Source organism: Conger conger, chromosome 12 (genome assembly GCF_963514075.1).
Source record: "Conger conger chromosome 12, fConCon1.1, whole genome shotgun sequence".
In the NCBI taxonomy this organism is placed as follows: domain Eukaryota; kingdom Metazoa; phylum Chordata; class Actinopteri; order Anguilliformes; family Congridae; genus Conger; species Conger conger.
In genome coordinates this window covers 1118879-1259449 of record NC_083771.1, presented here as the reverse complement: position 1 = coordinate 1259449, position 140571 = coordinate 1118879, and the positions used below count along the sequence as shown (strand labels likewise).

Here is a 140571-nt window from a genome sequence, read left to right as displayed (position 1 = left end):
ACTGTAGAGGACAGAGTGACAGTGGAGACTGTAGGGGAGAGAGTGACAGTGGAGACTGTAGGGGAGAGAGTGACAGTGGAGACTGTAGAGGAGAGAGTGAGAGTGGAGACTGTAGAGGAGAGAGTGAGAGTGGAGACTAGGGGAGAGAGTGACAGTGGAGACTGTAGGGGAGAGAGTGACAGTGGAGACTGTAGGGGAGAGAGTGACAGTGGAGACTAGGGGAGAGAGTGACAGTGGAGACTGTAGGGGAGAGAGTGACAGTGGAGACTGTAGAGGAGAGAGTGACAGTGGAGACTGTAGAGGAGACTGTAGAGGAGAGAGACAGTGGAGACTGTAGAGGAGAGAGTGACAGTGGAGACTGTAGAGGAGAGAGTGACAGTGGAGACTGTAGGGGAGAGAGTGACAGTGGAGACTAGGGGAGAGAGTGACAGTGGAGACTGTAGGGGAGAGAGTGACAGTGGAGACTGTAGAGGAGACTGTAGAGGAGAGAGACAGTGGAGACTGTAGAGGAGAGAGTGACTGTGGAGACTGTAGGGGAGAGAGTGACAGTGGAGACTGTAGAGGAGAGAGTGACAGTGGAGACTGTAGGGGAGAGAGTGACAGTGGAGACTGTAGAGGAGAGAGTGACAGTGGAGACTGTAGAGGAGAGAGGACAGTGGAGACTGTAGAGGAGAGAGTGACAGTGGAGACTGTAGGGGAGAGAGTGACTGTGGAGACTGTAGGGGAGAGAGTGACAGTGGAGACTGTAGAGGAGAGAGTGACAGTGGAGACTGTAGGGGAGAGAGTGACAGTGGAGACTGTAGAGGAGAGAGTGACAGTGGAGACTGTAGAGGAGAGAGACAGTGGAGACTGTAGAGGAGAGAGTGACAGTGGAGACTGTAGAGGAGAGAGTGACAGTGGAGACTATAGAGGAGAGAGGACAGTGGAGACTGTAGAGGAGAGAGTGACAGTGGAGACTGTAGAGGAGAGAGTGACAGTGGAGACTGTAGGGATGAGAGTGACAGTGGAGACTGTAGGGGAGAGAGTGACAGTGGAGACTGTAGGGGAGAGAGTGACAGTGGAGACTGTAGGGGAGAGAGTGACAGTGGAGACTGTAGAGGAGAGAGTGACAGTGGAGACTTAGGGGAGAGAGTGACAGTGGAGACTGTAGGGGAGAGAGTGACAGTGGAGACTGTAGAGGAGAGAGTGACAGTGGAGACTGTAGGGGAGAGTGTGACAGTGGAGACTGTAGGGGAGAGAGTGACAGTGGAGACTGTAGAGGAGAGAGTGACAGTGGAGACTGTAGGGAGAGAGTGACAGTGGAGACTGTAGAGGAGAGAGTGACAGTGGAGACTGTAGGGGAGAGAGTGACAGTGGAGACTGTAGAGGAGAGAGTGACAGTAGAGACTGTAGGGGAGAGAGTGAATGTGGAGACTGTAGGGGAGAGAGTGACAGTGGAGACTGTAGAGAGAGTGACAGTGGAGACTGTAGAGGAGAGAGTGACAGTGGAGACTGTAGAGGAGAGAGTGACAGTGGAGACTAGGGGAGAGAGTGACAGTGGAGACTGTAGGGGAGAGTGTGACAGTGGAGACTAGGGGAGAGAGTGACAGTGGAGACTGTAGAGGAGAGAGTGACCGTGGAGACTGTAGGGGAGAGAGTGACAGTGGAGACTGTAGGGGAGAGAGTGACAGTGGAGACTGTAGGGGAGAGAGTGACAGTGGAGACTGTAGGGGAGAGAGTGACAGTGGAGACTGTAGGGGAGAGAGACAGTGGAGACTGAAGGGGAGAGAGTGACAGTGGAGACTGTGGGGGAGAGAGTGACAGTGGAGACTGTAGGGGAGAGAGTGACAGTGGAGACTGTAGAGGAGAGAGTGACAGTGGAGACTGTAGAGGAGAGAGTGACAGTGGAGACTGTAGGGGAGAGAGTGACAGTGGAGACTGTAGGGGAGAGAGTGACAGTGGAGGACTGTAGGGGAGAGAGTGACAGTGGAGACTAGGGGAGAGAGTGACAGTGGAGACTGTAGAGAGAGAGTGACCGTGGAGACTGTAGGGGAGAGAGTGACAGTGGAGACTGTAGGGGAGAGAGTGACAGTGGAGACTGTAGGGGAGAGAGTGACAGTGGAGACTGTAGGGGAGAGAGTGACAGTGGAGACTGTAGAGGAGAGAGTGACAGTGGAGACTAGGGAGAGAGTGACAGTGAGACTGTAGGGGAGAGAGTGACAGTGGAGACTGTAGGGGAGAGAGTGACAGTGGAGACTGTAGAGGAGAGAGTGACAGTGGAGACTAGGGAGAGAGTGACAGTGGAGACTGTAGGGGAGAGAGTGACAGTGGAGACTGTAGGGGAGAGAGTGACAGTGGAGACTGTAGAGGAGAGAGTGACAGTGGAGACTGTAGGGGAGAGGAGTGACAGTGGAGACTGTAGGGGAGAGAGTGACAGTGGAGACTGTAGGAGGAGAGAGTGACAGTGGAGACTGTAGGGAGAGAGTGACAGTGGAGACTGTAGGGGAGAGAGTGACAGTGGAGACTGTAGGGGAGAGAGTGACAGTGGAGACTGTAGAGGAGAGAGTGACAGTGAGACTGTAGGGGAGAGAGTGACAGTGGAGACTGTAGGGAGAGAGTGACAGTGGAGACTGTAGGGAGAGAGTGACAGTGGAGACTGTAGAGGAGAGAGTGACAGTGGAGACGTAGGGGAGAGAGTGACAGTGGAGACTGTAGAGGAGAGAGTGACAGTGGAGACTGTAGGGGAGAGTGTGACAGTGGAGACTGTAGGGGAGAGAGTGACAGTGGAGACTGTAGAGGAGAGAGTGACAGTGGAGACTAGGGAGAGAGTGACATGGAGACTGTAGAGGAGAGAGTGACAGTGGAGACTGTAGGGAGAGAGTGACAGTGGAGACTGTAGGGGAGAGAGTGACAGTGGAGACTGTAGAGGAGAGAGTGACAGTGGAGACGTAGGGGAGAGAGTGACAGGGAGACTGTAGAGGAGAGAGTGACAGTGGAGACTGTAGAGGAGAGAGTGACAGTGGAGACTGTAGGGGAGAGAGTGACAGTGGAGACTGTAGGGGAGAGAGTGACAGTGGAGACTGTAGGGGAGAGAGTGACAGTGGAGACTGTAGGGGAGAGAGTGACAGTGGAGACTGTAGAGGAGAGAGTGACAGTGGAGACTGTAGGGGAGAGAGTGACAGTGGAGACTGTAGGGAGAGAGTGACAGTGGAGACTGTAGGGAGAGAGTGACAGTGGAGACTGTAGAGGAGAGAGTGACAGTGGAGACTAGGGGAGAGAGTGACAGTGGAGACTGTAGGGAGAGAGTGACAGTGGAGACTAGGGGAGAGAGTGACAGTGGAGACTGTAGGGGAGAGTGTGACAGTGGAGACTGTAGGGGAGAGAGTGACAGTGGAGACTGTAGAGGAGAGAGTGACAGTGGAGACTGTAGGGGAGAGAGTGACAGTGGAGACTAGGGGAGAGAGTGACAGTGGAGAGTGGCTCAGTGGAGACTGTAGAGGAGAGAGTGACAGTGGAGACTGTAGGGTGAGAGAGTGACAGTGGAGACTAGGGGAGAGAGTGACAGTGGAGACTGTAGTGGGAGAGAGTGACAGTGGAGACTGTAGAGGAACTGTAGAGGAGAGAGACAGTGGAGACTGTAGGGGAGAGTGTGACAGTGGAGACTGTATGGGAGAGAGTGACAGTGGAGACTGTAGAGGAGAGAGTGACAGTGGAGACTGTAGGGAGAGAGTGACAGTGAGACTGTAGAGGAGAGAGTGACAGTGGAGACTGTAGAGGAGAGAGTGACAGTGGAGACTGTAGAGGAGAGAGTGACAGTAGAGACTGTAGGGGAGAGAGTGACAGTGGAGACTGTAGAGGAGAGAGTGACAGTGGAGACTGTAGGGAGAGTGGACAGGACTGTAGGGAAGTGTGACAGTGGAGACTGTAGGGGAGAGAGTGACAGTGGAGACTGTGAGAGAGGGACAGTGGAGGGACAGTGGAGACTGTAGGGAGAGTGTGACAGTGGAGACTGTAGGTGGAGAGTGTGACAGTGGGAGACTGTAGGGAGAGAGTGACAGTGGAGACTGTAGGGAGAGAGTGACAGTGGAGACTAGGAGGAGAGAGTGACAGTGGAGACTGTAGGGGAGAGAGTGACAGTGGAGACTGTAGAGGAGATGAGAGAGTGACAGTGGAGACTGTAGGGGAGAGAGTGACAGTGGAGACTGTAGGGGAGAGAGTGACTAGTGGAGAGACTGTAGAGGGAGAGAGTGACAGTGGAGACTGTAGGGGAGAGAGTGACAGTGGAGACTGTAGAGGGAGAGAGTGACAGTGGAGACTGTAGGGGAGAGAGTGACAGTGGAGACTGTAGGGAGTGAGAGACAGTGGGACTGTAGGGAGAGCTGGGAGAGGGACAGTGGAGACTAGGGGAGGAGAGTGACAGTGGAGACTGTAGGGGAGAGAGTGACAGTGGAGACTGTGGGGGAGAGAGTGACAGTGAGACTGTAGGGAGAGAGTGACAGTGTGAGACTGTAGAGGAGAGAGTGACAGTGGAGACTGTAGAGGAGAGAGTGACAGTGGAGACTGTAGAGGAAGAGAGAGACAGTAGAGACTGTAGGGGATGAGAGTGACAGTGGAGACTGTAGAGGAGAGAGTGACAGTGGAGACTGTAGGGGAGAGAGTGACAGTTGAGACTGTAGGGGAGAGAGTGACAGTGGAGACTGTAGGGGAGAGAGTGACAGTGGAGACTGTAGAGGAGAGAGAGACAGTAGAGACTGTAGGGGAGAGTGACAGTGGAGACTGTAGAGGAGAGAGTGACAGTGGAGACTGTAGGGGAGAAAGTGACTAGTGGAGACTGTAGGGGAGAGAGTGACCGTGGAGACTGTAGGGGAGAGAGTGACCGTGGAGACTGTAGGGGAGAGAGTGACAGTGGGAGACTGTAGAGGAGAGAGTGACAGTGGAGATTGTATGGGAGAGAGTGACAGTGGAGACTGTAGAGGAGAGTGTGACAGTGGAGACTGTAGGGGAGAGTGTGACAGTGGAGACTGTAGGGGAGAGAGTGACCGTGGAGACTGTAGGGGAGAGAGTGACAGTGGAGACTGTAGAGGAGAGAGTGACAGTGGAGACTGTAGGGGAGAGAGTGACAGTGGAGACTGTAGAGGAGAGAGACAGTGGAGACTGTAGAGGACAGAGTGACAGTGGAGACTGTAGGGGAGAGAGTGACAGTGGAGACTGTAGGGGAGAGAGTGACAGTGGAGACTGTAGAGGAGAGAGTGAGAGTGGAGACTGTAGAGGAGAGAGTGAGAGTGGAGACTAGGGGAGAGAGTGACAGTGGAGACTGTAGGGGAGAGAGTGACAGTGGAGACTGTAGGGGAGAGAGTGACAGTGGAGACTAGGGGAGAGAGTGACAGTGGAGACTGTAGGGGAGAGAGTGACAGTGGAGACTGTAGAGGAGAGAGTGACAGTGGAGACTGTAGAGGAGACTGTAGAGGAGAGAGACAGTGGAGACTGTAGAGGAGAGAGTGACAGTGGAGACTGTAGAGGAGAGAGTGACAGTGGAGACTGTAGGGGAGAGAGTGACAGTGGAGACTAGGGGAGAGAGTGACAGTGGAGACTGTAGGGGAGAGAGTGACAGTGGAGACTGTAGAGGAGACTGTAGAGGAGAGAGACAGTGGAGACTGTAGAGGAGAGAGTGACAGTGGAGACTGTAGAGGAGAGAGTGACAGTGGAGACTGTAGAGGAGAGAGTGACAGTGGAGACTGTAGGGGAGAGAGTGACAGTGGAGACTAGGGGAGAGAGTGACAGTAGAGACTGTAGAAGAGAGAGTGACAGTGGAGACTGTAGGGGAGAGAGTGACAGTGGAGACTGTAGAGGAGAGAGTGACAGTGGAGACTGTAGGGGAGAGAAGTGACAGTGGAGACTGTAGGGGAGAGAGTGACAGTGGAGACTGTAGGGGAGAGAGTGACAGTGGAGACTGTAGGGGAGAGAGTGACAGTGGAGACTGTAGAGGAGAGAGTGACAGTGGAGACTGTAGGGGAGAGAGTGACAGTGGAGACTAGGGGAGAGAGTGACAGTGGAGACTGTAGGGGAGAGTGTGACAGTGGAGACTGTAGGGGAGAGAGTGACAGTGGAGACTGTAGAGGAGAGAGTGACAGTGGAGACTGTAGGGGAGAGAGTGACAGTGGAGACTAGGGGAGAGAGTGACAGTGGAGACTGTAGGGGAGAGAGTGACAGTGGAGACTGTAGAGGAGACTGTAGAGGAGAGAGACAGTGGAGACTGTAGGGGAGAGTGTGACAGTGGAGACTGTAGGGGAGAGAGTGACAGTGGAGACTGTAGAGGAGAGAGTGACAGTGGAGACTGTAGAGGAGAGAGTGACAGTGGAGACTGTAGGGGAGAGAGTGACAGTGGAGACTGTAGGGGAGAGAGTGACAGTGGAGACTGTAGGGGAGAGAGTGACAGTGGAGACTGTAGAGGAGAGAGTGACAGTGGAGACTGTAGGGGAGAGAGTGACAGTGGAGACTGTAGAGGAGAGAGTGACAGTGGAGACTGTAGGGGAGAGTGTGACAGTGGAGACTGTAGGGGAGAGAGTGACAGTGGAGACTGTAGAGGAGAGAGTGACAGTGGAGACTAGGGGAGAGAGTGACAGTGGAGACTGTAGGGGAGAGAGTGACAGTGGAGACTGTAGAGGAGAGAGTGACAGTGGAGACTGTAGAGGAGAGAGTGACAGTGGAGACTGTAGGGGAGAGAGTGACAGTGGAGACTGTAGAGGAGAGAGTGACAGTGGAGACTGTAGGGGAGAGAGTGACAGTGGAGACTGTAGGGGAGAGAGTGACAGTGGAGACTGTAGAGGAGAGAGTGACAGTGGAGACTGTAGGGGAGAGTGTGACAGTGGAGACTGTAGGGGAGAGAGTGACAGTGGAGACTGTAGAGGAGAGAGTGACAGTGGAGACTAGGGGAGAGAGTGACATTGGAGACTGTAGGGGAGAGAATGACAGTGGAGACTGTAGGGGAGAGAGTGACAGTGGAGACTGTAGGGGAGAGAGTGACAGTGGAGACTGTAGGGGAGAGAGTGACAGTGGAGACTGTAGGGGAGAGAGTGACAGTGGAGACTGTAGAGGAGAGAGTGACAGTGGAGACTAGGGGAGAGAGTGACAGTGGAGACTGTAGGGGAGAGAGTGACAGTGGAGACTGTAGGGGAGAGAGTGACAGTGGAGACTGTAGAGGAGAGAGTGACAGTGGAGACTAGGGGAGAGAGTGACAGTGGAGACTGTAGGGGAGAGAGTGACAGTGGAGACTGTAGGGGAGAGAGAGACAGTGGAGACTGTAGAGGAGAGAGTGACAGTTGAGACTGTAGAGGAGAGAGTGACAGTGGAGACTAGGGGAGAGAGTGACAGTGGAGACTGTAGAGGAGAGAGTGACAGTGGAGACTGTAGAGGAGAGAGTGACAGTTGAGACTGTAGAGGAGAGAGTGACAGTTGAGACTGTAGAGGAGAGAGTGACAGTGGAGACTAGGGGAGAGAGTGACAGTGGAGACTGTAGAGGAGAGAATGACAGTGGAGACTGTAGAGGAGAGAGTGACAGTGGAGACTGTAGGGGAGAGAGTGACAGTGGAGACTGTAGAGGAGAGAGTGACAGTGGAGACTCTAGGGGAGAGAGTGACAGTGGAGACTGTAGAGGAGAGAGTGACAGTGGAGACTGTAGAGGAGAGAGTGACAGTGGAGACTGTGGGGGAGAGAGTGACAGTGGAGACTGTAGGGGAGAGAGTGACAGTGGAGACTGTAGAGGAGAAAGTGACAGTGGAGACTGTAGAGGAGAGAGTGACAGTGGAGACTGTAGAGGAGAGAGAGACAGTAGAGACTGTAGGGGAGAGAGTGACAGTGGAGACTGTAGGGGAGACTGTAGAGGAGAGAGTGACAGTGGAGACTGTAGGGGAGAGAGTGACAGTGGAGACTAGGGGAGAGAGTGACAGTGGAGACTGTAGGGGAGAGAGTGACAGTGGAGACTGTAGGGGAGAGAGTGACAGTGGAGACTGTAGAGGAGAGAGTGACAGTGGAGACTGTAGGGGAGAGAGTGACAGTGGAGACTGTAGAGGAGAGAGTGACAGTGGAGACTGTAGGGGAGAGAGTGACAGTGGAGACTGTAGAGGAGAGAGTGACAGTGGAGACTGTAGGGGAGAGAGTGACAGTGGAGACTGTAGGGGAGAGAGTGACAGTGGAGACTGTAGGGGAGAGAGTGACAGTGGAGACTGTAGAGGAGAGAGTGACAGTGGAGACTGTAGGGGAGAGAGTGACAGTGGAGACTGTAGAGGAGAGAGTGACAGTGGAGACTGTAGGGGAGAGTGTGACAGTGGAGACTGTAGGGGAGAGAGTGACAGTGGAGACTGTAGAGGAGAGAGTGACAGTGGAGACTAGGGGAGAGAGTGACATTGGAGACTGTAGGGGAGAGAATGACAGTGGAGACTGTAGGGGAGAGAGTGACAGTGGAGACTGTAGAGGAGAGAGTGACAGTGGAGACTGTAGGGGAGAGAGTGACAGTGGAGACTGTAGAGGAGAGAGTGACAGTGGAGACTGTAGGGGAGAGAGTGACAGTGGAGACTGTAGGGGAGAGAGTGACAGTGGAGACTGTAGGGGAGAGAGTGACAGTGGAGACTGTAGAGGAGAGAGTGACAGTGGAGACTGTAGGGGAGAGAGTGACAGTGGAGACTGTAGAGGAGAGAGTGACAGTGGAGACTGTAGGGGAGAGTGTGACAGTGGAGACTGTAGGGGAGAGAGTGACAGTGGAGACTGTAGAGGAGAGAGTGACAGTGGAGACTAGGGGAGAGAGTGACATTGGAGACTGTAGGGGAGAGAATGACAGTGGAGACTGTAGGGGAGAGAGTGACAGTGGAGACTGTAGGGGAGAGAGTGACAGTGGAGACTGTAGGGGAGAGAGTGACAGTGGAGACTGTAGGGGAGAGAGTGACAGTGGAGACTGTAGAGGAGAGAGTGACAGTGGAGACTAGGGGAGAGAGTGACAGTGGAGACTGTAGGGGAGAGAGTGACAGTGGAGACTGTAGGGGAGAGAGTGACAGTGGAGACTGTAGAGGAGAGAGTGACAGTGGAGACTAGGGGAGAGAGTGACAGTGGAGACTGTAGGGGAGAGAGTGACAGTGGAGACTGTAGGGGAGAGAGAGACAGTGGAGACTGTAGAGGAGAGAGTGACAGTTGAGACTGTAGAGGAGAGAGTGACAGTGGAGACTAGGGGAGAGAGTGACAGTGGAGACTGTAGAGGAGAGAGTGACAGTGGAGACTGTAGAGGAGAGAGTGACAGTTGAGACTGTAGAGGAGAGAGTGACAGTTGAGACTGTAGAGGAGAGAGTGACAGTGGAGACTAGGGGAGAGAGTGACAGTGGAGACTGTAGAGGAGAGAATGACAGTGGAGACTGTAGAGGAGAGAGTGACAGTGGAGACTGTAGGGGAGAGAGTGACAGTGGAGACTGTAGAGGAGAGAGTGACAGTGGAGACTCTAGGGGAGAGAGTGACAGTGGAGACTGTAGAGGAGAGAGTGACAGTGGAGACTGTAGAGGAGAGAGTGACAGTGGAGACTGTGGGGGAGAGAGTGACAGTGGAGACTGTAGGGGAGAGAGTGACAGTGGAGACTGTAGAGGAGAAAGTGACAGTGGAGACTGTAGAGGACAGAGTGACAGTGGAGACTGTAGAGGAGAGAGAGACAGTAGAGACTGTAGGGGAGAGAGTGACAGTGGAGACTGTAGGGGAGACTGTAGAGGAGAGAGTGACAGTGGAGACTGTAGGGGAGAGAGTGACAGTGGAGACTGTAGGGGAGAGTGTGACAGTGGAGACTGTAGGGGAGAGAGTGACCGTGGAGACTGTAGGGGAGAGAGTGACAGTGGAGACTGTAGAGGACAGAGTGACAGTGGAGACTGTAGGGGAGAGAGTGACAGTGGAGACTGTAGAGGAGAGAGACAGTGGAGACTGTAGAGGACAGAGTGACAGTGGAGACTGTAGGGGAGAGAGTGACAGTGGAGACTGTAGGGGAGAGAGTGACAGTGGAGACTGTAGAGGAGAGAGTGACACTGGAGACTGTAGAGGAGAGAGACAGTGGAGACTGTAGGGGAGAGAGTGACAGTGGAGACTAGGGGAGAGAGTGACAGTGGAGACTGTAGGGGAGAGAGTGACAGTGGAGACTGTAGGGGAGAGAGTGACAGTGGAGACTAGGGGAGAGAGTGACAGTGGAGACTGTAGGGGAGAGAGTGACAGTGGAGACTGTAGGGGAGAGAGTGACAGTGGAGACTGTAGAGGAGAGAGTGACAGTGGAGACTGTAGAGGAGAGAGTGACAGTGGAGACTGTAGGGGAGAGAGTGACAGTGGAGACTGTAGAGGAGAGAGTGACAGTGGAGACTGTAGAGGAGACTGTAGAGGAGAGAGACAGTGGAGACTGTAGAGGAGAGAGTGACAGTGGAGACTGTAGAGAGAGTGACAGTGGAGACTGTAGAGGAGAGAGTGACAGTGGAGACTGTAGGGGAGAGAGTGACAGGGGAGACTGTAGAGGAGAGAGTGACAGTGGAGACTGTAGGGGAGAGAGTGACAGTGGAGACTGTAGAGGAGAGAGTGACAGTGGAGACTGTAGAGGAGAGAGTGACAGTGGAGACTGTAGGGGAGAGAGTGACAGTGGAGACTGTAGAGGAGAGAGTGACAGTGGAGACTAGGAGAGAGTGACAGTGGAGACTGTAGAGGAGAGAGTGACAGTGGAGACTGTAGGGGAGAGAGTGACAGTGGAGACTGTAGAGGAGAGAGTGACAGTGGAGACTGTAGGGGAGAGAGTGAGAGTGGAGACTGTAGGGGAGAGAGTGACAGTGGAGACTGTAGAGGAGAGAGTGACAGTGGAGACTGTAGGGGAGAGAGTGACAGTGGAGACTGTAGAGGAGAGAGTGACAGTGGAGACTGTAGGGGAGAGAGTGACAGTGGAGACTGTAGGGGAGAGAGTGACAGTGGAGACTGTAGGGGAGAGAGTGACAGTGGAGACTGTAGAGGAGAGAGTGACAGTGGAGACTGTAGAGGAGAGAGTGACAGTGGAGACTGTAGGGGAGAGAGTGACAGTGGAGACTGTAGAGGAGAGAGTGACAGTGGAGACTGTAGAGGAGACTGTAGAGGAGAGAGACAGTGGAGACTGTAGAGGAGAGAGTGACAGTGGAGACTGTAGAGGAGAGAGTGACAGTGGAGACTGTAGGGGAGAGAGTGACAGTGGAGACTAGGGGAGATAGTGACAGTGGAGACTGTAGGGGAGAGAGTGACAGTGGAGACTGTAGAGGAGACTGTAGAGGAGAGAGACAGTGGAGACTGTAGAGGAGAGAGTGACAGTGGAGACTGTAGAGGAGAGAGTGACAGTGGAGACTGTAGAGGAGACTGTAGAGGAGAGAGTGACAGTGGAGACTGTAGGGGAGAGAGTGACAGTGGAGACTAGGGGAGAGAGTGACAGTAGAGACTGTAGAAGAGAGAGTGACAGTGGAGACTGTAGGGGAGAGAGTGACAGTGGAGACTGTAGAGGAGAGAGTGACAGTGGAGACTGTAGGGGAGAAAGTGACAGTGGAGACTGTAGGGGAGAGAGTGACAGTGGAGACTGTAGGGGAGAGAGTGACAGTGGAGACTGTAGGGGAGAGAGTGACAGTGGAGACTGTAGAGGAGAGAGTGACAGTGGAGACTGTAGGGGAGAGAGTGACAGTGGAGACTAGGGGAGAGAGTGACAGTGGAGACTGTAGGGGAGAGAGTGACAGTGGAGACTGTAGGGGAGAGAGTGACAGTGGAGACTGTAGAGGAGAGAGTGACAGTGGAGACTGTAGGGGAGAGAGTGACAGTGGAGACTGTAGAGGAGAGAGTGACAGTGGAGACTGTAGGGGAGAGAGTGACAGTGGAGACTGTAGGGGAGAGAGTGACAGTGGAGACTGTAGAGGAGAGAGTGACAGTGGAGACTGTAGGGGAGAGAGTGACAGTGGAGACTGTAGGGGAGACTGTGGGGGAGAGAGTGACAGTGGAGACTAGGAGAGAGTGACAGTGGAGACTGTAGAGGAGAGAGTGACAGTGGAGACTGTAGAGGAGAGAGTGACAGTGGAGACTGTAGAGGAGAGAGTGACAGTGGAGACTGTAGGGGAGAGAGTGACAGTGGAGACTAGGGGAGAGAGTGACAGTGGAGACTGTAGAACAGAGAGTGACAGTGGAGACTGTAGGGGAGAGAGTGACAGTGGAGACTGTAGAGGAGAGAGTGACAGTGGAGACTGTAGGGGAGAGAGTGACAGTGGAGACTGTAGAGGAGAGAGTGACAGTGGAGACTGTAGAGGAGAGAGTGACAGTTGAGACTGTAGAGGAGAGAGTGACAGTGGAGACTGTAGGGGAGAGAGTGACAGTGGAGAGTGTAGGGGAGAGAGTGACAGTGGAGACTGTAGGGGAGAGAGTGACAGTGGAGACTGTAGAGGAGACTGTAGAGGAGAGAGACAGTGGAGACTGTAGAGGAGAGAGTGACAGTGGAGACTGTAGAGGAGAGAGTGACAGTGGAGACTGTAGGGGAGAGAGTGACAGTGGAGACTAGGGGAGAGAGTGACAGTGGAGACTGTAGGGGAGAGAGTGACAGTGGAGACTGTAGGGGAGAGAGTGACAGTGGAGACTGTAGGGGAGACTGTGGGGGAGAGAGTGACAGTGGAGACTAGGAGAGAGTGACAGTGGAGACTGTAGAGGAGAGAGTGACAGTGGAGACTGTAGAGGAGAGAGTGACAGTGGAGACTGTAGAGGAGAGAGTGACAGTGGAGACTGTAGGGGAGAGAGTGACAGTGGAGACTAGGGGAGAGAGTGACAGTGGAGACTGTAGAAGAGAGAGTGACAGTGGAGACTGTAGGGGAGAGAGTGACAGTGGAGACTGTAGAGGAGAGAGTGACAGTGGAGACTGTAGGGGAGAGAGTGACAGTGGAGACTGTAGGGGAGAGAGTGACAGTGGAGACTGTAGAGGAGAGAGTGACAGTGGAGACTGTAGAGGAGAGAGTGACAGTGGAGACTGTAGGGGAGAGAGTGACAGTGGAGACTGTAGAGGAGAGAGTGACAGTGGAGAGTGTAGGGGAGAGAGTGACAGTGGAGACTGTAGGGGAGAGAGTGACAGTGGAGACTGTAGAGGAGACTGTAGAGGAGAGAGACAGTGGAGACTGTAGAGGAGAGAGTGACAGTGGAGACTGTAGGGGAGAGAGTGACAGTGGAGAGTGTAGGGGAGAGAGTGACAGTGGAGACTAGGGGAGAGAGTGACAGTGGAGACTGTAGAGGAGAGAGTGACAGTTGAGACTGTAAAGGAGAGAGTGACCGTGGAGACTGTAGAGGAGAGAGTGACAGTGGAGAGTGTAGGGGAGAGAGTGACAGTGGAGACTGTAGGGGAGAGAGTGACAGTGGAGACTGTAGAGGAGACTGTAGAGGAGAGAGACAATGGAGACTGTAGAGGAGAGAGTGACAGTGGAGACTAGGGGAGAGAGTGACAGTGGAGACTGTAGGGGAGAGAGTGACAGTGGAGACTGTAGAGGAGAGAGACCGTGGAGACTGTAGAGGAGAGAGTGACAGTGGAGACTGTAGAGGAGAGAGTGACAGTGGAGACTGTAGAGGAGACTGTAGAGGAGAGAGTGACAGTGGAGACTGTAGGGGAGAGAGTGACAGTGGAGACTAGGGGAGAGAGTGACAGTAGAGACTGTAGAAGAGAGAGTGACAGTGGAGACTGTAGGGGAGAGAGTGACAGTGGAGACTGTAGAGGAGAGAGTGACAGTGGAGACTGTAGAGGAGAGAGTGACAGTGGAGACTAGGGGAGAGAGTGACAGTGGAGACTGTAGAGGAGAGAGTGACAGTGGAGACTGTAGAGGAGAGAGTGACAGTGGAGACTGTAGAGGAGAGAGTGACAGTGGAGACTGTAGGGGAGAGAGTGACAGTGGAGACTGTAGAGGAGAGAGTGACAGTGGAGACTAGGGGAGAGAGTGACAGTGGAGACTAGGGGAGAGAGTGACAGTGGAGACTGTAGGGGAGAGAGTGACAGTGGAGACTGTAGGGGAGAGAGTGACAGTGGAGACTGTAGAGGAGAGAGTGACAGTGGAGACTGTAGGGGAGAAAGTGACAGTGGAGACTGTAGGGGAGAGAGTGACAGTGGAGACTGTAGGGGAGAGAGTGACAGTGGAGACTGTAGAGGAGAGAGTGACAGTGGAGACTGTAGAGGAGAGAGTGACAGTGGAGACTGTAGGGGAGAGTGTGACAGTGGAGACTGTAGAGGAGAGAGTGACAGTGGAGACTGTAGGGGAGAGAGTGACAGTGGAGACTGTAGAGGAGAGAGTGACAGTGGAGACTGTAGGGGAGAGTGTGACAGTGGAGACTGTAGAGGAGAGAGTGACAGTGGAGACTGTAGAGGAGAGAGTGACAGTGGAGACTGTAGAGGAGAGAGTGACAGTGGAGACTGTAGAGGAGAGAGTGACAGTGGAGACTAGGGGAGAGAGTGACAGTGGAGACTGTAGAGGAGAGAGTGACAGTGGAGACTGTAGAGGAGAGAGTGACAGTGGAGACTGTAGGGGAGAGAGTGACAGTGGAGACTGTAGAGGAGAGAGTGACAGTGGAGACTGTAGAGGAGAGAGTGACAGTGGAGACTAGGGGAGAGAGTGACAGTGGAGACTAGGGGAGAGAGTGACAGTGGAGACTGTAGGGGAGAGAGTGACAGTGGAGACTGTAGGGGAGAGAGTGACAGTGGAGACTGTAGAGGAGAGAGTGACAGTGGAGACTGTAGGGGAGAAAGTGACAGTGGAGACTGTAGGGGAGAGAGTGACAGTGGAGACTGTAGGGGAGAGAGTGACAGTGGAGACTGTAGAGGAGAGAGTGACAGTGGAGACTGTAGAGGAGAGAGTGACAGTGGAGACTGTAGGGGAGAGTGTGACAGTGGAGACTGTAGAGGAGAGAGTGACAGTGGAGACTGTAGGGGAGAGAGTGACAGTGGAGACTGTAGAGGAGAGAGTGACAGTGGAGACTGTAGGGGAGAGTGTGACAGTGGAGACTGTAGAGGAGAGAGTGACAGTGGAGACTGTAGAGGAGAGAGTGACAGTGGAGACTGTAGAGAGAGTGACAGTGAGAGAGAGAGACAGTGAGAGAGAGAGAGAGAGAGAGAGAGAGAGAGAGAGAGAGAGAGAGAGCTCATGATTATGATCTGCTAAACTTTCATCAAGTTTTATTGTTTTTTAGTTACGTATAATGAAGAGAAATACCTCAAATCAAATATAAAAAGCTCAGGAACAACTTGACTAAATTTAACAGTAAAAGGAACTTAGCATGAAACTGAAAAAAGGGGGCAAAATATTACAGAAATAAAACATAGCTAGCTAGCCCAACGGCCACAGAACTGTCACCTGCAACAACAGGAGAAGTGGAACAAATCAGAGAAAACCACAATAAAAGGACATCCTATGAACAAAAAGGAGACAGGAGGAAAGACAGGTACAAAATACAAAATAACCTGGATAAAGTAAATAGGTAGGTTTCTTTATATAATTAATAAGTTTCTAGCTAGTCAAATAGCTAATCCAGTTAGCCTGCAGCTAGAGTGAGTGAGCAGCAGACATTTTGACAGTTGGAAATGGATACATTTCTACAGCAGAATAGTGGGCGGAGCTTGCGTAACCTAGCAATCAGCTACCCTGAAGAAGTCAGCAGTGAAACAGGGAGAAAGAGGCACAAAGCTAGGCTACTGAAAGAGACTCCAGAGACGCTCAGACCAGATTTTACTGTGAATGAGAGAGAGGTGAAATCAGACCTGCTATTCTACACAGAGCACCCAGAAGCCTGGCATTCTGCTCTCCGTGCAGATGATAAAAATGGGCGGCAATAAAACAATGAGGCAATTGTACCTGGACACCACCCCCAAATTTAACATCAATATAACAACGGTACTGTCATGATTCAAGGATCTGAATTAAAATTACAGCAGTTTGAGACTAACTTTCAGAGACTAAAACATGAAATTGAACAGAAGAAATCCTCTGTGCCCTATAAAGCCCCATCTGCTCCCAGTGTGACCGTATCAGCCTCCCTGACACACACAGTGCCCAGCCCTGCCCAGCCAGCCTCCTCCAGCACACTCACAGCCACTCACAGCCCTGCCACACCCAGAACAACGGTCTGTACAGCGCATCCAGGACTGCCTATCCCTCCTAGAGGTAGAATTAATTGAAACGAGAGAGTAAACTGTCGGAGATAAACAGTATGCAGAGACTCACAACTGAATTTACCCAATTCAAAGAGGAAACCCAGACAAAAATGGGACGACTAGAAGAGCGCACAACTGATCTCCGTAATGAAAATCAGACCCTAAGAGCAGAACTGAGGGATTTAAAGGAGGACCTGGAGCAGAGAGACACGCAGATCCTCAGTCTCAGAGATGAGCTGCTCAGTGTGAGAGCAGCTCAGCCCTCAAAACCCATGCAGACCACAGACTGCACATCACAGACTGAGAGCAGCTCAGCCCTCAGAATCACTGCAGACCACAGACTGCACATCACAGACTGAGAGCAGCTCAGCCCTCAGAATCACTGCAGACCACAGACTGCACATCACAGACTGAGAGCAGCCAGGCAGAGCCACAGGCCAGCCCCAAGCCCAGCACCGCCCCCCCTCAGGACCCCAGCCCTCCATCAGCAGCACAGCCTGAGAACAGCCGGACAGAGCTACACCCAGCACCTACCCCACCCTGCTCAGAGCCTACTGCAGGGAACCAGCCACCACCACAGCCCCCGAAAACTGCCATCCTCATCGACTCTAATGGCAAGTTCCTGCAGCACAGACAGATGTTCCCCACACACAGGGTAGGAAAATTCTGATGTCCCAGTACTGACACAGCACACAAACTCCTTTGTCATTCCCGACTAGGCAAGCCAGATAACATCATCATACACACGGGTACAAATGACCTGTGTTCTCAGGGAGAGAGGGTTTCACAGGCAGTGACAAAGGTGGCCCAAAAAGCATGCAGGGAGTTCCCCACAGCCAACATCACCATCTCCACTTTACTGCCTCGAAAGGACGTCCCTTCTGAACTAATCAATAACATAAGCCGAGCCATCACCACAGACTGCGCTACACTGATGGGAGTTAAAGTCACACATCACCCCACTCTGACCCCGGAGCACCTATATGACCATGTGCACCTGGACCGGAGCAGCGTCTGGATGTTTGCAGAGGACCTGAGAGGAGCAGCACCCAGCCCTCACGCCATCAGAGGACCACCACGCCACCACCAGGGAACAGGACGCACAGCCCACCCATCACAGAGGACGGATCCACCCAGCAGAGCCCCGCCCAGCCAACCCAACCCAACCCAATGCAGAGGAGCCCCCACCAACAGAACCCCACCCAGCACAGCCAACCCAACCCAATGCAGAGGAGCCCCTACCCAACAGGGCCCCGCCCAGCACAGCCAACCCAACCCAACGCAGAGGAGCCCCTACCCAACAGAGCCCCGCCCAGCACAGCCAACCCAACGCAGAGGAGACCCTACCCAACAGAGCCCCGCCCAGCCAACCCAACCCAACGCAGAGGAGACCCCTACCCAACAGAGCCCCGCCCAGCACAGGCAACCTAATGCAGAGGAGCCCCCTACCCAGCAGAGCCCCGCCCAGCACAGCCAACCCAACACAGAGGAGCCCCTACCCAACAGAGCCCCGCCCAGCACAGCCAACCCAACACAGAGGACAAATCCACCCAGCAGAGCCCCGCCCAGCCAACCCAACCCAACGCAGAGGAGCCCCTACCCAACAGAGCCCCGCCCAGCCAACCCAACACAGAGGAGCCCCTACCCAACAGAGCCCCGCCCAGCCAACCCAACCCGACCCAATGCAGAGGAGCCCCCACCAACAGAACCCCACCCAGCACAGCCAACCCAACCCAACGCAGAGGAGCCCCTACCCAACAGGGCCCCGCCCAGCACAGCCAACCCAACCCAACGCAGAGGAGCCCCTACCCAACAGAGCCCCGCCCAGCACAGCCAACCTAATGCAGAGGAGACCCTACCCAACAGAGCCCCGCCCAGCCAACCCAACCCAACGCAGAGGAGACCCCTACCCAACAGAGCCCCGCCCAGCACAGGCAACCTAATGCAGAGGAGCCCCTACCCAACAGAGCCCCGCCCAGCACAGCCAACCCAACACAGAGGAGCCCCTACCCAACAGAGCCCCGCCCAGCACAGCCAACCCAACACAGAGGACAAATCGACCCAGCAGAGCCCCGCCCAGCCAACCCAACCCAACGCAGAGGAGCCCCTACCCAACAGAGCCCCGCCCAGCCAACCCAACGCAGAGGAGCCCCTACTCAACAGAGCCCCGCCCAGCACAGGCAACCTAATGCAGAGGAGCCCCCTACCCAGCAGAGCCCCGCCCAGCACAGCCAACCCAACACAGAGGACAAATCCACCCAGCAGAGCCCCGCCCAGCCAACCCAACCCAACACAGAGGAGCCCCTACCCAACAGAGCCCCGCCCAGCCAACCCAACCCAACATAGAGGAGCCCCCACCAACAGGGCCCCGCCCAGCCAACCCAACCCAACATAGAGGAGCCCCCACCAACAGGGCCCCGCCCAGCACAGCATACCCATCTCAGAGGAGCCCCACCCCACACAGCCTGGCCTGGAGACAACACATCTGGCACAGCCTACTACAGAGGAGCACAGAACAACAGAGTGCAGGTCACAGCACCCCCTAACACACAGCCCACCTACGCTCAGGTACTGTCTGGGAGAAACCACCCAGATTCTCCAGACTATGGAGAGGTGAGGCAATTACTACAGCTCATCTGTAGAATTACAGGATAAGTATGTCCATACATATATATAAAAAAGAAAAGAAAAAGGGGTATATATATATATGTGTATATATGCATATATGTAAACGTATGTGTATGTATATGTTTGCATATATGGATGTATATGTATGTATATGCATGTATAGCCTTTTTTTTTTTTTTACCACTTGTTCCTCTGTTGTTACCTCTTGATTTGTCTGTATTGCTTTTTATTGTACAGATCTATAACAAATTAAATTTTAATGAAAATGAGATCATTACTAATTAGCTCTTGGAATATTCAGGGTTTGTATTCATCGACATTTGGAATTAAAACCACAAATTCGGAATTCCACATACACATATCTGGTCATGACATCATTGTTCTCTTAGAGACATGGTGCCGTGACAACACAAAGACTCACTGTCCCCCAAGCGATCGAGAAATTTTACTTCCATCCCTAAAACATAACACTATTAAACATGGCAGAGATTCAGGAGGGGTGGTGATATGGTACAAAGAGGAACTATCATCAAATCTATTTGAAATTGAAAGAAAACCAACATATATGTGGCTAAAATTGAACAAAAACACCATTGAATGTAATAATGACATATACATTTGTGCGGCCTACATTCCCCCTTTAGAGTCACCATACTTCAATGACAATTTATTTGAAATTCTCCATTCGGAGATCAGGCATTACCAGGCCCAGGGTAATGTCCTACTGATCGGAGATTTAAATGCCAGAACAGGATCAGAGAATGATATTGTGGATTCTGCTGGCAACAGCCACATTTTCAGAACATCCTCTGTCTACCTTAACCCCATCACTACCCAAAGAAACAGTCTTGATTATACTGCAAACAAAAATGGCAAAGAGTTAGTGCACCTCTGTCGATCCTTAGGTCTGTACATGCTTAATGGAAGGATTAGAGGGGACTCTTTAGGGAGGTTCACTTGTTGTTCAGCTCTTGGGGCTAGTGTAGTCGATTATGCAATCACTGAGATGGACCCCTCCTTCATTAGTGCATTCACTGTCAGACCACAGTCACCACTTTCTGATCACTGTCAGATAAATGTATACTTAAAAAGAAATGGACAAAAGATAGCCAAAGAACCCGAGCCCTGCAAAACATTTCAGCTGAACAAAACGTTCAAATGGGCTCATGACAGTGATGTAAAATTTAAAACGCCAATCAGTTTACCGGAGACTACTAACCTTATTCAAAACTTTCTCTCAAAAACATTCCAACCAAACCAATCTGGCATAAATATGGCTGTAACCCAAATTAACAAAATATATTATAAATCAGCCAACAAAGCAGGTCTCAAAAACGAAAGTCAGAAATCTGGCCTGAGACCCCAAAAAGAAACATGGTTTGATGAGGACTGCAGAAGTGTCAGAAAACAATTAAGACACTTGTCCAGCCAAAAACATCATGAACCACACAATTTGGAAAATCGTCAAAACTACACTGAAACACTGAGAGAATATAAAAAGATTTTAAGACACAAAAAATGTAATCATTATAATCAAACCCTCAGAGAAATTGAGGACTCTATTGAAAAAAATCCGTTCTGGGAACAATGGCACAAATTGAGCAACAGGAGCACACAAAATCTGGCTATACAAGACTGTAATACCTGGAACCCACTTGACTACCAAATCTCAATTAAAGAATTAGAAGACCAAATAAAAAAACTGAAACCAAGAGAAGCTTGTGGCCATGACAGCATCAGGACAGAGATGCTTAAACACAGCACCACTGAGCTGCAGCTGGCCCTGCTCAAATTGTTCAATCTCGTTCTCCAAGCTGGCTGCTTCCCTGAGAATTGGAGCTGGGGGCTTATTTCCCCAATACACAAGAGTGGAGACAAACTATCCATCCATCCATTATCTGAACCCACTTATCCTGATCAGGGTCGCAGGGGGGCTGGAGCCTATCCCAGCATACATTGGGCGAAAGGCAGGAATACACCCTAGACAGGTCGCCAGTCTATCGCAGGGCACACACACCATTCACTCACACACTCATACCTACGGGCAATTTAGACTCTCCAATCAGCCTAACGTGCATGTCTTTGGACTGTGGGAGGAAACCGGAGTACCCGGAGGAAACCCACGCAGACACGGGGAGAACATGCAAACTCCGCACAGAGAGGCCCCGGCCGACAGGGATTCGAACCCTCCTTGCTGTGAGGCGGCAGTGCTACCCACTGCACCATCCGTGCCGCCCGGAGACAAACTAGACCCACATAACTACCGAGGCATTTGTGTAAGCAGTAATCTGGGGAAGGTTTTCTGCAGTATTATTAATGCCCGAATACTGGCCTTCCTTACCGAACACAATGTCTTGAGTAAAGGACAAATTGGCTTTCTACCAAATCACCGAACTACTGATCATATTTACACCCTACACAACATGTACACCAACAAAAGACAAGAAAAATGTTTACATGCTTTATTGACTTTAAAAAAGCATTTGATTCAATTTGGCAGGAAGGTTTATATTATAAAATTCTCCAAAGCGGTGTAGGGGGTATGACATAATTAAATCAATTTATACAAATAATAAATGTGGAATAGAAATTGGCAATAAAAGGACTGATCTCTTCACTCAAGGGCGAGGGGTTAGGCAGGGATGTAACTTGTCCCCTACTCTATTTAATATCTATATAAATGAGTTAGCGGTGTTATTGGAACAATCTACAGCCCCTGGCCTAACACAAAACAAGAAGGAAGTTAAATTCCTCCTCTATGCAGATGACCTGGTGCTGCTGTCGCCCACTGAACAGGGGCTACAGCAGCATCTGGACCTGCTAGAGCAGTACTGCCAGAACTGGGCCCTGACAGAATAAAAAATAAAATCATGATCTTCCAAAAAAAGGCAAGATCTCAGGAAAGCAGACACACGTTCAGTCTAGGAAACACTGCCCTAGAACACACCCTGTCCTATAATTACCTGGGTCTGAAAATTAGTGCCTCAGGACACTTTGCTCTGGCAGTGAATTCATTGAAAGAAAAGGCCTGCAGAGCCTTCTATGCAATCAGAAAAAAATTCTTCCAGATTGACATTCCAATCAGAATCTGGTCAAAAATGTTTGACAGTGTAATCCTGCCAATTGCTTTATACGGAAGTGAAGTATGGGGTCCACTCAGTCAACAGGACTACATTAGATGGGAGAAGCATCCAATTGAAGCCCTACATGCAGAATTCTGCAGAACAATTTTAAACATCCAACAAAAAACACCAAACAATGCATGCATGGCTGAATTAGGATGATTCCCATTGATTATAAACATACAAAAAAAGTCAAAGGTCAAATCAAGTCCCAAAACAACACTGCAGTTCCACGCATTTCAAACCCAAGAGCTGAACCCTGAAAAAAGTCCACTAAGTCAGCTGGTACTGAGACTAACTCATCATCTCACATCAAACAAGAACATCTCTCAGGCCAGCACTGCTTCACAAACACAAATCAGAATAAACCAAATTGCTAAACAAAATAAAACCATTTATCTAGAACATTGGAACAACCAAACCAAAACACAAAACAAGCTTACTTGCTACCTGGCCCTAAAACGAGAATACAAATTGGCTGAATATCTTGTAACTGTCCGAGATATAAAGCAGAGACGACTCCTTACCCAGTACAGACTCAGTGACCACAACCTAGCCATTGAAAAAGGTAGACATAAAAAGTCCTGGCTACCAAAAGAACAGAGGATATGTGGCCACTGTATGACAGGTGAGGTTGAAACGGAGGTGCACTTCCTTCTAAAATGTGAAAAATACAAAAATATCAGATTAAAATATTTTTAAAAAATTAATTAAAAAAACATATCCCCAACTTTCTCCAACTAGAAGACAGCAACCAACTGCTGATTGTCTTGGGGGAGGGACCAACTGCACATATTGCAGTAAAATATGTGTCTGAATGTCACATACTCAGAGACAGTGAGTGACAAAACAAACATACAATTCTACAATTCTACAATTCACACACACACACACACACACACACACACACACACACACACTGAATTTACCTGTTATGTGAACTGTTATTAGATTAGCTTGTAATTAGTATGTGAGAAAAATTTCTGTCTATTTATATGTATGTGTGTATATATGTGTATATACGTGTGTATGAATATGCATGTGCATGTATATGTGTGTATATATATGTATATATAGATTTATTATTGTTAATTATTATCCTTAATTTTTTTTAATTTCTTGTAATTTTTTATAATCATATTACTGTGTTATTTTCACCTGTTTTAACATGTTCCTTGCCATGCTTTGGCAATACAAATGCAAATTTTGTCAGGCCAATAAAGCAATTTGAATTTGAATTTGAGTGACAGTGGAGACTGTAGAGGAGAGAGTGACAGTGGAGACTGTAGGGGAGAGAGTGACAGTGGAGACTGTAGGGGAGAGAGTGACAGTGGAGACTGTAGAGGAGAGAGTGACAGTGGAGACTGTAGGGGAGAGAGTGACAGTGGAGACTGTAGGGGAGAGAGTGACAGTGGAGACTGTAGAGGAGAGAGTGACAGTGGAGACTGTGGGGGAGAGAGTGACAGTGGAGACTGTAGAGGAGACTGTAGAGGAGAGAGTGACAGTGGAGACTGTAGAGGAGACTGTAGAGGAGAGAGTGACAGTGGAGACTGTAGAGGAGAGAGTGACAGTGGAGACTGTAGAGGAGAGAGTGACAGTGGAGACTGTAGAGGAGAGAGTGACAGTGGAGACTGTAGAGGAGAGAGTGACAGTGGAGACTGTAGGGGAGAGAGTGACAGTGGAGATTGTAGGGGAGAGAGTGACAGTGGAGACTGTAGGGGAGAGAGTGACAGTGGAGACTAGGGGAGAGAGTGACAGTGGAGACTGTAGAGGAGAGAGTGACAGTGGAGACTGTAGGGGAGAGAGTGACAGTGGAGACTGTAGAGGAGAGAGTGACAGTGGAGACTGTAGAGGAGAGAGTGACAGTGGAGACTGTAGAGGAGAGAGTGACAGTGGAGACTGTAGAGGAGAGAGTGACAGTGGAGACTGTAGGGGAGAGAGTGAAAGTGGAGACTGTAGTGGAGAGAGTGACAGTGGAGACTGTAGGGGAGAGAGTGACAGTGGAGACTGTAGGGGAGAGAGTGACAGTGGAGACTAGGGGAGAGAGTGACAGTGGAGACTGTAGAGGAGAGAGTGACAGTGGAGACTGTAGGGATGAGAGTGACAGTGGAGACTGTAGGGGAGAGAGTGACAGTGGAGACTGTAGAGGAGAGAGTGACAGTGGAGACTGTAGGGGAGAGAGTGACAGTGGAGACTGTAGGGGAGAGAGTGACAGTGGAGACTGTAGAGGAGAGAGTGACAGTGGAGACTGTAGAGGAGAGAGACAGTGGAGACTGAAGGGGAGAGAGTGACAGTGGAGACTGTAGAGGAGAGAGTGACAGTGGAGACTGTAGAGGAGAGAGTGACAGTGGAGACTGTAGGGGAGAGAGTGACAGTGGAGACTGTAGGGGAGAGAGTGACAGTGGAGACTGTAGGGGAGAGTGTAGAGGAGAGAGTGACAGTGGAGACTGTAGAGGAGAGAGTGACAGTGGAGACTGTAGAGGAGAGAGTGACAGTGGAGACTGTAGGGGAGAGAGTGACAGTGGAGACTGTAGGGGAGAGAGTGACAGTGGAGACTGTAGAGGAGAGAGTGACAGTGGAGACTGTAGGGGAGAGTGTGACAGTGGAGACTGTAGAGGAGAGAGTGACAGTGGAGACTGTAGGGGAGAGAGTGACAGTGGAGACTGTAGGGGAGAGAGTGACAGTGGAGACTGTAGAGGAGAGAGTGACAGTGGAGACTGTAGAGGAGAGAGTGACAGTGGAGACTGTGGGGGAGAGAGTGACAGTGGAGACTGTAGAGGAGACTGTAGAGGAGAGAGTGACAGTGGAGACTGTAGAGGAGACTGTAGAGGAGAGAGTGACAGTGGAGACTGTAGAGGAGAGAGTGACAGTGGAGACTGTAGAGGAGAGAGTGACAGTGGAGACTGTAGAGGAGAGAGTGACAGTGGAGACTGTAGAGGAGAGAGTGACAGTGGAGACTGTAGGGGAGAGAGTGACAGTGGAGATTGTAGGGGAGAGAGTGACAGTGGAGACTGTAGGGGAGAGAGTGACAGTGGAGACTAGGGGAGAGAGTGACAGTGGAGACTGTAGAGGAGAGAGTGACAGTGGAGACTGTAGGGGAGAGAGTGACAGTGGAGACTGTAGAGGAGAGAGTGACAGTGGAGACTGTAGAGGAGAGAGTGACAGTGGAGACTGTAGAGGAGAGAGTGACAGTGGAGACTGTAGAGGAGAGAGTGACAGTGGAGACTGTAGGGGAGAGAGTGAAAGTGGAGACTGTAGTGGAGAGAGTGACAGTGGAGACTGTAGGGGAGAGAGTGACAGTGGAGACTGTAGGGGAGAGAGTGACAGTGGAGACTAGGGGAGAGAGTGACAGTGGAGACTGTAGAGGAGAGAGTGACAGTGGAGACTGTAGGGATGAGAGTGACAGTGGAGACTGTAGGGGAGAGAGTGACAGTGGAGACTGTAGAGGAGAGAGTGACAGTGGAGACTGTAGGGGAGAGAGTGACAGTGGAGACTGTAGGGGAGAGAGTGACAGTGGAGACTGTAGAGGAGAGAGTGACAGTGGAGACTGTAGAGGAGAGAGACAGTGGAGACTGAAGGGGAGAGAGTGACAGTGGAGACTGTAGAGGAGAGAGTGACAGTGGAGACTGTAGAGGAGAGAGTGACAGTGGAGACTGTAGGGGAGAGAGTGACAGTGGAGACTGTAGGGGAGAGAGTGACAGTGGAGACTGTAGGGGAGAGTGTAGAGGAGAGAGTGACAGTGGAGACTGTAGAGGAGAGAGTGACAGTGGAGACTGTAGAGGAGAGAGTGACAGTGGAGACTGTAGGGGAGAGAGTGACAGTGGAGACTGTAGGGGAGAGAGTGACAGTGGAGACTGTAGAGGAGAGAGTGACAGTGGAGACTGTAGGGGAGAGTGTGACAGTGGAGACTGTAGAGGAGAGAGTGACAGTGGAGACTGTAGGGGAGAGAGTGACAGTGGAGACTGTAGGGGAGAGAGTGACAGTGGAGACTGTAGGGGAGAGAGTGACAGTGGAGACTGTAGAGGAGAGAGTGACAGTGGAGACTATAGGGGAGAGTGTGACAGTGGAGACTGTAGAGGAGAGAGTGACAGTGCAGACTGTAGGGGAGAGAGTGACAGTGGAGACTGTAGGGGAGAGAGTGACAGTGGAGACTGTAGAGGAGAGAGTGACAGTGGAGACTGTAGAGGAGAGAGTGACAGTGGAGACTGTGGGGGAGAGAGTGACAGTGGAGACTGTAGGGGAGAGAGTGACAGTGGAGACTGTAGGGGAGAGAGTGACAGTGGAGACTGTAGGGGAGAGAGTGACAGTGGAGACTGTAGGGGAGACTGTAGGGGAGAGAGTGACAGTGGAGACTGTAGAGGAGAGAGTGACAGTAGAGACTGTAGGGGAGAGAGTGACAGTGGAGACTGTAGGGGAGAGAGTGACAGTGGAGACTGTAGGGGAGAGAGTGACAGTGGAGACTGTAGGGGAGAGAGTGACAGTGGAGACTGTAGAGGAGAGAATGACAGTGGAGACTGTAGAGGAGAGAGTGACAGTGGAGACTGTAGAGGAGAGAGACAGTGGAGACTGTAGGGGAGAGAGTGACAGTGGAGACTGTAGGGGAGAGAGTGACAGTGGAGACTGAAGGGGAGAGAGTGACAGTGGAGACTGTGGGGGAGAGAGTGACAGTGGAGACTGTAGAGGAGAGAGTGACAGTGGAGACTGTAGAGGAGAGAGTGACAGTGGAGACTAGGGGAGAGAGTGACAGTGGAGACTGTAGAGGAGAGAGTGACAGTGGAGACTGTAGGGGAGAGAGTGACAGTGGAGACTGTAGAGGAGAGAGTGACAGTGGAGACTGTAGGGGAGAGAGTGACAGTGGAGACTGTAGAGGAGAGAGTGACAGTGGAGACTGTAGGGGAGAGAGTGACAGTGGAGACTGTAGAGGAGAGAGTGACAGTGGAGACTGTAGGGGAGAGAGTGACAGTGGAGACTGTAGGGGAGAGAGTGACAGTGGAGACTGTAGAGGAGAGAGTGACAGTGGAGACTGTGGGGGAGAGAGTGACAGTGGAGACTGTAGAGGAGACTGTAGAGGAGAGAGTGACAGTGGAGACTGTAGAGGAGACTGTAGAGGAGAGAGTGACAGTGGAGACTGTAGAGGAGAGAGTGACAGTGGAGACTCGGGGAGAGAGTGAGAGGAGAGAGAGAGAACAGAACAGCAGCAAAATATGAGCTCCTCATAAACATGTATTAAACTACTGGTTAAGAGACTAGTCTAAAGAACTAAAGGTATAAAAATGAAGATGAAGTCTATGGGGACATACTGAGTAAGTTTTTTCCAGGAAACTTCAATTTTTGTATATCTGTAAAAGAAGAAATCTGGCTCTGTTTTGGCTAACTTTGCACGAAGAAGCCACCAAAGAAACTACCGAAAGAATATACAAAGAAACTCCTTCAACTGTCAACACAGGGAGGCACCTTCAACAAGAACCCTGACAAGACCACCAAATGAACATTAAAACAACATAATTTGGGAAAAGAAAAGCAGGAGGTAAGCCACAAACTAAATCATTTAAAGTTAGCAGCTAATAAGGCTATCTGTGATAAAAGCTGCAGGCAGACCAACTGCCACTGTCAACTGCCACTGTCAACATTCCATGACAGTTGGAAATGGATACATTAAAGGGGCGGAGCCTCAGTAGCTTTGCTGTCAGCTACCCAGCCACAGCCACTTGTGAAGCTCAGAGAAAGAAATACAAGGACCTGTCCCACGCCAGTTTTCCTTTATAAATCACAATCAACTCTAAATATGGCGCACCTTTGCCAGCTTCATGTCCCGCCCACAGTTGCCTATAAATAGGCAGTGAAACACCCCTAATGAATATGCATTTCACGAAGACAATGGCAAACGCTGAAAAGAAGGCCAAGAAAAGGGATTTCAGCCATTTGATTGCCTCTAAAAAGCTACAGGTGTGGGAATTATCCTGATTGATTGTAAATGACGAACAGTTCTGCACAACGAATGTGATGATGATGATAATAATGATAATAATACACGGTATTTGTCTAGCACCATTGAAAACACAGTTACAAAATCAAGAGATAAAACGAACAAAAATCCATAACAATAAACACATTATAAAACATAATATATGAATATGATAAATATATGAAACTATGCACTCGTATCTGCCCGACTGACGCATTGTAAACGGCAGCGTAAATCAGTGCAGCGTAATTTGTCCGACTGTTCACCATATTATTTATGAGAATACATTTAATAACATGAAGTATTGTTTAACAATTCGTCTACATATTTGAGGGATTATTTTACAACAACATCTCCGTTTATATTTATCATCCTAAATAATATTTTTTGGGCACTCCAGGGAGCATCAATCAAACTGCTGTTTGTTTATGAGACGGGTGCGTGGGGGTTGGACCCAAAATGCACGAATCAGAAACAATGGTTAAATAAAGTCCCGTTAGGGCTTTATTCGGGACGAATCCCAGGAGCGTAGTCAAAACAAGCAAAGTCCATACACGAAGATCCAGCCAAACAAATAACAAACAAACAAAAAGCACGGTGCCGAGGGAAGAGGCAAACTCGTAGTCGGTAGACGTGCAGGGAGGTCCGGTAGCAGGAGAGCTGTCAGTGGGGCAGATGAACAGGCGGACGGCAGGCAGAGGCGTAGTCGTGGGCGAAGCGGGAGTCGAAACCATGAAACAATCAGCGAAGCAAAAGTACAAAACGGTAGGCGAGGACGTGGTCAAAAACAAACAGTGGTCAACAAAACAGAAATCAATAGGCAATGGTCGGTAACAGGCTTGGATCGTAACGTGAAATCAAACAGTAACTAATGCTCAAGAGTTGCGTAGTAGAACTAGAGGCAGACAATTTTGCGAAGAACAGTTGGGCGACTGGGCTATAAATGCGGGTGTAGACAGGTGTAGACAATTAGTTAGAGCGTAGTAAGGAAATGGAAAACAGGTGCGATGGATGACAAGTTTAACAAGGTGATTAGTAATCGTTAGTAATAAACCTATCCTGCCCTAGCATTAGTAAATTAGTAAATGACATGCACGAGAAACGTAAGGTAACATGAACACATGATTAGTTTGTTAGTTTCTACCCAATCCTGATCTAGCGTTAGTAGTTTTAGTAAATAGACAAATGGAAACAATAAGGGAGTGAATGACAGAAAGAGAGAGAGAGAAAAGGCGGAACGCAAGGTTTGCAGAAAGACATGTAAAAGTGTATGCATAAACAACGACCAGTTAACGTAACAATAAACATAAATCAAAACATAACACAAAGCGAAACTAAGACGATAACCACTCAACATAACAAGGTAATATAATCGTACGAAACATAACTAGACATGACAAGAAAATAAATCGTAACGAAACATAACTAAACAACATGACGAACCTAGACTAACATAATACACGATAAGACACTACGTGACTAAGACAATATGAATAAACATAAAACATGGCAAGACAGACCTGAAACGTGACAGTTTATTCATTATAAGAGAGGCTTTTATCCGTTTTTGCAAATTAACTCTTCATATATGATACGTGAGAGGTAATATTTCGATTTCTTTTACACAGTGGTATCTGTTGTGTATCATTTTCGACTTTCGAGGGTGCCATTTCGACGCCAAATGTTGTGTTGCACTTAGGAAGGGACAGAACCTGTATAGCGAGATTCAACAATACAACACTTTAATAAGTATAACAGGGACGAAGCACGTCCTTACAGCAGCCATACCCAGCCACAACTCCCGGCAAATCTTTATACCTTTTTACATCCTGTTTCACTTCCCGTTTTCCTGGTCTTACGTCACGAGCATTAAAGGCACAGGACACAACAATATCAATTTCACACCATTTCTCGCATTTCATCCCATTGCCATTGGAGTCGCGGTTTCTCATTTCTCCAGTTAATGTGTGTACGCATGGGTCAGAGTTTCCGTGGAGGACCGCACATTTTCCCGTCAAGTTCGTTTTTTATAAATGCCAAAGTTTGCTTAGAAAGTGGCGTACGCATTCTTTTGTGCATACGCAACGTTTATAAATGAGGCCCCAGGTGTTCTTTACTAATCATCCAGAAGAATGGCACCAGACCCTTAGTTCCTACAACAAAGCTTTCAAAATGGCTGGGAACAAAGCAATGAGGCAACTTTGGATTCTAAGCCAAAATTCAATGCCAACTTGTACAACAATGGAACAGTGATGGTCCAGGGATCAGAGTCAAGCCTGGGGCAATTTGAAAGAGACTTTCCAAAACTTAAAACCCAGGTAGAGAAAGTCAAACCCACCGTCTCCTCTGCAGCAGCAACAGCAGAGAACTCAAAGCCCCCTCCCCCCTGCCTCTGCCCCTCCCTCTGCCCCTGCCCCTCCCCCTGCCCCTCCCTCTGCCCCTGCCCCTACCCTCCCCCTGCCTCTGCCCCTCCTCCTCCCTCTGCCCCTCCCCCTGCCTCTGCCCCTGCCCCTCCCTCTGCCCCTCCCCCTGCCCCTGCCCCTCCCTCTGCCCCTGCCCCTCCCTCTGCCCCTGCCCCTGCCCCTGCTCCTTCTCCACACGTGGCCACTCTCCCTCACTCTCCTCAGACACCCAGGACAGTGTCAGTGCAGAGGATCCAGGAGTGCCTGTCATTTGTAGAGATGGAAATTGCTGAATACAAGGAAAGTCAACTGATGGACAGTGACACTATTAAACAGCTGAAGGAAGAATTTAAAAATTTTAAACAGGAAAATGAACTCAAAATAAAAAACATTGAATTAAGAATGAACAACTTGAAGGAACAAAACAACAGCCTAAACACTGAATTGGCACAAGTAAAAATGTCCTTAGAACAGAAACACAACATCATCCAGGGCCTTACTGAACAGCTTACCAGCCTATCCACCAACTCAACAATTACAGCCTCACTGTCAGAGAGCAACCCAGACACCAGCAGGAACAGAATTTCAGTGGATGGACACACTCCCACCACCAAACCCACTCTACCTGCTTCCCCAACCCAACCGGCATCACCAGCCACACACCAATCACCGGCCCCCTGCCTAAACCTTGCGGGGGGCCCCCGAGATTTTGCGTTACGCCACTGGGCAATATTGTGTAATATCGTGATATTGTGATATTTTGAATATATCGTATCGTATTGTACCGTAGAATTTCATATCGGTTCATCCCTACCACACACACACACACACAGTCAGTCACGCACGCACATACACACTCAGTCACACACTCAAAGTCACACCCTCGCACAAATGCTCACAAAGATCACATCTCCCAAACTATTACATTTTTTTCTTACATGTGTAAATAAATCAACTTAGTTTATTCAGCTGAGTTTGTCTTATTGGTTTGGCCGGTCATTTTCGGTTCTATTTGTTTTATTTGTGCTGGTCAATTATAAACTTAATTATTGTTGAAGCACGTTTTCCTGCCAAAATAACTCCGGTATTGAGCTTGATGTGACGTTTCTGCAGTGTAGTGGCTATCATGTTTGTCAAGAACGCTAAAGGTTCTTGGTTCAAAAATGAGCAGAAACAGCTTTTTCCACTGTTAGCACTGCCAAAGCATATTGCGATGAATAAGGATTTGTAGGTGTGGGTGACTTCAATTCATGGATTAACAAGATGGTTCTTCGGGCATAATGTACTTAGGATAATTGTCAGACCATAGATAGATTCCAGTAGAGACCAATGTTTGAACTTTTCTGATGTCAATGTTGAGCCACAGAGACGTTTTACGCAATTTGATACTCCAGACATGTGTAGGGACTACAACTTCCACATTCCCACAGGAAAATTCCGCGACGTCCACCACGAATGACGTCTAACTTGGTTCAGCCAATCCCGTAATGGCGGGAGCAATAAATGGTCCCCTATAAGAGCAAGACACGTTCTTGGGATCTTTCTTCTGCTTCTTCTCTTCGCCGCACCCTTTGTGGCCATTCGCTTCAGCTCATCTGCTCCGAGACTCGGACAGAGGCTGAATGCTGCACAGCGCACTACCAGGCCTACGGACACACCCAGTTACCTCGCGGTAACTTCGTGGCCTATAGCGAGTGGAAACTGGTGTACGCGGACGCTACAGAAAGAACCTGCAGGTTCTGGCAGTGGAGGATACTTGTGGAGCCAGGGTGAGGCAGTTATCAAGAGTCACCCCAAGATTACTACAAAGTCCTCAACAGTCAATGAGAGGTCGATTGACGGAGAGGACTTAGCAGGGATGTAGAGAAGCTCAGTTTTGGCAAGGTTGAGCTTCAGGTGATGGGAAGTCATCCACGCAGAGATATCAGCCAAGCAGGCAGAGATCCGTGTGGTGATTTGGGTATCGGGGGGGGAAGGAAATGAAGAGTTGGGTGTCATCAGTGTAGGAATGATAAGAAAAGCCGTGGGAAGAGATAACAGAACCAAGAGACATGGTGTATAGCGAGAAGAGGAGAGGCCCAAGAACCGAGCCCTGCGGGACTCCAGTTCGTAGGGGTTGAGGGTCGGAGACTGCGCCCCTCCAAGTCACCTGGTAGGAGCGACCAGAGAGGTAGGAGGAAAACCAAGCGAGTGCAGAACCTGTGACACCCATCCCAGACAGCGATGAGAGCAGAATCTCATGGTTGACTGTATCGAAGGCGGCTGACAGGTCGAGGAAGATGAGGACAGAGGAGAGGGATTTTGCTTTAGCAGAGTGGAGTGCCTCAGTGACCGCGAGCAGGGCGGTTTCAGTGGAGTGGCCACTCTTGAAGCCAGACTGGTTGGGGTCATGGAGATTGTTCTGGAGAAGATAAGTGGACAGTTGGGAGCAGACCGCCCGTTCCAGAGTTTTAGCGAGAAAGGGAAGAAGAGAGACAGGCCGGTAGTTGTTCAGGGCAGAGGGGTCAAGAGTAGGTTTTTTGAGGAGGGGAGTGACTCTGGCCCTCTTCAGGGAAGAGGGCATGGTGCCGGAAGAGAGGGAGGTGTTGATTAGAGAGGAGAGAAAAGGGAGAATGTCATCAGATATAGATTGTAGGAGGGGAGAGGGGATGGGGTCAAGAGGACAGGTGGTTGGGCGGTGGGAAGTAAGGAGTTTCAGTGTGTCGGCGTCAGAGAGGGGAGAAAAGGAGGTTAGGGAGTTGGGGAGGGTAGGAGGGTCAACAGGGGTGGAGGGTTGGGAGAAGGAATTGCGAATAGCATCGACCTTCTTTTCAAAGAAGGAGACAAAGTCATCAGGTGTGAGTGATGAGGGGGGTGGGGGGGGGAGGGGGGGCCAGAAGAGAGGAGAAAGTTGAAAACTGTTTGCGGGGATTAGAGGCGGCCGCGTTCATTTTCGAGTGAAAGAAGGAAGATTTAGCTAGAGAGACAGAGGAATGGAAAGATGATAAGAGGGCATGGAAGGAAGCTATATCACTGGGGAGACAGGACCTTTTCCATTTTCTCTCCGCCGCCCGCAGTTCGGTTCGGACAGCTTGTAGAGCATCAGAAAGCCAAGGACTGGGGGGGGAGGCCCGAGCTAGTTTGGTGGTGAGGGGACACAGAGAATCAAAGGAAGATGAGAGGGAGGACATGAGAGTTGTAGCCGCATCATCGGGAGACAGTCGAGAGAAAGACTCCGCAGATGGTAGAGAGGAGAGGATTGTAGATGAGAGGGTGGAGGAAGACAGGTGGCGTAGGTTCCGTCGACAGGTGACAGTGGATGGTGGGAGAGATGGATGGGTGTTAGAGGAGAGTGGAAGAGAGAAAGAGATGAAGGAGTGGTCAGATATTTGGAGTGGTGTTACAGAGAGGTTGGTTGTTGTGCAGCTCCTTGTGAAGATGAGGTCAAGAAGGTTGCCTGCTTTGTGGGTGGGAGGGGAAAGAGTGAGGGTAAGGTCAAAAGAAGAGAGGAGGGAGAGAAAGGTAGACTGGGTGGACTCTGAGTTGAGGTTGAAGTCACCCAGGAGGATCAGGGGGGTGTCATTGACAGGTGAGGAGCTGAGGAGGATGTCCATCTCATCCAAAAAGTTCCCCAGAGGACCCGGGGGGCGATAAACAACAATAACAAACAGTTTGCACGGCAGAGTAACAGAAACCGCATGAAATTCAAAAGAGGAGAAGGAGAGGGATGAGGAGAAAACACTAGATCTCCATGAGGATGAGATTAGGAGACCTGTGCCACCTCCTCTGACACATGCGCGCTTGCGTGCGCCACACACACGCACACACACATACCCAACTAAATTTCCTTACTAACTTCCCGTTAGTTTATCTGTTCCGTGTTTTACGTTTAATAAATATATTTTATTAAACCCCGGTGTTCGTTTTGGAATCACATAAACATGAGAGAGTTAAAGCAGTCTTTCGAAGAACTTCCAACCTTCAGGTTATCGGTATGTTTAATATTGGTTATTTTAATTATTAATTAAAATACTAAATTTGTGGTTAGATATTTCTGATAATAGTAATTTTATGAGACTGATTACTTTTTGCAGTTGCTGCTACACAACGTTTAACTGGCGCCCCGGTTTCGTAGAGAGTAAAATCCCTGCGTTATTTGGCGGCCCGTGCGAGGACCCTACATAATTTGGAGTCCCGTGCGAGGACCCCTACATATTTTGGCGCCCCGTGTGAGGAAGACTAGCTTTGGCTCAAATTTCATGTCTTGTGACTTCCCCTCCATATTTGGAGTCTGCAAGAGAAAGACGAGCTTTGGCTCATGTCACGTGACTCCAGAACGAATTCTCGGCATTCTTTCTCAGCTAAATTGCCACAAGTGCAATTTTCTGAAAAGACCACTAGATGTCACCCTTGTACCATTTTTGAAAGCCTGCATGAGCTGCTTTCTCAATATACTGCCCCCTCGTGTAACATTGTGGCATTACATTCGTAATCTTACACGGTAGTTTGTTGATTGGCATTTACCTTCCGGTATAATACGTATTATCAATAATAGTATTATTAGCCGCACTGTATTATTAATTATAGTTACTTTGTCAAAGTAATTTTAATAATTAATTGAATGTTACTTTTAAATTCTAATTTCATTGTAATTTCAATCTCTGGTATTTAGGATTAATGTGATGAGCATCACAGTTCCTATTTTACGGTCTGAATATCCGCAATATGTTCGGTCATTTTGCTGTTGTTGCATTGCAGTACCGCTAGTGCAACTCGAGTCCCTGTGTGATGCTACAGCTACCTTGTACTATAGTTAGAGAATAATCAAAGAGCGTTTTAAATTCTTTATCCTTCATCACAACTTGTATGTTGGATTGTGATATTGGGAAACAATTAATTGCCAACTGTTAGGAGCTCAAGGCCCTTGTCAAATTGTTAACTTCAAGAGTACCTTCTTAAGTTACTGATTTAGCTTTTAGCTTTATTTGGCTTGAGATATGGAACCCATATCTATTGATGAGTACCTTTCCTTTTTAGCCCATGGTTTAGGACCTGGCTACATAGCTTTCCTGAATCAGATGAACCTCACTGATTGTTGGAAAGAAATATTCTCACTTATTAACGAGAAAGGTCACTCCCCCACCCAGTCAAAAGACCCAATTCTAAGTTGTCTGGTCTTGAATTTTGCCAGACATATTAGTCTTGCTCTTCAGAGCAACAAAAACTTAGAATCAGAGATGGCATACCTCAAAGGACAACACACCAGTGTTTTACTTGAGCTTCAAACTGTTGGCAAGAAAGCAGTACAATACTTGTGTGATCTGCATTCAGCCGAATCAGATCTGTGTTCCTACAAAGAGGAATTATTTCAGTTGAAGAGTGGATGCCACAAGCTACCACATCCACTCTCTTCTGTAGGCCTGCTTTCTCAGGCTTGCCCAACTCCAGCTTCTCCTGCTTCCTCCTTACACCTGAAGGCGGGGGAAGGGGGGTCACACATTGATTCGGGTTTGTCAGATCCCGGTTCCACAGCTTGCTCTGATGGAGACTCGTCAGTCTCCTCAGATTGCAGTGCTGTTGACCACCCATGCAATGGTTTGCCCACCTCTTCCCTGGAGAGGGAAAGGGGGGACTCCATCCCAACGGTGGTCCATCTCCGCAAGGGAGAAACAGTCAGGCAAGTACAGGACTGCACCTTCCATGCCCACCCCTCTCGTGAGGAGGTCAGGGAACCCTCCCGTGGACACGATAGAGGAGATCTAGCGTTATTAATTGGGCACACAAAAAGCAACGCTAATCCCGCTAGCGTTCCCTTTATAACTGAGAGGATAGGTGACAGCTCTGTTCAGTACACTGACAGCGACAATTCATCTTCTGCCAACCATTGTGAGAATGACTGTTTTGTAGCTCCGCCCCCTAAACCAAACCGAGGACGTCAAGCTCCGCATGAAACGCATTCACATTCAAATGTGATTTCAGTCTCTCCTTCTCCAAACAGGCAGACTAGTACAACTTCACAGGGTCTTCGCTTTGAGGAGCTAGAGGCCATGGCGAAGTATGTCCACACATTTGACCCCAAGGACTCCAAATTTAACATTCAGAGTTACTTGAGAGAAGTTGACAACTGTCTCTCGGATCTGCCTAGGGCAACCGATTGAGAAAAGGTACGACTTGTATGGAAAACCTCTACCAGAGAGATCCATACATTTATGGAACAACTTCCACCACAGGTTCGTTCCAGCTATCCCAAGGTTTGTGAAGCGTTGGTAGCTGAGTACCTGCCATGGTTTGATCAGGCCACATCCATGATCAAATCTGTGGAGGTTAAACATAGCCGTACAGAACGACCAAAAGACCTTTACCAACGACTTAAACATGCATTTTTCCAGGGCAGAAACGGACCAGGCTTAGATGAAGATCAAGCCTTCAAATCCCTTTTTGTGCACAACCTGCACCCCTGCGTCCGAACTCATGTTTCACTGTTTTCAAGGGACCAACACTCAGCCCTTGAATTAAGAAATGAAGCCCAAATGGTCTGGGACAATTTAAGGATTGTGCCCAGGAACAAGGTATTGGAAACAGCTAAGCACGTTGTTCCAACCAAGCCCGCCGGCACTTCCCAAGTTTCCCCATTAAAGTCTAATGGCTCAAAACAATGGCATGTGAGTAAGTTCCCGGTTAAGAGCCACTCTGATTCCAGCCGGAATTGGAGAGAAGACCGGACCCGGTAGGCCCAAGCCTCAGAGTCACCAGTATGACTCTGATAGGGAAGATACCTTGTCTGAAGAGAGCTTCTTCAGTTCCTCTGAGGACAACTAAAGCCTCTAACCTTTGTTCAGTAGTGTGTATGCCTTGAGTAACCACTCCAAAGAGCCATCTGGTCTTGTTCAACCTCCATCAAAAGACTGAATAAGACTGATCTATAGCCGTGGTCTCCTCACAGGCAGACTCCCAGCTGAAGCTTTGACCACTTTCCTTTGCACACCTTTCCGGGTGGCAAAATAAACAGGTTATTTATAGCAGCCACTTAGATTTGCATGTAGCAGCAGCAAATGCAGATCGTAAGTAAGTGCTGCTCTCATCGCTGTCTGGGATGGGTGTCACAGGTTCTGCACTCGCTTGGTTTTCCTCCTACCTCTCTGGTCGCTCCTACCAGGTGACTTGGAGGGGCGCACTCTCCGACCCTCAACCCCTACGAACTGGAGTCCCGCAGGGCTCGGTTCTTGGGCCTCTCCTCTTCTCGCTATACACCATGTCTCTTGGTTCTGTTATCTCTTCCCACGGCTTCTCTTATCACTCCTACGCTGATGACACCCAACTCTTCATTTCCTTCCCCCCTGACACCCAAATCACCACACAGATCTCTGCCTGCTTGGCTGATATCTCTGCATGGATGACTTCCCATCACCTGAAGCTCAACCTTGCCAAAACTGAGCTTCTCTACATCCCTGCTAAGTCCTCTCCGTCAATCGACCTCTCACTGACTGTGGAGGACTTTGTAGTTTCCTCCTCCCGTACGGCAAAGAATCTTGGGGTGACTCTTGATAACTGCCTCTCCCTGGCTCCACAAGTATCCTCCACTGCCAGAACCTGCAGGTTCTTTCTGTTTAATATACGCCGCATCCGTCATCTCCTGACGGAGAAAGCCACCCAGCTCCTAGTCCAGGCGCTCGTCATTTCCCGCCTGGATTACTGCAACTACCTCCTAGCCGGTCTCCCAGCGTGCGCCATCAAGCCCCTCCAGCTGGTCCAGAATGCTGCAGCCCGCTTGATCACCAGTCAGCCCAGGTCGGCTCATGTCACCCCGCTTCTCATTGGCCTCCACTGGCTTCCTATTGCCGCACGCATCCGATTCAAGGCCCTAGTGTTGGCATTTCAGGCTGCTAAGGGGACTGCCCCACATTACATACAATCCCTGATCACTCCCTACTCCCCAGCTAGACCACTCCGGTCTGCCAGCTCTGGTGTGCATGTAGAAACTACAGTGTAATCTTTACAAGTATATTGCCACACCCCAGTGTGCCTTACTCCACCTCTTCCCCAAGCAAGACAAGACCACTTGTGAGCTTACCACATCATTTAGAAATGAGACCACCTCTCCATTTCCTTCCTGATGACACAGCCATAAGGTTAAGCTTGGATACAGAAAGCTGCCCTAATTTGAAAATGTCCCCACATATTTCAGATGACAACCCTCGTCAGCAACCTGACTGTGGATAAAGGCGCTATATAAATGCCAACCATTTACCATTTACTGTAGGGACTAGAACAATTGGTCAGTCTGAACAAGACTTCCAAAAAGGCTACAGCCTCTCCATCCTAGACCCCTACATCATCTGAACATTTTCATGGCTGGGTCATTCCTGTTGGTGCTCCACCTTCTGGACACCATCCAATAACTAACAAAACACCTGAACTAACAAAACGACTAACCCTTTCACCAAGGTTTCTTATGTTTTGTGACAATGTATTCACTGTTCGACCTTAGTGTTTCACATTGTTTGTATCATGTGTTTTAGACCAGTTTAGTTAATTGTTGATAAATGCCTGGATGTTTGTCAGTCAATTGTGAACTGTGTTACCGACCCAATGTACTTGACCTGTGGACTGTGAAGTGACTTTTATGCTCTCAAGGAACACTGGCTTGAGCCGCGGTGGCGCAACAGGCTAAGACGCAGCAGACTTGTGGTTGCAGTTTGCTGCAGTTGCACACCGGGGACCGGGGTTCGATTCTCGGTCCTGCCAAAAGCCAAGTTTGGCCGGCTCATGTGGGACAGCAATAATTGGCTCGCTGCTCCAGAGGGAGGGACTTGGCACAATAAGTACCTCGGGTGCCTCGGAATCACGGCAACGGGCACGAGACGAGATGGCTTGAAGAAGGCGTGTCGCTCTCATTCGGGCCGCCGAGGGACGGGGTACGGGCGGTACATCTAATACGACTACCTCCAATTGAGTCGGACGAGGTACAATTGGCTACCAAATTGTACAACAGCAACAACAAACTTTTCCACCCGGAAAAGGGACCAACGAACATCCTTCCAGCAACCGAGTGGACCAGACGACAACGCGCGGCTAAGACGCCCCAGCCTGCGCATCTCTCCAGGACACGCATTCACAGCACCATCGCGGCTCCTATAAGGACAGCACGTCTTTTGGATCCAATGCGTATGGACTCAGTAAGAGAACAAACATTCAGGCATAGCCAGTGTTTAGTTTAGTCTTAACTGTTTTTGTGAATCTGTGTTTCCATATTTGCCGTCTTATCATTGGAATGTATTGTGTTAGCTATATATGTACGTGAATTGATTCGCCGTCTTTTGCGCATATATAGAGTAAACTACGCAAGTAGTCTTCTCACAGCTAACAATAACTAACACACCCAGAACTCTAGCTTACCCAAGCTAGCTACTCCCACTTTTACCTTTCCTTTGTTCAAGCGACACACGCGCGCTTGCGCACGCCACACACACGCACACACACACACACATACCCAACTAAATTTCCTTACTAACTTCCCGTTAGTTTATCTCTTCTGTGTTTTACGTTTGTTTAATAAATATATTTTATTAAACCCCGGTGTCCGTTTTGGAATCACATAGACATGAGAGCCGAGTTAAAGCAGTCTTTCGAAGAACTTCCAACCTTCAGGTTATCGGTATGTTTAATCATTAATATTGGTTATTTTAATTATTAATTAAAATACTAAATTTGTGGTTAGATATTTCTGATAATAGTAATTTTATGAGACTGATTACTTTTTGCAGTTATACTGCTACACAACGTTTAACTGGCGCCCCGGTTTCGTAGAGAGTAAAATCCCTGCGTTATTTGGCGGCCCATGCGAGGACCCCACATAATTTGGAGTCCCGTGCAAGGACCCCTACACATGCGCTGTGTTCCTCGTTGCAAACTCAAAAGCCATGTTTCTGCCCAGTTTGGGGACCTTTGTCTTTTGAGGCTAACGTAATAAGCACAATACACAAGGAACTTTTTTTTCCAGCAAGATATAATCATAATTTATTTTAATGCTTAGTTACGAAAAGTGCACATTCTTTTTGCACGTTTTCCTGCAAAAGGAAATCTCAGATAATGAGCTTGATGTGTAGTTTCTGCAGTGTCGTGCCTAAAACTTATATTTGTGGCTCAACATTGATATCCGAAAGGTTCAAGCAGAGACCAATGTTTGAACTTATCTTCAGACAATTAGTACTTAATCCATAAATTCATGTCACCCACACCCACACATCCTGGTTCATCACAAGTGTGCTGAGGCAGTTCTTACTAAGCTTTAAACTGAGGACCTTTAGTTTTCTTGGCAAACGTGGTAGCCACTCCACTGCAGAAACTACACTTCAAACTCAGGATCTGAGATTTCCTTTTGCCGCTGTCAGGGTTTCCCAACTCATTTTCCAGCCAGTACCTTTTTTTTGGCTCACGTGTGCAGATTGCTGCCTTGGTTAATTGGTTGCCAGGTGCAGTCTAATTACCAAACCAGTTAACCTTTATTGGTAGGCGGGGCCTACTTTATTTAAGGCTCATTTTCCCTCCTTTCTGGGTTTGTGTGTTTCATTTTGCTGAGCCAATGCCCAGCAGCACAGATATTTTAAAAGACATTCAGCACTTCTCTTTTCTTAGGATTAAGATTTGGGTTTTGTCTGATTACGCCCTGTTCAGGTTCTCTTCCTTAGCCATGTTACTTGTATTCAGGTGGCTCTATAAATTTTCTGGAATATTCTCTCTCTTTCTAAAGCTCTCCAGTTTGTGTGGAGCTACTCCAGTTATTCTTTAGAAACTGTGTTTGGCAGTGCCTCATAAGTCTAAATGGACTCTTCTACCATTTTCCCTTTCTCCTCTTGTGGTTCCCCTAGATTCTATTGGTGGCTCTCACAAGTCCTATGGGTAACTGTAAAGATTCCCTTCTCGGTTGCATCTGGTCCTCCATCCCCACTCCCTTATAGCAGGAAAACGTGCTTCAACACAAAATCATTGTGCAATTTTCATAACTTTTAATTAAACGCAATTAATATGATGCCGTGCTGCCATGTGGTTTCAGAAGTATCGTGATTATCGCATTTGCCTCACATGAGACTACCCAGTTTCTAACTGGGGACCAGAAACTTGGCTTTTGGGATTGCAATGAGGAACAGTGCATGTCTGGAGTATCAAATTGCCTCAAACTTATATGCTCTGACATTTGTCATTTTAATCAACTTTATAAGGAGTGATTCCAAAGTGTTTCAGCACAAACTCCACTACAATAATATGAGAACAGCAAGCAGGACAATCATTTCTGGGTTGTAAATTGCTCTAGAATCACACATTCAAACCCTCAGTTTTGAACCCATACAGGAATGTTGCAAAAGCCTGCACTAACCAATTGTAACGAAATGTTTGGGTTGCTGACATTTGTTCATCTTGGTCTTGGATCTTGAAGATATTGTAGTAAATTATCCATCAATCCATCCATTATCTGAACCCGCTTATCCTGAACAGGGTCGCAGGGGGGCTGGAGCCTATCCCAGCATACATTGGGCGAAAGGCAGGAATAAACCCTGGACAGGTCACCAGTCCATTGCAGGGCACACACACCATTCACTCACACTCACACACTCCCACACTCCCACACTCATACACTCATACACTCATACCTACAGGCAAATTAGACTCTCCAATCCGCCTAACCTGCATGTCTTTGGACTGTGGGAGGAAACCCACGCAGACACAGGGTGAACATGCAAACTCCGCACAGAGTGGCCCCAGCCGACGGGGATTCGAACCCAGGACCTCCTTGTTGTGAGGCGGCAGTGCTACCCACTGCACCATCCGTGCCGCCTTGTAGTAAATTAGAAATATAAAATATGAGGCTTTTCACACTTGGCCTGACCCCTCCCTACCTCTAAGAGAACGCCTTTCCACAAAGCAATACTCGGTGAGCCATTTCAAAGACAAATTGAAATGAAATTGAAATTGAAATTGATTTATTGAAATCACCTCACAATCTACATACAATGAAGATGCAATTCACAAATATCCCAAATGTGCCCTTTTAGCTGTCCGCAAAGGGGGACATCACCCTCTTTGCACTTCCATTGAGTGTTGTTTCTTCCCAATGTCCATCCTGCACAGCATGTAACTCTTGTGACCATACGACGCCACCTTGTTGACATCCAGAGTCTGTGTGGCTGGAGGCACAGGCACATGATCATAGGAGTCGGAGCAGAACGTGCGTGTCAACGTTTTAGCTCAGTTGCATCTTGAAAACACCGAAATCTAACAATTTCCCCCTCTGATCATATGATCACATATACATCTATGATCAACCATCATTTCAAGAGAGTACAGAAATAGAATTTAAATATGCATTGGTGTGACACAAGTGATGTATGCTGACCATGACTGAACACGCATGCTCTTTTGCAGCAAAGCCCTGTGAAATAGTCTAAACCTGTATGTTTTTAGATTGTGGGAGGAAACTGGAGTACCCGGAGGAAACCCACGCGGGCACGGGGAGAACATGCAAACTCCATAATTCACTGTGCCGCCCAAATAAAATGGAAAAACTGAAAATGAAATATGGGAAATAAGTAAATGTAAAGTAAATCATAACATAACTATAAAACTTGAATTAGTATAGGTGTATGCATATGTCCAGTTTGTATTTGTATGTATGTTATGTCTGATTGTTTTGGTCTCTGGTCCCATTCATGACAAGGATTCGCTGTTATTTTCGGGACTCCAAGACTGCAGTGATGACTGTTCCTTTCTTGGAGGCCTCGTTCCCTTGCCGTAGGGTAGAGTCGACTGCTTTATAACATCACAGTGTTGGGGATGTCTGGTCGTCTCCAATCTGAATCAGACAGGAGAGAAAAGAATACGGCAGTATCGAAGAAACATAGAACTATTGGATATCCCATTTTTTAATATATTATCTGTTTGCACAATCTTGTTTAGATGTGAGGTGTTCATGTAACACCTCCATGGAAAACGATACCGCTCAAATGCATTCCCTGGGGGATGCATGTCCAACGATATTGTTGTTCATTAAACGTAAAGGCTAGCCAGTCCTGAAATTCTGTAGGTAAAGGTACAGTCCAGTATGCATTGACCATATCAATCACTGTAAAAATGCAATGCTCAGGTTTTAATGAGTTGAATATCGTGGAGGGATCTGCTACCAAAGGTATCAGCCTGTCAATTGTTTTATTTGCCTCTTCAAGCTCTTTTATTATAGGTCTAATACCACCGATAGCCTCCCTACTAATGGAGTACTGTCGCATGTTGGGGAGAGATGTCCCGGTGAGTAACGCTGGTTCCATAGCTACATCGGTCGCACACAAAAGGTCTGTCTTTCGATTGCCTCACTGCTGCCGCTATGTGTCGCAGTGAGGTGCCCTCTCGTTTAAAGGAACCGCAGAAAGAAGGGCCTGTTTCTGACTGTCATTCAAGCTTGCAAAACGTTTGTCTAAATCCTCTGTATCCCCCTCTGCATAATTACGTGTGGAGGGGGCATCACTTCTGTGTCGGCACTGTCTCCAAAAATGTCCAGGTTTCCCACAGTAACGACAGTTACTGTTGCGTCTACCATCTGCGCGGTTATGTCCATAACTATTAAAAGCACGGATCTTACATGCCGTATCCAATTCTACCCTTCTAGCAGCCGATAGTAGCTGATCAAATGTAATGGTTTCATCTTGCCAGTCGGGTTTGCTAAGCTTGGTGGCGGATCTTATTTCTGGCAACAATGCTTGCATAAGTCGTTTTCAGAGGACCATTTATATTGGAGGAAAAATTGTCGCGTTTTATTTCCTTAATTCCTGAATGCCTTAAAAAGGTTTCAGAAAAACGTTCAGAAAAAACATCAACTGCCTCACCAGTCTTTTGAATACAGGCGGCCACTTTTCCCCAATTCGTAGATGCATTTATAGCTTTCTGTATAAATTCCTCAATTACCTCCCAACCCTTAGCAAGATTTTGACCATTACCTTCCAATAGGGAGGACAACCGAAAAATGTATTTCCGGAAATCAACATGAATATTATGATTATCTCAGTTTAACCTTAAATTAATGTGTGGTGGACAATAATTCTGCTTAGGTTGAATTTTAATGTGACAAAATGACTGTTTTTGTGGCTTTTAAGTGCTCATTTTACCAGTATTCCATCAATGTTAAATGCAGGACCCCGACGGCACCGAAAAACAGGCAGATTTCACTGCCATTCCATTCTTTACGTATATGGAGCTCGAAAATGGTGACGCAACAATAGCTTTTGCTTATTTACTTCACGTGCTCATACATGGCAGTTGGTGGCAGTTCGAACTGTCAAAAGTGACTGTAGCCAGGTCAATATTTTTGCTTTAAAAAAAAAAAAATAATAATTTTAGGCTAGGATGCACAATTGGCACGACTTAATGTTAGCACTCCTTTGTATTAATTAGGACTGAACAACTAAACACAACTACCAAAATGAATGCCAAAAAATGCACAAGCTATTTTTACCAGACGCAAGTATGAAACACTTACACATTAAACGTTAAACAACAACCACGATCCTGACAACGGATAATTTTTCATACACACATCAGGATAGAGCAAGTTTTATACACCAGCGTTAAAATCACGAACGCTGCCACTGACAGCTCTTGAAATCAGGAATCCTCAGAAAATTCCTTTTTACTCACCGGAGGTTTCACTAAATTTACTTCTTTAAATTAGTGAATTGTTTCCCATCTACATGGAATCCCCTCTAATAGTAAGGCCGAACAAGCGCGCACCAACGTTAAATCACAAACGTCGCCACAGACACCCTGTTGAAATGTATTGGTTCTCGGAAAACCGTCAATCGCTCAATGGAGGTTTCATTAATTTACTTCCTAAAATTAACGAAATGTGCTTTGTTCGCCTATTATGGGATATTAGTACACGTCGCAGTCCAGCAAGCGCGCACCGACGTTAATTTGAGAACGCCGCCACAAGGAATGTGCCTTACTACCTATGTACGTACCTGGGATATACACGTTGCGGTCAAACAAGCATGCACCTTCCTTTCATTTACTTCTTTAAAGCAATGAAATGTGCCTTGCTACCTATGCATTCCCATGGAATCCCCTTATACAGATTCACAGACAATTACACTCATACAATGTTTGCTCCCGGGGGTACGCACGTCACGGCCTAACAATCGGGTACCAACGTTGAATCACAGACATCCCCTCAACACTCTATTGCGGTCAAAGCTCTCTGAAAACGATGCCACTCAAATGGAGGATTTATTTAACTTACCCTTCAAAATTAAATAAAGGTACCTTGTCACCTATGTACGTGGGGTCCCCTGAACAACAATTTAGTGCTCAGCTTCTGTATTTATGAACTACACGCTTTACTTATCCAACATACAATGGTATTGCGATGTCACCACCAAAGCAGGTATTTCCTCTCTATTTCCTAAAATACAGCTATACCACCAGTGAATTTTACCGTTCGTTTATCAGCAAAATAATATAACGCAAGAAACTCACCAGATAAATGGAGGAAGAAGCAGACTGATGTGCAGGCCAATCTTCTCTGGTCACTGGAAAAATTCCTGTAGTCTTGGTACTTCGTGATCTCCAACCTCCAACCTCCAATTGAAGAACTTCTTGTTTCTTCTTCAATACTATAACTGTTTTGCTGCTGGTACTTCAAATCGCGTTTCAGGAAAGAAAGAGTCGTTACTCGAAATTCGAGGGTGTAAGACAAGGTCAGCTCTTTATTCGTGGTTCCAGTTAGTGTGTACGTTCTCCTGAGCTTTCACCAATCTTACACAATCCTTACTGGGAATGACAGAGTTTATATCAGTATCTGAAAGGAAGTGCTTCATCCATGGTGACAAAACACTCCTTTAGATATGATAATGTCTAATGACAGGTTTCCTGGTTAGGCCAAATGGTTGTGCAGACAAATGGTTGTCGGCACCTAGACCTCAAATCAACGCCAGGAAAGGAAATGTAAATAGAGTGGGGGAAAACGGGGTGATTGTGGGGATATGCATTTGAATAGGAGCAGAACTTGCGTGTGAACTTTTTAGCTCAGTTACATCTTGAAAACACCGAAATCTAACAGTCCAAAGCCAAGAGATCACTAGACAACCGAGCCAAAATGAGATGCAAAAGTCGAAAAAGCGATGAGGTACATACGGGGTAGGCAAAAATCAAAGTAAAAAAAACTGAATCAAAAGTCAAAACCAAATAAACGGAAGTGGCACAAACCAATCACAAGGGATAGGCAAACTCTGAAATCAGGCAAAGGGTTAAAGGAACCCTGACCACCCCAATGCAGGCCAAGAGGGAATTGCAGTAGTCCAGGCGGGACAGAACCATCACTTGGAGCAGGAGCTGGGTTGAGTAGGGGGTGAGAAAGGGGCGGATTCTCCGTATGTTGTATAGGAAGAACCTGCATGACCGGGTCACCGCCGCAATGTTCTCGGAAAGGGACAGTCTGCTGTCCATCACCACGCCAAGGTTCCTTGCACTGGGTGATGGCGTGAGTGTGGTATCCCCAAGGGAAATGGAGAGATCCAGATGGGGAGAGGTATTAGCAGGGATGAATATCATTTCAGTCTTGCCTGGGTTGAGCTTTAGATGGTGGTTGTCCATCCAGCTCTGGATGTCACTCAGGCAAGCAGAGATACGAGCAGAAACCTGTGTATCAGATGGTGGGAATGAGATGAAGAGTTGGGTATCGTCCGCATAGCAGTGGAAGGATAGCCCATACCTTCCCCCAGTCCTCCCCACCCATCCTTCTGAAAACAAAATGGCCGATTTGTTCATGTTAATCAAAGACCCCGTCCCCCTACAATACCTATTCAAAATCTCCATTGCCCGGTCTATATCGCTTTCGCATGACACCAGTACTGTGGTGTCATCGGCGTACTGGAGCACTTTGATCGGCTTCCCCATACCCCCTGGAGCCTGCACCCCAACAAAAGCCCTATCTTCCCTCAGCATCACTGCCAATGGCTCAATAAACAAAATGTACAAAAGTGGCGACAGAGGGCACCCCTGCCTAACCCCCCTACCCTGCACTACTGGACCACTCAGTTTCCCATTTAATTTTACCCTACTAAAAACCCCCCGATACAAAGTCTTAACCCATGAAATAAAGCCCTCCCCAAAATTCATCCTTCCTAAAACCTGAAACAAAAACCCATGATCTACCCTATCGAAAGCCTTCTGCTGGTCCAAACTCAAAACCCCAACCCCTACCCCCCTACTCTGTGCCCAACTCAAAATATCCCTGACCACAAATAAATTTTGGATCCCTGACCTACCTGGAACCGCACATGTCTGGTCTCCAGAGACCACCTCCCCTATCACCTCACTAGCCCTGTCGACCAGTACCCTCGCATCCACGCATAGCAGCGTGACAGGCCGCCAATTCCCCAACTCCCTTTTGTCTCCTTTCTTATGAATCAAATGAATAATTCCCTCCCTCATAGAAAATGGTAATAAACCAACCCTCCCAACTTCATTGTACACCTCAACTAAATCCTCCCCCATAATGTCCAAAAAACAAACATATAATTCTTTTGGGATGCCATCCCTCCCTGGAGCCTTGTCTCCCTTCATCCCAAACAGGGCCCTCCTTACCTCTTCCTTTGAGAGTGCCCTCCCCAAAGCCTCCTGCTTCCCCTCCCCCACTCTCCTCCACAACTGCTCCACCATTCTGTCTCCATCTTCCACATCCCTATCAGCCTCCCTAAATAAATGAGAGTAATACCTGACAGCAGCATCCAACTTGTCCTGCTGCTCCGTCACCTCCCCCCCCTGCTCTGTCAGCAAGACCTCCATCGCTGCTGCCGCCTGCCTCTCCTTTGCCTTCCGAAAGAAGAAGGCTGTCACCTTCTCGTCCTTCTCCCTCCTCTCCACCCCGGCCATGAACAAAACCCTCCTCGCCCTCTCAACATAATACTCTTTAATTTCCGACTTGATTCTACTTACCTCCTCCCATACTACCACACCTCCTCTGTTGGCAACCCCAGCCCAATACTGCAGGTCCCTCTGCAGCTGCCAAACCCTCTCCCTCTCCTCCCTCCTCTTCGCCCTCCCATACCCTTGACAGAACTCCCTAACTCTCTCCTTCACTACCTCCCACCAATCCAGGATTGACTCAAAGCGACATTTAAAAACCTGCCAGCCCAAATAAAACTCCCTAAATTGCTCAACAAAAATCTTATCCTTTAAAAATCCATTATTAAATTTCCAAATTCCCTCCCCCCGAGGCTCCTCCCTCCTTCCCAAAGAAAATTTAATCATCTGATGATCTGACGACCAACTCGGTGTCACCTGGAACTTATGAACTGATTCCCCCTGAGAAACAAAGAAATAATCCAGCCGCCTATTTATACCCCTTGTATTGCTCCAGGTATATCCTGGCCCTTGAAACCCACCCTCCTTAAACACATCCACCAAATTAAACTTAACCAATAACTCTTTTAAAAAAACAGCAGAACAATCTCTCCTGCCCCCAACCACTCCCTCATCCAATGAACAATTAAAATCCCCCCCTAACACCACACACCTGTTCGTCATTAACAGAACTGGCAGAAAATCTCTCCGTTATATTGCACGGAGAATAAACATTTAAAAACCTAAACTTTTTACCCCCCCAAATAACATCGACACACAAGAGCCTGCCGGGTACAATAGATACAAATTCCTCAATAAAAATCCCTCCCTCTTTAAACAAAATACCTAAACCATCAGCAAACACATTCCCAACACTCCAAACAGAAATCCCTAAATTCCACTCTTTAACTAAAGATATTACCTCCTTCCCTCCCGCCAAATGGCACTCTTGTAAAAAACAAACAGAAAAGGGCACAGAACGCAAAGAATAAAAGAGAGCTTGCCTCTTACCCCGGTCTTTAAGTCCCCTTGTGTTCAAAGAAATAAAAATCTTATCTGCCATGACCAAACCAAAATTGCAACACAGGCCTCACTCACTGCAGGCCCAAACTTTGGGCAAAAGCCTCAGTCCCCTTTAACAAAGTGGCGTCATCGGGAGTATCCATGAGCTCCCCCTCCTCAGCCCAGTCCAGAGACTTGCCCTTCTTCTTGGCGGCCTTCCTAGCCACCACCCCGGCCTTCTCCACCACCTGCTTCCTCTTGGCCCCACGTATCTCCACCTCTTCCTCCATACTGCACACAGAGCCCTCACTGTCCTCATCGGCAGTGAGTATGTCCTCCAGGTCAGTGTCCTGCACCACACTGACCTCCCTGGAGGTACCTGCCACCACCGACCCAGACGGCTCGCTCTGCTCCGTATCACCTCCCTGCTCCCGCTGCACCTCCTCAGGCTTCCCCTCCACTACAGGCCCTGTTGCTGGTTCCGGCTCAGCTCCCCCGGCCTCCTTTTCCTTCTGCGTCTCCGCCGCTGGCTGCACCTCCACCCTCTCGGCCTCCTGCTGCTCCTGCGCTGGTGGCCCTGGCCTCGGCTCGGCTCTCTCAGAACCACCTGCTGCCTCGGCGTAGGTACGACGCCTCTCCGGACAGGTGCGCATGAAATGCTCCTTCGACCCGCAGAGATTACACACCTTTGGGTCCCGGCATTCGACCGCCATTTGCCCCCTCCTCCCGCAATTGTGGCACACGACCGTCTCGCACTCCTGGTCCGTGTGCCCCACCTCCATACACCTCCTACAGAACGGGGGCTGCCTGGAGTACATGAGGTGCCCCCTTACCCCATCTATGTTGCACAGGGCCGGCGGATGGAAATACCCCTCATACCCGTGCTCATACTCTTTCAGAAGCACCTCATATACTCGCTGCCCGTTCCAGAAGCCGTAGGAGTCCCTGCGCAGCCTTGGTCCGTCCACCTCCCTGGAATACCGCTCAAGGAACCTCGTCACGTTCTCGTCAGGAAGGTTCATGTCATACATGTTTATGACGATGACCCTGTGGTTCCTCCGCTCTAGAGACTCTATCTCGAAGGGGCCCAGATCTTCCATAGCCTTGCATCGACAGTGGAACTCTTGGAACAACCAGGGTGTTCGGAAGGCGAGGTCAAAATACTTCTCCCGTCCATTTCGCTGAATGCCCAGCACCTCCTTCTCAGTCAGAGAAAATTTCCCCAATACAAAGCTCTTGATGAACACCTCTCTCTGGGGCATAGCTCCAGCACTCCCCGTCCACTTTGCTCGCACAGTATTCCGCACCACTTTCCAAACTCCAGCCATCTTCAAAATTATCTCTGCTTTGCTCAGAATCTTGATCTTAGCCAAAAGGCCGAGAAGCGATAACCACAAACTGGCCCCTGCCGACGGTGCCCTCCCGGTGCCCCCGGACCGCGCTCGGGGCAGATGCCACCTGGCCCAGGGGCCGGCCCCCCTCCCCGCCTTCCCAAGAACCCTGCGCACGCACTGACTGGCCGGTCGGCGAGCTACCGTAACGACCGGACTCAGCTTGCTCCTCCCACCAAGATCCACTGTCCTCTGCCGGCAGGCACAGCCGCCAAAAAACACTCAACACATACCGAGTACACTATTACGTACTTACTACCGAGTTACTTACTGAATAGCTGCTCTCTAGGCAGCGACCTAAGCTATTTAGTGAGCGGGGCATCGATCGCACGCGGCAAGCTGGCAATAAGTCAGAAACGAGCAAGTCGGCTCGGCTCATCGGTGACTCGCAAGCAACCCGCATACCTGTCGCACATTGCCGTCTGTCCTTAAACCGTTCGAAGCTGCCCCGTCCTGTGGACGGAGCATCCAAAAATAGCACAAACTCAGGTGCGTTCCTCTCCACGGAAATCTTTAGTAAAAGGCGAAAGATTTGTGCGTGCTGAAGAGAAACCCGAGCGAAATGTGACCTTTCAGCGCACCAGGCGCCTCCGGCCCCCTTCCCAGCCACTCCCACTGACCCGGGGTTGCCACTGCCGCCAGCCGGCCGGACAGACAGACAATCCGAGAGGGAAGGTGGGAAAAGCGAGACAGCGCAATAACAACAAACAGTTACGTCCCGCACAGAAAACTACATCATTTTGCTAAAAAACAGAGGCAAGCACACTTACAACAAGGGCACATATTCACCCTATTTACAACACAATTTACATACATACATACAAACAAACAAACAAACACCAAAAAAAGGGGGGAAGAACAGGGCAACCCACCCACCTCATAAACGACAACAAAACACAACCTTTCTTTGCACAAAACTTGGAGAGGCGCACTGTTCCTGCACGCACTGCAATAACGGGTCGATGCTTGAAGCGGACGGAGCAAGCTCCTTCTCCGACTCCCTGTGCCAAAAATCCGTTTAATATATAGTCCCCTGATTGGGGACGTATCAGATATTAAACTGATAAGAATAGATTTTTTGTTTTTAAAGGTTTTTATTGTATCAATACATTTAAAAATTACAATACATTATTTTTGCAAGGGCAAGTCATTACAGGAATAAATAACAAATCTTAAATAACAAAATCACAAAATTACATTCCAGTAAAATCATATACAGAAATACAATAAAAGGTATGTAATTTTATTAAAATTCCCACCATGACCCCTTACCCTTCCCTTTTTTTATTGATAAAACCACACAAAACTGTTTAAAATAACCAACAAGATCCTTAAAAAAGATGACCTTTGTACCGGGCAGCACACAGTGCGGGCCGACCAGATGGCCTGTTTAAAGCAGTTTATTGCCAGCCACAGGCACCTCCACTTGCGTGTCCATTCCCCTGCCCACACCATAGAGTACAGTCTGGCACTGCAGGGTCCTTCCCGCTCCCAGCAGCAGCTGGATCAGGGGCCCGCACTGTGTCCAGAGGGTCCTTGCCACCGGGCAGTCCCACAGGCAGTGGCGGACCGACTCTTCCTCTCCACACCTGGGCCAAGGGCACTTTGCAGTCCTGGCCAGTCTCCGGGCATGCAGCACTCCTTGGACCGGGAGGACCCCATGCGCCGCCAGCCAGGCCAGGGGCCTCTGCGACCAAAACATACACAATGTCGATTTGCTCCAGCCCTGATTTGCAATCTCACTCAGAGTTTTTCATGAAACTTGAGAGCCCTGATATAGAGAGAGAACAGCAAGGGCCCAAGCACAGATCCTTGTGGTACTCTGTATCTAACCCTGGATTGATTAGAGGAGTCATTGTTAAAGTGCACAAATTGATATTGGTCCGATAGATATGATCTAAACAAAGAGAGAGCCTGTCCACGGAGGCCTACAAGTAGAGATGCAGCCACTGTCAGAAGTGAGGAGTAGGTCATTGAGTACTTTTACCAGGGCTGTTTCAGTGCTGTGGAAATTTTCTGACATCAACGTTGAGCCACAATGATGAGTTTTGATACAATTTAGTATTCCAGACATGGACTGTGTTCCTTGTTGCAGTCCCAAAATCCATGTATCTGTTCGGCTTTAAACTGGGGACCTTTAGCGTGAGAAGCTAACATTATAAGCACAACACAACTGAAACCGCATTTCAGCAAGATATTGCAAAGTAATTGCTTTGAATGCTAAGTCATGAAATTTTTTTCTGTGGAAGCACGTTTTCCAGCCCAAATAATTCCGGTATTAAGCTTGATGTGACGTTTCTGCAGTGTCGTGGTTATGTTTGTCAAGAACGAGAAAAGTCCTCGGTTTGAAATGAAGCAGAAACAACTTTTTCCACTGTAAACACTGCCAAAGCACATTGCGATGAACAAGGATTTGTGGGTGTGGATGACGTCAATTTATGGATTAACAAGACGGTTCTTCGGGCGTAATGTACTCAGGCTAATTGTCAGGAGATAGATGGGTTGGTTCACGTAGAGACTAATGTTTAAAATTTTCTGACATTAACCGTGAGCCACAGTGATGAGTTTTTAAGCAATTTGATATCCAGGCATGTGCTGAGTTCCACGTTGCAATCCCAAAAGCCAAGTATCTGCTTGTGAGGCTAACGGGATAAACAGTACACAACCAAAACCAAATGCCAGCAAGGTTTCATACGATTTGCTTTTAATACTAAATTATGAAAATTGCAACAAAAAAAATAGTGTTGAAGCACGTTTCCCTGCTAGCTAGTGGCTATCATGTTTGCCAAGAACGCTAAAGGTTCTCGGTTCAAAACCGAGCAGAAACAGCTTTCACATTGGCCAAGCACACTTGAGATAACTAAGGATTCATGGGTCAAGTGATCTTTTGGATTAACAACGTAGCTCTTCTGGCATAAATTACTCGGGCTAATTGTCAGGAGATAGGTTCAAGTACAGATCGATGTTTAAAACTGGGGACCTTTTGCGTGAGAAGCTCACGTTATAAGCACGACACAACCGAAACCGCATGGCAGCAAGATAGCATTCAAAGTAATTCATATAAGTCATGAAAATTGCACAATCTTTTTGTGTTGAAGCACGTTTTCCTGCCAAAATAACTCCGGTATTGAGCTTGATGTGACGTTTCTGCAGTGTAGTGGCTATCATGTTTGTCAAGAACGCTAAAGGTTCTTGGTTCAAAACCGAGCAGAAACAGCTTTTTCCACTGTTAGCACTGCCAAAGCACATTGCGATGAACAAGGATTTGTGGGTGTGGGTGACTTCAATTCATGGATTAACAAGATGGTTCTTTGGGCATAATGTACTCAGGCTAATTGTCAGATCATAGATAGATTCCAGTAGAGACCAATGTTTGAACTTTTCTGATGTCAATGTTGAGCCACAGAGAGATGTTTTACGCAATTTGATACTCCAGACATGCGCTGTGTTCCTCCTTGCAAACTCAAAAGCCATGTTTCTGCCCAGTTTGTAAGCAGGGACCTCTCATGTGTGAGGCTAATGTGATAACCACTACGCAACCGAAACCACATGGCAGCAAGGTATCATACTAACTGCTTTTAATACTAAGTCATGAAAATTGCACAATCTTTTTGTGTTGAAGCACGTTTTCCTGCAAAATGAATTCTCAGATAATGAGTTTGATGTGTAGTTTCTGCAGGCTAGTGGCTGTCATGTTTGCCAAGAACGACAAAAGTCCTCGGTTTGAAATGAAGCAGAAACAGCTTTTTCCACTGTAAACACTGCCAAAGCACATTGCGATGAACAAGGATTTGTGGGTGTGGGTGACGTCAATTTATGGATTAACAAGATGGTTCTTCGGGCATAATGTACTCAGGCTAATTGTCAGGAGATAGATGGGTTGGTTCACGTAGAGACTAATGTTTGAAATTTTCTGACATTAACCGTGAGCCACAGTGATTAGTTTTTTTTAGCTATTTGATATCCAGACATGTGCTGAGTTCCACGTTGCGATCCCAAAAGCCAAGTATCTGCTTGTGAGGCTAACGCGATAAACACTACACAACCGAAACCGCATGCCAGCAAGGTTTCATACGAATTGCTTTTAATACTAAGTTATGAAAATTGCAACAAAAAAAAATTGTGTTGAAGCACGTTTCCCTGCAAGCTAGTGGCTATCATGTTTGCCAAGAACGCTAAAGGTTCTTGGTTCAAAACCGAGCAGAAACAGCTTTCACATTGGCCAAGCACACTTGAGATAACTAAGGATTCATGGGTCAAGTGATCTTTTGGATTAACAACGTAGCTCTTCTGGCATAAATTACTCGGGCTAATTGTCAGGAGATAGGTTCAAGTGCAGATCGATGTTTGAACTTTTCTGATATCGACGTTGAGCCACAGAGAGAAGTTTTACGCAATTGATATTCCAGACATGGACTGTGTTGCTTGGTGCAGTCCCAAATTCCATGTTTCTGCTTGGCTTTAAACTGGGGACCTTTTGCGTGAGAAGCTCACGTTATAAGCACGACACAACCGAAACCGCATGGCAGCAAAATATATTAATTGCTTTGAATGCTCAGTCATGAAAATTGCACAATTTCTTTGTGTTGAAGCATGTTTTCCTGCCAAAATAACTCCGGTATTGAGCTTGATGTGACGTTTCTACAGTGTAGTGGCTATCATGTTTGTCAAGAACGCTAAAGGTTCTTGGTTCAAAACCGAGCAGAAACAGCTTTTTTCCACTGTTAGCACTGCCAAAGCACATTGCGATGAACAAGGATTTGTGGGTGTGGGTGACTTCAATTCATGGATTAACAAGATGGTTCTTTGGGCATAATGTACTCAGGCTAATTGTCAGATCATAGATAGATTCCAGTAGAGACCAATGTTTGAACTTTTCTGATGTCAATCTTGAGCCTCAGAGAGACATTTTACGCAATTTGATACTCCAGACATGCGCTGTGTTCCTCGTTGCAAACTCAAAAGCCATGTTTCTGCCCAGTTTGTAAGCAGGGACCTGTCGCGTGTGAGGCTAATGTGATAACCACTACACAACCAAAACCACATGGCAGCAAGGTATCATACTAACTGCTTTTAATACTAAGTCATGAAAATTGCACAATCTTTTTGTGTTGAAGCACGTTTTCCTACAAAATGAAATCTCAGATAATGAGTTTGATGTGTAGTTTCTGCAGGCTAGTGGCTGTCATGTTGGCCAAGAACTACAAAAGTCCTCGGTTTGAAATGAAGCAGAAACAGCTTTTTCCACTGTAAACACTGCCAAAGCACATTGCGATGAACAAGGATTTGTGGGTGTGGGTGACGTCAATTTATGGATTAACAAGATGGTTCTTCGGGCATAATGTACTCAGGCTAATTGTCAGGAGATAGATGGGTTGGTTCACGTAGAGACTAATGTTTGAAATTTTCTGACATTAACCGTGAGCCACAGTGATGAGTTTTTTTAGCAATCTGATATCCAGACATGTGCTGAGTTCCACGTTGCGATCCCAAAAGCCAAGTATCTGCTTGTGAGGCTAACGCGATAAACACTACACAACCGAAACCGCATGCCAGCAAGGTTTCATATGAATTGCTTTTAATACTAAGTTATGAAAATTGCAACAAAAAAAAATTGTGTTGAAGCACGTTTCCCTGCAAGCTAGTGGCTATCATGTTTGCCAAGAACGCTAAAGGTTCTCGGTTCAAAACCGAGCAGAAACAGCTTTCACATTGGCCAAGCACACTTGAGATAACTAAGGATTCTTGGGTCAAGTGATCTTTTGGATTAACAACGTAGCTCTTCTGGCATAAATTACTCGGGCTAATTGTCAGGAGATAGGTTCAAGTACAGATCGATGTTTGAACTTTTCTGATATCGACGTTGAGCCACAGAGAGAAGTTTTACGCAATTGATATTCCAGACATGGACTGTGTCCCAAATTCCATGTTTCTGCTTGGCTTTAAACTGGGGACCTTTTGCTTGAGAAGCTCACGTTATAAGCACGACACAACCGAAACCGCATGGCAGCAAGATAGCATTCAAAGTAATTCATATAAGTCATGAAAATTGCACAATCTTTTTGTGTTGAAGCACGTTTTCCTGCCAAAATAACTCCGGTATTGAGCTTGATGTGAAGTTTTTGCAGTGTAGTGGCTATCATGTTTGCCAAGAACGCCTTGGTTTGAGACAGAGCAGAAACAGCTTTTTCACTATAAGCACTGCTTTAGCACACCTGCGATGAACAAGGATTTGTGGGTGTGCGTGACATGAATTTATGGATTTAGAAGATGGTTCTTCTGGCATAATGTTCTCAGGATAATTGTCAGATTCATAGATAGGTTCAGGTAGAGACCAATGTTTGAAATTTTTTTACATCAACGTTGAGCCACAGAGAGAAATTTTATGCAATTTGATATTCCAGACATGCGCTTTGTTTCTCGTTGCAATCCCAAAAGCCATGTTTCTGCCCAGTTTGGGGACCTTTGTCTTTTGAGGCTAATGTAATAAGCACAATACACAAGGAACCATATGCCAGCAAGATATAATAATAATTTATTTTAATACTTAGTTACAAAAAGTGCCCATTCTTTTTACATGTTTTCCTGCAAAAGGAAATCTCAGATAATGAGCTTGATGTGTAGTTTCTGCAGTGTCGTGCCTAAAACTTATATTTGTGGCTCAACGTTGATATCTGAAAGGTTTGAACTTATCTCCAGACAATTAGTCTTTGTACTTCATGCTAGAAGAATTTGTTAATCCATAAATTCATGTCACCCACACCCACAAATCCTGGTTCATCACAAGTGTGCTTTGGTAGTTCTTGCTCAACTTTAAACTGAGGACCTTTTGTTTTCTTGGGAAACGTGATAGCCACTCCACTGCAGAAACTACACATCAAACTCAGGATCTGAGATTTCCTTTTGCCGCTGTCAGGGTTTCCCAACTCATTTTCCAGCCAGTACCTTTTTTTGGCTCACGTGTGCAGATTGCTGCCTTGGTTAATTGGTAACCAGGTGCAGTCTAATTACCAAACCAGTTATCCATTATTGGTAGGCAGGGCCTACTCTATTTAAGCCTCATTTTCCCTCCATTCTGGGTTTGTGTGTTTCATTTTGCTTCAGACACTGAGCCAATGCCCAGCAGCACAGATATTTTAAAAGACATTCAGCATTTCTCTTGTTTTAGGATAAAGATTAGGATTTTGTCTGATTATGCCCTGTTCAGGTTCTCTTCCTAAGCTGTGTTACTCTGTATTCAGGTGGCTCTATCAATTTTCTCGAATATCCTCTCTCCTTCTAAAGCTCTCCACTTATTCTATAGAAACTGTGTTTGGAAGTGCCTAAGTCTAAATGGACTCTTACCATTTTCCCTTTCTCCTCTTGTGGTTCCCCTAGATTCTATTGGTGGTTATCAAATGTCCTGTGGTTAACTGTGAAGGTTCCCTTTTCGGTTGTGTCTGTTCCTCCATCCCCACTCCCTTATAGCAGGAAAACATGCTTCAACACAAAATCATTGTGCAATTTTCAGAACTTTTAATTAAATGCAACTAATATGATGCCTTGCTGCCATGTGGTTTCAAAAGTATCATGGTTATCGCATTTGCCTCACACGAGACTGGTCCCCAGTTAGTAGAATTTTAATCATAGGTGCATTTTAACATTGAGAGACAGAATATCACAAAATAATCCACAATAACAACATCATACTTTTCAAAAATGTATTACCGTATTTTTGCATGAAATAAATATTTGATCCCCTACCAATCAGCAATAATTCTGGCTCCCACAGACCAGTTAGTTTTCCATTAAGAAGCACTCCTAATCTCAACTCATTACCCAAAACACCTGTGTCAACTCGCTACATCGTTATGTTGCTGTATAAAAGACACCTGTCCACACAATCAGATTCCAACGTTTCCACCATGGCCAAGACAAAGGAGCTGTCTAAGGACATCAGGAACAAAATTGTAGACCTGCAGAAGGCTGGGATGGGCTACAAGAAAATAACTTCTCACCAAGCTGCTTGTTTAACAACTGTTGGAGCAATTATTAGAAAATGGAAGAAACACAAACTCACCGCCAATCTCCCTCGGTCTGGGGCTCCACGCAAGATCTCGCCTCGTGGGATATCAATGATCATGAGAGAGGTCAGGGATCAGCCCAGTACTACACAGGAGGAGCTTGTTAATGACCTGAAGGCAGTTGGGACCACAGTCATGAAGAGAACCGTCAGTAACACACTACACTGTGAAGGATTAAAATCCTGCTGCGCGCGCAAGGTTCCTCTGCTGAAGAAGGCACATGTACAGGCCCATCTGAAGTTTGCCAAAGAACACCTGGATGATCCAGAGGAGGCTTGGGAGAAGGTGATGTGGTCAGATGAGACCAAAATAGAGCTATTTGGCATCAACTCGACTCGCCGTGTTTGGAGGAAGAGAAATGCTGAGTACAACCCCAAGAACACCATCCCCACTGTGAAGCATGGAGGTGGAAACCTTATGCTTTGGGGGTGTTTCTCAGCTAAGGGGACAGGACGACTTCACCGTATCGAGGGGAGGATGAATGGGGCCATGTACCAGGAAATTTTGGGCAACAACCTCCTTCCCTCAGTGAGAGCACTGAAAATGGGTTGTGGATGGGTCTTCCAACGTGACAATGACCCAAAACATACGGCCAAGGCAACAAAGGAGTGGCTCAAAAAGAAGCATGTTAAGGTCCTGGAGTGGCCTAGCCAGTCTCCAGACCTAAATCCCATCAAATCTGTGGAGGGAGCTGAAGCTTTGAGTTGCCAAGCGACAGCCTCGGAACCTTAACCTTAAGGATTTGGAGAGGATCTGCAAAGAGCAAAGACCAAAATCCCTCCCCAAGATCTGTGCAAACCTGATGAAAAACTACAACAAACGTCTGACCTCTGTGCTTGCCAACAAAGGTTTCTCCACCAAGTATTAAGTCCTATTGTTCTATGGATCAAATACTTATTTCATATGAAATTTATAAAATGTATATGTTATTGTGGTTTATTTTGTGATATTCTGTCTCTCTATGTTAAAATGTACCTATGATTAAAATTCTACACAGTTCCATTCTTTGTAAGTGGGCAAACCTACAAAATCAGCAAGGGATCAAATAATTATTGCTCCCATTGTATGTATTAATTTGAGATTCAATGGTGAGAGTGTGGTAATTTATAAATGTGCATATTACTTTATATTCAAAGTTGGAGAAGTTGCAGTCCACATGCAGGAAATGCATTTACTCATGAAGTTGTTTCTCAGCTGGTTCCTTTTGCTGTTCAGAATGACACTGCTCTTTGTCACTGTCGATACCTGATGAGTTGTTTTGCTTCTTCCACAAGGCATACAGCACCTGAAGTCCAGTCATTCGTGCCATTTTCAGTAATGAAGAAGTGACTAAGCCTATGCTCCACTGTGTAATTATCAAGCTTTACAGTAGGCGGTCTTGCTCAGGGCATCGCCCCTCCCCTGCCAGAGAATAATCATCACCCCGTGTCAATATGGATGAGATGGGTCAGAATTTGTGCTGAACAAAACTTGCATATGTGTTATGTACAACCCTGAGAACCCAGATGCAGACCAAGGGATATTCCAAAACATAGTTTTACAGTCCAAAGCCAAGAGATCACAAGACAACCAAGCCAAAATGAGATGCAAAAGGAAAGTTGAAAAAGCAATGAGGTCAAAATCCAGGAAATTAAAGGGCAAAGGTACATACGGGGTAGGCAATCAAAGTCGAAAAGGCATTTCATGCCCCATTAAAAGGAAAACATTTTAAAAATAAAGAATAATAAAAATTTAAAATGTTGGAGAAATAGTGGCCCGTTTGGTTGTACTTTGATGGAGGTGGAGCTGGTTTGTTTGGGCAAAGAGGGAGGTTTTTGGGGTTTCCTTGGGGTTGAGTGGAACTGTTCTTTTGGCTTGTTTCACGTGGCACGCTATTGCTGGGTGGGGAGTTTCTGGGGTGCTGCTTCAGTTGGATCTTAATCTTTTGCCCCTTTTTGATTTAGCCTTTTGCCAAGGTGTTATGGTGTCTTCAGAATTAGTGGTTGAGGAGTCTGACCCCTCCACCATGATGGGTGTGTCGGAGTCAGGCTCCTCCTTAACGGTGATAATTAAAGATTGAGTGGCTTTGGTGTTGGGTTCCGGAGTTTGTTCTGCAGGGAAGGTGTTGTATTGTGCTCAGTGTTTGAAGGGGTGGGAGTGGGCAAGCTTGCACAGCTTGGGCATGCCGTAATAAGCGTGATGGTGCTGGGGATGTGACATACCCCCCCGACTGCAGAGGGGTCGGGCTTGAGCTAGACCAGCCATTTCCTGGCCCCGGTCCAGACTCTGTCCTCATCCAGGACCCTCCAAGATCTGGATTTAACAATGCCGTACCTGCCTAACCACATCCTGCACAGCTTCATTATAAAACTGCAGTGACCACTTTGTTTTCCATATCAGACAGGGGCTCTACCTCAAAGCTGGGGGGATTTCTGGAGTGGGGTTAGTGGAAGCTTCCATCTGTTTGTTTGATTGGTGTAAGGGGGGAATTTGAAAAGTACAAGTATGACTGCTTAATTTCCATTTAGTACCCCCTTTGTTGTTGCTCCTCTCTCCAGCCACCTGGTTGGTTGTTTCCTCCCAACAGGCCCTGGGGTACCTGGAGGTCAGAGAGGGCCGCGGTCAGGCCACTGGTACACTCTCCTCGCTCCAGGTACAGCTGTTCCAGGGGGGTCCGTGAACTGTGAGCTTGCACCAGCTGTGGTCAAGCCACGTCCTGGGAACGAAACCTGTCAGGTTAGGAGGAAAAAACCAGGTGGTAAAAGAAGGGGCAAAGGAGCCAGGAAAGGGAGGGAAAAAAGAGAGAGAGAGAAGGGACACAAAGCTCTAAGAAGCCTCTCAGAAACAGCCTAAAACCCAACAGGTTGATTCGTGCTGAAGAGAAACCCGAGCGAAATAAGACTAAGAACAGATTTTGTTTGTTTTTAAAAGGTTTTATTGTATCAATACATTAAAAGGACAATCCATTTTCTTTGCATGGGCATGTCATACACAGGAATAAATAACAATTCATAAATAACAAGATTACATGACAATAAAATCATATATTTACATACAATAAAAGATTTGTAATTTTGTTAAAATTCCCACCATGACCATTTACCCTGACCTTTTTTTATTTGTAAAACAGTCCTCATCCTCAGGGTTAAAATCTTGCTCAAGAGCTTAAAATCAAAATTTAAAAGGGTGATCGGACGCCAATTCTTAATATCCAACCTGTCCTCTTTTTTAAAAATTAAAGTGACCACCCCCTCTCTAAAACTCTTGGGCAACATTTTAAGATTTTCAAATTCATTAGAAATATTTAAAAGGTCTGATTCCAATAAATACCAAAAAATTTTGTAGAATTCCCATGCTTTGCCTTTTTTAAAAGACTTACAACTGCATATTAGCTCTTCCCTCCCAATTCCTCCTTCCAAAATGCCTCTATCCTCCACCACCCCCTCTATAAAATTTAGCACCTCCCCCATCCTTTCCTCCTCTACCTCCTTTTCCCTAAATAAATTACCATAAAACTCCTCCACCACCCTCAGCATGCCATCGGTATCTGTATTTAAAACTCCATTCTCCCCCCTCAGACCCTTCATTAAAATACTTCTTGATAAAATCTTCTTAAAAAAATATCTCGAACATCTTTCTCCTTCCTCAATCTCCTTTTCTCTACTCCTAAAAATGATGCTTTGGCATTTCTTTTCTGTTAAAATCTCCATCTCTTTTTTCACCTCTTCATATTCTTTATCAAAAGCAAACCCCATATTTATTAAATTCCCATATCTATTTAATCTTTTTTGTAGTCCCACCCACACCCTCCTCTCCTTTGCTTTTTTCTCCCTCCCCTGTTTAATAAAAAAATCCCTTTACTTGTTTTTTTTACCCACTCCCACCACTCAGCCCGGGTCTCATAAAAACATTGGAGGGTCCGCCATTCTTCATATACTTCATTAAAGGCCATCACTACGGCCGGGTCCTCCAACAACCGGCAGTTCAGTTTCCATATTCCCCTGCCGACTGCTACACCTGACTTCACAGCCAGGGAGCAGCACAGCAGGGAATGGTCTGAGTAGAATACCGGGCTCAGAGATGATGCCAGACCAGCAAAACCCCTGGCAAAGAGGAAGTCAATCCTCGATGCTCGGGATCCATCACTCGTGCGCCAGGTAAAACCCTCCTGCCCCGGGTTAAGAGCAGAATAAATATCTGTGAGTTTAAAATCATTGATTAAATTCTTCAAATAAAAGGATGTCTTATCCATTTTAAAATCCTCCCCTACTCCCCTCCTCCCCGCCCTGTTTAAAACACAATTAAAATCCCCAAGCAATAGCAGAGGAGCTCGCCCTAAAAGATATGGAGGAAGCTCCTGAAGGAGCTCCCAGCGCTCCTGCTTCCCCTGGGGGCAATAAATATTTCAGAGGTTAAAAGTCATTTCATTAAAAGAGAGAGATACTGATAAAACTCTGCCTGTTCTCACCACTGTGCTCCCCTTCACCTCAATGTTTCTGTTCTTCACCAGCACTGCCACACCATCCGCCCGATTGGAGTGGGAGCCGCTCCAGAGAGACGGCCCCTGCTGCCATAGGTCCTCCCACATCCTGTAGGAGGAGCGATATGGCAGCCCACACTCCTGTAGGCAAATCACATCCGCTTGCACACTTTCCAAAGCACACAACACAGATCTTGCCCGCTTTAATGTCCTCACGCTGCATACATTAATGGTTGCCACCGTGAGGGGCATGTGCTGGGAAGCCATTGTGTCAAAATTAAAGATTAGGGGTAGAACAGGCAGAAGAAATTAAAACCACCACAAAGTTAAAAGAAATGCCATACTCACCATCACTTTAAAACCCCACTGCCACCTGCTGGTGACCCAGCAGATGACGATGGTTCAGTCTCGGAGATATAGGGGGCTTCCTCTTGCTTCTCCTCCTGCTCCTTCCTCATGGCCTCCCCCTCCTCCCGCTGCCTCTCCCGGGCGTCAGCCCTCGCCTGCTTGGCCCTGTTCGCGTAGGAATCAGGGCAATCTCTGAACAGGTGGTCTGAAGACCTGCAGAGATTGCACCTGATTCCATTCACGCACTCAGCCGCGAGGTGCCCCACCTCCCTGCACCTGTTACAAAAAATGACCTGGCAGGCCTCTGCCAGATGGCCATAGGCCCCACACTTCCTGCAGAGTTTTGGCTGGCCTTGGTAGAAGACCAGCCCCCTGTTCTCCCCCAGAACAATAAGGGAGGGCAGATGTCTTAACCCCCCATATCCATTCTTGTCCTCCACCAATTTTACCGGGACCTTCCAACTCCCAGTCCAAATCCCATCCACATCCATTATTTTCTGGGCTGGCCCCCTCACCAGGCAGTAGTTCCTTAGCCAGGCCACCAGGTCTTCCGACTCCACCGTCTCATTATACATCTTAAAAACGATGTATTTTACCGAGTCATCTGTGAGCCTCTCAATGTCGAACATTGAGAAGCTCTCCTTAATGTTTTCAATTGAGTTCAGGAAGGAACCCAACAGCTGAGGGGTGCGGAAGCTTACATCAAAGCCCCGACCCCTCGGGAGCACAACCAAACAGTTTATGTCTCCCGGCACAAACTTTAATGCTCCCATGAGCAGCTTCCTGGAGAAGTCCAAACGGGACATCTCCAGGAGCTTCCCTTCCTTCTCCTTCAGGGAGAAACGCACACAGCAGTGCCTCCGGGCGCCGACCCTAGCAGCCACCATCCCGGATACGCCACCACACAAATTTCACCACACTACAAACAATTCTACACAGACCTCCAACAAACCAAGAAACAAAGAAAAGCACGCCCAAAAAGGGCCTTACCCTCCCGGAGGACCCCCTCACTCCTCTCCGGTTGGGCTCTTAACACAACCTACACACACAAAAAAAAAGGACACAAGCAACACAGCAACAAAAAGGACAACTATTATTTACTTACTTTTTTTTGAGCACGACAAGACTCCTCTCCCACCAACCAACGATTCGACCGCCTATCTTAGCCAAAAGGCCGAGAAGCGATAACCGCAAACTGGCCCCTGCCGACGGCGCCCTCCCGGTGGCCCCGGACCGCGCTCGGGGCAGATGCCACCTGGCCCAGGGGCCGGCCCCCCTCCCCGCCTTCCCAAGAACCCTGCGCACGCACTGACTGGCCGGACTCAGCTTGCTCCTCCCACCAAGATACACTGTCCTCCACTGGCACGCACAGCCGCCAAAAACACTGGACACATACCAAGTACACTATTACGTACTTACTACCGAGTTACTTACTGAATAGCTGCTCTCTAGGCAGCGACCAAAGCTATTTAGCGAGCGGGGCATGGACCGCACACGGCAAGCAGGCGATAAGCCAGAAACGAGCAAGTCGGCTCGGCTCATCGGCGACTCGCAAGCAACCCGCATACCTGTCGCACATTGCCGTCTGTCCTTAAACCGTTCGAAGCTGCCCCGTCCTGTGGACGGAGCATCCAAAAATAGCACAAACTCAGGTGCGTTCCTCTCCACGGAAATCTTTAATAAAAGGCGAAAGATTTGTGCGTGCTGAAGAGAAACCCGAGCGAAATGTGACCTTTCAGCGCACCAGGCGCCTCCGGCCCCCTTCCCAGCCACTCCCACTGACCCGGGGTTGCCACTGCTGCCAGCCGGCCGGACAGACAATCCGAGAGGGAAGGTGGGAAAAGCGAGACAGCGCAATAACAAACGGTTACGTCCCACACACAAAACTACTACATCGTTTTGCTAAAAAACAGAGGCAAGCACACTTACAACAAGGGCACATATTCAGCCTATCTACAACACAATTTACATACATACATACATACAAAAAAACAAACAAACAAACAAACAAAAAGGGGGAAGAACAGGGCAACCCACCCATCTAGTAAAGGACAACAAAACACAACCTTTTTCTGCACAAAACTTGGAGAGGCGCACCGTTCCCGAACGCACTGCAATAACGGGTCGATGCTTGAAGCGGACGGAGCAAGCTCCTTCTCCGACTCCCTGTGCCAAAAATCCGTTTAATATATAGTCCCCTGATAGGGGACGTATCAGATATTAAACTGATAAGAACTGATTTTTTTTTTTGTATTTAAATTATTTTATTGTCCGCTCCGACATCACTTTACATTACACACACTGTACAACAAAATCCAAAACACAAATCCTCTCTACATCTCTCTGTGACAGAAAAAAACCCCAAAACCCCACCCCTTCCCAACCAAGTCCCAAAGTCCCAAAACGCATTCTTTCCCCCTCCCCCTTCCCAACACATTCCCACCATACAAAACGCATTTCAAACCAAAAAATCTCAGAAAACAGAGACAGCAATACAAACCAAACAAGAAAACAAACAAAAACAGCCCTACACACTAAACCCTTCAAAAACCCTAACTCACCCCCTTCCACCGCTCCCATGCGGCGTGGAAACCCCACCTGAGCACCTCCCATCGGAAGCGCCGCTCCACCTCCGCCTCCACCATCCGCACCACCCCCCTCCCTGTCCACCCCGTCTTCACCGCTCCCCTCTCCCCCCGAGCCCCCCACAGCTTCTGCTTCGTCAGGCTCAGCAGCAGCAGCGTCTGGCACCCGGCCCTCCCCTTCTCCCTCCCCAACCCCTCTCCAAAAAACACTCCCTCCCGTGTCACCCCCCTTATGCTCCTGTACCTCCTCCCCATCAGCTGCCACACCTCCTGGGCAACAGGGCAGCCCCAGAAGACATGGGCCACGGTCTCTTCCTCCCTCCCACAGCCCTCCCTCGGACAGAACCTGTTCTGGGTCAGCCTATGCCTGTACAGGACGTCCCTCACCGGCAGCCTCCCGTAGGCCACCAGCCAGTTCAGGTCCCTCAGGCGGTTCTCCAGTCCTTTCGGCTGGATAGCCGCCCACACCTCCCGCCCCACCGGCACTCCTGTCCCCCCCACCGGCCTCAGCCGCTCCTTTAGGGCCTTATACAGGGCCCTGTGGTGCAGCACCAGCTCCCTGTCTGCACACTCCTCGTGCCTCTTGGCCCAGCGCCCCACCTGCACATAATGCGCAGGGGCCACCTGCCCCCTCGGCACCCTGTTGTCCCACCCCACCAAAAACCGCACATTAGACGAAAACCAAAAACGAACAAAATACTGAAACTTATGCCGTTGTGGGGAAACCAAAGAAACACACAAATTACAATAAAACAAAACATCTAACTTGAGGGGAAGGTGAAGCACATCCCTCCCTCCCTCCTCCACCGCCATATACATCACCTCCCTCCTCACATATTCGTAGCCTCCCCACAAAAACTTAAACGCCGCCCGCACCAGCTCCCTCTTAAGCCGCACGGGCACCGGAAAAACACAGGCCAAATAAATTAAAGAGGGCAGGATGTCGGCCTTTAGGACCAGGGCCCTCCCAGACAGTGTGAGCCGGCGTGTGGACCAAAGGCCTAATTTGGCCTTCTCGCCCGCCACCCTCTTCTCCCAGTTCCTCACTGCGTCCCTCCTTACCCCCTCCCCAAACTCCACCCCCAGAACCTTCACTGGCTCTGAACTTACCTGCAGCCCACACTGTCTATCCTTTCTCCCCTTCCACACCCCTAAATATTTCATGGTGGACTTTTCCAGGTTGATAACGGCTCCCGCCCCCCTGGCAAAATCCCCCACCACCTCCATCGCCCTTCGCACACTCCTGTCCCCCTCCAGAAACAGGCACACGTCGTCGGCGTATAACGCCACCTTCAAAGCCTCCCCCCCCGCCCCTGGCATTGGCACCCCTTTGATCCCTCCATCTCTCCGTATTGCCTCTGCCACCGGCTCCATGTATAGTACAAAGAGGAGGGGTGATAAGGGGCACCCCTGCCTTACCCCCCCCCTCTGCCACACCATATCCCCCCCCCTCTGCCACACCATATCCCCCAAATGCCCGTTAACCCCTACCCTACTCCCCACACCCCTATACAGCAGCTGCAGCCACCTCAAAAAACTCTCCCCAAAACCCAAATGTGCTAAAACCCCAAACAGAAAATTGTGGCTGACCCTGTCGAAAGCCTTCTCCATATCCAGCGCAACCAACACCAATGGCAGGTTCCTCTCCTCCACCCAGCACAAGATGTCCCGCGTGAGCTGGAGGTTCCATGCCACCGATCTTCCCTCCACCCCACAGGTCTGGTCCTCCCCCACCAGGAACGGCATGGCCAAACTCAGCCGACCCGCCAGTGCCCGGGCGATGAGCTTGTAGTCGACGCCCAGAAGTGTTATCGGGCGCCAGTTTTTAAGCTCAAGCTCATCGCCCTTCTTCCGCAGCATGACCACCACTCCCTCCTTCATCGATGGGGCGAGCTCCCCCTTTTCGAATATCTCCCCCACGACATCCAAAAAGTCTGGGCCCACCATCTCCCAGAATTTAGAATAGAATTCCTTGGGAATCCCATCCTTCCCCGGGGCCTTCCCTCCCTTCATCCCGGAGAGTGCCTTTCTGAGCTCCTCCGAGCTGAAGGGCACCTCCAGGACTGCCCTCACTCCCTCCGGCACCCTCTGCTCCACCAAACCCAGAAACCGCTCAGAGGCACTCCCGTCCACCTCTCTTTCCCCGAAAAGGTGAGAGTACCTCTGCTCCCTCCGTTTCTTTCCCTGGCAGTAGGCAATAGCTAAGGCCTTAATTCTGGCCTTTGTCCGCTCCCACCACTCTATTGCCGTGTTATAAAAAGGCTTCAGCTTCCTCCACCCCCTGTACGCCTCCCTGAAGCGTACACCAAAGGCTTCCTCCTCCAGGATCTGTGTATTCATGCGCCAGCACCCTCTCCCAAACGCTGGCGCATCCCACCCCACTGTCACCACCACCCCGCTGTGATCTGAAAAAAAAAGCGGGATCACCTTGGCCGCCTTCACCCTCTGCCCCCCCGGAACAAAAACAAAATCAAGACGGGACCTGGCCCCCCTGCTGTTCCCCCAGGTAAGCCCAGGTTCCCTTGGCCACACCTCCCTAAACCCGTCCTTCAGGGAGAACCTCCCCAACACCCCTTTCAGGTGTGCTGCCGAAGCATCTGGTGCCTCAAAAGAAACATTAAAATCCCCCCCCATCACTACATACCTGCTTGTGGCACACACCTGCTCCAGAGACAAAAAAAACCCCTTTCACCTTTGTAGCAAGGCTGGAGCGTAGACATTCACAAACCTCAGCTTGATTCCCCTCCAATCCCCGTCAACCACGAGGACCCTCCCCTGAACCCATGAGAACACATCTATAATTTCGATCTCCCTCCCTCCAAACAAAATTCCCACCCCGGAAGAATGTACCCCTCCCACACTCCAAAAAGAAAGCCCCCTCTTCCACTCAAAAGAAAATTTCTGAGTGTCCTCACTGGACCTCAGGTGCACCTCCTGCACAAAACAAACGAAAAATCTCTGTAATGACAGCAATACAAACCAAACAAGAAAACAAACAAAAACAGCCCTACACACAAAACCCTTCAAAAAACCCTAACTCACCCCCTTCCATCGCTCCCATGCGGCGTGGAAACCCCACCTGAGCACCTCCCATCGGAAGCGCCGCTCCACCTCCGCCTCCACCATCCGCACCACCCCCCTCCCTGTCCACCCCGTCTTCACCGCTCCCCTCTCCCCCCGAGCCCCCCACAGCTTCTGCTTCGTCAGGCTCAGCAGCAGCAGCGTCTGAAACCCGGCCCTCCCCATCGATGGGGCGAGCTCCCCCTTTTCGAATATCTCCCCCACGACATCCAAAAAGTCTGGGCCCACCATCTCCCAGAATTTAGAATAGAATTCCTTGGGAATCCCATCCTTCCCCGGGGCCTTCCCTCCCTTCATCCCGGAGAGTGCCTTTCTGAGCTCCTCCGAGCTGAAGGGCACCTCCAGGACTGCCCTCACTCCCTCCGGCACCCTCTGCTCCACCAGACCCAGAAACCTCTCAGAGGCACTCCTGTCCACCTCTCTTTCCCCGAAAAGGTGAGAGTAATAACAGGAGGCCACCCTCAGCATCTCCTGCGTTCCTCTCTGCACCCTCCCGTCCTCCCCCCTCAGCCCTTCCATCACCCTCTTTGCCCTCATCGCCCTCACCCTCTGAAAGAAATACGAGGAGCAGGTCTCGTCTTTATCATATTTCTCTCCCTGGCTCTTAAAAGCCAGGGAGCGCGCCTTGCCCTCGTGCAGAGCCCTCAGCTCTGCCTTTAACAACTCCCACCTCCCCTCATCAAACTCCCCCCCATTGTTCCATCCCACATAGAGCCCCTCTAGCTCCCTTTGGAGCTTAAGGGAGTACCTCTGCTCCTTCCTCTTCTTTCCCTGGCAGTAGGATATAGCTAAAGCCTTAATTCTGGCCTTTCTCAGCTCCCACCACTCTGTTGCCGTGTTAAAGTAAGGCTTCAGCTTCCTCCACCCCCGGTACGCCTCCCTGAAGCGTACACAAAAGGCCTCCTCCTCCAGGATCTGGACGTTCATGCGCCAGCACCCCCTCCCAAACGCTGGTGCATCCCACCCCACTGTCACCGCCACCCCGCTGTGATCCGAGAAAAACAGCGGGATCACCTTGGCCGCCTTCACCCTCTGCCCCCCCGGAACAAAAACAAAATCAAGACGGGACTTGGCCCCCCTGCTGGTGCGGCTGCGCTTCACCCCTCCCTCCAGGCCTCCTTCCTCAGCCCCAGCTGCCCCTGCCACAAGGGCTCCCTCTGGGGGTGCCTTTCCTGCCCCCACCTCTGCTCCGCCCGGGGCCGGCACTGCTCTGCCTGCCGTCGCCTCTCCCCTCCTGCCCCGAGGACGTGGGGTGGGGCCCACCTCTCCCGATGACGGCACTGATGAAGTCGAGGCCTCCAGCTCCGACTCCTCCACCACCTCCTCACCCGCCTTTTCCGCTGCAGGAGCTGCCTCCGACGCTACCTTTCTTCCCTGTCTCGGCGCTCCCTCCTCCTCTCCTCCAGGGGGCGCTGCATCGGCAGGAGCAGCACTGCCCTGCTCCTGTCCCCGTTCCTCTGCCTGGCTCTGCTGCTCTTCCTGCCGCGCTTCCTCCTCCCCTCCACCAGGGGGAGCTGGCTGTCCTCCGGCTGCCTCGGCGTAAGTGCGCCTCCGGGCGGGGCAGTCCCGGATCAGGTGTTCCAGGCTCCCGCACAGATGGCACTTCCTTCCTCTGGGGCACTCGCGTGCCGCATGGCCTTCCTCCCCACATGCCAAACAAACAAAGGAACTGCATTCTTTGGACATGTGTCCGTATTTGAGGCATCTCCTGCAGTACGTGGGCAGGCTTGGTTAAGTTAGGAACCCCTTATCCTGCCCGATGGAAAGAACTGCAGGCAGATGCCTCACACCGCCCACCGACTCCTCTTCAGGCCTGAGCCTCACAAGGTACTGCCTCTTCCCATTCCAGACTCCAAAATGGTTCCTCATCCTCACCTCGGGCCTAAACACAGTGCAGTATCGCCCCAAAAACACCTCCACCTCTCTTGCCGTGACAAACGGGTTGTACATTAGTACGGTAACCAGCTTCACATCCCTTGAAAAGAGTGGCTCCATGGAAAGGCCCTCCAATATCTCCTCTTTCCTCTTCTCCTTATAGGCCTCATAGACCTCCAAGCACAAAGCCTCACTCTCCAATGTAACATCATACAGACCTCTTCCCTGGTGATCTTGCACACAGTACATGCGCTCGACTTCCACACCGAAAAAATCTTTAAATACCCTCAGAATGATGTAACGTAGGTCAACGGTTCCTCTCTTCTCCGCCTCCACCTGCAGCCGAATGGTGTTCCTCCTCTTTAGTCCTCCTCCCTCCATTTCCGGTCCTGGGGCTGTCATGGTCCCTCAAATCGCTCCCGCAAGTCCTTGAATCGCCGAAGTTTGTAAACTGATAAGAACAGATTTTTTTTTTTTTTTTTTTTTTTTATTAAATACTTACACAAATACATACCATCGCCGCTACACCAATTATACATTTCACATTTTAACAACACATCCCCTCAAGCCCCCCACCCCACCCCACCCCACCCCATCCCACCCCCCACTTAACCATAATTACAAAACCCCAAACAACCAACTCCAACAACAAAAACAATCCAAATACAAAAACAACAACAAACCCCCCCCCCCCTCCCCCCTCCCCACAAGCAAGCCCCACCCCACAAACCCCCACCCCAATAACATACATTATATTTACATATTTACATATTTACATATTTACATATTCCCGGGACCCCCCTCCCAGAGGAAGAGCCTTTCCAGGCCTCCCCAGTACTTCCGCACCCATTCCCACCCGTGCACCACCCCATCCCCCCTTATTCTCTCCGCTACCCTCCCAGAGAACCTATGGAAGAGCTGGCTGGGAGTCAGGACCCTCAGCCTCGTCCCCACTGCTGCCATCCTGTCCTCCCACAGCACCCACTTTCCGTACCCTACCACCTCCCACACGACACCCTCAGCCACGGCTCCCACTGCTGCCAGCCCCCGCCTATACAGGACACTCTCCCTGCTCAGGGTGAAGGCAGGCCCTATCCCACTGAGGAGGCCCCGCACCAACCCCCAGTACACCCTTGTGAACCGGCACTCCCACATGGCATGAGCCACCGACTCCACCAGCCCACAGCCCCTTGGACAGAGTGGGCTGGCACTGCACCCATGGCGATGCAGCACTTCCCGCACCGACAGCCTGCCCATCGCGCACAGCCAGTGGAGGTCCCGCACCACCCCTGGTGCCCTCCCCCCGCTCACCTTGCCCCACTCAAGGTTCAGCGGCACCCCTTCGGGACCTGCCACCTGCCTGCCCGCAATGCTGTTGTACAGCACCCTGTGTTGGAGAAGGCTCTCCCTCTCCACTGGAGCCGGGCACTGCCTCAGGAAGCGCAGCACTGCCTGATAGGCCGGGGACTGCTCTTCTGTCCGTGGAGCCACGTGGGTCAGTGGCACCCAGTGCCTCAGCGCGTTCGCCAGGTGGAGACGGGCAAAGTGGTAGCATTTGTGGGGGACCCTTTCCAGGACCATTCTGCACGCGAATGACGTGTATATCGCGTCAAGCTTCAGGGGGATTCTCGGCACGCCGCGACCCCCCCATGTCCACTGGCATGTACATGAGGTCGCGACGCACGTACTCGTACCTCCCTCCCACAGAAACTTGAACATGGCCCTGGTCAGGGCCACCTTGATCCTTGCAGGAACTGGGAAGACGTAGGCCAGATGCAGGAGTAGCGGGAGCAGGACAGCCTTCACCACTACCACCCTCCCAGTCAGCGACAGCCGCCTGCGTGCCCACACCCCCAGCCGTGATCTTACCAGCGCCATACGCTCTTCCCAGTTCCGCTCACCACTGCCCTGGGGAAAGAAGCGCACCCCCAACACCTTCAGTCCCCCTTGGCACCGCTCCCAGCCACCGTAGTCCCTCACCTCCTCCCTCCACCGGCCACACAGCAGGACCGAGGACTTGGACAGGTTCACCCTGGAGCCCGTCCCTGCCGCAAACCTATCCACCAGGACTCTCACCCTTGCCAGGGACCGAGTTGACGACACAAACATTGTTGTGTCGTCCGCGTACTGCTGGATCTTCAACTCGGCCCCTGCGGCCCCTGGGATCCTCACCCCGTCCACCCCTGGGTCCCGGCGCACCAGCTCTGCAAGGGGCTCCATGAACAGGACGTAGAGCAGCGGGGAGATTGGGCACCCCTGCCGCACCCCCCCCGCTTGCTCCACAGCCCCGCTCAGAAACCCATTTACTCTTACGCAGCTGTACACTCCCCTGTACAGCATGCGCAGCCAGGACAGAAAACGGGGGCCCAAACCCATCTGCTGCAGGACCCGGAACAGGAAGGCGTGCTGCACCCGATCGAAGGCCTTCTCCTGGTCGATGCTGACCACCGCCAGAGGAAGGCCCCGATCGCGCACCCAGTCAATCGTGTCCCGCAGCAGAGTCAGATTCCAGCTGCAGGACCGCCCGGGTACCCCACAAGTTTGGTCAGGGCTGACCAGGACGTCCATCACCTGCTTCAGGCGAACCGCAGCCGCTTTGGCCAGCAGCTTATAGTCCGCCGTCAGCAGGGTGATTGGACGCCAGTTCTTGAGATCAGCCCTGTCTCCTCCCTTGTAGAGCAGCGTCACCACTCCTTTCCTCATGGAGGCCGACAGCTCTCCCCCCTCCAGAAGAACCTGCAAGACCTCCACGAGGTCGGGTCCAATGAGATCCCAGAAGGCATTGTAGAACTCCCATGGGAGTCCATCATGCCCCTGGGACCTCCCTTCCCTCATGGAGCGGAGCGCCCCTGTCAGCTTCTCCAGGCTGAGCTCCGCCTCCAGTGCCTGCCCTTCCTCCCGCCCCAACCGGGGCCCCACACACCCCAGCAGTGCCTCCTGCTCCTCCGGGTCGCACTCTCTCCTGCTGAAGAGGTCTCGGAAGAAGCCCTCCGCAATCCCCAGCATCTCCGGGACCCCCGTTTCCAGCCCCGCTTCCCCTTTCAACCCGGAGATCACGGCGGCCCTCCTCCGAGCCTCAGCAGCCTGAAAAAAATATGCAGTGGGCTTCTCCCCCTCCTCCATCTCCCTCAGCCGGCCCTGGAAGGCCGCGGCCTTAGCCCTTCCCTCTAGGAGGCTCCTCACCCTCTCCTTTGCCCCCTCATAGGCCTCCCACCTCACTGCCCTCCCCCTGTTGAGCTGGGTGTGCATATAGGTGAGGAGATCTAACCACCTCCTCACCTCAGCCCGCTCCCTCCTCCGCTGCGCCATACTATAGTTTCGGCAGAACAGCCCGAAACGCGCTTTGGCCGCCTCCCACCACACTACCGCTGTGGGGTACAAGCCCCGCAGAGCCCTCACGGCCTTATAAAACCCCCTAAAGGCCTCCTGGAAAGCCCTAGTTTTTATTAGGGAGGTGTTTAGCTTCCAGTACCCCGGCCCCCATTGCGTGTCGGGAATGGGGACCGCCACCTGCAGCATGTCATGGTCAGATGCCCATGAAGGCTGCAGCGTGGCGGTCACCCCCACCCACTCCTTCGGCACAAAAATGTAGTCCAGGCGGCTCGCAGCTCCCCTGGAATTCCGCCAGGTAAAGCCTGGAGCCGCCGGATGTGCTGCCCGGAATGAGTCGACCAGGCCGTAGTCCCTGACCAACTCCGCCAGCGCTCTTGCCGAATAATCCCCCCCAGCAGCGCTAGTCCCACCCCCATCCAGCGACACGTTAAAATCCCCCCCCAGGATGATCCGCCTGGAAGTGGACAGACTGGGCACCAGTTCTCTGAGGACCTCCAGTCTCCGCCCACTCCGAGTTGGCCCGTACACGTTAAAAACTCTTATTTTACAAGGACCCTGATTTATGTCTGCGTACATCGCCCGCCCTGCCACAATGTCCACAGACTCCTGGATCTCCAAACCTAAACCCTTCACCAGGATCCCCAGCCCATCAGCATGAACGCTGCCCACCGACCACGCCGATGGGCCCCACGTCCACTCCTCCGAGAAACCCAGTACATCCCCCATGTCCCGAAGGTGCACCTCCTGTAACAAAAACACGTTGCCCCTTGTTGCCGCTAAAGAGGCAAAAAGTGCCTGCCTCTTCCCCGAGTTTCTTAATCCCCGAACATTCAATGTAATTACATTTACAACCATTTTTAAACAAAATTTTAACAAACCTTTAATCTCCTTCCTTCTCAGAGGAGTCCCCCCCCCCCCTCGAGTCCTTTCTCCATCCCCATCACCCCTGTAAATCCCGCCACATCCCAGCCCACGAACTGGGAAGACGGGCTGACTGCCGGCCCTGCTGAGGCCGCAGAGGCTCCAGGTGCTTCCTCCCGGTCCACCTCAATGTCCACCTCCTGGGCCTCCCCCTCCGCCGAGTCCGATAGGGCCAGGAACCTGTTCTGCAGAGGGATGCCCGGTCCCGCCTTTGCTTCCCTCCCGTTTGTGTCCCCCGAGCGAACCCGCTTCCGCGCTGCCACCTGCGCCCACTCCGGCACCTCCCCCTCTGGAGGAGGGCTGTCCCCCCACGCCAACGGGGTCTGCAGGTCCGCAGTGGTGCACATAGCCGCTCCCTCCGCCTCCGGGGACAAGACCTCCTCAACAGGAGGCACCGACAGGGGGGAGAATAGCTCCGGCGAACCCTCTCTCGTGACCCCGGACTCCTCCGCCACGGCCCTCGCCTTCATCACCACTGCGCCCAGCCCCAAGCCCAGGCCAGGACGCGAGGAAGGCCCGAAGATCTGCTCACCCCCGGACCTCCCATCCATGCCTCCCAGCGCCGGAGCAGGATCCCGATCTCTTGGCCTCCTACCCGGACCGGAACCCGAACCGGAATCCGGAACCGGACCGGAAACCGAACCCGGACCCGACCCAGACCCAGCCGCCATGACCTCACTGGATCCGCCTGCTTCTTGCTCCGGTCTCCCATCCGCGCCGCTCCGTGGCTCCTCCAAGGCTGAGGCCTCGCCCCCCTGCCCAGGACGGAGGGACGGATCCAGCACGGGAGCCAGCCCCCCAGGCCCCACCCCTTCCTGAACCGGCCTAGTGGCCAAGGCCGCCGCCGAGCCTGGGCTTGTAGTGCTGGAAGGCCCAGCCCCGTGCTCCGAGGCCTGCCCTCCCTCCGTAGCCGACTCCCCTGCTTCTCGCCCGGCCTTCTTGGTGCTAGGCCATGCTTGGCCTCCAGGAGGCCCAGAGTAGGCCCCAAAATTGCCCTGAACCAAGGCCGCAAACGACCTCACCCTTTCCGGACAGGCCCGGAAAAGGTGCTCCACACTCCCGCAGAGACTGCATGTTTTCGGGGCCACACAGTCTCTTGTAGCATGCTCCGTCGATGCACAATGTCTGCATCGGTCTGTGGAGCACACCGCCTTAACATGCCCGTACATTCCACACCGACGACAGTACAAAGGTTGCCCTGGGTAGACAAGGTAGCCCCTGTCCGGGCCTATGGAGAAGGCCCCAGGAGGATGTGCTACCCCCCCCACCCCTGAAGGATCCTGTTTGAACCGCACATTAAACCGTCTTTTCCCGTTCCAAAACCCAAATCGATCCTTCAATTTTACCCCCTCCCTCACATCTGAACAGTACCTGTGCAGGAAGGCCAGGATGTCCTCCTCCCGAACAAAGGGATTGTAGAGGTGGATCATCAGGGGTCGCAGGGCCTTGTTGTACAGCAGATGCACGGTAATCCCCTGCAATGCCGGGTCCTCCTTATGTTCCAGAAACTTTTGGTGCAGGTTGTAGCAGGCGGCTTCTGACACAAAAGTCAAGTCGAAAAACCCTCTCGGGGAAAAATCCTGCAGGCAAAAAACTGTCTCGTTGTCAACCCTCAATAGCTCCTTCAAGATGTTCTTAACAAAAAACTCAAGCGTGAAACCTTTTCTCTTCTCTCCGTTCTCCATCTCCACCCGAACTGTGTTCCTCAGCCGCACCCTATGGGTAGGCACATCACCTTCTGACGCTGCCATCCTCTTCCCGTCTTTATCTTAGCCAAAAGGCCGAGAAGCGATAATCGCAAACTGGCCCCTGCCGACGGCGCCCTCCCGGTGGCCCCGGACCGCGCTCGGGGCAGACGCCACCTGGCCCAGGAGCCGGCCCCCCTCCCCGCCTTCCCAAGAACCCTGCGCACACACTGACTGGCCGGTCGGCGAGCTACCGTAACGACCGGACTCAGCTGGCTCCTCCCACCAAGATCCACTGTCCTCCACTGGCAGGCACAGCCGCCAAAAACACTCAACACATACCGAGTACACTGTTACGTACTTACTACCGAGTTACTTACTGAATAGCTGCTCTCTAGGCAGCGACCAAAGCTATTTAGCGAGCGGGGCATCGATCGCACGCGGCAAGCAGGCGATAAGCCAGAAACGAGCAAGTCGGCTCGGCTCATCGGCGACTCGCAAGCAACCCGCATACCTGTCGCACATTGCCATCTGTCCTTAAACCGTTCGAAGCTGCCCCGTCCTGTGGACGGAGCATCCAAAAATAGCACAAACTCAGGTGCGTTCCTCTCCACGGAAATCTTTAGTAAAAGGTGAAAGATTTGTGCGTGCTGAAGAGAAACCCGAGCGAAATGTGACCTTTCAGCGCACCAGGCGCCTCCGGCCCCCTTCCCAGCCACTCCCACTGACCCGGGGTTGCCACTGCCGCCAGCCGGCCGGCCGGACAGACAATCCGAGAGGGAAGGTGGGAAAAGCGAGACAGCGCAATAACAACAAACAGTTACGTCCCGCACAGAAAACTACATCATTTTGCTAAAAAACAGAGGCAAGCACACTTACAACAAGGGCACATATTCACCCTATTTACAACACAATTTACATACATACAAAAAAAACAAACAAACAAACAAACAAACAAAAAGGGGGAAGAACAGGGCAACCCACCCACCTAGTAAAGGACAACAAAACACAACCTTTTTTTGCACAAAACTTGGAGAGGCGCACCGTTCCCGAACGCACTGCAATAACGGGTCGATGCTTGAAGCGGACGGAGCAAGCTCCTTCTCCGACTCCCTGTGCCAAAAATCCGTTTAATATATAGTCCCCTGATAGGGGACGTATCAGATATTAAACTGATAAGAACAGATTTTTTGTTTAAGAAACTTTTATTTTACAAATTACATTTTATTTACATTACATACACATAACGCCAACAGTATACCCCCCAGACAATACATATACATTCATTATTTACACTTTTATGTACACTATTTACACTTTTGCCTCTTTACAGGCTCAAGGCGTCCTTCACCTTTTCCCATATCTTCTCACCCCTTTTTTTCCCCTCTCCCTGGGCGCACACCCTCATCTCCATCTCCACCCTTCTCTCCCACCCCTTGACACACTGCACTCCTGTCATGCCATCTGAGGGATTCAACATCTTTTTATTTCTGCTGTCCCACAGGGCCAGTTTCCCCAAGCTCACTAGGAGGCTGAAAACCTCCCTCCCCTCATCTTCCAGGCTCTCCACCCCAGCAGCCCTCATGACCCCCTCTTTTCCCACTGCTGTGGCCCATACCGGGAGAAACACCCCCCTGTTTGCCCTTCCCCAGAACACTCTTGCGAAAGGGCATTCCCATAGGGCGTGCCCTCCCGTCTCCTCCCTCCCACAGCCCCTGGGACACAGCGGACTCCTGGCAGTGCCAGCCCTATACATCCTCTCCCTCACTGGTAGTCTTCCCAGGCCCCCCAGCCAGTTGAGGTCTCCTGCCCGGTTTGGGAGCCCCCTGGCCGTCAACCACCTCCACTGCCCTCCACACCTTTCCACCTCCCTCTCTGCCTCCCTCGTCCTCCTACCCAGGATCGCATTATATAGGGCTCTATGGTCCTGTAACCCCTGTGCCCTGATGAGCTCTCTATTTGCCCTCCAGACCATCATTGCCCTTGTATAATACCACGGGGTGTCCTCTGCCCTCGGCCCTCTATTGTCCCACCCCACCAGCTCCCTCATGGCCGTCCCCACCCACATCCTCATGAGGTGCCGGCACTTGTGGCCCTCATCTCCCACCAGTGTGTCGAAAATGTTCTTTAGATGTAAAACATCCAGCTTTAAGCCCACGTCCACTAGGCCTCTTCCCCCTTTCTCCACCGGCAAAAATAACACATCCCGCTTTACCGGCTCCAACCGCCCTCCCCACAAGAAATTAAAAATCAGCCGGTTCAGCCTCACCCTGCACACCGCCGGTATCGGAAAAACATTCCCCAAATAAACTAATTGTGGCAACAAGTCTGCCTTCACCACTAGTACCTTACCTGTCAAAGTCAACGCTCTCGCCCTCCACAAGCCCACCCTCCTCTTTATCTTTTCCAGGCACTGCTGCCAATTCAGCCTATCCGCCCTTTCCCTGCTGAATCGAACCCCCAGCACCTTCATCCCGTCTTCGCACGTTGCCAGGCCCTGCTCCTCCCCCCTTCCCCCTCTCCATCCCTCGGTCACCATCACTGCCGACTTGCTATGATTTATTTTCGACCCCGACCCCCTACAGTACTGGCCCACCAGGCCCATGACCCTCCCTATGTCCCCGTCTGAGGAGACCACTACTGTGGTGTCGTCCGCATACTGCAGCACCTTTACCCTCTCCCCCCCGCTGCCTGGGATTTGCAGGCCTTTGAACTCCCTGTCCTGCCTCATCAGCTCCGCCAGGGGCTCTATGACACATACGTATAAAAGCGGGGACAAAGGACACCCCTGCCTCACCCCCCTACCCTGCCTCACCTGCGCACTCAGGGCTCCATTCACCCTCACCCGGCTGAAGGCCCCGTTGTAGAGGGTCCTCCCCCAGGCGATAAAGCCCTCCCCGAACCCCATCCTGCCCAGCACCTGCACCAGGAAGGCATGGTCCACCCGGTCGAACGCCTTCTGCTGGTCCAAACCGATCACCCCTACCCCCACTTTCCTGCTCCTCGCCCAGCTCAGCACATCCCTTAGCAAGATCAAATTCTGGGTCCCCATCCTTCCTGGGACCGCACAGGTTTGATCCGGCCCCAGAACCTCCCCCAGCACCCCCTTGGCCCTGTTAGCCATCACCTTCCCCAGCACCTTGTAGTCGGTGCAGAGGAGTGTGACTGGCCGCCAGTTCCCCAGATCTGTCCTCTCTCCCTTCTTGAACAAAAGGTTTATTACCCCCTCCCTCATAGATAGGGGCATTTTCCCCACTTCTCCCACCCGGTTCAAAACCTCCACCAAATCTTCGGCCATTATTCCCCAGAAGTGGGTGTACAACTCCCTGGTGATCCCGTCCCTCCCTGGAGTCCTCCCCACTTTTAGGGAGAACAAGGCCTTCCTTACCTCTTCCTGACCTATCTTCCTCCCCAGGGCCTCCTGCTGTCCCTCCCTTACCTTCCTCCAGAGCTTCCCTACCAGCCTGTCCCCCTCCTCTGTGTCCCTCTCCTCTCTCCCAAACAGCACAGAGTAGAAACACGCTGCTGCGTCCAGCTTCTCCTCTTGCTTCCTAACCTCCCCCTGGCCTGTCATTATCGCCTCCATCCATCCATCATTTTGGCGCTCCCTCACCGCTTTAAAAAAGAAAGGCGTTACCTTTTCGTCCCTTTCCCTCCTCTCCACCCTTGCCAGGAAGGCAAACCGCCTTGCTTTCCCTATATAGTGTGCTTTTATGCTCTCTTTTAAGGCCTTGACCTCCTCTGTCCTTACCCTCCCTCCCCTGTTTGCCAGACCCACCCAGTATTGTAACTCGCTCTGCAGTGCCCACACCCTCTCTCTCTCTTCCCTCCTCTTCGCTATACCATAGGCCACACAGAACTCCCTCACCCTCTGCTTCACCACCTCCCACCACTCCAAGATGCAGGAAAATTGGGCTTTGAAGGCCTTCCACCCCAAATAAAATTCTACAAACTGCTCCACAAACACCGCATCTTCCAGGAGTTCAGCATTAAAGCTCCACATCCTGCTTTTCTCCCGTTCCCCTCCCTCTAAAATGCATTTTATTGCGCAATGGTCGGAGGACCAGCTTGGCAACAGCACAACATTTTTTAACTTAAACGCCTTTGAAACAAAAAAATAATCCAGCCTTCTCCTACAGCCCCTGGAGTTCGCCCATGTAAACCCCTCCCCCTGTCGGCCATTTTCCCTAAACCCATCAAACAAAGAAAACCTAACTAAAATCTCTTTTTCTAAATAACTAACTGAAAAATCCCTCCTTCCTCCCACTATCCCTTCATCCACAGCCACATTAAAATCCCCTCCCAAAATTATACCTCTATTCGTGGCCAACAAATCCGGCAACAACTTAAAAAAAGCCAAACGCTCAGAAATGTTGCACGGGGCATGCACGTTTATGAGCCGTAGTTTCTCCCCCCCCCACAAAACATCCAAACATCCTTCACGAATTCTTCCCTCTGGGGCATGCTCCCTGGGGCTCCTGCCCATTTCACCCTTGCAGTGTTTCTTACGGCTCTCCAATTACTCGATGACATACTTACTTTCGCTTCTCTCCACCACAATCCACTTGATCTTAGCCAAAAGGCCGAGAAGCGATAACCACAAACTGGCCCCTGCCGACGGCGCCCTCCCGGTGGCCCCGGACCGCACTCGGGGCAGACGCCACCTGGCCCAGGAGCCGGCCCCCCTCCCCGCCTTCCCAAGAACCCTGCGCACGCACTGACTGGCCGGTCGGCGAGCTACCGTAACGACCGGACTCAGCTGGCTCCTCCCACCAAGATCCACTGTCCTCCACTGGCAGGCACAGCCGCCAAAAACACTCAACACATACCGAGTACACTGTTACGTACTTACTACCGAATTACTTACTGAATAGCTGCTCTCTAGGCAGCGACCAAAGCTATTTAGCGAGCGGGGCATCGATCGCACGCGGCAAGCAGGCGATAAGCCAGAAACGAGCAAGTCGGCTCGGCTCATCGGCGACTCGCAAGCAACCCGCATACCTGTCACACATTGCCGTCTGTCCTTAAACCGTTCGAAGCTGCCCCGTCCTGTGGACGGAGCATCCAAAAATAGCACAAACTCAGGTGCGTTCCTCTCCACGGAAATCTTTAGTAAAAGGCGAAAGATTTGTGCGTGCTGAAGAGAAACCCGAGCGAAATGTGACCTTTCAGCGCACCAGGCGCCTCCGGCCCCCTTCCCAGCCACTCCCACTGACCCGGGGTTGCCACTGCTGCCAGCTGGCCGGACAGACAATCCGAGAGGGAAGGTGGGAAAAGCGAGACAGCGCAATAACAACAAACAGTTACGTCCCGCACAGAAAACTACATCATTTTGCTAAAAAACAGAGGCAAGCACACTTACAACAAGGGCACATATTCACCCTATTTACAACACAATTTACATACATACAAAAAAAACAAACAAACAAACAAACAAACAAAAAGGGGGAAGAACAGGGCAACCCACCCACCTAGTAAAGGACAACAAAACACAACCTTTTTTTGCACAAAACTTGGAGAGGCGCACTGTTCCCGAACGCACTGCAATAACGGGTCGATGCTTGAAGCGGACGGAGCAAGCTCCTTCTCCGACTCCCTGTGCCAAAAATCCGTTTAATATATAGTCCCCTGATAGGGGACGTATCAGATATTAAACTGATAAGAACAGATTTTTTGTTTTTAAAAGGTTTATTATATCAATACATTTTAAAAAAAAAATACAATACATTTTTTGTGCTCGGGCATGTCCTTACAGAAATAAATATCCATTCATAAATAACAAAATTACATTACAGTAAAACCATAAATTTAAATACAATAAAAGCAAGTAATTTCATTAAAATTCCCGCAAAGACCCTTTGCCCTTCCCTTTTTTATCGATAAAAGCACACACAATGTTTAAAATAACAACCACAATCATTAAAACAGAAGACCTTTGTACCGGGCAGCGGTGGGCGCTCTTAAACAACCTGCCTTCACACCGCCCCTGTTACCTCGTCATAACAGATCCCGGCCGGTCAGGCTGGCCCTCCCGGCCCCATAACCATTGTCCAGGCTGCATGCCCCCATGCCCCCTTGGCCCAGTCCACTCCTCTTCTCCGCCGGTCACGCCACATGTAGTCTCTGAGGGAGGCAAACGCCACCCTCCTCAGTGCCTCCGGTGACAAGGCCCTGTTCTCTTTGATCCACACAGTGCGGGCAGTCCAGATGGCCTGTTTCACACAGTTTATGGCCAGCCACAGGCATCTCCACTGACGTGAGGTCCTTCCCTTGCCCACGCCGTACAGCACCATCTGGCACTGCAGGGTCCGTCCCGCTCCCAGCAGCAGCTGGATCAGGGGCCCGCACTGTGTCCAGAGGGTCCTTGCCACCGGGCAGTCCCACAGGCAGTGGCGGACCGACTCCTCCTCTTCACACCTGGGCCAAGGGCACTTTGCAGTCCTGGCCAGTCTCCGGGCATGCAGCACTCCTTGGACCGGGAGGACCCCATGCGCCGCCAGCCAGGCCAGGTCTCTATGGCGATGCAGCAGATCTGGGTGGGCCACAGCGTTCCAAACTTCTTCCGGCTGGCCTACTGCCAGCTCACGCACCTGGCTCACCGGATCCCTACCCTGCACAAAGGACAGGAGAGACTTGTGGTTGGTTAAAACCCCCGCTCCCACCCCTTCCAACCCCATCTTCTTTAAAAAGGCCTTCATTTTCACATACCCTCCCACCATTTTAAAAGCCAAAGGCACCGTTAAAGGCACCTTCACCACCCCAATGCTTCTAAAATAGGCACCACTAAAAAACTTGACAAAAAAAGGAAGCTTTACAAGACAGGGACAGACACAAGGACACCTGCAGCGCCACAAAGTGGCACCACAACACAGTGTAAAAATCCAGAACACCCTTCCCACCCTTCTCTGGTTCCTTCTTTACCACCGTTCTGGGCAACCGCTCCCATTTTGTGCCCCATAAAAAATAAAACACAGCACGATCAAGACGAGACAACACGGCACGAGACGGCACAAACACAACACTCACAAACAGCCACAAGGGTAAAATCACTGATTTTAAAATGAGTATTTTGCCCTCCAGCGATAGTTCCCTCAGTCTCCAAAACCCCAGCCGTTTTTCTGTTGTTTTTAAAATCCCTTCCCAGTTCCCATCCCCACGTCCGTCAGAATTAAATTGGACCCCGAGGATTCTCATCTGGTCAGGTCTTGCCGTCATTGGCATTCCAGAGAGTTCGGTCTCTGTCCAACGTCCGTACAGTTTTAGGTCACACTTGTCTTTATTTAATTTTGCCCCTGAGGCCCTCCCAAACCACACTGTCCTGTCAACAGTCCGGTCAATGGAAGGCTGGTCAGTGCAGAGTACGGTCACGTCATCCATGTATAAAATGCAGCGGGCCTCCTGCCCACCACTCCCTGGAATGCCCAGCCCTGATATCCGGGTATCCCTTCTCAACACTTGTGCCAGTGGCTCTATACAGCACACAAACAGAAGTGGCGATAACGGACAGCCCTGGCGGACACCGCAGCGGACGTCTACTGCCTTGGAGAGGACCCCGTTCACCAGGATTCTGCTTCTAATCCCCGTGTACAGAAGCCCCACCCGTGCTAAGAACCCAGCCGAAAAGCCCATTTTCCCCAGCACCTTGAACAGGTACTGGTGCGAGACTCGATCGAACGCCTTTTCGAAATCTAAATTTAGTACGGCGAGCCAAATGTTTCTGTCTCTCGCATAACAAATGGCGTCTCTTACCAGTACGAGGCTGTCAGTGATCCTCCTTCCAGCCACAGCACAAGTTTGATCCGGGTGGATCACGTCAGGTAAAACTGTCCTCATCCTCAGGGTTAAAATCTTACTTAAGAGTTTAAAATCGAAATTTAAAAGGGTGATCGGACGCCAATTCTTAATATTGGACCTATCCCCTTTTTTAAAAATCAATGTGACCACCCCCTCTCTAAAACTCTTGGGTAAAATTTCAAGGTTGTCAAATTCGTTAAAAATATTTAAAAGGTCCGATTCCAATAAATACCAAAATTTCCCATAAAATTCCCATGGCAGCCCATCCAACCCCGGTGCTTTGCCTTTTTTAAAAGACTTAAAACTGCGTGTTAGCTCTTCCCTCCCTATTCCTCCTTCCAAAACGCCTCTATCCTCCACCACCCCCTCTATAAAATTTAGCACCTCCCCCGTCCTTTCCTCCTCTACCTCCTTTTCCCTAAATAAATTACCATAAAACCCCTCCACCACCCTCAGCATGCCATCTGTATCTGTATTTAAAACTCCATCTTCTCCCTTCAGACCTTTCATTAAAATATTCCTTGATAAAATCTTTTTAAAAAAGAATCTTGTACACTTTTCTCCTTCCTCAATCTCCTTTTCTCTACTGCTAAAAATGATGCTTTGGCATTTCTTCTCCATTAAAATCTCCATCTCTCTTTTGACCTCTTCATATTCTTCTTTAAAATCAAACCCCATATTTATTAAATTCCCGTATCTATTCAATCTTTTTTGTAGTCCCACCCACACCCTCCTCTCATTTGCTTTTTTCTCCCTCCCCTGTTTAATAAAAAATCCCTTTATTTGTTTTTTTACCCACTCCCACCACTCAGCCCGGGTCTCATAAAAACATTGGAGGGTCCGCCATTCTTCAAATACTTCATTAAAAGCCATCACTACTGCCGGGTCCTCCAACAACCGGCAGTTCAGTTTCCATATTCCCCTGCCGACTGCTACACCTGACTTCACAGCCAGGGAGCAGCACAGCAGGGAATGGTCTGTGTAAAATACCGGGCTCAGAGACGATGCCAGACCAGCAAAACCCCTGGCAAAGAGGAAGTCAATCCTCGATGCCCGGGATCCATCACTCGTGCGCCAGGTAAAACCCTCCTGCCCCGGGTTAAGAGCAGAGTAAACATCCGTGAGTTTAAAATCCTTTATTAAATTTTCCAAATAAAAAGACGTTTTGTCCATTTTAAAATCCTCCCCTGCTCCCCTCCGCCCAGCCCTGTTTAAAACGCAATTAAAATCCCCAACCAATAGCAGAGGAGCTCGCCCTAAAAGATATGTGGGGAGCTCCTGAAGGAGCTCCCAGCGCTCCTGCTTCCCCTGCGGGCAATAAATATTCACGAGGTTAAAAGTCATTTCATTAAAAGCGAGAGATACTTTTAAAACTCTGCCTGTTCTCACCACTGTGCTCCCCTTCACCTCAATATTTCTGTTCTTCACCAGCACTGCCACACCATCCGCCCGATTGGAGTGGGAGCCGCTCCAGAGAGACGGCCCCTGCTGCCATAGGTCCTCCCACATCCTGTAGGAGGAGCGATATGGCAGCCCACACTCCTGTAGGCAAATCACATCTGCTTGCACACTTTCCAAAGAACACAACACAGATCTTGCCCGCTTTAATGTCCTCACGCTGCACACATTAATGGTCGCCACCGTGAGGGGCATGTGCTGGGAAGCCATTTTATTAATATTTTTTTTTAATTAAAAAGTGAGGGTTAAAACAGGCAGAAAGAGTTAAAAACACCACAAAGTTCAAAGAAATGCCATACTCACCATCACTTTAAAACCCCACCGCCACCTGCTGGTGACCCAGCAGATGACGATGGTTCAGTCTCGGAGATATACGGGGCCTGGTTTTGTCCTTGCTCCGGGTAGATTGGGGAGGAGCCCGATGACCCGCTGTCTGACAGCCCAGCCATCAGGCCCCACCTCTCCCTCACCCCCCTTTTCTTTCTTTCCACCCCTTCCGTTCCAGTCTCTGCACCTCTTTTACGGACAATTCCTTCCACCAACATTTCCTCATCACTCTCCCCCTCTGTTACAGTCTCCATGAAGACTGCGTCAGAGTCGGAGTCAGAGTACAGAGACTCGACGGGTTCACAGGCCATTTCTTTCGCCCTGTTCTCCCCCACCTTCACTTCCACCTCCTCCCCTGCACCTTCTTTCCCGGCCACGCCCACACTCATTCCGTCATTAACCTTCACATTCACTCCACCTGCCTCTCCCTCGTTCTCTCTCACATTCTCACCAGCACCCTTTCCACCAGCCGCGCCCACACTCGTTCCCTCATTTACTCCCCCATTCTCACCTGCACTCTTCCCACCAGCCACGCCCACACTCATTCCCTCGTTTGCTCCCCCATTCACTCCACCTGGCTCTCCCTCATTCTCTCCCACATTCTCACTCACTCCACTCATTCCAGCCACACCCTGACCACCATTCTCACCTTCTGCCCCTTCTTGGGCTTCCTCACCCTTTCCCTCTTCCTTCTCCTCCTGCTCCTTCCTCATGGCCTCCCCCTCCTCCCGCTGCCTCTCCCGGGCGTCAGCCCTCGCCTGCTTGGCCCTGTTCGCGTAGGAATCAGGGCAATCTCTGAACAGGTGGTCTGAAGACCTGCAGAGATTGCACCTGATTCCATTCACGCACTCAGCCGCGAGATGCCCCACCTCCCTGCACCTGTTACAAAAAATGACCTGGCAGGCCTCTGCCAGATGGCCATAGGCCCCACACTTCCTGCAGAGTTTTGGCTGGCCTTGGTAGAAGACCAGCCCCCTGTTCTCCCCCAGAACAATAAGGGAGGGCAGATGTTTCAACCCCCCATAACCATTCCTGTCCTCCACCAATTTCACCGGGACCTTCCAACTCCCAGTCCAAATTCCATCTACATCCATAATTTTCTGGGCTGGCCCCCTCACCAGGCAGTAGTTTCTTAGCCAGGCCACCAGGTCTTCCGACTCCACAGTCTCATTGTACATCTTAAAAACGATGTATTTTACAGAGTCATCTGTGAGCCTCTCAATGTCGAACATTGAGAAGCTCTCCTTAATGTTTTCGATTGAGTTCCAGAAGGAACCCAACAGCTGAGGGGTGCGGAAGCTTACGTCAAAGCCCCGACCCCTCGGGAGCACAACCAAACAGTTTATGTCTCCCGGCACAAACTTTAAGGCTCCCATGAGCAGCTTCCTGGTGAAGTCCAAACGGGACATCTCCAGGAGCTTCCCTTCCTTCTCCTTCAGGGAGAACCGCACACAGCAGTGCCTCCGGGCGCCGACCCTAGCAGCCGCCATCCCGGATACGCCACCACACAAATTTCACCACACTACAAACAATTCTACACAGACCTCCAACCAACCAAGAAACAAAGAAAAGCAAGCCCAAAAAGGGCCTTACCCTCCCGGAGGACCCCCTCACTCCTCCTCTCCGGTTGGGCTCTTAACACAACCTACACAAAAAAAGGACACAAGCAACACAAGCAACAAAAAAAGACAACTATTATTTACTTACTTTTTCCTTTGAACGCGACAAGACTCCTCTCCCACCAACCAACGATTCGACCGCCTATCTTAGCCAAAAGGCCGAGAAGCGATAACCACAAACGGGCCCCTGCCGACGGCGCCCTCCCGGTGGCCCCGGACCGCGCTCGGGGCAGACGCCACCTGGCCCAGGGGCCGGCCCCCCTCCCCGCCTTCCCAAGAACCCTGCGCACGCACTGACTGGCCGGTCGGCGAGCTACCGTAACGACCGGACTCAGCTGGCTCCTCCCACCAAGATCCACTGTCCTCCACTGGCAGGCACAGCCGCCAAAAACACTCAACACATACCGAGTACACTGTGACGTACTTACTACCGAGTTACTTACTGAATAGCTGCTCTCTAGGCAGCGACCAAAGCTATTTAGCGAGCGGGGCATCGATCGCACGCGGCAAGCAGGCGATAAGCCAGAAACGAGCAAGTCGGCTCGGCTCATCGGCGACTCGCAAGCAACCCGCATACCTGTCGCACATTGCCGTCTGTCCTTAAACCGTTCGAAGTTGCCCCGTCCTGTGGACGGAGCATCCAAAAATAGCACAAACTCAGGTGCGTTCCTCTCCACGGAAATCTTTAGTAAAAGGCGAAAGATTTGTGCGTGCTGAAGAGAAACCCGAGCGAAATGTGACCTTTCAGCGCACCAGGCGCCTCCGGCCCCCTTCCCAGCCACTCCCACTGACCCGGGGTTGCCACTGCTGCCAGCCGGCCGGACAGACAATCCGAGAGGGAAGGTGGGAAAAGCGAGACAGCGCAATAACAACAAACAGTTACGTCCCGCACAGAAAACTACATCATTTTGCTAAAAAACAGAGGCAAGCACACTTACAACAAGGGCACATGTTCACCCCATTTACAACACAATTTACATACATACAAAACAAACAAACAAACAAACAAAAAGGGGGAAGAACAGGGCAACCCACCCACCTAGTAAAGGACAACAAAACACAACCTTTTTTTGCACAAAACTTGGAGAGGCGCACCGTTCCCGAACGCACTGCAATAACGGGTCGATGCTTGAAGCGGACGGAGCAAGCTCCTTCTCCGACTCCCTGTGCCAAAAATCCGTTTAATATATAGTCCCCTGATAGGGGACGTATCAGATATTAAACTGATGAGAACAGATTTTTTTTTTTATATAAGAAACTTTTATTTTTACAAATATCATTTTACATTTTATTTACATTACACACACATAACACCAACTGTATACCCACCCCTTACCTTTTCCACAGACAACACATATACATTCATTATTTACACTTTTATTTACACTATTTACACATTTGCCTCTTACAGGCTCAAGGCGGCCTTCACCCTTCCCCATTTCTTTTCTCCCCTTTTTCTCCCCTCTACCTGGGCGCACACCCTCATCTCCACCTCCACTCTTCTCTCCCACCCCTTGAAACACTGCCCCCCCGTCGTGCCATCTGAGGGATTCAGCATTTTCCTGTTCCTGCTGTCCCACAAGGCCAGCTTCCCCCAGCTCACCAGGAGGCTGAAAACCTCCCTCTCCTCAGCCTTCAGGCTCCCCACCCCGGCAGCCCTCATGACCCCCTCTTTGTCCACTGCTGTGGCCCATACCGGGAGAAACACCACCCTGTTTGCCCTCCCCCAGAACACTCTTGCAAAAGGGCATTCCCATAGGGCATGCCCTCCCGTCTCCTCCCTCCCACACCCCCTGGGGCACAAAGGGCTCCTGGCAGTGCCAGCCCTGTGCATCCTCTCCCTCACCGGTAGTCTTCCCAGACCTCCCAACCAGTTCAGGTCTCCTGCCCGGTTTGGGAGCCACCTGGCCGTCAACCACCTCCATTGCCCTCCGCACCTTTCCACCTCCCTCTCTGCCTCCCTCGTCCTCCTGCCCAGGATCGCTTTATAGAGGGCCCGATGGTCCCGCAGCCCCTGCGCCATGATGATCTCCCTGTGCGTTCTTAAAAAGAGCACTGCCCTTGTGTACCACCACGGGGTGTCCTTCGCCCTCGGCCCCCTGTTGTCCCACCCCACCAGCTCCCTCATGGCTGTCCCCACCCACATCTTCATGAGGTGCCGGCACTTGTGGCCTTCATCCCCCACCAGGGTATCCACAATGCCCTTCAGATATAACACCTCAAGCTTTACGCCCACGTCCACGAGGCCTCTTCCCCCTTTCTCCACTGGCAAAAACAAAACCTCCCGTTTTACCGGCTCCAACCGCCCTCCCCACAGGAAATTAAAAATCAGCCGGTTCAATTTCACCCTGCACACCGCCAGCATCGGAAAAACCCTCCCTAAATAAATCAATTGCGGCAAAAAGTCCGCCTTCACCACTAGTACCTTACCTGTCACTGTTAAAGCTCTCGCCCTCCACAAGCCCACCCTCTTCCTTACCTTTTCCAGGCACTGCTCCCAGTTCAGCCTGTCTGCCCTCTCCCTGCTGAACCGGATCCCCAGCACCTTCATCCCGTCCTCACACACTGCGAGGCCCTGCTGTTCCCCCCTCCTCCCTCTCCATCCCTCGGTCACCATCACTGCCGACTTGCTATAATTAACTTTGGACCCCGACCCCCGACAGTACTGGCCCACCAGGCCCATGACCCTCTCGATGTCCCTTTCAGAGGAGACCACCACTGTAGTGTCGTCCGCATACTGCAGCAGCTTTAAAGTCTCTCCCCCGCTGCCTGGGATCTGCAGGCCCCTAAAAGCCCTGTCCTGCCTCATCAGTTCTGCCAAGGGCTCTATAAAGCAGACATAGAGCAGTGGGGACAGAGGGCACCCCTGTCTCACCCCTCTACCCTGCGACACCGCCGCGCTCAGAGCTCCATTCACTTTTACCCGGCTGAAGGCCCCACTATAGAGGGTCTTCACCCAGGAAATAAACCGCACTCCGAACCCCATCCTTCCCAGAACCTGCACCAGGAAGGCGTGGTCGACCCGGTCGAACGCCTTCTGCTGGTCCAGGCCGATCACCCCTACCCCCACCTTCCTGCTTCTCGCCCAGCTCAGCACATCCCTGACCAAAATTAAGTTTTGGGACCCCATCCTTCCCGGGACCGCACAGGTTTGATCTGGTCCCAGCACTTCCCCCAGAACCCCCTTGGCCCTGTTGGCCAGCACCTTCCCCAGCACCTTGTAGTCGGTGCAGAGGAGTGTGACTGGCCGCCAGTTCCCCAGATCTTTCCACTCACCCTTCTTGAAAAGCAGGTGTATAACCCCCTCCCTCATTGACTGGGGCATTTTCCCCACTTCTCCCACCCGGTTAAACACCTCCACCAGGTCCTCCGCCATTATACCCCAGAAGTGGGTATATAGCTCCCTGGTGATCCCGTCCCTCCCTGGAGTCTTCCCCGCCTTTAGGGAGAACAAGGCTTCCCTTACCTCTTCCATCCCTATCCTCCTCCCCAGAGCTTCCTGATGTCCCTCCCCTACCTTCCTCCAGAGCTGCGCCACCAGCCTGTCCCCCTCCTCTGTGTCCCTCTCCTCCCTACCAAACAGCACAGAATAGAAACGCGCTGCAGCGTCTAGCTTTTCCTCCTGCAGTCTTACCTCCCCCTGGTTTGTAGCTAGCGCCTCCATCCATCCCTCGCTTTGGCGCGCACTCACCGCCTTGAAAAAGAAAGGCGTCACCCTCTCGTCCTTTTCCTTCCTCTCCACCCTCGCCAGGAAGGCAAACCGCCTTGCTTTCTCCACATAGTACGCCTTTATTTGCTCTTTTAAGGCCTTGACCTCCTCTGTCCTTACCCTCCCTCCCCTGTTTGCCACGCCCACCCAGTATTGCAAATCACTCTGCAATACCCACACCCTCCCTCTCTCTTCCCTTCTCCTTGCTATCCCGTATGCCACACAGAACTCTTTTATCCTTACCTTCACCACCTCCCACCAATCCAGAACACATACAAACTGGGCTTTGAAGGCCTTCCACCCCAAATAAAATTCCCTAAATTGCTCAACAAAACAAAAGTCTTCCAGGAGCTCCGAATTAAAAACCCAAACCCTTTTCCTTTCAGGCTCCCCTCCCTCCAAAATACACTTTATAAAACAATGGTCTGAGGACCAACTAGGCAACACCCCAAAATTTTTCAACTTAAATTTTTTTGAAACAAAAAAATAATCTAACCTTCTCCTGCAGCCCCTGGAGTTTGCCCAGGTAAACCCCTCCCCCTGTCGGCCATCTTTCCTAAAACAATCAAACAAAGCAAATTTGTCCAAAATCTCTTTTTTTAAATAAAGGGCCGAAAAATCCCTCCTCCCTCCCACCATCCCCTCGTCCATAGACACATTAAAATCCCCCCCCAAAATAATATTTCTATTTGTCGCCAACAAATCTGGTAAAACCTTAAAGAACTTAAAACGTTCAGAAATGTTGCACGGGGCATGCACATTTATCAGCCTAAATTTTTCCCCTCCCCACAGAACATCTCCCCACATTAGTTTCCCTGGTACTACCGACAGGATTTCCTCTACCAACACACCCCTACCTTGAAACAAAATCCCCAAACCGTCAGCATGGACATTCCCCACTGACCAAACCGAAGGCCCCATCACCCAATCCTTCCTAAACGCGTCTACATCTTTCCCCCCTCCCAAATGACATTCCTGCAGAAAAAACACATCCCAAGGCATTTCTTTTAGGGATAAAAACAGTGCAGCCCGTTTATCCTTTTCCTTTATGCCCCCGTGTTTAAAGACATACAGATTTTCTCCATTACAGCAATAATATTTTTACTGAGGCTTTCAGCCTACCTCCGTCCAAAAATCTTCTCCATCCCCATCCTGGGTTCCGCCGGCAATGGAGCGTCCGAGTCCCCCATCTCGTTCTCCACCTCTTCGGCCCAGTCCTTGGGCCTGGCTATGGCCTTGACCGGAGCCCTGGCCTTTGCCTGCCTCCCCCCTGGTGGAGCTCCAGCCATCTCAGGCCTCTCCTTCCTCTTCTCTCCCCTCAGCCTGATGACGGCATCCTCCTCCATGGACAGCTCCATGTCGGAGTCGTCGCTGCCCTCATCCGCCGTCTCCCTCCCCTCCCTGCTGCCGAGCTCCAGATCGGTGTCTGGGATCGGGCCTTCCTCGGTGCTAGGCCCCGCTGAGCCCGGTGCAGGCCCTCTCTGGTCCCCCTTCCTGCTTTCCGCCTTGCTGTGCTCTGTTGGGCCTGGTGTAGGCCCCTCAGCCTCCACTGGGCCTGGTGTAGGCCCCTCAGCCTCTGCTGGGCCTGGTGTAGGCCTCTCAGCCCCTGCTGGGCCTGGTGTAGGCCTCTCAGCCCCTGCTGGGCCTGATGTAGGCCTCTCCGCCTCCTTTGGGCCTGGTGTAGGCCCGTCAGCCTCCGTTGGGCCTGGTATAGGCCTCTCAGCCTCTGCTGGGCCTGCTGTAGGCCTCTCAGCCTCTGTTGGGCCTGGTGCAGGCCTCTCAGCCTCCGTTGGGCCTGGTACAGGCCTCTCAGCCCCTGCTGGGCCTGGTGTAGGCCTCTCAGCCCCTGCTGGGCCTGATGTAGGCCTCTCTGCCTCCTTTGGGCCTGGTATAGGCCTCTCAGCCTCTGCTGGGCCTGCTGTAGGCCTCTCAGCCTCTGCTGGGCCTGGTGTAGGCCTCTCAGCCTCTGTTGGGCCTGGTATAGGCCTCTCAGCCCCCGCTGGCCCTGGTGTAGGCGTTGCTCTCTCCCTGGCTGCGTCGGCGTAGGTGCGGCGGCGCTCAGGGCATGCCCTCATGAGATGATCCCCCGAGCCGCAGACGTTGCAGGTGCGCGGCTCCTTGCACTCGGCCGCCATGTGCCCTCTTTGTCGGCAATTGTGGCACACCACCAACATGCACCCCGCGTCGACGTGGCCCACCTCCATGCATCGCCGACAGAAAGGAGGCTGTCTGGAGTACATGATGTGGCCCTTCACTCCTTCGACCATGCAGAGGGCTGGAGGATGGAGGAAGCCCTCGTATCCATGGTCACTCTCCCGGAGCAGGACCTCATACACCCTCTGGCCATTCCAGAAGCCGAAGACGTCCCTCCGGTATCTGGGTCCGGCCACCACCCTGGCGTACCTCTCCAGGTACCTCCCGACAGCCTCGTCCGGCACGTTCATATCGAAGAGGTTGATAATCACCACCCTGTGGTTCCTCCTCTCCATGGACTCCACGCGGTATGACCCCAGATCTTCCCTCTTGCACCGCTCCATGAACGCCTTAAATGCATCCGGTCCTCTGAAGGCTACATCCACGAACTCCTCCCTTCCATTCCTCTGTATCCCCAGAATGTCGTTCTCCGACAGCGAGAACTTCTCCAAGACGAAGGCCTTCACAAACTCTTCCCTCTGGGGCATTCTCCCTGGGGCTCCTGCCCACTTTACTCTCACGGTATTCCGAACTGCTCTCCAATTACTGTTCGCCATACTTACAAATTGGTCACTTCTCCTCACCACAAACCACTTGATCTTAGCCAAAAGGCCGAGAAGCGATAACCACAAACGGGCCCCTGCCGACGGCGCCCTCCCGGTGGCCCCGGACCGCGCTCGGGGCAGACGCCACCTGGCCCAGGGGCCGGCCCCCCTCCCCGCCTTCCCAAGAACCCTGCGCACGCACTGACTGGCCGGTCGGCGAGCTACCGTAACGACCGGACTCAGCTGGCTCCTCCCACCAAGATCCACTGTCCTCCACTGGCAGGCACAGCCGCCAAAAACACTCGACACATACCGAGTACACTGTGACGTACTTACTACCGAGTTACTTACTGAATAGCTGCTCTCTAGGCAGTGACCAAAGCTATTTAGCGAGCGGGGCATCGATCGCACGCGGCAAGCAGGCGATAAGCCAGAAACGAGCAAGTCGGCTCGGCTCATCGGCGACTCGCAAGCAACCCGCATACCTGTCGCACATTGCCGTCTGTCCTTAAACCGTTCGAAGCTGCCCCATCCTGTGGACGGAGCATCCAAAAATAGCACAAACTCAGGTGCGTTCCTCTCCACGGAAATCTTTAGTAAAAGGCGAAAGATTTGTGCGTGCTGAAGAGAAACCCGAGCGAAATGTGACCTGTCAGCGCACCAGGCGCCTCCGGCCCCCTTCCCAGCCACTCCCACTGACCCGGGGTTGCCACTGCTGCCAGCCGGCCGGACAGACAATCCGAGAGGGAAGGTGGGTAAAAGCAAGACAGCGCAATAACAACAAACAGTTACGTCCCGCACACAAAATCATTTTGCTAAAAACAGAGGCAAGCACACTTACAACAAGGGCACATATTCACCCTATTTACAACACAATTTACATACATACATACATACAAACAAACAAACAAACAAACAAACACCAAAAAAAGGGGGGGAAGAACAGGGCAACCCACCCACCTAATAAACGACAACAAAACACAACCTTTCTTTGCACAAAACTTGGAGAGGCGCACTGTTCCTGCACGCACTGCAATAACGGGTCGATGCTTGAAGCGGACGGAGCAAGCTCCTTCTCCGACTCCCTGTGCCAAAAATCCGTTTAATATATAGTCCCCTGATAGGGGACGTATCAGATATTAAACTGATAAGAATAGATTTTTTGTTTTTAAAGGTTTTTATTGTATCAATACATTTAAAAATTACAATACATTATTTTTGCAAGGGCAAGTCATTACAGGAATAAATAACAAATCTTAAATAACAAAATCACAAAATTACATTCCATATACAGAAATACAATAAAAGGTATGTAATTTTATTAAAATTCCCACCATGACCTCTTACCCTTCCCTTTTTTTATTGATAAAACCACACAAAACTGTTTAAAATAACCAACAAGATCCTTAAAAAAGATGACCTTTGTACCGGGCAGCACACAGTGCGGGCCGACCAGATGGCCTGTTTAAAGCAGTTTATTGCCAGCCACAGGCACCTCCACTTGCATGTGTCCATTCCCCTGCCCACACCATAGAGTACAGTCTGGCACTGCAGGGTCCTTCCCGCTCCCAACAGCAGCTGGATCAGGGGCCCGCACTGTGTCCAGAGGGTCCTTGCCACCGGGCAGTCCCACAGGCAGTGGCGGACCGACTCTTCCTCTCCACACCTGGGCCAAGGGCACTTTGCAGTCCTGGCCAGTCTCCGGGCATGCAGCACTCCTTGGACCGGGAGGACCCCATGCGCCGCCAGCCAGGCCAGGGGCCTCTGCGACCAAAACATACACAATGTCGATTTGCTCCAGCCCTGATTTGCAATCTCACTCAGAGTTTTTCATGAAACTTGAGAGCCCTGATATAGAGAGAGAACAGCAAGGGCCCAAGCACAGATCCTTGTGGTACTCTGTATCTAACCCTGGATTGATTAGAGGAGTCATTGTTAAAGTGCACAAATTGATATTGGTCCGATAGATATGATCTAAACAAAGAGAGAGCCTGTCCACGGAGGCCTACAAGTAGAGATGCAGCCACTGTCAGAAGTGAGGAGTAGGTCATTGAGTACTTTTACCAGGGCTGTTTCAGTGCTGCTGACATCAACGTTGAGCCACAGTGATGAGTTTTGATACAATTTAATATTCCAGACATGGACTGTGTTCCTTGTTGCAGTCCCAAAATCCATGTATCTGTTCGGCTTTAAACTGGGGACCTTTAGCGTGAGAAGCTAACATTATAAGCACAACACAACCGAAACCGCATTTCAGCAAGATATTGCAAAGTAATTGCTTTGAATGCCAAGTCATGAAATTTTTTTCTGTGGAAGCACGTTTTCCAGCCCAAATAATTCCGGTATTAAGCTTGATGTGACGTTTCTGCAGTGTAGTGGTTATCATGTTTGTCAAGAACGACAAAAGTCCTTGGTTTGAAATGAAGCAGAAACAACTTTTTCCACTGTAAACACTGCCAAAGCACATTGCGATGAACAAGGATTTGTGGGTGTGGATGACGTCAATTTATGGATTAACAAGATGGTTCTTCGGGCGTAATGTACTCAGGCTAATTGTCAGGAGATAGATTGGTTGGTTCACGTAGAGACTAATGTTTAAAATGTTCTGACATTAACCGTGAGCCACAGTGATGAGTTTTTAAGCAATTTGATATCCAGACATGTTCTGAGTTCCACGTTGCAATCCCAAAAGCCAAGTATCTGCTTGTGAGGCTAACGTGATAAACAGTACAACACCAAAACCAAATGCCAGCAAGGTTTCATACGATTTGCTTTTAATACTAAGTTATGAAAATTGCAACAACAAAAAAATAGTGTTGAAGCACGTTTCCCTGCTAGCTAGTGGCTATCATGTTTGCCAAGAACGCTAAAGGTTCTCGGTTCAAAACCGAGCAGAAACAGCTTTCACATTGGCCAAGCACACTTGAGATAACTAAGGATTCATGGGTCAAGTGATCTTTTGGATTAACAATGTAGCTCTTCTGGCATAAATTACTCGGGCTAATTGTAAGGAGATAGATAGGTTGGTTAAAGTACAGATCGATGTTTGAACTTTTCTGATATCAACGTTAAGCCACAGAGAGAAGTTTTACGCAATTGATATTCCAGACATGGACTGTCTTGCTTGTTACTTGTTGCAGTCCCAAAATCCATGTTTCTGCTCGGCTTTAAACTGGGGACCTTTTGCATGAGAAGCTAACGTGATAAGCACTACACAGCCGAAACCACATGCCAGCAAGGTGTCGTACTAATTGCTTTTAATGCTAAATTATGAAAATTGCAACAAAAAAAAATTGTGTTGAAGCACGTTTCCCTGTTAGCTAGTGGCTATCATGTTTGCCAAGAACGCTAAAGGTTCTCGGTTCAAAACCGAGCAGAAACAGCTTTCACATTGGCCAAGCACACTTGAGATAACTAAGGATTCATGGGTCAAGTGATCTTTTGGATTAACAATGTAGCTCTTCTGGCATAAATTACTCTGGCTAATTGTAAGGAGATAGATAGGTTGGTTAAAGTACAGATCGATGTTTGAACTTTTCTGATATCGACGTTGAGCCACAGAGAGAAGTTTTACGCAATTGATATTCCAGACATGGACTGTGTTGCTTGTTGCTTGTTGCAGTCCCAAAATCCATGTTCCTGCTCGGCTTAAAACTGGGGACCTTTTGCATGAGAAGCTAACGTGATAAGCACTACACAACCGAAACCACATGCCAGCAAGGTGTCGTACTAATTGCTTTTAATACTAAGTTATGTGTCACGTTTCAGGTCTGTCTCGCCATGTTTTATGTTTATTCATGTTGTCTTAGTCACGTAGTGTCTTATCATGTATTATGTTAGTCTAGGTTCGTCATGTTGCTTAGTTTATTTCTTGTTACGATTTATTTTCTCGTCATGTCTAGTTATGTTTCGTTACGATTATATTACCTTGTTATGTTGAATGGTTATCGTCTTAGTTTCGTTTTGTATTATGTTTTGATTTATGTTTATTGTTACGTTAACTGGTCGTTGTGTATGCATACACTTTTACATGTCTTTCCGCAAACCTTGCGTTCCGCCTTTTCTCTCTCGCTCCTTCTGTCATTCACTCCCTAATTATTTCCATTTGTCTATTTACTAAAACGACTAACGCTAGATCAGGATTGGGTAGAAACTAACAAGACTAATCATGTGTTCATGTTACCTTACGTTTCTCGTGCATGTCATTTACTAATTTACTAATGCTAGGGCAGGATAGGTTTATTACTAACGATTACTAATCTCCTTGTTAAACTTGTCATCCATCGCACCTGTTTTCCATTTCCTTGTTACGCTCTAACTAATTGTCTACACCTGTCTACACCCGCATTTATAGCCCAGTCGCGCAACTGTTTTTCGCGAAATTGTCTGCCTCTGTTTTCCACGCAACTCTTGAGCATTGACTGTTTTGATTACATATTACGATCCAAGCCTGTTTACCGACCATAGTTTATTGATTTCTGTTTTGTGACCATCGTTTGTTTTTTGACTACGTCCTCGCCTACCGTTTTTGTACTTTTGCCCCGCTGATTGTTTCATGGTTTCGACTCCCGCTTCGCCCACGACTATGCCTCTGCCTGCCGTCCGCCTGTTCATCTGCCCCGCTGACAGCTCTCCTGCTACCGGACCTCCCTGCACGTCTACCGACTACGAGATTGCCTCTTCCCTCGGCACCGTGCTTTTTGTTTGTTTTATATTTGTTTGGCTGGATCTTCGTGTATGGACTTTGCTTGTGTTTACTACGCTCCTGGGACTCGTCCCGAATAAAGCCCTAACGGGACTTTATTTAACTATTGTTTCTGAGTCGTGCATTTTGGGTCCAACCCCCACGCACCCGTCTCATTATGAAAATTGCAACAACAAAAAAATTGTGTTGAAGCACGTTTCCCTGCAAGCAAGTGGCTATCATGTTTGCCAAGAACGCTAAAGGTTCTCGGTTCAAAACCGAGCAGAACCGCTTTCACATCGGCCAAGCACACTTGAGATAACTAAGGATTCATGTGTCAAGTGATCTTTTGGATTAACAACGTAGCATTTCTGGCATAAATTACTCGGGCTAATTGTCAGGAGATAGGTTCAAGTACAGATCGATGTTTGAACTTTTCTGATATCGACGTTGAACCACAGAGAAGTTTTACGCAATTGATATTCCAGACATGGACTGTGTTGCTTGGTGCAGTCCCAAATTCCATGTTTCTGCTTGGCTTTAAACTGGGGACCTTTTGCGTGAGAAGCTCACGTTATAAGCACGACAACCGAAACCACATGGCAGCAAAATATATTAATTGCTTTGAATGCTCAGTCATGAAAATTGCACAATTTCTTTGTGTTGAAGCATGTTTTCCTGCCAAAATAACTCCGGTATTGAGCTTGATGTGACGTTTCTGCAGTGTAGTGGCTATCATGTTTGTCAAGAACGCTAAAGGTTCTTGGTTCAAAACCGAGCAGAAACAGCTTTTTTCCGCTGTTAGCACTGCCAAAGCACATTGCGATGAACAAGGATTTGTGGGTGTGGGTGACGTCAATTTATGGATCAACAAGATGGTTCTTCGGGCATAATGTACTCAGGCTAATTGTCAGATCATAGATAGATTCCAGTAGAGACCAATGTTTGAACTTTTCTGATGTCAATGTTGAGCCACAGAGAGACGTTTTACGCAATTTGATACTCCAGACATGCGCTGTGTTCCTCCTTGCAAACTCAAAAGCCATGTTTCTGCCCAGTTTGTAAGCAGGGACCTCTCGCGTGTGAGGCTAATGTGATAACCACTACACAACCGAAACCACATGGCAGCAAGGTATCATACTAACTGCTTTTAATACTAAGTCATGAAAATTGCACAATCTTTTTGTGTTGAAGCACGTTTTCCTACAAAATTAAATCTCAGATAATGAGTTTGATGTGTAGTTTCTGCAAGCTAGTGGCTATCATGTTTGCCAAGAACGCTAAAGGTTCTCGGTTCAAAACCGAGCAGAAACGGGTTTCACATTGGCCAAGCACACTTGAGATAACTAAGGATTCATGGGTCAAGTGATCTTTTGGATTAACAACGTAGCTCTTCTGGCATAAATTACTCGGGCTAATTGTCAGGAGATAGGTTCAAGTACAGATCGATGTTTGAACTTTTCTGATATCGACGTTGAGCCACAGAGAGAAGTTCTACGCAATTGATATTCCAGACATGGACTGTGTTGCTTGGTGCAGTCCCAAATTCCATGTTTCTGCTTGGCTTTAAACTGGGGACCTTTTGCGTGAGAAGCTCACGTTATAAGCACGACACAACCGAAACCGCATGGCAGCAAGATAGCATTCAAAGTAATTCATATAAGTCATGAAAATTGCACAATCTTTTTGTGTTGAAGCACGTTTTCCTGCCAAAATAACTCCGTTATTGAGCTTGATGTGAAGTTTTTGCAGTGTAGTGGCTATCATGTTTGCCAAGAACGCCTTGGTTTGAGACAGAGCAGAAACAGCTTTTTCACTATAAGCACTGCTTTAGCACACCTGCGATGAACAAGGATTTGTGGGTGTGGGTGACATGAATTTATGGATTTAGAAGATGGTTCTTCTGGCATAATGTTCTCAGGATAATTGTCAGATTCATAGATAGGTTCAGGTAGAGACCAATGTTTGAAATTTTTTTACATCAACGTTGAGCCACAGAGAGAAATTTTATGCAATTTGATATTCCAGACATGCGCTTTGTTTCTCGTTGCAATCCCAAAAGCCATGTTTCTGCCCAATTTGGGGACCTTTGTCTTTTGAGTCTAATGTAATAAGCACAATACACAAGGAACCATATGCCAGCAAGATATAATAATAATTTATTTTAATGCTTAGTTACAAAAAGTGCCCATTCTTTTTACATGTTTTCCTGCAAAAGGAAATCTCAGATAATGAGCTTGATGTGTAGTTTCTGCAGTGTCGTTGTGGCTCAACGTTGATATCTGAAAGGTTTGAATTTATCTCCAGACAATTAGTCTTTGTACTTCATGCTAGAAGAATTTGTTAATCCATAAATTCATGTCACCCACACCCACAAATCCTGGTTCATCACAAGTGTGCTTTGGCAGTTCTTGCTCAACTTTAAACTGAGGACCTTTTGTTTTCTTGGGAAACGTGATAGCCACTCCACTGCAGAAACTACACATCAAACTCAGGATCTGAGATTTCCTTTTGCCGCTGTCAGGGTTTCCCAACTCATTTTCCAGCCAGTACCTTTTTTTGGCTCACGTGTGCAGATTGCTGCCTTGGTTAATTGGTAACCAGGTGCAGTCTAATTACCAAACCAGTTATCCATTATTGGTAGGCAGGGCCTACTCTATTTAAGCCTAATTTTCCCTCCTTTCTGGGTTTGTGTGTTTCATTTTGCTTCAGACACTGAGCCAATGCCCAGCAGCACAGATATTTTAAAAGACATTCAACATTTCTCTTGTTTTAGGATTAAGATTAGGATTTTGTCTGATTATGCCCTGTTCAGGTTCTCTTCCTAAACTGTGTTACTCTGTATTCAGGTGGCTCTATCAATTTTCTCGAATATCCTCTCTTCTTCTAAAGCTCTCCACTTATTCTATAGAAACTGTGTTTGGAAGTGCCTAAGTCTAAATGGACTCTTACCATTTTCCCTTTCTCCTCTTGTGGTTCCCCTAGATTCTATTGGTGGTTATCAAATGTCCTGTGGTTAACTGTGAAGGTTCCCTTTTCGGTTGTGTCTGTTCCTCCATCCCCACTCCCTTATAGCAGGAAAACATGCTTCAACACAAAATCATTGTGCAATTTTCAGAACTTTTAATTAAATGCAACTAATACGATGCCTTGCTGCCATGTGGTTTCAAAAGTATCATGGTTATCGCATTTGCCTCACACGAGACTGGTCCCCAGTTAGAAACTGGGCAGAGACCTGGCTTTTGGGATTGCAATGAGGAACAGTTGCATGTCTGGAGTATCAAATTGCCTCAAACCTATATCTTTATACCTATACTGATGTCATGCCAGAAGAACTCCTTTGTTACTCCATAAATTCACATCACACGCCCACAAATCCTTATTTATCACAAATGTGCTTAGCCAGTGCTTTCAACCCTCTGGGGTCTGAAGGCAAAATGAGAACTAATGACTGCCACACTCTGACATTTGTCAATTTAATCAACTTTATATATCCAAAGTGTGTAATGTAATTATTTTCAGCACAAACTCCGCTACAATCATATGAGAACAGCAAGTAGGACTGAATCATTTCTGGGTTGTGAATTGCTCTAGAATCACACATTCAAACCCTCAGTTTTGAACCCGTCCAGGAATGTTGCAAAAGCCTGCGCTAACCAATTGTAACGATGTTAGGGTTGCTGACATTTGTTCATCTTGGTCTTGGGTCTCGAAGATATTGTAGTAAATCCAATTAGAAATATAAAATATAAGGCTGAGTAAGTAGGCTTTTCACACTTGGCCTGACCCCTCCCTACCTCCTAAGAGATTGCCTTTCCACAAAGCAATACTCGGTGAGCCATTTCAAAGACAAATACATATTTTGATTCAGGAACTTATTGAAATCACCTCACAATCTACATACAATGAAGATGCAATTCACAAATATCCCAAATGTGCCCTTTTAGCTGTCCGCAAAGGGGGACATCACCCTCTTTGCACTTCCACGGAGTGTTCTGTTTCTTCCCAATGTCCATCCTGCACAGCATGTAACTCTTGTGACCATACGACGCCACCTTGACATCCAGAGTCTGTGTGGCTGGAGGCACAGGCACATGATCATACATGGCCTGTTGAGATTCCTTGGGTTCTGTCTCTGAGACACCACACACCTGTGCAGTGAGCTCCTCCATAAGTGCCACTGCTTCCTGTTCCAGTGATGACAGTTCTTTGTATAGCATGTAAGAATTTGTTGCAGCACTGTCCAAAATAATAAATCCTGTGTGTGTGTCTATATAGCCTACAAACAAAGGTGCCTCTTTACCTTTAAAAATGCAGAGGTATTATTTTGAGATGTAATTGTAAGAATCCTTCATGAATTCAGAACAGAGTGGGAACTTACAAACACGCATTACTGACTATTCAGAAAAACACGGGTTTTAACACAGCACACATTTAACAGTATGATCGTAAGACATGCACTTCCTCTTGCAGTTGGTCTGTTTAGCAAAGTATTTTCTCTCTGCCATTTCCCCAAACGTAGGTAAAGTACATTAATATTGATTGTGCTGCAAGTACAACCAGTTTTAGAATCCTGCCTACGCCACTACACATCACATACAGTCAAATAATTATTTGATCCCTTGCTGATTTTGTAGATTTGCCCACTTACAAAGAATGGATTTGTGTAGAATTTTAATCATAGGTGCATTTTAACATTGAGAGACAGAATATCACAAAATAATCCACAATAACAACATCATACTTTTTATAAATTTATTACCGTATTTTTGCATGAAATAAATATTTGATCCCCTACCAATCAGCAATAATTCTGGCTCCCACAGACCAGTTAGTTTTCCATTAAGAAGCACTCCTAATCTCAGCTCATTACCCAAAACACCTGTGTCAACTCGCTACATCGTTATGTAGCTGTATAAAAGACACCTGTCCACACAATCAGATTCCAACGTTTCCACCATGGCCAAGACAAAGGAGCTGTCTAAGGACATCAGGAACAAAATTGTAGACCTGCACAAGGCTGGGATGGGCTACAAGAAAATAACTTCTCACCAAGCTGCTTGTTTAACAACTGTTGGAGCAATTATTAGAAAATGGAAGAAACACAAACTCACCGCCAATCTCCCTCGGTCTGGGGCTCCACGCAAGATCTCGCCTCGTGGGATATCAATGATCATGAGAGAGGTCAGGGATCAGCCCAGTACTACACAGGAGGAGCTTGTTAATGACCTGAAGGCAGTTGGGACCACAGTCATGAAGAGAACCGTCAGTAACACACTACACTGTGAAGGATTAAAATCCTGCTGCGCACGCAAGGTTCCTCTGCTGAAGAAGGCACATGTACAGGCCCATCTGAAGTTTGCCAAAGAACACCTGGATGATCCAGAGGAGGCTTGGGAGAAGCCACACCCTGACCACTATTTTCACCTTCTGCCCCTTCTTGGGCTTCCTCGCCCTTTCCCTCTTCCTTCTCCTCCTGCTCCTTCCTCATGGCCTCCCCCTCCTCCTGCTGCCTCTCCCGGGCGTCAGCCCTCGCCTGTTTAGCCCTGTTAGCGTAGGAATCAGGGCAATCTCTGAACAGGTGGTTTGACGACCTGCAGAGGTTGCACCTGATTCCATTCTCGCACTCAGCAGCGAGATGCCCCACCTCCCTGCACCTGTTGCAGAAAATGACCTGGCAGGCCTCTGCCAGGTGGCCATAGGCCCCACACTTCCTGCAAAGTTTTGGCTGGCCTTGGTAGAAGACCAGCCCCCTGTTTTCCCCAAGAACAATAAGGGAGGGCAGGTGTCTCAACCCCCCATAACCAGTTCTATCCTCCACCAATTTAACCGGAACCTTCCAGCTCCCCGTCCAGATACCGTCGATGTCAAAAATTTTCTGTGCTGGCCCCCTAACGAGACAGTAGTTGGCCAGCCACGATACCAGGTCCTCTGGCTCCACTGTCTCGTTATACATCTTGAAGATAATGTGTTTTACTGAATCGTCTGTGAGCCTCTCAATATCAAACATTGAGAAGCTCTCCTTAATGTTTCCGACGGTGTTCCAAAAGGAACCCAACAACTGGGGGGTTCGGAAGCTTACATCAAAGCCCCGACCCCGGGGAAGAACCACCAGACAATTAATATCTCCCGGCACAAACTTTAAAGCCCCGATTAGAAGCTTCCTGGAGAAGTCCAAACGGGACATCTCCAGGAGCTTCCCTTCCTTCTCCCTCAACGAGAAACGGACACAGCAGTGCCTCCGGGCGCCGACCCTAGCAGCTACGCCACCACACAAAAACTAAACCACACTACAAACAATTTAACAGAAGTATCAAACACACAGAGACAAAGGAAAAGCACGCCCAAAAAGGGCCTTACCCTCCCGGAGGACCCCCTCACTCCTCCTCTCCGGTTGGGCTCTTTAACACAACCTACACAAAAAAAAGGACACAAGCAACCAACCAACGATTCGACCGCCTATCTTAGCCAAAAAGCCGAGAAGCGATAACCACAAACTGGCCCCTGCCGACGGCGCCCTCCCGGTGCCCCCGGACCGCGCTCGGGGCAGATGCCACCTGGCCCAGGAGCCGGCCCCCCTCCCCGCCTTCCCAAGAACCCTGCGCACGCACTGACTGGCCGGTCGGCGAGCTACCGTAACAGCCGGACTCAGCTTGCTCCTCCCACCAAGACCCACTGTCCTCTACTGGCAGGCACAGCCGCCAAAAACACTCAACACATACCGAGTACACTGTTACGTACTTACTACCGAGTTACTTACTGAATAGCTGCTCTCTAGGCAGCGACCAAAGCTATTTAGCGAGCGGGGCATCAATCGCACATGGCAAGCAGGCAATAAGTCAGAAACGAGCAAGTCGGCTCGGCTCATCAGCGACTCGCAAGCAACCCGCATACCTGTCGCACATTGCCGTCTGTCCTTAAACCGTTCGAAGCTGCCCCGTCCTATGGACGGAGCATCCAAAAATAGCACAAACTCAGGTGCGTTCCTCTCCACGGAAATCTTTAGTAAAAGGCGAAAGATTTGTGCGTGCTGAAGAGAAACCCGAGCGAAATGTGACCTTTCAGCGCACCAGGCGCCTCCGGCCCCCTTCCCAGCCACTCCCACTGACCCGGGGTTGCCACTGCTGCCAGCCGGCCGGACAATCCGAGAGGGAAGGTGGGAAAAGCGAGACAGCGCAATAACAAACAGTTACGTCCCGCACAGAAAACTACATCATTTTGCTAAAAAACAGAGGCAAGCGCACACTTACAACAAGGGCACATATTCACCCTATTTACAACACAATTTACATACATACAAAATAAACAAACAAACAAAAAGGGGGAAGAACAGGGCAACCCACCCACCTAGCAAAGAACAACAAAACACAACCTTTATTTGCACAAAACTTGGAGAGGCGCACCGTTCCCGAACGCACTGCAATAACGGGTCGATGCTTGAAGCGGACGGAGCAAGCTCCTTCTCCGACTCCCTGTGCCAAAAATCCGTTTAATATATAGTCCCCTGATAGGGGACGTATCAGATATTAAACTGATAAGAACAGATTTTTTTTTTTTTGTATAAGAAATATTTATTTACACAAATATAATTTTACATCATATTCACATTACATACACATAACACACACACTGTACAGACCCAACATCTTTTCTACAGACAACACATATACATTCACTATTTACACTTATGTACACTATTTACACATTTGCCTTTTATAGGCTCAAGGCGACCTTCACCTTTTCCCATTTCTTTTTGCCCCTTTTTTTCCCTTCTACCTGGGCACACACCCCTATCCCCACCATTACTCTCCTTTCCCACCCACTCGTCGTGCTACTTGTGGGGTTCATGACTTTCTGATTCCTGCTGTCCCACAGGGCCAGCTTCCCCCAGCTCACTAGGAGGCCGAACACCTCCCTCTCCTCAGCCTTACGACTCTCCACCCCAGCTGCTTTCATGACCCCAGCCTTGTCCACCGCTGTGGCCCAGACCGGGAGAAACACCCCCTTATTTGCCCTCCCCCAAAAGACCCTTGCAAAAGGGCATTCCCACAGGGCATGCCCTCCTGTCTCCTCCCTCCCACAGCCCCTGGGGCACAAAGGGCTCCTGGCCGTGCCGGCCCTGTGCATCCTCTCCCTCACCGGTAGCCTTCCCAGACCGCCCATCCAGTTCAGGTCTCTCGCCCGGTTTGGGAGCCACTTGGCTGTCAACCACCTCCATTGCCCTCCGCTCCTTTCCACCTCCCTCTCTGCCGCCCTTGTCCTCCTGCCCAGGATCTCTTTGTAGAGGGCCCGATGGTCCCCCAGCCCCTGTGCCACGATGATCTCTCTATTAGATCTTAAAAAGAGAGCTGCCCTCGTGTAGCACCACGGGATGTCTTCCGCCCTCGGCCCGCTGTTGTCCCACCCCACCAGCTCTCTCATGGCCGTCCCCACCCACATCCTCTTGAGGTGCCGGCACTTGTGGCCCTCATCTCCCACCAAGGCGTCATAAATGCTCTTCACGAACAAGACCTCTACCTTCAGGCCCACGTCTATTAGGCCTCTCCCGCCCTTTTCCACCAGCAAAAATAAGATATCCCTTTTTACAGGCTCTAGCCTCCCTCCCCATAGAAAATTAAAAATCAACCGGTTTAGTTTGATCTTGTACACCGCCGGGATCGGAAAAACCCTACCTAAATAAATTATCCTCGGTAAAATGTCCGCTTTCACCGTTAGGACCTTACCTGAAAGTGTCAGCGCCCTCTCCCTCCACACTCCTAACCTCTTCTCCACTTTCTCCAGGCACTGCTGCCAGTTCAGCCTGTCCGCCCTCTCCCCGCTGAAACGGACCCCCAGCACCTTTATCCCCTCCTCACACGCTACCAGGCCATGCTCCTCCCCCCTTCTCCCTCTCCATCCCTCGGTCACCATCACTGTCGACTTGGTATAATTAATTTTGGATCCTGACCCTCGACAGTACTGGCCCACCAGGCCCATGACCCTCTCCACATCCCTCTCCGATGAGACCACCACTGTGGTGTCATCCGCGTACTGCAGCAGCTTTACCCTCTCCCCCCCGCTGCCCGGGATCTGCAGGCCCCTGAACACCCCGTCCTGCCTCATCAGCTCTGCCAGGGGCTCTATAACGCAGACGTACAATAGCGGGGACAGGGGACACCCCTGCCTCACCCCTCTACCCTGCATCACCTGTGCACTCAGGGCCCCATTTACTTTTACCCGGCTGAAGGCCCCGTTGTAGAGGGTCTTCACCCAGGTAATAAAGCCCTCCCCGAATCCCATCCTCTCCAAAACCTGCACCAGGAAGGCGTGGTCGACCCGGTCGAATGCCTTCTGTTGGTCCAGGCCAATCACCCCTACCCCAACTTTCCTGCTTCTTGCCCAGCTCAAAACATCCCTTAACAGAATTAAGTTCTGTTAACACCCCCTTGGCCCTGTTGGCCAGCACCTTCCCCAGCACTTTGTAATCGGTGCAGAGGAGAGTGACTGGCCGCCAGTTCCCCAGATCTTTCCTCTCCCCCTTCTTGTACAGCAGATGCACTACCCCCTCCCTCATTGATAAGGGCATTTTCCCCACTTCTCCCGCCCGGTTAAAAACTTCCACCAGATCCTCAGCCATTATTCCCCAGAAGTGGGTATATACCTCCCTGGTAATCCCATCTCTCCCTGGCGTTTTCCCCGCTTTTAAAGAGAACAAGGCCTCCCTTACCTCTTCCATCCTTATCCTCCTCCCCAGAGCTTCCTGTTGTCCCTTCCCTACCTTCCTCCAGAGCTGCGCCACCAGCCTGTCCCCCTCCTCTGTGTCCCTCTTCCCTCCCAAACAGCACCGAGTAAAAAAGCGCTGCGGCGTCCAGCTTTTCCTCCAGCTTCCTTACCTCCCCCTGGCCTGTCCTTATCGCCTCGATCCACCCATCATTTTGCCGCGCTCTCACTGTTTTAAAAAAGAAAGGCGTTACCTTCTCGTCCTTTTCCCTCCGCTCCACCCTTGCCAGGAAGGCAAAACGCCTTGCTCTCTCGATGTAATAAAATTTTATTTTTTCTTTTAAAACCTTGACTTCCTCTGCGTTAACCCTCCCTCCCCTGTTTGCCACCCCCACCCAGTATTGCAGCTCTCCCTTCAGTGCCCACACCTTCTCTCTCTCTTCCCTCCTCTTCGCTATGCCATAGGCTATGCAAAACTCTTTTAACCTAAGTTTCACCATTTCCCACCACTCCAGCACACAGGAAAACTGGGCTTTGAAAACCCTCCACCCCAAATAAAATTCTGTAAATTGTTCACAAAAAACAAAATCTTTGAGGAGATCGGCATTAAAAAACCATCTCCTTTGTCTTCTAGCCTCCCCTCCCCCCAATATACACTTTATTACACTATGGTCTGAGGACCAGCTGGGAAGCACCACAAAACTTTCCACACTCCATTTTTTCGAGGCAAAAAAATAGTCCAACACTCCTGCAGGAACATAGCATCAAACGACACCTCTTTAAAAGATAAAAAAATATTTTATTAAATACTTACACAAATACATACCATCGCCGCTACACCAATTGTACATTCAACCTTTTTAACAATACATCCCCTCAAGCCCCCCACCCCCCACTTAACCATACTTACAACTCACCCCAAACAACCAACTGAAAAAACCATACAAATACAAATACAAAAACAAATACCAAAACCAAAAACCCCACCCTCCCCCCTCCCCACAAGCAAGCCCCACCCCACAAACCCCGAACCCGACCACCCCAATCACATACATTATATTTACATATTTACATATTTACATATTCCCGGGACCCCCCTCCCAGAGGAAAAGCCTTTCCAGGCCTCCCCAGTACTTCCGCACCCATTCCCACCCGTGCACCACCCCATCCCCCCTTATTCTCTCCGCTACCCTCCCAGAGAACCTATAATAGAGCTGGCTGGGAGTCAGGACCCTGAGCCTCGTCCCCACTGCTGCCATCCTGTCCTCCCACAGCACCCACTTTCCGTACCCTACCACCTCCCACACTACACCCTCAGCCACGGCTCCCACTGCTGCCAGCCCCCGCCTATACAGGACACTCTCCCTGCTCAGGGTGAAGGCAGGCCCTATCCCCCTGAGGAGGCCCCGCACCAACCCCCAGTACACCCCTGCAAACCGGCACTCCCACAGGGCATGAGCCACTGACTCCACCAGCCCACAGCCCCTTGGACAGAGTGGGCTGGCACTGCACCCATGGCGATGCAGCACTTCCCGCACCGACAGCCTGCCCATCGCGCACAGCCAGTGGAGGTCCCGCACCACCCCTGGTGCCCTCCCCCCGCTCACCTTGCCCCACTCAAGGTTCAGCGGCACCCCTTCGGGACCTGCCACTTGCCTGCCCGCAATGCTGTTATACAGCACTCTATGTTGGAGAAGGCTCTCCCTCTCCACTGGAGCTGGGCACTGCCTCAGGAAGCGCAGCACTGCCTGATAGGCCGGGGACTGCTCTTCTGCCTGTGGAGCCACGTGGGTCAGCGGCAGGACAGCCCTCACCACTACCACCCTCCCAGTCAGCGACAGCCGCCTGCGTGCCCACACCCCCAGCCGTGATCTTACCAGCGCCATACGCTCTTCCCAGTTCCGCTCACCACTGCCCTGGGGAAAAAAGCGCACCCCCAACACCTTCAGTCCCCCCTGGCACCGCTCCCAGCCACCGTAGTCCCTCACCTCCTCCCTCCACCAGCCACACAGCAGGACTGAGGACTTGGACAGGTTCACCCTGGAGCCCGTCCCTGCCGCAAACCTGTCCACCAGGACTCTCACCCTTGCCAGGGACCGAGTCGACGACACAAACATTGTTGTGTCGTCAGCATACTGCTGGATCTTCAAAACGGCCCCTGCGGCCCCTGGGATCCTCACCCCGTCCACTCCTGGGTCCCGGCGCACCAGCTCTGCGAAGGGCTCCATGAACAGGATGTAGAGCAGCGGGGAGATTGGGCACCCCTGCCGCACCCCCCCTGCTTGCTCTACAGCCCCGCTCAGAAACCCATTTATTCTTACGCAGCTGTACACTCCCCTGTACAGCATGCGCAGCCAGGACAGAAACCAGGGGCCCAAACCCATCTGCTCCAGGACCCGGAACAGGAAGGCATGCTGCACCCGATCGAAAGCCTTCTCCTGGTCGATGCTGACCACCGCCAGAGGAAGGCCCCGATCGCGCACCCAGTCAATCGTGTCCCGCAGCAGAATCAGATTCCAGCTGCAGGACCGCCCAGGTACCCCACAAGTCTGGTCAGGGCTGACCAGGACGTCCATCACCTGCTTCAGGCGAACCGCAGCCGCTTTGGCCAGCAGCTTATAGTCCGCCGTCAGCAGGGTGATTGGACGCCAGTTCTTAAGATCAGCCCTGTCACCTCCCTTGTAGAGCAGCGTCACCACTCCTTTCCTCATGGAGGCCGACAGCTCTCCCCCCTCCAGAAGAGCCTGCAAGACCTCCACGAGGTCGGGTCCAACGAGATCCCAGAAGGCATTGTAGAACTCCCATGGGAGTCCATCATGCCCCGGGGACTTCCCTTCCATCATGGAGCGGAGCGCCCCTGTCAGCTCCTCCAAACTGAGCTCCGCCTCCAGTGCCTGCCCTTCCTCCCGCCCCAACCGGGGCACCACACACCCCAGCAGTGCCTCCTGCTCCTCCGGGTCGCACTCTCTCCTGCTGAAGAGGTCTCGGAAGAAGCCCTCCGCAATCCCCAGCATCTCCGGGACCCCCGTTTCCAGCCCCGCTTCCCCTTTCAACCCGGAGATCATGGCGGCCCTCCTCCGAGCCTCAGCAGCCTGAAAAAAATATGCAGTGGGCTTCTCCCCCTCCTCCATCTCCCTCAGCCGGCCCTGGAAGGCCGAGGCCTTAGCCCTTCCCTCTAGGAGACTCCTCACCCTCTCCTTTGCCCCCTCATAGGCCTCCCACCTCACTGCCCTCCCCCTGTTGAGCTGGGCGTGCATATAGGTGAGGACATCCAACCACCTCCTCACCTAAGCCCGCTCCCTCCGCCGCTGCGCCATGCTATGGTTTCGGCAGAAAAGCCCGAAACGCGCTTTGGCCGCCTCCCACCACTCTACCGCTGTGGGGTATAAGCCCCGCAGAGCCCTCACGGCCTTATAAAAGCCCCTAAAGGCCTCCTGGAAAGCCCTAGATTTTATCAGGGAGGTGTTCAATTTCCAGTACCCTGGACCCCATTGCGTGTTGGGAATGGGGACCGCCACCTGCAGCATGTCATGGTCCGATGCCCATGAAGGCTGCAGCGTGGCGGTCACCCCCACCCACTCCTTCGCCACAAAAATGTAATCCAGGCGGCTCGCAGCTCCCCTGGAATTACGCCAGGTAACGCCTGGAGCCGCCGGATGTGCTGCCCGGAAGGAGTCGACCAGGCCGTAGTCCCTGACCAGCTCCGCCAGCGCTCTTGCTGAATAATCCCCCCCAGCAGCGCTAGTCCCTCCCCCATCCAGCGACACGTTGAAGTCCCCCCCCAGGATGATCCGCCTGGAGGTGGACAGACTGGGCACCAGCTCCCTAAATACCTCCAGTCTCCGCCCACTTCGAGTTGACCCGTACACGTTAAAAACTCTTATTTTAAAAGGACCCTGATTAATGTCTGTGTACATCGCCCGCCCTGCCACAATGACTCCTGGATCTCCAAATCTAAACCCTTCACCAGGATCCCCAGCCCATCGGCATGAACGCTGCCCACCGACCACGCCGATGGGCCCCACGTCCACTCCTCCGAGAAACCCAGTACATCCCCCATGTCCCGAAGGTGCACCTCCTGTAATAAAAACACGTTGCCCCTTGTTGCTGCTAGAGAGGCAAAAAGTGCCTGCCTCTTCCCCGAGTTTCTTAATCCCCGCACATTCAATGTAATTACATTTACAACCATTTTTTAAACAAAATTTCTCCAAACCTTCAGTCTCCTTCCTTCTCAGAGGAGTCCCCCTCTCCCTCGAGTCCTTTCTCCATCCCCATCACCCCTGTGATCCCCGCCACGTCCCAGCCCGCAAACTGGGAAGCCGGGCTGACTGCCGGTCCCGCTGAGGCCGCAGAGGCTCCGGATGACTCCTCCAGGTCCACCTCAATGTCCACCTCCTGGGCCTCCCCCTCCGCCGAGTCTGATAGGGCCAGGAACCTGTTCTGCAGAGGGATGCCCGGTCCCGCCTTTGCTTCCCTCCCGTTCGTGTCCCCAGAGCGAACCCGCTTTCGTGCTGCCACCTGCGCCCACACCGGCACCTCCCCCTCTGGAGGAGGGCTGTCCCCCCACGCCAATGGGGTCTGCAGGTCCGCTGTGGTGCACATAGCAGCTCCTTCCGCCTCTGGGGACAAAACCTCCTCCACAGAAGACGCCGACAAAGGGGAGAATAGCTCCGGCGAGCCCTCTCTTGGGACCCCGGACTCCTCCGCCAAGGCCCTCGCCTTCATCACCACTGCCCCCAGCCCCAAACCCAGGCCAGGACGCGAGGAAGGCCCGAAGATCTGCTCTCTCCCGGACCTCCAATCCATGCCTCCCAGAACCGGAGCAGGGTCCCGATCCCGCGGCCCCATGGCCGGTGAGTAGGCCCAGACCGGAACCCGGAACCGGACCAGAAACCGGAGCCGGACCGGAACCCGAACCGGAATCCGGAGCCGGACCGGAACCCGAACCGGAATCCGGAGCCGGACCGGAGCCCAAGCCGGAACTCCTGGTGCTAGGCCGTGCTTGACCTCCAGGAGGCCCAGAGTAGGCCCCAAACTCACCCTGCACCAAGGCCGCAAACGACCTCACCCTTTCTGGGCAGGCCCGGAAAAGGTGCTCCACACTCCCGCAGAGACTGCAGGTTTTCGGGGCCACACAGTCTCTTGTCGCATGCTCCGTCGATGCACAATGTCTACATCGGTCGGTGGAGCACACCGCCTTAACATGCCCGTACATTCCACACCGACGACAGTACAAAGGTTGCCCTGGGTAGACTAGGTAGCCCCTGTCCGGGCCTATGGAGAAAGCCCCAGGAGGATGTGCCACCCCTCCCACCCCTGAAGGATCCTGTTTGAAGCGCACATTAAAATGTCTTTTCCCGTTCCAAAACCCAAATCGATCCTTCAACTTTACCCCCTCCCTCACATCTGAACAGTACCTGTGCAGGAAGGCCAGGATGTCCTCCCGAACAAAAGGATTGTAGAGGTGGATCATCAGGGGTCGCAGGGCCTTGTTGTACAGCAGATGCACCGTAATCCCTTGCAAGGCCGGGTCCTCCTTGTGTTCCAAAAACTTTTGGTGCAGGTTGTAGCAGGCGGCTTCTGACATGAACGTCAAATCAAAAAACCCTCTCGGGGAAAAATCCTGCAGGCAAAAAACTGTCTCGCTGTCAACCCTCAATAGCTCCTTCAAGATGTTCTTAACAAAAAACTCCAGCGTGAAACCTTTCCTCCTCTCTCCGTCCTCCATCTCCACCCGAACCGTATTCCTCAGCCGCACCCTGTGGGTCGGCACATCACCTTCCGGCGCTGCCATCCTCTTCCCGTCTTTATCTTTGCCAAAAGGCCGAGAAGCGATGACCACAAACTGGCCGCGGCAAGCAGGCGATAAGCCAGAAACGAGCAAGTCGGCGCGGCTCATCGGCGACTCGCAAGCAACCCGCATACCTGTCGCACATTGCCGTCTGTCCTTAAACCGTTCGAAGCTGCCCCGTCCTGTGGACGGAGCATCCAAAAATAGCACAAACTCAGGTGCGTTCCTCTCCACGGAAATCTTTAGTAAAAGGCGAAAGATTTGTGCGTGCTGAAGAGAAACCCGAGCGAAATGTGACCTTTCAGCGCACCAGGCGCCTCCGGCCCCCTTCCCAGCCACTCCCACTGACCCGGGGTTGCCACTGCCGCCAGCCGGCCGGACAGACAGACAATCCGAGAGGGAAGGTGGGAAAAGCGAGACAGCGCAATAACAACAAACAGTTACGTCCCGCACAGAAAACTACATCATTTTGCTAAAAAACAGAGGCAAGCACACTTACAACAAGGGCACATATTCACCCTATTTACAACACAATTTACATACATACAAAAAAAACAAACAAAAAGGGGGAAGAACAGGGCAACCAACCCACCCACCTAGTAAAGGACAACAAAACACAACCTTTTTTTTGCACAAAACTTGGAGAGGCGCACCGTTCCCGAACGCACTGCAATAACGGGTCGATGCTTGAAGCGGACGGAGCAAGCTCCTTCTCCGACTCCCTGTGCCAAAAATCCGTTTAATATATAGTCCCCTGATAGGGGACGTATCAGATATTAAACTGATAAGAACAGATACTACACTTGATCTTAGCCAAAAGGCCGAGAAGCGATAACCACAAACTGGCCCCTGCCGACGGCGCCCTCCCGGTGGCCCCGGACCGCGCTCGGGGGAAGACGCCACCTGGCCCAGGAGCCGGCCCCCCTCCCCGCCTTCCCAAGAACCCTGCGCACGCACTGACTGGCCGGTCGGCGAGCTACCGTAACGACCGGACTCAGCTGGCTCCTCCCACCAAGATCCACTGTCCTCCACTGGCAGGCACAGCCGCCAAAAACACTCGACACATACCGAGTACACTGTTACTTACTGAATAGCTGCTCTCTAGGCAGCGACCAAAGCTATTTAGCGAGCGGGGCATCGATCGCACGCGGCAAGCGGGCGATAAGTCAGAAACGAGCAAGTCGGCTCGGCTCATCGGCGACTCGCAAGCAACCCGCATACCTGTCGCACATTGCCGTCTGTCCTTAAACCGTTCGAAGCTGCCCCGTCCTGTGGACGGAGCATCCAAAAATAGCACAAACTCAGGTGCGTTCCTCTCCACGGAAATCTTTAGTAAAAGGGGCTGACTTATCTAAGAAACTTTTATTTTTACAAATATCATTTTACATTTTATTTACATTACATACACATAACACCAACTGTATACCCACCCCTTACCTTTTCCACAGACAACACATATACATTCATTATTTACACTTTTATTTACACTATTTACACATTTGCCTCTTACAGGCTCAAGGCGGCCTTCACCTTTTCCCATTTCTTTTCTCCCCTTTTTTTCCCTCTACCTGGGCGCACACCCTCATCTCCACCTCCACTCTTCTCTCCCACCCCTTGAAACACTGCACCCCCGTCGTGCCATCTGAGGGATTCAGCATTTTCCTGTTCCTGCTGTCCCACAGGGCTAGCTTCTCCCAGCTCACCAGGAGGCTGAAAACCTCCCTCTCCTCAGCCTTCAGGCTCCCCACCCCGGCAGCCCTCATGACCCCCTCTTTGTCCACTGCTGTGGCCCATACCGGAAGAAAAACCACCCTGTTTGCCCTCCCCCAGAACACTCTTGCAAAAGGGCATTCCCATAGGGCATGCCCTCCCGTCGACTCCCTCCCACAGCCCCTGGGGCACAAAGGGCTCCTGGCAGTGCCAGCCCTGTGCATCCTCTCCCTCACCGGTAGTCTTCCCAGACCTCCAAACCAGTTCAGGTCTCCTGCCCGGTTTGGGAGCCACCTGGCTGTCAACCACCTCCATTGCCCTCCGCACCTTTCCACCTCCCTCTCTGCCTCCCTCGTCCTCCTGCCCAGGATCGCTTTATAGAGGGCCCGATGGTCCCACAGCCCCTGCGCCATGATGATCTCCCTGTGCGTTCTTAAAAAGAGAACTGCCCTTGTATACCACCACGGGGTGTCCTCCGCCCTCGGCCCCCTGTTGTCCCACCCCACCAGCTCTCTCATGGCTGTCCCCACCCACATCTTCATGAGGTGCCGGCACTTGTGGCCCTCATCCCCCACCAGGGTATCAAAAATACCCTTTAGATATCGCACCTCTAGCTTTAAGCCCACGTCCACGAGGCCTCTTCCCCCTTTCTCCACTGGCAAAAATAAAACCTCCCGTTTTACCGGCTCTAACCGCCCTCCCCACAGGAAATTAAAAATCAACCGGTTCAATTTCACCCTGCACACCGCTGGCATCGGAAAAACCCTCCCTAAATAAATCAATTGCGGCAAAAAGTCCGCCTTCACCACTAGTACTTTACCTGTCAATGTTAAAGCTCTCGCCCTCCACAAGCCCACCCTCTTCCTTACCTTTTCCAGGCACTGTTCCCAGTTCAGCCTGTCTGCCCTCTCCCTGCTGAACCGGATCCCCAGCACCTTCATCCCGTCCTCACACACTGCGAGGCCATGCTGCTCCCCTCTCCTCCCGCTCCATCCCTCGGTCACCATCACTGCCGACTTGCTGAAGTTCACTTTGGACCCCGACCCCCGACAGTACTGGCCCACCAGGCCCATGACCCTCTCGATATCCCTTTCAGAGGAGACCACCACTGTAGTGTCGTCCGCGTACTGCAGCAGCTTTAAAATCTCTCCCCCGCTGCCCGGGATCTGCAGGCCCCTAAAAGCCCTGTCCTGCCTCATCAGTTCTGCCAGGGGCTCTATAATGCAGACATAGAGCAGTGGGGACAGAGGGCACCCCTGTCTCACCCCTCTACCCTGTGACACCGCCGCGCTCAGAGCTCCATTCACCTTTACCCGGCTGAAGGCCCCACTATAGAGGGTCTTCACCCAGGAAATAAACCGCTCTCCGAACCAGGAAGGTGTGGTCGACCCGGTCGAACGCCTTCTGTTGGTCCAGGCCGATCACCCCTACCCCCACCTTCCTGCTTCTCGCCCAGCTCAGCACATCCCTGAGCAACATTAAATTCTGGGACCCCATCCTTCCTGGGACCGCACAGGTTTGATCTGGTCCCAGAATTTCCCCCAGAACCCCCTTGGCCCTGTTGGCCAGCACCTTCCCCAGCACCTTGTAGTCGGTGCAGAGGAGTGTGACTGGCCGCCAGTTCCCCAGATCTGTCCTCTCACCCTTCTTGAAGAGCAGATTTATTACCCCCTCCCTCATTGATAGGGGCATTTTCCCCACTTCTCCCACCCGGTTAAACACCTCCACCAGGTCCTCCGCCATTATACCCCAGAAGCGGGTATATAGCTCCCTGGTGATCCCGTCCCTCCCTGGAGTCTTCCCCGCCTTTAGGGAGAACAAGGCTTCCTTTACCTCTTCCATCCCTATCCTCCTCCCCAGAGCTTCCTGTTGTCCCTCCCTTACCTTCCTCCAGAGCTGCGCCACCAGCCTGTCCCCCTCCTCTGTGTCCCTCTCCTCCCTACCAAACAGCACAGAATAAAAACGTGCTGCTGCATCCAGCTTTTCCTCCTGCAGTCTTACCTCCCCCTCCTTTGTGGCTAATGCCTCCATCCATCCCTCGCTTTGGCGCGGACTCACCGCCTTGAAAAAGAAAGGCGTCACCCTCTCGTCCTTTTCCTTCCTCTCCACCCTCGCCAGGAAGGCAAACCGCCTTGCTTTCTCCACATAGTACGCCTTTATTTGCTCTTTTAAGGTCCTCACTTCGTCCGCCCTCACCCTCCCTCCCCTGTTTGCCACGCCCACCCAGTATTGCAATTCACTCTGCAATACCCACACCCTCTCTCTCTCTTCCCTCCTCCTTGCTATCCCGTATGCCACACAGAACTCTTTTATCCTTACCTTCACCACCTCCCACCAATCCAGAACACATACAAACTGGGCTTTGAAGGCCTTCCACCCCAAATAAAATTCCCTAAATTGCTCAACAAAACAAAAGTCTTCCAGGAGTTCCGCATTAAAAACCCAAACCCTTTTCCTTTCAGGCTCCCCTCCCTCCAAAATACACTTTATAAAACAATGGTCTGAGGACCAACTAGGAAACACCCCAAAATTTTTCAACTTAAATTTTTTTGATACAAAAAAATAGTCTAACCTTCTCCTGCAGCCCCTGGAGTTTGCCCAGGTAAACCCCTCCCCCTGTCGGCCATCTTCTCTAAAACAGTCAAACAAAGCAAATGTGTCCAAAATCTCTTTTTTTAAATAAAGAGCCGAAAAATCCCTCCTCCCTCCCACTATCCCCTCGTCCATAGACACATTAAAATCCCCCCCAAAATAATATTTCTATTTGTAGCCAACAAATCTGGTAAAACCTTAAAGAAATTAAAACGTTCAGAAATGTTGCACGGGGCATGCACATTTATCAACCTAAATTTTTCCCCTCCCCACAGAACATCTACCCACATTAGTTTCCCTGGTACTACAGACAGGAATTCTTCTATCAACACACCCCTCCCTTGAAACAAAATCCCCAAACCGTCAGCATGGACACTCCTTGGTGTAGGCCTCTCAGCCCCTGCCGGTCTCGATATAGGCCCCTCCGCCTCCTTTGGGCCTGGTGTAGGCCCGTCAGCTCTGTTGGGCCTGGTGTAGGCCTCTCAGCCTCTGTTGGGCCTGGTGTAGGCCTCTCAGCCCCTGCTGGCCCTGGTGTAGGCGCTGCTCTCTCCCTGGCTGCGTCGGCGTAGGTGCGGCGGCGCTCAGGGCATGCCCTCATGAGGTGATCCCCAGAGCCACATACGTTGCAGGTGCGCGGCTCCTTGCACTCGACCGCCATGTGCCCTCGCTGCCGGCAGTTGTGGCACACCACCGACCTGCACCCCGCGTCGACATGGCCCACCTCCATGCACCTCCGACAAAAAGGAGGCTGCCTGGAATACGAGATGTGGCCCTTCACTCCTTCGACCATGCAGAGGGCTGGAGGATGGAGGTAGCCCTCGTAGCCATGGTCACTCTCCCGGAGCAGGACCTCGTACACCCTCTGGCCGTTCCAGAAGCCGTAGACGTCCCTCCGGTATCTGGGTCCGGCCACCACCCTGGTGTACCTCTCCAGGTACCTCCCGACAGCCTCATCTGGCACGTTCATATCGAACAGGTTGATGATGACCACCCTGTGGTTCCTCCTTTCCATGGACTCCACCCGGAAAGCCCCCAGATCTTCCCTTTTGCACCTCTCCATGAACGCCTGGAAAGCCTCTGGTCCTCTGAAGGCCACGTCCACAAACTCCTCTCTCCCGTTCCTCTGAATGCCCAGAATATCCCTCTCTGACAGAGAGAACTTCTCCATCACGAACCCCTTCACAAACTCTTCCCTCTGGGGCATGCTCCCTGGGGCTCCTGCCCACTTCACTCTTGCAGTGTTCCTCCCGGCTCTCCAATTGTTTGATGACATACTTACTTTCTGTCGCTTCTCTCCACCACAAACCACTTGGATCTTAGCCAAAAGGCCGAGAAGCGATAACCACAAACTGGCCCCTGCCGACGGCGCCCTCTCGGTGCCCCCGGACCGCGCTCGGGGCAGACGCCACCTGGCCCAGGAGCCGGCCCCCCTCCCCGCCTTCCCAAGAACCCTGCGCACGCACTGACTGGCCGGTCGGCGGGCTACCGTAACAGCCGGACTCAGCTTGCTCCTCCCACCAAGATACAGTGTCCTCTGCCGGCAGGCACAGCCGCCAAAAACACTCAACACATACCGAGTACACTATTACGTACTTACTACCAAGTTACTTACTGAATAGCTGCTCTCTAGGCAGCGACCAAAGCTATTTAGCGAGCGGGGCATCAATCGCACGCGGCAAGCAGGCGATAAGTCAGAAACGAGCAAGTCGGCTCGGCTCATCGGCGACTCGCAAGCAACCCGCATACCTGTCGCACATTGCCGTCTGTCCTTAAACCGTTCGAAGCTGCCCCGTCCTGTGGACGGAGCATCCAAAAATAGCACAAACTCAGGTGCGTTCCTCTCCACGGAAATCTTTAGTAAAAGGTTGTTTTATTGGTTTAAATTTCTTTTACATTTTAAAATTCTTTTCCTTTTTAAAACACACTCAATAACTCAAAATAATGATTTCAACAAAAACAAACACTCGACAAAACTAGACAACAACTGTAAATCACAAGAAACATAACTCCAAACAAAAACGTGCAAACAGATGACTAAACAAATGAAAAACAAGTCTTAGGAAAATCATATCAGAACAAACGAAAAACAACAAAGTGAGTCTTTTTAAGAAAGCCCAAAGCGGGCAAAAATGCTTAAAAAGGGTCCATCTTGCTCGGGTTTGGCAGGTGTTGAGAATGTCTTGCCCCTCTTGGGGGGGTGGACTATATAACCAGTTCTTTCCAGTGGTCCACCCCCCATTTCTCTCTCGCCAGGGTCTTGTTGGTGTGAATGTCCAACATCACGCCGTCTTGGAGGAGGTTTTGAATCCTCCTCCGGAGAGTGATCAGGTCTACAGTTGTTTTTTGGTAGACCTTGATGTTCCTCGTCTCCCACAGGACCTGCTTCACGGTGTTGATGATCCTCCACTGACGCTGGAGCACGGTGGTCTTGCATCCCCCCGGCGGACCGTAGAGGATGCCCTCAGCCATCAGGGAGGACCTCGGCAGGAACCTGCTTAGGGAGACAGAGGAACAAACAAGGCCCCAGACCCGCCTGGCCACGGAGCACTCCCAGAACAGGTGGTGAATGTGTTCAGAGTCAGTGCATCCGTGGGGGCAGCGTTCAGTCAGGGCTAAGTGCCGGCGATACATAAAAGTTCGTGTGGGGAGACACCTATGGGCTGTCATCCAGGCAATGTCTTTTTGTTTGTTGGTAAGACACTTGTGTGTCACATTTGCCCAGATGACTTGCGGGTCCAGGTCTGGCCCCCCCCTCGGGAGCGTTACAATTTGGCCAGATCGTAAATGAGCCATGATCATTTTGTAGCTCCACGAGGTTAGGCCAGCCCTGGGCAGACCCGTCCTGTAGGCAAAGTCCTTCAGGGCTCGATAGACATAGGGGGGGTCCCAGCTGTAGGGTATGGTGAGGTCCAGCACACCCAAGCCCATTGCTCTGAGGAAGGGGGTGGCATAGTACCTGGCAAAGGTACCAGAGGCCTTACCCACCTTCCCTACGTTCTGGACAAGGGTGGCCAGACCCTGCACCATAATGATGTTTACGATATCTGGGACCCCCCGCCCCCCATTCCGCTCCTCCTTGAGGAGGGTGACACGTTTCAGTTTTTCCATCGTGCTCCCCCAGACAAAGCGGAAAGCCATCCGGGTAATTAACTGAAATCTTTAGTAAAAGGCGAAAGATTTGTGCATGCTGAAGAGAAACCCGAGCGAAATGTGACCTTTCAGCGCACCAGGCGCCTCCGGCCCCCTTCCCAGCCACTCCCACTGACCCGGCCGGCCGGAAAATCCGAGAGGGAAGGTGGGAAAAGCGAGACAGCGCAATAACAACAAACAGTTACGTCCCGCACAGAAAACTACATCATTTTGCTAAAAAACAGAGGCAAGCACACTTACAACAAGGGCACATATTCACCCTATTTACAACACAATTTACATACATACACACATACATACAAAAAAACAAACAAACAAAAAGGGGGAAGAACAGGGCAACCCACCCACCTAGTAAAGGACAACAAAACACAACCTTTTTTTGCACAAAACTTGGAGAGGCGCACCGTTCCCGAACGCACTGCAATAACGGGTCGATGCTTGAAGCGGACGGAGCAAGCTCCTTCTCCGACTCCCTGTGCCAAAAATCTGTTTAATATATAGTCCCCTGATAGGGGACGTATCAGATATTAAACTGATAAGAACAGATTTTTTTTGTTTTTAAAGGTTTTTATTGTATCAATACATTAAAAGAAGTTACAATAAATTATTTCCAAGGGCAAGTCATTACAGGAATAAATAACAACCCTTAAATAACAAAATTACATTCCAGTAAAAAATATATACATAAATACAATAAAGGCATGTAATTTTATTAAAATTCCCACCATGACCCTTTACGCTTCCCCTTTTATTTAAAACCACACAACTGTTTAAAATAACCGACAGGATCCTTAAAACAGAAGACCTTTGTACCGGGCAGCGGTGGGCGCTCTTAAACAACCTGCCTTCACACCGCCCCTGTTACCTCGTCATAACAGATCCAGGCCGGTCAAGCTGGCCCTCCCGGCCCCATGATCATTGTCCAGGCTGCATGCCCCCATGCCCCCTTGGCCCAGTCCACACCTCTTCTCCGCCGGTCTCGCCACATGTAGTCCCTGAGGGAGGCAAACGCCACCCTACTCAGTGCCTCCGGTGACAAGGCCCTGTTCTCTTTCAGCCACACAGTGCGGGCAGTCCAGATGGCCTGTTTCACACAGTTTATGGCCAGCCACAAACATCTCCACTGGCGTGAGGTCCTTCCCTTGCCCACGCCGTACAGCACCATCTGGCACTGCAGGGTCAGTCCCGCTCCCAGCAGCAGCTGGATCAGGGGCCCGCACTGTGTCCAGAGGGTCCTTGCCACTGGGCAGTCCCACAGGTAGTGGCGGACCGACTCCTCCTCTTCACACCTGGGCCAAGGGCACTTTGCAGTCCTGGCCAGTCTCCGGGCATGCAGCACTCCTTGGACCGGGAGGACCCCATGCGCCGCCAGCCAGGCCAGGTCTCTATGGCGATGCAGCAGATCTGGGTGGGCCACAGCGTTCCAAACTTCTTCTGGCTGGCCTACTGCCAGCTCACGCACCTGGCTCACCGGATCCCTACCCTGCACAAAGGACAGGAGAGACTTGTGGTTAGTTAAAACCCCCGCTCCCACCCCTTCCAACCCCATCTTCTTTAAAAAGGCCTTCATCTTCACATACCCTCCCACCATTTTAAAAGCCAAGGGCACCGATAACGGCACCCTCACCACCCCAATGCTTTTAAAATAGGCCCCGCTAAAAAACTTGACAAAAAAGGACGCTTTACAAGACAAGGACAAACACAAGGACACCTGCAGCGCCACAAAGTGGCACCACAACACAGAATAAAAGTCCAGAACCCCCTTCCCACCCTTCTCTGGTTTCTTTTTAGTGGCATAAAATTCCCGTGGCAGCCCATCTAGGCCAGGTGCTTTGCCTTTTTTAAAAGACTTAAAACTATAATTTAAATCTTCCCTCCCAATTCCTCCCTCCAAAATGCCTCTGTCTTGCACCACCCCCTCTATAAAATTTAGCACCTCCCCCATCCTTTCCTCCTCTACCTCCTTTTCCCCAAATAAATTACTGTAAAACTCCTCCACCACCCTCAGCATGCCCTCGGTATCAGTATTTAAAACTCCATCTTCTCCCTTCAGACCTTTCATTAAAATATTCCTTGATAAAATCTTTTTAAAAAAGAATCTTGTACACTTTTCTCCTTCCTCAATCTCCTTTTCTCTACTGCTAAAAATGATGCTTTGGCATTTCTTCTCCATTAAAATCTCCATCTCTCTTTTGACCTCTTCATATTCTTCTTTAAAATCAAACCCCATATTTATTAAGTTCCCATATCTATTTAATCTTTTTTGTAGTCCCACCCACACCCTCCTCTCCTTTGCTTTTTTCTCCCTCCCCTGCTTAATAAAAAATCCCTTTATTTGTTTTTTTACCCACTCCCACCACTCAACACGGTTCCCATTAAAACATTGGAGTTTTTCTTCATTAAGGAGCCATTCTTCATAAACTTCATTAAAAGCCATCACTACTGCCGGGTCCTCCAACAACCGGCAGTTCAGTTTCCATATTCCCCTGCCGACTGCTACACCCGCCTTCACAGCCAGGGAGCAGCACAGCAGGGAATGGTCTGAGTAAAATACCGGGCTCAGAGACGATGCCAGACCAGCAAAACCCCTGGCAAAGAGGAAGTCAATCCTCGATGCCCAGGATCCATCACTCGTGCGCCAGGTAAAACCCTCCTGCCCCGGGTTAAGAGCAGAATAAATATCCGTGAGTTTAAAATCATTGATTAAATTCTTCAAATAAAAGGATGTCTTATCCATTTTAAAATCCTCCCCGCCCTGTTTAAAACACAATTAAAATCTCCAACCAATAGCAGAGGAGCTCGCCCTAAAAGGTATGGAGGAAGCTCCTGAAGGAGCTCCCAGCGCTCCTGCTTCCCCTGGGGGCAATAAATATTTAAGAGGTTAAAATTCATTTCATTAAAAGAGAGAGATACTGATAAAACTCTGCCTGTTCTCACCACTGTGCTCCCCTTCACCTCAATGTTTCTGTTCTTCACCAGCACTGCCACACCATCCGCCCGATTGGAGTGGGAGCCGCTCCAGAGAGACGGCCCCTGCTGCCATAGGTCCTCCCACATCCTGTAGGAGGAGCGATATGGCAGCCCACACTCCTGTAGGCAAATCACATCTGCTTGCACACTTTCCAAAGAACACAACACAGATCTTGCCCGCTTTAATGTCCTCACGCTGCACACATTAATGGTTGCCACCGTGAGGGGCATGTGCTGGGAAGCCATTTTATTAATATTTTTTTTTTAATTAAGAAGTGAGGGTTAAAACAGGCAGAAAGAATTAAAAACACCACGAAGTTAAAAGAAATGCCAGACTCACCATCACTTTAAAACCCCACCGCCACCTGCTGGTGACCCAGCAGATGACGATGGTTCAGTCTCGGAGATATACGGGGCCTGGTTTTGGCCCTGCTCCGGGTAGATTGGGGAGGAGCCCGATGACCCGCTGTCTGACAGCCCAGCCATCAGGCCCCACCTCTCCCTCACCCCCCTTTTCTTTCTCTCCGCCCCTTCAGTTCCAGTCTCTGCACCTCTTTTACGGACAATTCCTTCCACAAACATTTCCTCATCACTCTCCCCCTCTGTTACAGTCTCCATGAAGACTGCGTCAGAGTCGGAGTCAGAGTACAGAGACTCCACGGGTTCACAGGCCATTTCTTTCTCCCTGTTCTCCCCCTCCTTCACTTCCACCTCCTCACCTGCACCTTCTTTCCCGGCCACGCCCACACTCGTTCCCTCATTTACTCTCACATTCTCACCCGCACCTTTCCCACCAGCCGCGCCCACACTCATTCCCTCATTAACTCTCACATTCTCTCCACCTGCCTCTCCCTCGTTCTCTCTCACATTCTCACCAGCACCCTTTCCACCAGCCACGCCCACACCCGTTCCCTCGTTTGTGCACACATTCTCTCCACCTGCCTCTCCCTCATTCTCTCCCACATTCTCACTCACTCCACTCGTTCCAGCCACACCCTGACCACCATTTTCACCTTCTGCCCCTTCTTGGGCTTCCTCGCCCTTTCCCTCTTCCTTCTCCTCCTGCTCCTTCCTCATGGCCTCCCCCTCCTCCCGCTGCCTCTCCCGGGCGTCAGCCCTCGCCTGCTTGGCCCTGTTCGCGTAGGAATCAGGGCAATCTCTGAACAGGTGGTTTGACGACCTGCAGAGATTGCACCTGATTCCATTCTCGCACTCAGCAGCGAGATGCCCCACCTCCCTGCACCTGTTACAGAAAATGACCTGGCAGGCCTCTGCCAGGTGGCCGTAGGCCCCACACTTCCGACAGAGTTTTGGCTGGCCTTGGTAGAAGACCAGCCCCCTGTTTTCCCCAAGAACAATAAGGGAGGGCAGGTGTCTCAACCCCCCATAACCAGTTCTATCCTCCACCAATTTAACCGGAACCTTCCAGCTCCCCGTCCAGATACCGTCGATGTCAAAAATTTTCTGTGCTGGCCCCCTAACGAGACAGTAGTTGGCCAGCCACGATACCAGGTCCTCTGGCTCCACTGTCTCGTTATACATCTTGAAGATAATGTGTTTTGCTGAATCGTCTGTGAGCCTCTCAATATCAAACATTGAGAAGCTCTCCTTAATGTTTCCGACGGTGTTCCAAAAGGAACCCAACAACTGGGGGGTTCGGAAGCTTACATCAAAACCCCGACCCCGGGGAAGAACCACCAGACAATTAATATCTCCCGGGACAAACTTTAAAGCCCCGATTAGAAGCTTCCTGGAGAAGTCCAAACGGGACATCTCCAGGAGCTTCCCTTCCTTCTCCCTCAACGAGAAACGGACACAGCAGTGCCTCCGGACGCCGACCCTAGCAGCCGCCATCCCGGATACGCCACCACACAAAAACTAAACCACACTACAAACAATTTAACAGAGAAGTATGAAACACACAGAGAAAAAGGAAAAGCACGCCCAAAAAGGGCCTTACCCTCCCGGAGGATCCCCTCACTCCTCCTCTCCGGTTGGGCTCTTTAACACAACCTACACAAAAAAAGGACACAAGCAACACAAGCAACAAAAAAGACAACTATTATTTACTTACTTTTTTTTGGAGCGCGACAGGACTCCTCTCCCACCAACCAACGGTTCGACCGCCTATCTTAGCCAAAAGGCCGAGATGCGATAACCACAAACGGGCCCCTGCCGACGGCGCCCTCCCGGTGGCCCCGGACCGCGCTCGGGGCAGATGCCACCTGGCCCAGGGGCCGGCCCCCCTCCCCGCCTTCCCAAGAACCCTGCGCACGCACTGACTGGCCGGTCGGCGAGCTACCGTAACAGCCGGACTCAGCTTGCTCCTCCCACCAAGATACACTGTCCTCTACTGGCAGGCATAGCCGCCAAAAACACTCAACACATACCGAGTACACTATTACGTACTTACTACCGAGTTACTTACTGAATAGCTGCTCTCTAGGCAGCGACCAAAGCTATTTAGCGAGCGGGGCATCGATCGCACGCGGCAAGCAGGCAATAAGTAAGAAACGAGCAAGTCGGCTCGGCTCATCGGCGACTCGCAAGCAACCCGCATACCTGTCGCACATTGCCGTCTGTCCTTAAACCGTTCGAAGCTGCCCCGTCCTGTGGACGGAGCATCCAAAAATAGCACAAACTCAGGTGCGTTCCTCTCCACGGAAATCTTTAGTAAAAGGCGAAAGATTTGTGCGTGCTGAAGAGAAACCCGAGCGAAATGTGACCTTTCAGTGCACCAGGCGCCTCCGGCCCCCTTCCCAGCCACTCCCACTGACCCGGGGTTGCCACTGCTGCCAGCCGGCCGGACAATCCGAGAGGGAAGGTGGGAAAAGCGAGACAGCGCAATAACAAACAGTTACATCCCGCACACAAAACTACATCATTTTGCTAAAAAACAGAGGCAAGCACACTTACAACAAGGGCACATATTCACCCTATTTACAACACAATTTACATACATACAAAAAAACAAACAAACAAAAAGGGGGAAGAACAGGGCAACCCACCCACCTAGTAAAGGACAACAAAACACAACCTTTTTTTGCACAAACCTTGGAGAGGCGCACCGTTCCCGAACGCACTGCAATAACGGGTCGATGCTTGAAGCGGACGGAGCAAGCTCCTTCTCCGACTCCCTGTGCCAAAAATCCGTTTAATATATAGTCCCCTGATAGGGGACGTATCAGATATTAAACTGATAAGAACAGATTTTTTTTATATAAGAAACTTTTATTTTTACAAATATCATTTTACATTTTATTTACATTACATACACATAACACCAACTGTATACCCACCCCTTACCTTTTCCACAGACAACACATATACATTCATTATTTACACTTTTATTTACACTATTTACACATTTGCCTCTTACAGGCTCAAGGCGGCCTTCACCTTTTCCCATTTCTTTTCTCCCCTTTTTTTTCCCTCTACCTGGGCGCACACCCTCATCTCCACCTCCACTCTTGTCTCCCACCCCTTGAAACACTGCACCCCCGTCGTGCCATCTGAGGGATTCAGCATTTTCCTGTTCCTGCTGTCCCACAGGGCTAGCTTCCCCCAGCTCACCAGGAGGCTGAAAACCTCCCTCTCCTCAGCCTTCAGGCTCCCCACCCCGGCAGCCCTCATGACCCCCTCTTTGTCCACTGCTGTGGCCCATACCGGGAGAAAAACCACCCTGTTTGCCCTCCCCCAGAACACTCTTGCAAAAGGGCATTCCCATAGGGCATGCCCTCCCGTCTACTCCCTCCCACAGCCCCTGGGGCACAAAGGGCTCCTGGCAGTGCCAGCCCTGTGCATCCTCTCCCTCACCGGTAGTCTTCCCAGACCTCCCAACCAGTTCAGGTCTCCTGCCCGGTTTGGGAGCCACCTGGCTGTCAACCACCTCCATTGCCCTCCGCACCTTTCCACCTCCCTCTCTGCCTCCCTCGTCCTCCTGCCCAGGATCGCTTTATAGAGGGCCCGATGGTCCCACAGCCCCTGCGCCATGATGATCTCCCTGTGCGTTCTTAAAAAGAGAACTGCCCTTGTGTACCACCACGGGGTGTCCTCCGCCCTCGGCCCCCTGTTGTCCCACCCCACCAGCTCTCTCATGGCTGTCCCCACCCACATCTTCATGAGGTGCCGGCACTTGTGGCCCTCATCCCCCACCAGGGTATCAAAAATGCCCTTTAGATATCGCACCTCTAGCTTTAAGCCCACGTCCACGAGGCCTCTTCCCCCTTTCTCCACTGGCAAAAATAAAACCTCCCGTTTTACCGGCTCTAACCGCCCTCCCCACAGGAAATTAAAAATCAACCGGTTCAATTTCACCCTGCACACCGCTGGCATCGGAAAAACCCTCCCTAAATAAATCAATTGCGGCAAAAAGTCCGCCTTCACCACTAGTACTTTACCTGTCAATGTTAAAGCTCTCGCCCTCCACAAGCCCACCCTCTTCCTTACCTTTTCCAGGCACTGTTCCCAGTTCAGCCTGTCTGCCCTCTCCCTGCTGAACCGGATCCCCAGCACCTTCATCCCGTCCTCACACACTGCGAGGCCATGCTGCTCCCCCCTCCTCCCGCTCCATCCCTCGGTCACCATCACTGCCGACTTGCTGAAGTTCACTTTGGACCCCGACCCCCGACAGTACTGGCCCACCAGGCCCATGACCCTCTCGATATCCCTTTCAGAGGAGACCACCACTGTAGTGTCGTCCGCGTACTGCAGCAGCTTTAAAATCTCTCCCCCGCTGCCCGGGATCTGCAGGCCCCTAAAAGCCCTGTCCTGCCTCATCAGTTCTGCCAGGGGCTCTATAATGCAGACATAGAGCAGTGGGGACAGAGGGCACCCCTGTCTCACCCCTCTACCCTGCGACACCGCCGCGCTCAGAGCTCCATTCACCTTTACCCGGCTGAAGGCCCCACTATAGAGGGTCTTCACCCAGGAAATAAACCGCTCTCCGAACCCCATCCTTCCCAGAACCTGCACCAGGAAGGTGTGGTCGACCCGGTCGAACGCCTTCTGTTGGTCCAGGCCGATCACCCCTACCCCCACCTTCCTGCTTCTCGCCCAGCTCAGCACATCCCTGAGCAACATTAAATTCTGGGACCCCATCCTTCCTGGGACCGCACAGGTTTGATCTGGTCCCAGAACTTCCCCCAGAACCCCCTTGGCCCTGTTGGCCAGCACCTTCCCCAGCACCTTGTAGTCGGTGCAGAGGAGTGTGACTGGCCGCCAGTTCCCCAGATCTGTCCTCTCACCCTTCTTGAAGAGCAGGTGTATAACCCCCTCCCTCATTGACTGGGGCATTTTCCCCACTTCTCCCACCCGGTTAAACACCTCCACCAGGTCCTCCGCCATTATACCCCAGAAGTGGGTATATAGCTCCCTGGAGTCTTCCCCGCCTTTAGGGAGAACAAGGCTTCCTTTACCTCTTCCATCCCTATCCTCCTCCCCAGAGCTTCCTGTTGTCCCTCCCTTACCTTCCTCCAGAGCTGCGCCACCAGCCTGTCCCCCTCCTCTGTGTCCCTCTCCTCCCTACCAAACAGCACAGAATAAAAACGTGCTGCTGCATCCAGCTTTTCCTCCTGCAGTCTTACCTCCCCCTCCTTTGTGGCTAATGCCTCCATCCATCCCTCGCTTTGGCGCGCACTCACCGCCTTGAAAAAGAAAGGCGTTACCCTCTCGTCCTTTTCCTTCCTCTCCACCCTCGCCAGGAAGGCAAACCGCCTTGCTTTCTCCACATAGTACGCCTTTATTTGCTCTTTTAAGGTCCTCACTTCGTCCGCCCTCACCCTCCCTCCCCTGTTTGCCACGCCCACCCAGTATTGCAATTCACTCTGCAATACCCACACCCTCTCTCTCTCTTCCCTCCTCCTTGCTATCCCGTATGCCACACAGAACTCTTTTATCCTTACCTTCACCACCTCCCACCAATCCAGAACACATACAAACTGGGCTTTGAAGGCCTTCCACCCCAAATAAAATTCCCTAAATTGCTCAACAAAACAAAAGTCTTCCAGGAGTTCCGCATTAAAAACCCAAACCCTTTTCCTTTCAGGCTCCCCTCCCTCCAAAATACACTTTATAAAACAATGGTCTGAGGACCAACTAGGAAACACCCCAAAATTTTTCAACTTAAATTTTTTTGATACAAAAAAATAGTCTAACCTTCTCCTGCAGCCCCTGGAGTTTGCCCAGGTAAACCCCTCCCCCTGTCGGCCATCTTCTCTAAAACAGTCAAACAAAGCAAATGTGTCCAAAATCTCTTTTTTTAAATAAAGAGCCGAAAAATCCCTCCTCCCTCCCACTATCCCCTCGTCCATAGACACATTAAAATCCCCCCCAAAATAATATTTCTATTTGTAGCCAACAAATCTGGTAAAACCTTAAAGAAATTAAAACGTTCAGAAATGTTGCACGGGGCATGCACATTTATCAACCTAAATTTTTCCCCTCCCCACAGAACATCTACCCACATTAGTTTCCCTGGTACTACAGACAGGAATTCTTCTATCAACACACCCCTCCCTTGAAACAAAATCCCCAAACCGTCAGCATGGACATTCCCCACTGACCAAACCGAAGGCCCCATCACCCAATCCTTCCTAAACACATCTACATCTTTCCCCCCTCCCAAATGACATTCCTGCAGAAAAATCACATCCCAAGGCATCTCTTTTAGGGATAAAAACAGTGCAGACCGTTTATCCTTTTCCTTTATGCCCCTTGTGTTTAATGACATGCAGGTTTTCTCCATTACAGAAATAATATTATTACTGAGGCTTTCAGCCTACCTCCGTCCAAAAATCTTCTCCATCCCCATCCTGGGTTCCGTCGGCAATGGAGCGTCCGAATCCCCCATCTCGTTCTCCACCTCTTCGGCCCAGTCCTTGGGCCTGGCTATGGCCTTGACCGGAGCCCTGGCCTTTGCCTGCCTCCCCCCTGGTGGAGCTCCAGCCATCTCAGGCCTCTCCTTCCTCTTCTCTCCCCTCAGCCTGATGACGGCATCCTCCTCCATGGACAGCTCCATGTCGGAGTCGTCGCTGCCCTCATCCGCCGTCTCCCTCCTTTCCATGCTGCCGAGCTCCAGGTCGGTGTCCGGGATCGGGCCTTCCTCAATGTTAGGCCCCGCTGAGCCCGGCATAGGCCCTCTCTGCTCCCCCTTCCTGCTCTCTGCCTTGCTATGCTCTGCTGGGCCTGGTGTAGGCCCCTCAGCCTCCACTGGGCCTGGTGTAGGCCCCTCAGCCTCTGTTGGGCCTGGTGTAGGCCTCTCAGCCCCTGCCGGTCTCGTTGTAGGCCCCTCAGCCTCTGTTGGGCCTGGTGTAGGCCTCTCAGCCCCTGCCGGTCTCGATATAGGCCCCTCCGCCTCTGTTGGGCCTGGTGTAGGCCTCTCAGCCTCTGTTGGGCCTGGTGTAGGCCTCTCAGCCTCTGTTGGGCCTGGTACAGGCCTCTCAGCCCCCCCTGGCCCTGGTGTAGGCGCTGCTCTCTCCCTGGCTGCGTCGGCGTCGGTGCGGCGGCGCTTCGGGCATGCCCTCATGAGATGGTCCCCGGAGCCACATACGTTGCAGGTGCGCGGCTCCTTGCACTCGACCGCCATGTGCCCTCGCTGCCGGCAGTTGTGGCACACCACCGACCTGCACCCCGCGTCGACATGGCCCACCTCCATGCACCTCCGACAAAAAGGAGGCTGCCTGGAATACGAGATGTGGCCCTTCACTCCTTCGACCATGCAGAGGGCTGGAGGATGGAGGTAGCCCTCGTAGCCATGGTCACTCTCCCGGAGCAGGACCTCGTACACCCTCTGGCCGTTCCAGAAGCCGTAGACGTCCCTCCGGTAACTGGGTCCGGCCACCACCCTGGTGTACCTCTCCAGGTACCTCCCGACAGCCTCATCTGGCACGTTCATATCGAACAGGTTGATGATGACCACCCTGTGGTTCCTCCTTTCCATGGACTCCACCCGGAAAGCCCCCAGATCTTCCCTTTTGCACCTCTCCATGAACGCCTGGAAAGCCTCCGGTCCTCTGAAGGCCACGTCCACAAACTCCTCTCTCCCGTTCCTCTGAATGCCCAGAATATCCCTCTCTGACAGAGAGAACTTCTCCAACACGAACCCCTTCACAAACTCTTCCCTCTGGGGCATGCTCCCTGGGGCTCCTGCCCACTTCACTCTTGCAGTGTTCCTCCCGGCTCTCCAATTGTTTGATGACATACTTACTTTCTGTCGCTTCTCTCCACCACAAACCACTTGGATCTTAGCCAAAAGGCCGAGAAGCGATAACCACAAACTGGCCCCTGCCGACGGCGCCCTCCCGGTGCCCCCGGACCGCGCTCGGGGCAGATGCCACCTGGCCCAGGGGCCGGCCCCCCTCCCCGCCTTCCCAAGAACCCTGCGCACGCACTGACTGGCCGGTCGGGAGCTACCGTAACAGCCGGACTCAGCTGGCTCCTCCCACCAAGATCCACTGTCCTCCACTGGCAGGCACAGCCGCCAAAAACACTCGACACATACCGAGTACACTATTACGTACTTACTACCGAGTTACTTACTGAATAGCTGCTCTCTAGGCAGCGACCAAAGCTATTTAGCGAGCGGGGCATCGATCGCACGCGGCAAGCAGGCGATAAGTCAGAAACGAGCAAGTCGGCTCGGCTCATCGGCGACTCGCAAGCAACCCGCATACCTGTGGCACATTGCCGTCTGTCCTTAAACCGTTCGAAGCTGCCCCGTCCTGTGGACGGAGCATCCAAAAATAGCACAAACTCAGGTGCGTTCCTCTCCACGGAAATCTTTAGTAAAAGGCGAAAGATTTGTGCGTGCTGAAGAGAAACCCGAGCGAAATGTGACCTTTCAGCGCACCAGGCGCCTCCGGCCCCCTTCCCAGCCACTCCCACTGACCCGGGGTTGCCACTGCTGCCAACAGGCCGGACAATCCGAGAGGGAAGGTGGGAAAAGCGAGACAGCGCAATCACAAACAGTTACGTCCCGCACACAAAACTACATCATTTTGCTAAAAAACAGAGGCAAGCACACTTACAACAAGGGCACATATTCACCCTATTTACAACACAATTTACATACATCCAAAAAAACAAACAAACAAACAAAAAGGGGGAAGAACAGGGCAACCCACCCACCTAGTAAAGGACAACAAAACACAACCTTTTTTTGCACAAAACTTGGAGAGGCGCACCGTTCCCGAACGCACTGCAATAACGGGTCGATGCTTGAAGCGGACGGAGCAAGCTCCTTCTCCGACTCCCTGTGCCAAAAATCCGTTTAATATATAGTCCCCTGATAGGGGACGTATCAGATATTAAACTGATAAGAACAGATTTTTTTTTAAATATTTTATTTGGAAAACCACAAGACATTACAGTTACATACATTCAAACTTTACATACCTTACAATTACATTCCACAATTACATTCCACATCTACATTCCACAATTACATTCCACAATTACATTCCCCATCCTGCCCTCTACTGGGCGGCCCCCCCCCCCCTTTCCCTCATCCCACAGCCCCTTCCACCTCTCCTTAGCCTGGTGGTACCCCCACCTCCCCACATCATAATGCAGCCTCCTCTGCACCTCCCCCCTAATCCTCCCCACCACCCGCCCCACCCCCCACACAATATTATTTTCCACCAGGACCCCCCTGGCCTCCCACAAACAGAACTTTGTCATCGAAATCATAAACCACCACAAAAACCGGTTCCTTCCCCTCAAATCAAAGTATCCCTTCCCTCTCATTACTTTCTCATAACTGAGTCCCCTGATCAATGTATAAAACAACCCCACCTCTCCCCATACCCTCTTTGCAAACCCGCACTCCCAGAACACATGTTTAGCTGTCTCCTCCCGAAGACATCCCTCCCTTGGACAGAGCTTGTTCCGGGTCAGGGAGTGCCTGTAGAGCACATCCCTCACCGGTAGCCGCCCATGCACGCCCAGCCAGTTCAGGTCCTTCCACCGGTTCTCCAACCCCTTCATCTGGCTCACCCTCCACACCTTCTCCTCCACCCCATACACCCTGACAGTGCAGATCCTGTCCAGCAGGGCTGCATACAGCCCCCTGTGGTCCAACACCTTCTCCCTTTCCCTGCACTCAGGGTACCTTCTTGCCCATTTCACTATGTGGTTGTAGTGCGGGGGCAACCGCTCCGCTTTGGGGGTGCGATTGTCCCATCCCAGAAGAAATCGACAACCACAACCGTGTAAAATAAAAAGCCGGATGTCTCGGCTCCCCAGTCAACACCTGACACATCCCAACAAAACCCAAAACGTCTAATTTTAAAGGAATATGAGGCACCTCCCTACCCCCCCTCTCTACACTCTGATACATCAGCTCCCTGCCAATGTATTCATACCCTCCCCAAATGAATTTAAAAATAATCCCCTGTATTGTCCTCCTCCACTTTGGTGGAAGAGGAAACACTCTTGCCAAAAACAACAGAGATGGCAAGATCTCCGTCTTGACCACCAGAATCTTCCCTGTAAAACTCAGACTCCTCGTCTGCCACAGTCCCAATTTGCCCCTCATTCTCCTAATTCTTCCTGCCCAATTTTCCTCCACCTGCTCCTTTGTCCCAAAATCAACCCCCAAAACCTTAAATGGTCCCTTACACCCCGCCAATCCGTATAACCCCCCCGTCCTCCCCTCCCACTCCTCAAAAAATGTAATCCTTGATTTTCCCCGATTCAATTTTGACCCTGAAACCTTTCCAAAGGAACCTATCATCCCTAATGCCCTCTCCAAACTTACCTCATCTTCTAGGAGGAGGGTGGTGTCATCCGCATACTGTGAGATTTTGACCACCCTCCCCCCAGCCCCCGGCAACCTAATTCCCCTTATCCCCTGTGCCCTCCTTATGGCCGCCACAAAGGGCTCCATATAGGCCACATATAACAGGGGTGACATCGGACACCCCTGCCTCACCCCTCCCTCCTGCAAAACCACAGCACTCAAAACCCCATTCAGATTAATTCTACTTCCCACCCCTTTATACAGAATACCCACCCACCTCAAAAACTTAGGCCCGAAACCAAACCTCCCTAAAACCGTAAACAAAAACTCATGCGAGACCCGGTCGAACGCCTTCTCCTGGTCTAGACCCACCAACATGAGCGGCAAACCCCTGTCACGCGCCCAGCTGATTGTGTCCCTAACCAGGTGAAGGTTCCAGACCATCTGCCTCCCCGTGACCCCACATGTCTGGTCCTCCCCAATAATAAAGGGCAGGGCCCTTTTTAGCCTCCCTGTTACCACCTTCGCTAACACCTTCAGGTCGACACACAAAAGTGTGACCGGCCTCCAATTCCTCATATCCTCTGTGTCGCCTTTCTTAAACAATAAGGAAATTATTCCCTCCCTCATTGAATCTGTCAAAATTCCCTCCCTATAGATTTCCCTATACACCTCCAACAAATCAGTCCCCATCCTTTCCCAAAAAACCCTGTACAGCTCCACTGGCAGGCCGTCTGCCCCGGGGACCTTATTTGGCTGAAGGCCCCAGAGAGCTTCACTCAGCTCTGCCAGTGTGATCTCCCCCTCCAGTTCTTCTCTCACCTCTTCCGGGACCTCCGTTTCGAGGGCCCCCAAAAACCGCTCCCCTTCCCCAAAATCCACCTCTTTCCTCCCAAACAAATCCCTATAAAAATCAGTGGCCACTTCCACCATTCCTTCCTTTCCCGTTCTCACGACCCCGTACCCTCCCCGCAAGCCCTGAATACCCTTCCTCACCCTCGTCTGTTTAACTAAATTAAAGAAAAAGGCAGAACATGTTTCATTTTTTTCCAAGCCTTCCCTCTTCGCTGCAAAACAAACCCTTCTTGCCCTCTCTTCAAAAATTCCCCTTAATTTCCCCTGCAAGTCATTATATCCCTCCCACGATGCCGTCCCCTTTAAATTCCCTGCCACAAAATAATTTTCTAACTCCCTTTGTAATTTAAAAAATTCCCTTTTTTCCCTCCTGGACCTCTGCTTGCAGTAATTAATAGAGAACCATTTCAGACGGACCTTCGTCCAGTCCCACCACTCCCTCATTGACCTAAATAAAACCTTCATGTCTGCCCACCCTTCATACGCATAACCCAAACGCTCCACAAACTCCCTTTCCTTTAACACCGAAATGTTTAACTTCCAAAAGCCCTTCCCAAACCTCGTCCCTTGTACCTCTACTGTGGTCGTCAGACTGTGATGGTCTGAAAACCAGACTGGCTTTATTTCTGAAGAGACCACTTTAGTGCCCCCCTCAGCAAAAACAAAATCAATTCGGCTCTTCACCCCCCTCGAATTGCTCCATGTGGCTCCGTCCACCCCTGGATTACAAACCTTAAACGTATCAATTAAATCAAAGTGCCTAATTACCTTCCTCAGGTGTCCCAAACTAAAATCCCCCGTTCCCTCTAAAGAAACATTAAAATCCCCACCCACAATTACCCTTCTGTTGCTCATTAGGCAATTGCCAATTTCCCTAAATAAGTCCCTCCTTCCAGCTGGGTCTGTAGGAGCATAAATGTTAATGACTCTCGCACTTAATCCCCTCCACTTAAAGTCAACCCCTAAAACCCTGCCTTGCACAACTGAAAAGCAATCCTCAATTTCAAAATCCCACCCTTTAAACAAAACCCCTACACCTGAGGAATGTACCCCCTCCACCCCCCACCTTGATTTCCCTCCCTTCCATTCCTCAGAAAATAAATTAACATCCTCCCCATCCTTTAAATGTACCTCTTGTAACAAGCACACGTGAAAAGAAACCATCGACAAATACTCAAAAACTGCCCCCCTCTTAACCTTATTACGCAATCCCCTAACATTCACACTAACAATAATTAACTTATCCATTAACAAACTCAATTTCAACACTCAAAACCATAGCGACACACAAGTACTTACAATAAGGACCCCCCTCCAAAGTCCCCATTATCCATGGCCAGGAACTCCGTGCCATTCGGTGACTGCGGTGGACTGTAGGCGTGCTCCTCGCTTAGCGGAGACTCCGCACCCAAACCCCCGGCAGCCCCCGCCGGCACTTCTGGCAACGACCGCGCCTCACCCGTCAAGACCCCAGAGGGCCCGGGCTCCTCCTCACTCGCCTTCAGCACATCGTAGCTGTTCTGGAGCTTAACTGTCCCAGATGGTGGGAGTCCAGAAAAAGGCAGGTCTGCCGGAGACGGTACCACCACCGGCACCTCCGCCCTCCTCAGCCCCCTCCTCTTCTTCTTTTTCCCCGCCCGTGACACCCAGCCGTCAGTGTCAGAAGACTCCCCGACTGACTCTACCCCCTCGTTGCCCCTCTGCCTCCTCAGGCTCAGCTCCCCCACCTCCATCCCCTCCACCGCAGGCTCCACCCCTTCCACCTGCGCCTCCTCCGCCTCTACAGCAGGAGCGTCTGCTGCCACCTCCTCAGGCCCCGCAGCCGGCTCCTCACCCGTTACCTTCTCCGCCTCCGTCCCCGCGGTTGCTGCGCGCACCTCCTGTAGCACCTCCTCCAGGGGGCGCAGGTCCAAAGGGCCCTTCTTTGGTGCCCCCTCCCGACCAGCTGCCGCGTCCGCATATGACCGGCCTCCCTCCTTCCCTGGGCAGTCGCAAAACTCGTGCCCCTCCTCCCCACACCTGTGGCACATCCTTGGCTTCGGGCATGCTGCCGCCATGTGCCCCCTCTCACCACAGTTCCTGCAGCCTCCCTGGCCACAGCTGCCCGCCATGTGGCCGAACTCCCGGCACTGCCTCGAATAGAACAGGTAGCCCCTGTCTGGCCCGATGGAGAAATAGGCGGGGGGGTGCACCAGACCATCGAAACCCTCCTTGTCTTCGTTCAGAAGGACCCTGAACTGTCTTTTCCCTGTCCATATCCCGTCATTATCCCTCAGATACCGGGCCCCAGCCATCACTTTCCCGTAGCGAGCCAGGAACGCCACCACCATGTCATCACTCACGTAAGGGTTGTACAAGTGAGTGGTGACCACTTTGAAGCTCCTCTTCTCCATTGTCTCCACCTGAAACGAGCAGAGTGGCTCCTCGTCCTCCTTCTCCTTGCACCTCTTCAAAGCCACCTCAAAGGCCACTCCCGATACGAAGGAGACGTCGTACCCCTTCACCGCCGCGTTGGTCTGCAGGCAGTAAATCCCTACTGGATCCACCTTCACCACTCCTCTGAGCACTCTCTGCACAAACTCCCCACGTGCCATCATCTCTCCGCTCTTCTTCCACTGGAAGCGCATGGTGTGGCACAGGCCAGCACCAGCAGGCTGGAAAAAACCCCCCTGGGCCATCTCAAAAGGAAAACTGGAGGCTTCAAACTGCGCAAAAAAGGCGTAGGCCGAAAAACTCCAAATCTAGGCAGTCGATCGTGTCCCGCAGCAGAATCAGATTCCAGCTGCAGGACCGACCAGGTACCCCACAAGTCTGGTCAGGGCTGACCAGGACGTCCATCACCTGCTTCAGGCGAACCGCAGCCGCTTTGGCCAGCAGCTTATAGTCCGCCGTCAGCAGGGTGATTGGACGCCAGTTCTTAAGATCAGCCCTGTCACCTCCCTTGTAGAGCAGCGTCACCACTCCTTTCCTCATGGAGGCCGACAGTGCTCCCCCCTCCAGAAGAGCCTGAAAGACCTCCAAGAGATCCGGACCAATGAGATCCCAAAATTCCCTGTAGAACTCCCACGGGAGTCCGTCATGCCCCGGGGACCTCCCTTCCCTCATGGAGCGGAGCGCCCCTGTCAGCTCCTCCAAACTAAGCCCTGCCTCCAGTGCCTGCCCTTCCTCCCGCCCCAACCGGGGCACCACACACCCCAGCAGTGCCTCCTGCTCCTCCGGGTCGCACTCTCTCCTGCTGAAGAGGTCTCGGAAGAAGCCCTCCGCCATCCCCAGCATCTCCGGGACCCCCGTTTCCAGCCCCGCTTCCCCTTTCAACCCGGAGATTACGGCGGCCCTCCTCCGAGCCTCAGCAGCCTGAAAAAAATACGCAGTGGGCTTCTCCCCCTCCTCCATCTCCCTCAGCCGGCCCTGGAAGGCCGAGGCCTTAGCCCTTCCCTCTAGGAGACTTCTCACCCTCTCCTTTGCCCCCTCATAGGCCTCCCACCTCACTGCCCTCCCCCTGTTGAGCTGGGTGTGCATATAGGCCATGGCGTCTAGCCACTTCCTCACCTCCGTCCGCTCCCTCCGCCGCTGCGCCATGCTGCACCTTCGGCAGAAAAGGCCGAAACGCACTTTAGCCGCCTCCCACCACTCTACCGCTGTGGAGTAGAAACCCTGCAGTGCCCTCACGGCCTTATAGAAGCCCCTAAAGGCCTCCTGGAACGCCCTGGATTTTATCAGGGAGGTGTTCAACTTCCAGTACCCTTCCAGTACATTGCGTGTTGGGAATGGGGACCGCCACCTGCAGCATGTCATGGTCCGATGCCCATGAAGGCTGCAGCGTGGCGGTCACCCCCACCCACTCCTTTGACACAAAGATGTAGTC

The 140571-nt window shown here is 50.8% G+C and overlaps 13 non-coding genes and 8 pseudogenes across 13 annotated transcripts; all 21 read right to left on the bottom strand.

The window, feature by feature from the left end:
- Window positions 1–50966: 50966 nt before the first annotated feature.
- Window positions 50967–51083, bottom strand: LOC133105747 (U5 spliceosomal RNA). Its single transcript, XR_009703940.1, has one exon. It is a non-coding gene; the product is annotated as a U5 spliceosomal RNA (small nuclear RNA).
- Window positions 51084–51443: 360 nt separating this feature from the next.
- Window positions 51444–51616, bottom strand: LOC133106552 (U2 spliceosomal RNA; annotated as a pseudogene).
- A 13383-nt stretch (window positions 51617–64999) lies between these two features.
- LOC133106110 (U5 spliceosomal RNA) lies at window positions 65000–65116 on the bottom strand. The gene has a single exon (XR_009704287.1). It is a non-coding gene; the product is annotated as a U5 spliceosomal RNA (small nuclear RNA).
- A 362-nt stretch (window positions 65117–65478) lies between these two features.
- LOC133106535 (U2 spliceosomal RNA) lies at window positions 65479–65655 on the bottom strand (annotated as a pseudogene).
- An 11770-nt stretch (window positions 65656–77425) lies between these two features.
- Window positions 77426–77542, bottom strand: LOC133106109 (U5 spliceosomal RNA). The gene has a single exon (XR_009704286.1). It is a non-coding gene; the product is annotated as a U5 spliceosomal RNA (small nuclear RNA).
- Window positions 77543–77905: 363 nt separating this feature from the next.
- LOC133106384 (U2 spliceosomal RNA) lies at window positions 77906–78081 on the bottom strand (annotated as a pseudogene).
- Window positions 78082–81912: 3831 nt separating this feature from the next.
- LOC133105745 (U5 spliceosomal RNA) lies at window positions 81913–82029 on the bottom strand. Its single transcript, XR_009703938.1, has one exon. It is a non-coding gene; the product is annotated as a U5 spliceosomal RNA (small nuclear RNA).
- A 359-nt stretch (window positions 82030–82388) lies between these two features.
- On the bottom strand, window positions 82389–82562 carry LOC133106372 (U2 spliceosomal RNA; annotated as a pseudogene).
- Window positions 82563–88686: 6124 nt separating this feature from the next.
- Window positions 88687–88803, bottom strand: LOC133105744 (U5 spliceosomal RNA). The gene has a single exon (XR_009703937.1). It is a non-coding gene; the product is annotated as a U5 spliceosomal RNA (small nuclear RNA).
- A 351-nt stretch (window positions 88804–89154) lies between these two features.
- On the bottom strand, window positions 89155–89335 carry LOC133106506 (U2 spliceosomal RNA; annotated as a pseudogene).
- A 5706-nt stretch (window positions 89336–95041) lies between these two features.
- LOC133106099 (U5 spliceosomal RNA) lies at window positions 95042–95158 on the bottom strand. Its single transcript, XR_009704276.1, has one exon. It is a non-coding gene; the product is annotated as a U5 spliceosomal RNA (small nuclear RNA).
- A 364-nt stretch (window positions 95159–95522) lies between these two features.
- Window positions 95523–95695, bottom strand: LOC133106549 (U2 spliceosomal RNA; annotated as a pseudogene).
- A 10440-nt stretch (window positions 95696–106135) lies between these two features.
- Window positions 106136–106251, bottom strand: LOC133105714 (U5 spliceosomal RNA). The gene has a single exon (XR_009703908.1). It is a non-coding gene; the product is annotated as a U5 spliceosomal RNA (small nuclear RNA).
- A 342-nt stretch (window positions 106252–106593) lies between these two features.
- On the bottom strand, window positions 106594–106776 carry LOC133106326 (U2 spliceosomal RNA). The gene has a single exon (XR_009704471.1). It is a non-coding gene; the product is annotated as a U2 spliceosomal RNA (small nuclear RNA).
- An 8088-nt stretch (window positions 106777–114864) lies between these two features.
- Window positions 114865–114981, bottom strand: LOC133105743 (U5 spliceosomal RNA). Its single transcript, XR_009703936.1, has one exon. It is a non-coding gene; the product is annotated as a U5 spliceosomal RNA (small nuclear RNA).
- A 352-nt stretch (window positions 114982–115333) lies between these two features.
- Window positions 115334–115524, bottom strand: LOC133106301 (U2 spliceosomal RNA). The gene has a single exon (XR_009704466.1). It is a non-coding gene; the product is annotated as a U2 spliceosomal RNA (small nuclear RNA).
- A 7012-nt stretch (window positions 115525–122536) lies between these two features.
- On the bottom strand, window positions 122537–122738 carry LOC133106328 (U2 spliceosomal RNA; annotated as a pseudogene).
- Window positions 122739–127714: 4976 nt separating this feature from the next.
- Window positions 127715–127831, bottom strand: LOC133105742 (U5 spliceosomal RNA). Its single transcript, XR_009703935.1, has one exon. It is a non-coding gene; the product is annotated as a U5 spliceosomal RNA (small nuclear RNA).
- Window positions 127832–128170: 339 nt separating this feature from the next.
- On the bottom strand, window positions 128171–128348 carry LOC133106340 (U2 spliceosomal RNA; annotated as a pseudogene).
- Window positions 128349–133824: 5476 nt separating this feature from the next.
- Window positions 133825–133941, bottom strand: LOC133105741 (U5 spliceosomal RNA). Its single transcript, XR_009703934.1, has one exon. It is a non-coding gene; the product is annotated as a U5 spliceosomal RNA (small nuclear RNA).
- A 343-nt stretch (window positions 133942–134284) lies between these two features.
- LOC133106383 (U2 spliceosomal RNA) lies at window positions 134285–134476 on the bottom strand. The gene has a single exon (XR_009704483.1). It is a non-coding gene; the product is annotated as a U2 spliceosomal RNA (small nuclear RNA).
- Between the last annotated feature and the right edge of the window lie 6095 nt (window positions 134477–140571).